General features: G+C 42.7%; 1 protein-coding gene across 1 annotated transcript; it reads right to left on the reverse strand.

Annotated features, from left to right (window-relative positions):
- Positions 1-26,755: 26,755 nt before the first annotated feature.
- DTWD2 (DTW domain containing 2) lies at positions 26,756-103,048 on the reverse strand. The gene is made up of 6 exons (XM_009904331.2): positions 102,863-103,048; positions 76,235-76,325; positions 73,176-73,270; positions 57,063-57,252; positions 31,027-31,155; positions 26,756-27,093 (listed from the first exon to the last, which is right to left on the reverse strand). The coding sequence occupies exons 1-6, from the start codon at positions 102,985-102,987 to the stop codon at positions 26,923-26,925; spliced, it is 801 nt and encodes a 266-aa protein (XP_009902633.1). The 5' UTR covers positions 102,988-103,048; the 3' UTR covers positions 26,756-26,922.
- Positions 103,049-144,179: the final 41,131 nt, after the last annotated feature.

Raw genomic sequence — 144,179 nt, forward strand, 5'->3', positions numbered from 1 at the left:
CCATGGCTGGGTGCTTTATTCAAAACTTCTGTTCATGGATGTAAAAGTCATAGAAGCAGAGCAGTACACATAATACCTTTATAAAGAAGACGCACTACTTCATTGCACCATGCCATATCACATTTATTCCAGCCAAGCAAGACAACTTATACATTGAAAAAAGCACACCCCAACAGAATTGCTTGCATAGTTGCAGTTTGCCCTTTCAGTCTCACAATCTCTCTGTATATTTTCCATTGTTTTTTCTTCTCCAAAGTATGGCATTGACTTATGCAGCACCCTGCATCAGTGTTTTTCTTCATGTAGAAGAGATTTGGAATCTCTGGCCTAGAAGCATAAAGATTATTAAAATATTAACATTCTCCCCTGAAATGCCTAATGATTCATGCAATGAGAAAAGATGGAGAAATCAGCATATTCGACAAATCAACATAATGATAATCAGAAAAGTGGGCTTAGGAGGCTCCTACTTTGTGACTCCTCTCTAATAGGATCTACAGGCCTAGTTTTCAAATAAGTCACTTTTTACCCTCTTCCCTGGAAATACATGAGTGGTTCTCCATGAATCTGCTAATAAAATTTCTCGCTTCCTTTTCAACCTATAATGCAGGACAGCAAATTCTGTCCTAGTAATAAAGAGCCTTGTTCAGCTGAGACGAGCACAGCCACTTGCACTACCACTATTGCATCCTCTGTGATTCTAATACTAAATATCAGCCATTCATTCCTGTCCAGTATTTCTTCCCCACTCTTCCTCCCTGAATTCATAGACTCCTTTCTCCCAGTCCTGATGCCTGTCTCTCAATAACCTCCTGACTCCCTTCTTCCATCTGAGCTCTTTCCACAGCCACTACTACCTCTGTTGCATGATCTAATAAAGACAATTTTTGCTTATCAGCAATTTCAAAGTAATTTTCTAAGATGGGCATTACACTCTTTTGCCTTCTGCTGTCACCTTCATAGGTTTGCCTACAAGCCACAGTCATTTGCAATGCACTTTGAAATTATTCATATTAAATGGACTGCAGAAATAATGCATTATTTATTTACAATCTGTATTAACGTTGAACCCAGATCTCACACATTTTGTAAGTTTGCAGGGTTGTGACAATTTTCTCATAAGCTCCAATTTTGTTGTTGTGTGCTTTTTCAAACAAAACAAACCCAAAAATAAACCAACTCTCCTCATATTATTTAGTCAGTCGTTGATCAAATCATAGAAATATAGGTCAAATTGAATTAAATCAATTACCCTTCTCTCTCTGCTTCTCCTCTTCGTTTCAGTCACATTTCACCACGACAAAACATGATTTGAAGGAAACAAGATTTCCCTTCTGCTTGGGAATAAAGGTCTTATGGAAACAATGCATTTTCCTTTCAGGACTGACTTTGCCTTCATTTCCTGTCACTCTTTATCTGCACATCACTACACCAATGATTCTAAGGCAAGGAATTAGATATCACTTGGCAACTGTAGGAAAACAACAGTCAAGAAAATGCATTTAGTTTATATGCATCTGTTAGGATGCAAACTTTTTTTCCTTCTTCCCACCAGCTGTATGAGGAATTTACAGCATCCTTTATGGCCAAACTTACCCCTATCTCCTCAGATGACAGAGAATTCTGTAACACTTGCTTTCTTTTAACACTCTTATAAAGTGCAAATTTTACACAGGAGGATGGTATTTTACTGTCATTTCCAGGAGCCTTCAATTAGCTTCCTTTCTCTCATCTACAATTTCCTGGTAGGCAGGAGTTATGCTTGGTCAACACTGCAAAAGAGATATCACCATTAGGGCTCTCAAATACACGAACGGCACTGTTCTCCTCAAGAAAGCAATACAAGGAATAAACATTAGCTTGAGCCCAAGGAAATGCTGTGTAAGACAGCTGCAGGGTTAAATATGTACACAGGTTATTTTTCTGCTTCATCATCCAGATCTGCAAGTAATACAGCTCTGAACTGATGTTGCGTCACCTTGAGGAATTCATAGCTATGCAACATCAGTCAGAGGCAGATCAAAGATCCACTGCTAGAGGCAATAATTTTTTGGTCTCAGCTTGCTGTGTTTCAGAAATGTGGTTTCTCTGCAACAGCCAGACCACTGAACTAGAAAATTCATCAAGCTGTTTCTTTCAATTAGTCATCACAACAAGTAGAATGACTCTTAGTGCTTCTCAGCATTCTGTACAGGTTAGCATCAGTTTCTAAAGATCATTTAGAAGTATCAAGGCTGCAGGGAGGATCAGGTAGGTCACTGTCATTAAATGCACTTTCATTGACTTTTGCCAAAGTGGAATTGCTGATTGTTCATTAATGTACTCACTACCTTTCCACACATTCAAGACCACTTCACTAGCAGACCTTGAAGCCTCTGTTCCCTTTGGTTTTGAACTTCTTGCTCAAATTAGGGTAAAAGAAAACACAGTTAGTATTCTTATTCCCAGCCTTTAGCAGGAACAAAATGTGTCCTTATTAGTTCTGATTGATATGTCGGGAGGACTTAGGAGTACATACATATATTGTTTCAAAAACAGGCCAGCTTTGGAACACAGACAAAATACATTACACATTAACCTGATTAAAAAGTCAAACTAGAAGCTCTGCATGAAAACTAATGCACAATACTGATACTCAAATGAAGGTGGATATTAATTGGGATAGCTTACTAGGATATAGAGCAGGGAAGTGAAAAATTCTCTCTGGGTTCTTCAACTTTTACAGGACAAAGAAGCATCAGTTATTTGCTGATAAACTGAAAGCACCAAGACTTTTAGGTGTTTAGACAATTTATGGGAAAGCCTCAGATTAAGCTACATTAGCATAAGTGACTAAAGGACAAATTTTGTGTCTCTTGAAGACTATCATAAATGCTAGCAAAGCGAAGGTAAAGTAATGGGGGGAAAATTAAGTGTATGCAAATATCCAAAGGGGAGAAACATCAAAGGAAAAATAATCATTTGCTGAAATGGGAAGCTTGCTGTGTTGAACAAAGAGATTAAATTAAAATGAGGACATTTAATATGGTTATTACCAAAAATAGGTTGCGCTAAAAATACACCAGGCTATGGGAAATAATCACAAACAGAAATGAAACTTAAAGAGTAAAAGAAGAAAAATCATTGGTTTTATAGACAATCATTCTGCAGCAGAAATTAGGTGGTACAGAAACTACCGAGCACCAGTCATCCTACAACATTTTTGTCACAATGGTTCTAACCAGTAGTACTACCAGTGTGTTCAGAAAGCACAAAGGTTTAAATGCTGCAGTAGTAACAACACTAACTGACCATTTTCTTAAGAGTTGGAATCTTCACAGGCCCTTGTAATAACTGACATGTTTTTTCACCTCATGTGTCCAAAACACTGGGAAGAGTAACTTGAAGCTACTTATGCAACCTTTTGGAGTAAAAGTTTCAGGCAGTTTTTCTCTCAATTTCAGCCTCCCCACCGAAGTGCTGAAGGAAGAGAGTGTCTCACAGCAACCACAACAGAATAGATTTCCTTGGTGATAACCCACCCTACCAGACAACACAAAACAGCTTTCCCTGTCCATTGAAACAGAACTGGGTTCCCAGGCGATGTTGCCCCCCTGCAGTGCTGTGGCAGCACGGACACCATACCAACAGAAACTCTCCAGGTTTTTAAATGATCCACAGCTATTCCCATTATTCACTTCACTGTTATTACGACAGTGTGACAAAGATTGCAGATTTTCAGATAGATTGGTGGAACGAAATGGCAGAAAGTCTGCAGCCTGGATATACACACAATTAAAATAACAGGCTACAGAGACAGATGCAGTCCCCTCTGACCTTAACCATGTTGATGTTTACATATGAACCTCCCTACTTGGTTGCAGATAAGGAATGACAGACAATGCAACAAATTAGTGAAGGTCAATAGAGCAGGAGGCAGCAGTTAGTCAATTAGAAAAGCAAACCGTCTGCGAAAGCACGGAGTCTCTGTGTTTTCTCAGTATAATCAACTGCCAGAGTCATAGAGTCAAATAAAATTGACTTGGTTTTCCTTTCTCTAATTGACTGATGCCTGAAATTGCATGAACTTAAGTGTGCTAGAATTTAAGTCTTAACATCATGTAGGAAAAGGCAGATATCTAATTAGTGTGTCTTCAGATCTAATGGCTGCTTCTGCAATGTGCATTTCCACTCAACCATGAGAAAACTTTTGCTTTGAAGGTGTTTACAAAGACCAGGGGGTAAAAAAAACCAAACATGTTTACAAGCTATGTGTGAACTCTACTGGGTACTAGTAAAGATGTTATAACAAAACAGTTCTTGTGTGAAGAACAAGAATTGAATTATAAACTAAACAACCAGAACAAAACAAACAAAACAACAAACAAACAAAAAAACCCACAAACTTTTTCCTTGTATGTGTTTTCTGGCAGACATTAGGAAAATCACAAAGTTGTATTTCTTGAAATAGCAAGGGTAATAATTTTCCTGATTCGTTCCCCGGAGTAAGTTATTAAGAATCAATCCTTACAGAATCGAGCCTTACAGAACTGTTTTCCCCTCTTGCCTCTGTGGGTCATCTACCTAACTATATGAGGTCTTCAAAAGTGCTACATACAACTTCGATGTTTTCAAGGGTTTTTTCCACACATTTCATATATAGTTTAATCTTAAAAAATGGCCTTCAGATTAAATGGCTCAAAGCTTGCTCCATACTGCTAGGTAGCCAAAACTGCTGCTGCTGCTTCATGTCTTCTCCTTTAGCCAAGATATTTGTGTGTGTACTTAACCTTAAACACCATTACTGATCTTCAACTGAAAAAAAGTTCGACACTGATTTCAAGTACTGTTTGACACTTGGATTTTCAAAGCAATCCAAGTACACTCAAAATTCATTGCAAGACTTGGTGCCTAAGAAAATCTCAACCCAAACCTGGAGATACCTGTGGTGGTTTTAGGCTATGCCAGTTTCTGGTTGTGTCTCTGAGTAAGAGAAGTAGTTGGACATAGAAGGCCCATTGGGTTACTTTTACTCAAGGCTCTATGACCCCCTTCCCTCCAAACTACACTCACAGAGGTTAAAAATTGCAAAGTAGTTTGAAACTCCAATGCCATATCATTTGCAGTATGAGAAGATGGGTATCATTTAAAAGACTTCTTTTTTTTTCTTTTTAAGAGAGTGAAAACTGAAACAAACTACACACATATGCTTTCTGTGTACAGTTCCCTATGCACTCACAACAATACCATGTAGTTTTTGCCTTGGACAAAGTAATGGCCTAGGATTAACACCATTAAGTTCTGCTTAAGAATATATTACAAAGTTCTTCCAATAGTGTATCATGAGGCACAGCACCTGGAAAGGAATTCTTCCAACACCACGATACAGTTTCTAGGCAAAGAAATTGAAAAACACATTCTCAAAAACTCAAAGCAAAACGATAGCCTTAATTTATGCACAGTTTGGTGACAAAGTATACGTATTCTGTCTCTAATCACAGGCTATTTTATGTATTTTACATATATTTACACATATAAATAAAATGTGCAATCTGGAAAATCAACTTCCTAATCCATTTGGTTTCCCATTGCTGTATTAGTACTTTCTATGCTTCGTTAAACCTCTAACCACAATTTTCAACTGTCCCTCTTTTTGGCTGGGAAATTTCCTAGTTATTTTCCGTCTCTCCCTGCTGCACAGTTACCAGTGCCTTACTAATATATTTTCCTTGAGCTGATATTGCTTTTCAACTGTGCCTATATTCCCCAGTGTCACACTGCTATTTCTGGACTAAACAATGCATTCCATCACCATCACACAAAAATCATCCCCTGCAAAGGAAATAAATTTATTTCCTATTTCTCATTTCTTTTACCAAGGGACTACTTAGTTGAAAAAGCAAAATTTGTTCTCCACATTCTTAAAACCAACACACTTGAAATGTATACAATGGAACTCAAGTTTTTTAAACAACTACAGAGCTCACATATGTTCCAAAGCAAGCATCCAGTGCTTCCAAAAAGTATTAAAACAATACTTCATGTTGCCACAGAGGGCTATCTAGATCTACAATAAAAGGCCAGAGAAAATTGAATCACTGATACAAGCCTGTTACATTCACTAACTGTCAAAAGCATTTTAGAGGCAGATAGCAAAAAGGGAAAATAAGTAGACTTATTTACCAATCTCCTATTGATCAGATTTAGTACATTGTACAGGCCCAATCTGTACCAAACAATTCCAGTGACAGGCTTTAGAAACTTTTAACAAACTTTAAGGCTTCTCTTGAACTAACTCTCATGTAGTTTAAGGGAGTTTGTAACAGGCACTGGTATGAAAATATTAGCACTGTCATGCATAGTCAGCTTTTACACAGAATCACAGAATGGGATGGGTTGGAAGGAACCTTCAGAGATCATCTAGTCCCATACCCCTGCTAATGTAGGTACACCTAGATCAGGGTGCACAGGAATGCGTCCAGGTGGGTTTTGAAAATCTTCAGAGAAAGAGATTCCACAAAGTCTCTGGGCAGCCTGAGTCCAGGACTCTGCCACCCTCAAAGTACAGAATTTTTCTCAGGTTCAAGTGAAACCTTTTGTGTTCTAGTTTGCAACCACTGGCCCTTCTCCTATCACTGGCCACCACTAAGAGCCCAGCCACATCTTCATGATCTCCACCCTTTAGATAGTTATATACATTCATAAAATCCTTTCTGTCTTCTCTTTTCTAGGCTCTAAAGCTGCAGGTCTCTCAGCCTCTCTCCATAAGCCCCTTAATCATCCTCATGGCCCTCCACTGGACTCTCTCCAGTAGTTTCCTGTCATTCCTGAACTGGGAAACACAGAACTGGACACAATATTCCAGGTGCAGTCTCATCAGGGCAGAGAAGACAGACTGAAGAACCTCTCTCAACCTGCTGGACACACGCTTCTTAGTGCATCCCAGACTATTGATGGCTTCTTGCCCACACATGCTCACGATGAACTTGTGGTCCACCGGGCTCCCATATTCCTCCTTGCAAAGCTGCTTCCTAACGTCTTTCCCTAACTCGTACTGATGCATAGGGTTATTCATCCCAGGTGCAGGACTCTACACTTGCCCTAGCTGAACTTCATGAGGTTCACCTCTGACAAATACAAATTTTAATTCTACTGAAAAATTGCTTATATGATTACATCGACAAGAACTGAGTAAATACCAGAAGCCTATGTACCTATTACCCACAGCCAGAAATTAAAACCAATTACTAGTATAGATTATTTTTAGCATGGTTAGCACTCAAAAGTATGAGACTCTCTTGGGATCTTTGAGAAATCAGAGCCCGAAGTTTCTTTTTAATGAAAGATGTACTAGTCAGAATGTTAACAAACAACAAGGAAAAATTCAGAAAGGTTAAAAAGGAAATCCAGGCTCATTCAATACTGAACATTAATTTTGTTTAAACTCCTCCCTAAGGAAGGAATAACTTTAGGTTTGTCATACTCTCACCACCTCTGATGTAGCAAAATTTTATGTCCAATAAAATTATGTTTGAGAGAATGTCTTTTAAGAGCTTTCTCATTTGGCCATTGCAGTCTTTGTCTCATTGTCCAAAAAGGCATGACAAAATAGAAGAGGAAAGTTAGAGGAAGAGGAAACACTCAACATCCATGCCTTGAGGCACCCAGGTCCTGTTACACGCATCAGCAGGATTAAGTATTTCCCACTGTAGTGGGCACACGGACTGACAGAATGGTACAGATTAGAAGGGACCCCTGGAGATCTTCTAGTCCAACACAGGTTCAACTAGGGCAGGCCCCACAGGAACACATCCAGATGGGTTTTGAAAGTCTCAGAGAAGGAGATTTTGTTGACCTCATAGCCTTACTGAGTTCCTCAAGGCACTGATAATGTGACTGAGTACTCCAAGCATGATGCTGGAAGCATCTGCTCTTTTCTGCTATGGAAAGGGCCAGAATTATGTTGCTGGTTCTGAGATTCAGCTTACCTTCTACAGCCTGTTCTATGGGTGTGCTGAAAGCAGGTTACCTCAGCTTCTTCACATGGCACAGGCAGAGTCTGAGGAGTTCTGCTCTCTTAACTAGGTGGGATTCTTTGTAGGGAATAGAATAGAATAGAATAGAATAGAATAGAATAGAATAGAATAGAATAGAATGAGTCATATCAGAATAACCTTATGGATTACATGTATTTCATCTCCAGGAGAAAGAAGAGTGGAAGCCCTCATTTTATGTAGTATGTCATTCAGAGGCTGATTCCACAAACTGACCTGCCTGAGGATCAAGTATTTACAATGGAGCTTTTCCTAAAGTCCATGGCCACCATTGGGAAAACACTTAGATGCCTTGGTCTTTTCAGACACTTCATATGGAGCTCACTGAATCCAGAGAGGCCACACCAGGAGGGCTTAGACTTTTACAAACCACACTGAGCAGACCCAAAAGCTACCTTTGAAAGACTTTCATAAATAGCTACATCTCTGTGGCTAAATTCACTGAGCAGAGGTGCATTGCCAGTACAGTAGATTCACACTACTTTAGAGTGCACAGCTGTGTCCACATGGAAAAGGAAAGGCTTGTTTCCACTGCTAGAGCTTCCTCACAAAGCCCAGGCCTGGTGTACACCAATCTACAGATGACTGAGGAACAGGGTTTAAATGAGAAGTCGAAAGACTGCCAAGGTGACCTAACAAACTCACCTACATACATCTCTCAAAAGGCAGTTAACAAGTCTTGAGCTGGCTCTTGTATTTTATAGTGTTGTAAGTGCTCTAAAGGAAGCTAAGCTCTGATAAAACATCAGTTAACAAAACCAAAGGCCAAAGAAGTCCCAAATGGAAAAAAAATTGAGATCTTAAAGAGTAAATTTATCATCTTATAGAAAGCAGATGCCATGACAGCACACAATTGTATGTTGTAGTTTTAGTTTAAGATACAGCCTTACAAGCCATAAAATGTGGTAATCTCATAAAGAGATATGAGGGCTTTGGAGCAAAGAAAATGGATCTTTGAAAGCAATGTTAATAGAAGAGGAAGCCAAATGAAAGAACAGATTTACATGCATTTAAACACCAGAGAATTGGAGCAGTAAATGTCAAATCTGCCCAGTCAAAGACTACACATACAAAAATAAGAAAAAGGATCTGATAATTTATTAACTGGGAAAACTGGTATTCATGGGTTTAAGTAGCTTGTCAGACAAAACCCTAAGACACTCAATTACAGCCTTTCAGAGAGATGGGCCAGTATATGCTTTAATTTGTGAAGAGGGCATGTGAAAAGAGACACCATGGAGTTTAGAATGTAATTCCTAGCATAAAGGAGATGATGAAAATCAAGGAAAAGACAAAAGAGGAATTTGAAAAGCTCAGGAAAACCAAGAAGAAGTCTTGAAGAGGTATCTGGAGTACCTCATGCCTTTGTAAATTGTAAAACATGTTTGCAGTTTGTGAGAATTACAATTTTGCTATGTATAAATTTTGGCTTGAGTGAGAGAAACCTCCAGCAAGACTAGAAACTTGATTTCTGTTTCAATGAGACAAGCCTCTACTAAGAGAAGAGGAAAAGTCACGTTTAGGAGAAGTTACATTTTTTTAATGCTGAAATTAGTTTGGGGGTTGGGTTTGGTTTTTTTTTTTTCCCCTTCTCTGAATATTTTTGAAGGGATAAGCTTAAAGACTAATACGACCTACACTGTGCTCTGCTGAGCTCTATTGTAGGTGACTGGATAGCTCACCAAGATGTTTAACATTGACTGCTCAGTGCTACAGGCTGGGGTCAGAGTGGCTGGAGAGCGGCCAGGCATAGAGGGACCTGGGGGTGCTGGTTGATGGTAGGCTGAACATGAGCCTGCAGTGTGCCCAGGCAGGCAGGAGGGCCAATGGCATCCTGGCCTGCATCAGGAACAGTGTGGCCAGCAGGAGCAGGGAGGTCATTCTGCCCCTGTACACTGCACTGGTTAGGCCGCACCTCGAGTACTGTGTCCAGTTCTGGGCCCTCCAGTTTAGGAAGGATGTTGACTTGCTGGAACAAGTCCAGAGAAGAGCAACAAAGTTGGTGAGGGGCTTGGAACACAAGCCCTATGAGGAGAAGCTGAGGGAGCTGGGGTTGCTTAGCCTGGAGAAGAGGAGACTCAGGGGTGACCTTATTACTCTCTACAACTACCTGAAGGGAGGTTGTAGACAGGCAGAGGTTGGTCTCTTCTCCCAGGCAACCAACACCAGAACAAGAGGACACAGTCTCAAGCTGTGCCAGGGGAGGTTTAGGCTGGAGGTTAGAAAGAAGTTCTACACAGAGAGAGTGATTGCCCATTGGAATGGGATGCTCGAGGAGGTGGTGGAGTCACCATCATTGGAGGTGTTTTGGAGGAGACTTGATAGGGTGCTTGGTTGCATGGTTTAGTTGATTAGGTGGTGTTGGATGATAGGTTGGACACGATGATCTTGAAGGCCTCTTCCAACCTGGTCTATTCTATTCTGTTCTGTTCTATTCTATTCTATTCTATTCTGTTCTGTTCTGTTCTGTTCTGTTCTTTTCTACTCTCCAGCTTGTCTGAAGGACTTACATGAGCAGTGACCACCTCTCACTCATCCAGAAATGCTATTAGTCTACATTACCTGAAATATGTTTTCTCATATCATTAAACAAAAATCATGCTCAACCACATACAATGAGAGACTCAAGAACTAAAATATATTAACATATTTTATTTTTGCCCAGATTTCCTAAGACTAAAATCTGACCTGTTTTCTAGAATTAATATTTCTTAAAGCTAATTTCCTAAAAAGAAATCAAAAGTGTTAGGGATCCTGAATTATTGACACACTACCTAAAACTGTCATTAAATTTGCAACAAAAAAACCCCTTACTATGGACTTCTGGAGGGCAGATTGCATCTTATTTAAGCAACTAACCTGAAGAGTACCTTGGGAAGCAGCCCGTAGGAACAAAGGGGTGCAGGACGGTTGGACCTACTTCAAACAGGAGCTCTTGAAGGCACAGGAACTGGGAGATGAGCCAACAGGGAAAGCGAATAGCCTGGATAGGCAAGCGGCTCTTGAAGGAATTAAGGGGAAAAAAGAGGATGTACTGCCTTTGGAAGGGGGGGGAGGCAACTCTTGGTATGTTTAAGGATGTTGTTAGGTCATGTAGGAGAAAAATTAGAGAAACAAAAGCCCAGTTAGAATTTAAACTGGCTCCTGTGAAAGACAACAAAAAGCATTTTTGTGAATATATTAATGCTAAAGAGAGAGGCAAGAAGAACCTCCACTCTTTATTGGACCTGGAGGGGAACACTGTAACCAAAGATGAGGACAAGGCTGAGGTACTAAATACCTTCTTTGCCTCAATTTTCAATAGTAAGGCAGGAGGACTTCAGGCTAACTGGCCTCCTGAACCAGAAGATGGGGTCAGGGAGGAGTATAGTTCCCCTGAAATCCATGAGGAAGCAGTAAGGGACCTGCTGAGCCACTTGGATATTCACAATTCCATAGAACCAGACGGGATCCATCCTAGGGAACAGAGAAAACTGGCAGATGAGCTGGCCAAGCCACTATCCATCATCTACCACCAGTCCTGGCTCACTGGAGAAGTCTGGAAACTGGCCAATATGATGCCCATCTACAAGAAGGGCCAGATGGATGAACCTGCAAACAACAGGTCTGTCAGCCTGATCTCAGTGCCAGGCAAGATAATGGAACAGATCATCTTGAGTGCAATCACACAGCACTTCACAGTATCACAGTATCACAGTATCACTAAGGTTTGAAGAGACCAACTTGATCTCTTTCTATGACCAGGTGACCCACCTGGTGGATGTGGGGAAGTCCCTCTAGACTTCAGCAAGGCCTTTGACACCATCCCCCACAGCAATCTCCTGGCCAAATTGTCAGCCCGTGGCTTGGACAGCAGCACTCTGCACTGGGTTAGGAGCTGGCTGGAGGGCCAGGCCCAGAGAGTGGTGGTGAATGCTGCCACATCCAGTTGGCAGCCAGTCACTAGTGATGTCCCCCAGTGCTGGGCCCATCCTGTTCAATATCTTTATTGATGATCTGGATGAGGGGATTGAGTCCACCATTAGTGAGTTTGAAGACAACACCAAGTTGGGGGCAGGTGTTGATCTGTTAGAGGGTAGGAGAGCTCTGCAGAGGGACCTTGACAGGCTGGACAGATGGGCAGCATGACGGCATTTAACAAATTCAAGCGCTGTGTTCTACACAGTGGCCACAACAACCCCATGCAGCACTATAGGCTTGGGTCAGAGTGGCTGGAGGGCAGCCAGAGACCTGGGGGTACTGATTGACATCTGGCTGAACATGAGTCAGCAGCGTGCCCAGGTGGCCAAGAAGGCCAATGGCATCCTGGCCTGTATCAGGGAACAGAGTGACCAGCAGGAGCAGGGAGGTCATTGTGCCCCTGTACTCTGCATTGGTTAAGCCACACCTTGAGTCCTGTGTCCAGTTCTGGGCCCCTCAGTTTAGGAAAGATGTTGAGTTGCTGGAATGTGTCCAGAGAAGGGCAACAAAGCTGTTGAGGGGTTTGGAGCACAAGCCCTATGAGGAGAGGCTGAGGGAGCTGGGGTTGCTTAGCCTGGAGAAGAGGAGACTCAGGAGCGACCTTATTGCTCTCTCCCCGAAAGGAGGTTGTAGCCAGGTGGGGGTTGGTCTCTTCTCCCAGGCAGCCGGTGTCAGAACAAGAGGACACAGTCTCAAGCTGCACCAGGGGAGGTTTAGGCTGGATGTTAGGAAGAAATTCTTCACAGAAAGAGTAATTGCCCATTGGAATGGGCTGCCCAGGGAGGTGGTGAAGTCACTGTCCCTGGAGGTGTTAAAAAACCGATTGGATATGGCACTTGGAGCCATGGTTTAGTTGTCAGGTGGTGTTAGGTATTAGGTAATAGGTTGGACTTGATGATCTCTGAGGTCTTTTCCAACCTAGCTGATTCTGTGTCTCTGAAATTTCTGTGGGATCACATCTACTGTCCTGAAATCATGCCACACTGCTCCCTGAAGCCTTAAGAATCGATGACCTATGTATCATAGTATCATACATACTGTGTTATTTTTATTAAAACAGACTTTGATTCAAGTAACACTGAATTATAAACATGTCATAACAATTCCATGTGTCAATGTGCACCAAGTGCCAATAAATGTAAAATCTCTGTCATTACAGAGCACCATTAAAATAGTTTTTGTCAAATTGAGCAGTCTTAATTAAGACCTATTATATCCTGGAAATCATGCTATAAAAGACAAGGAGAGCAAGAGCTCTACACAATGTTATCTTCTTAACAAAAGTAGCCAAGCAGAAATGAAAAATAGCAAGCTGTTAAGACTTGATGTAATGGGGAAATAGTGTTCTGATGTACTTCAACCAGTTACCTTAGACATGTGGCAGAATCATTGTCACAGAGTATCTCAACTAGGAATGAACCCCTAATGATCACTGAGCCCAGTTACCCTACCTGTGCCTGATCATGGCCACCATGAACAAGGACATTCCCCAACTCCTACACATAGGGACATCCCTAAGACCAGGACCCCAAAGGCCTTCCTCCTGTATGGCATTCTACTGTGACACTGCAGGGCCACAATAACTCCCATGTCACAATGTCACCATCCATTAACTCAGCATCATCACACATGGGCAGGATATAAAAGGGACATCTTCCCATACCCCACCACCTGCTGGCCAGGCTACACCACTGGGACAGAACTTGCTAGGGATCACTCCACAGCATCGGAGAGGATGTCTATGAAGGGCCAGTAGGATTAATTGAAGGGATGAAGAGGGAAAACTAGAGGCCATATGAGGCTGCTGGAGGTTATCTGCTGTAATTCCAACTCCTGGCAGGGCCACATACGAAGCTGCATCTGCTGGTTGAAAATACTGTTTCATCCTTCCTTTGGCAAATGAAGACATGCTCCCTGGGAAATGAGAAGTGGTGCCCACAGCTGCCAGTCCTTTTCAGATGGAAGCAGTGGCAAAGGCTGTCTTGGTGGCCTGTCAAAACCATGAAATGCATCCTTGGTGCTTGAAGGTAAAGATTCTTACTTCTAAAGCTGAACTGTCCAGGGGCTTTCTGCCAGTCTTGGAAGTCTTTGAGATGGATCTGGGTTGCATAGAGGAAAGGGTTGTGCAGTGGTGGAGTCCCTGATAGGTGTGACCACTCAGAGGCCCCAGTAGGCAGGTCTTGTTCACCTGCTCAGGGAGCAGCTTTTGGGGTCAGGAAGGAATTTTTTTCCTCTGGGCCAGATTGGCACTGGTCTGGGTGTTTTTCACCTTCTTCTGCAGCACTTAGCATGGTCCCTTGCTAGGGCTCCTTTAGGCCATTTTGGGTAAGTTCCTGCATGTGGCCTTTGCAGCACCAAGATGCCACTGGTGCCTTGGGTCTGCAGTCAGGAAGAATTTTATTTTTTAACCCAGGCTAGATTTGCACTGATCCCCAGGGTTGGATATTTTTTACCTTCCTCTGCAACACTGAGCAGAGCCCCTAGCCGGGGTTTCTCTGAGCCATTCAGGGCAAGTTCCTTCCTGATGCTCTTGTAGCACAAAGGCACTACTGGTGCCCTGAGTCTAGAGTCAGGAAGGAGATTCTCCCTGGGGAGACTGGCACTGGTTCCCCTGGGACTTTTTGCCTTGGCTGTACTGAGCAGAGCCTCTTGCCAGGGCTTCTCGGGGCCATTTTGGCTAAGTACTTGGCCACTGCTCTTGCAGCACAAAGATGTTCCAGGTGTCCTGGACCCCTCCGGAGCTGCTGCTTTTCAGCCATCAATAAAAGCACCATTTTGTCCTTGATGTTATTGTTGGTGTCATATGTGCAGGTCTTGGCCTGGAAACCTTGTCATGAAGCTGTGCTGTCAGCAATGGCATGTACACTGGGTTTATGTGGCATGTGTGGGGTGAAGGGAGGCACCTGCAGTGGGGGCTTCTGTGGGAAGAGGACAGAAACTATCCTCATATCTCATAACCGGCTCTAACAGAGCCAGTTCCAGATGCCTCCAAGACAAATTCACTGCTGGCCAAGGCTGAGTTCATTAGCCATGCCAGTAATGCCTCTGTGACAACATATTTATGAAGGAGTAAAAATTTCTGCAGTAGCTATCCAGGCACTGCATTGAGCTTTTGAATGCCATTGCACATTGGAATGTATATTCAGCTCTGGGATACTGAAACTAATTTTGTATGCAGCAGTGAAGTCCTTAAGCCATGATGATGGCAAGGCAGAAGGAAGTCTCCAGCTGTACCTTAGAGAAGCCTTCAATAGCCACAGTGGCTGCAGGACAAATTCTAGCCTTACCAAACAGCAATAATGAAACAGATTCATAGGGAGGGCACAACTGATCCATTAACTTCTCAAAAACACCTTTCAAGCATGAAGCACATTAGCAAGCATTTGGCATCACAATGAAGATGCAGAAATTAAGCAACCTTTTAAAACTCTTCCAAGATTCTCAGATAACAATCATTATACTCTGTATAACTCAAGCATCTACAGGCTGCACTCACAACGGGGGCATAATTGCACAACAAACATATTTGTTTAATAAATATGGAAATGAAAACCTAACAGTTGGTATTCACCATGCATTTCTTTTATGAGTTCTTTTTAGAAAGACAGTGGATTTCTAATAAAGCTTCCTTGTTTTCCCGCTTAGATTGTTTACACAAAGAAATTTAACTCTTCAGGAAGCAGAGCAACATAGAGTAGAGTACCTTCTTTTTCCCTATAGTTATTCCATACCCATTTGCAAAATTTTGTCACCAGGCTCTCTTTCAAAACCGTGTTCAACTTGCCTGAGAACTGGAGCCTGGTGCTACTTAGGCACCACTGACTATCCACTTGGTTCCATGTTGAAAAACAGCATTTGTGACAACTTCAAGTGCTGTTTGGGGTTCAACGCTACTGCACCTCTGGCTATCCTGCAGGACACAACTTATGAATACTTAAACATCAGCATTAAGATTATCATGCATTTTACATAGGGTGCTTTGGTTCCAATATGATTTCTTCACTGAGTCATTGGCCAGCAAGGCACTTCCTTCCATCTTACCTGAATTATTCACGAGGCATTTCCCTGTGGAAATCATCAACTTAACTGGAAGAATCACTCAAGAGAACACTCCTGTCGTATTTGATTTTTTCCCCTTTATTAAGTTCCAACGTTAATCAAAAGCACCGCATTTTTCCCCCAAAGAAAGAGTGTATGAAGCACTTATTCATAAACATCTTTTGCCTGCCACAGAATGGAAACAGCACATTGGCACAAAAGGTGGGAAATCTGTTGTGCGGAAGACACTGTTCATAAAACCTAATAGGTAGGTATTAATAACATGTTGACACACATAAAATTCAATATAAGTAACTACTTGTCAGACATCTACTTCTAGGAAACAAATTTTTTCTCAAAGTAAAGTAACTATGACTGTGACTTAAGATGAACTTACAAGGGTGATCAGATGTTACAGTATCACAGTATCACTAAGGTTGGAAGAGACCTCAAAGATCATCGAATCCAACCTGTCACCACACACCTCGTGACTAGACCATGGCACCAAGTGCCACATCCAATCCCCTCTTGAACACTTCCAGGGATGGTGACTCCACCACCACCCTGGGCAGCCCATTCCAATGATGAATGACTTGCTCGGTGAAGAACTTTCTCCTCACCTCGATCCTAAACTTCCCCTGGCACAGCTTGAGACTGTGTGCCCTTGTTCTGATGCTGGTTGCTTGGGAGAAGAGACCAACCCCTTCCTGGCTACAACCACCTTTCAGGTAGTTGTAGACAGCAATGAGGTCACCCCTGAGCCTCCTCTTCTCCAGGCTAAACAACCCCAGCTCCCTCAACCTCTCCACATAGGGCTTGTGCTCAAGGCCTCTCCCCAGCCTTGTTGCCCTTCTCTGGACACGTTCAAGTGTTTCAATGTCCTTCCTAAACTGAGGGGCTGAGAACTGGACACAGTACTCAAGGTGTGGCCTAACCAATGCAGAGTACAGGGGCACAATGACTTCCCTGCTCCTGCTGGCCACACTATTCCTAATACAGGCCAGGATGCCTTTGGCCTTCTTGGCCACCTGGGCACTATGCTGGCTCATGTTTAGGCGGGTGTCAATCATCACCCCCAGGTCCCTCTCTGTTTGGCAGCTCTCCAGCCACTCTGACCCCAGCCTGTAGCTCTGCATGGGGTTGCCATGGCCAAAGTGCAGCACCCGGCACTCGGACTTGTTAAATGCCATCCCATTGGACTCTGCCCATCTGTCCAGTCAGTGGAGGTCCCTCTCCAGAGCCCTCCTACCCTCTAACTGACCAATGTCTGCTCCCAAATTGCTGTTCAGTTGCCACTGAACAGACAGAATTCATGCTATTTTTTTGAGGAAGGTGATGTTTCATCACGAAAGCTGAAGACAAACACAAGGTGCAACTAGGTTTCCACCTTCCATAGCTGCTTCAGCAATTTTGGAGGCAGAACATATTCAGTACTTCACAGGCAAAAAATCCAATATTTTTATAACATTTGCAGCAAATTCAATCTGTATCACCAAAATGTAATCTAAATATTCACAAAGGCAAAGTTCTTACCTCTGCTAAGGGCACCATAGGATTATGGTTTAATGTTTCAACAGAATGTAATGATGAAGACTATGTTATTTCTCTGAAAGGTTAGAGTATTCACATTATAATGTTTTTTGATTTGAAAGTGCTAGGAAGTAAGAGCAAATATAGCTTATAGTGTCTAACCTCTCAGATTCTGTAACTCACACCTCTGTTCACATCCAATCCAATTCTTCAAACAATTTCTCCTGCTTTCATGAATTTCATAGCTACCTTAAACCAAACCAAAACAAACAACCCAGGAACAACCAAATTCTTGTCCCCAGACTTTGCTATCACTTTAAATTAGTTACCATTTTCTCATACACATACTGTGAAAACAACAGGAACTCTGATCACTTTCTGTCTGATGTAAATAATGCTGCCAGGTAAGTGAATCTTGTTTAACTACCCTTAACTTCTTCTTAATGTAAAAACTCGAAAGTCACCATATCCTAAAGAGACTGTATCTATCTACAGGTTCATTTTTATAGTGGCAATTTACAGTGTTACAGTAATTTTGAGATATAAAATAGTCATGCCCCTCTCCCCTGTCTTTGAAGTGATACATGCCTTTAAAGACAAAGAACAGAAGGGCTGTGATTTTCCTTGCATGTGGTGAAGGAGGCACAACATGCAAGGAAGTGAAGTTGACCGACTGGACAAATGGGCAGAGTCCAATGGGATGGCATTTAACAAGTCCAAGTGCCAGGGGCTGCACTTTGGCAACCCCATGCAGAGCTACAGGCTGAGGTCAGAGTGGCTGGAGAGCTGCCAAACAGGGAGGGACCTGGGGGTGCTGATTGACACCTGCCTAAACATGAGCCAGCAGTGTGCCCAGGTGGCCAAGAGGGCCAATGGCATCCTGGCCTGCATCAGAATAGTGTGGCCAGCAGGAGCAGGGAGGTCATTGTGCCCCTGTACTCTGCATTGGTTAGGCCACACCTTGAGTACTGTGTCCAGTTCTCGGCCCTTCAGTTTAAGGACATTGAAACACTTGAACGTGTCCAGAGAAGGGCAACAAGGCTGGGGAGAGGCCTTGAGCACAAGCCCTATGAGGAGAGGCTGAGGGAGCTGGGATTGTTTAGCCTGGAGAAGAGAAGGATCAGGGGTGACCTCATTGCCCTCTACAACTACCTGAAAGGTGGTTGTAGACAGGAAGGGGTTGGTCTCTTCTCCCAGGCAACCAGCACCAGAACAAGGGGACACAGTCTCAAGCTGTGCCAGGGGAGGTTTAGACTCGAAGTGAGGAGAAAGTTCTTCACTGAGCGAGTCATTCGTCATTGGAATGGGCTGCCCAGGGAGGTGGTGGAGTCACCGTCCCTGGAGGTGTTCAAGAGGGGATTGGACGTGGCACTTGGTGCCATGGTCTAGTCGTGAGGTCTACCGAGACAGGTTGGACTTGATGATCCTTGGGGTCTCTTCCAACCTCACTTATACTGTGCTACTGTAAGTAAGGACCTTCTTTTACCGGCCCCTTTCATATTTTATCCTTTATCATTGAACAAATATTGACTACTTCTTGTTCTGCGTTTTTCCCCCCCCGTGTTTCAGGTAAGCCCCCACCAAACAGTAAGTATAGCATAACCTGATGTTCACACTGTTCTTACAATGTTCTCTCTCCTCATATTGAAAGCTGTCACGAGTTTAGTTGAATCTGCAGCTGATATTCAATCCCATGCTGCTGTCATGTCAGCTTCAAAACTGAAGTGCTGGCTGGAGCAAAGTATTACAGGGCTTGAAGTTCCGATTGCAACATGCAAGATTTCCTGTTTTGGTTGCTGCTTTTGGGGTGTTTGCTCTCTTTCACTGGGATGGCAGCAGGACACAGAGGGATGTGGAAGTATTTTCCTGGTTTGTGATTTTAGTTTGCTGCTTGCTGCTGCTTGCTGCTGTGCTTTCTCTGCGAATAGGCTAAGGTAATTGTGCATTATATCATTAATATAAATCCTTATCTTAACTCTGTATTGCAACCTGGAGTGTGTGTGTTACTTTCCCTTACTTTTGTGTTGGAGGGGAAAGACTGTGATAAACTATCACAAAAGCAGGATCACAAATTGTAAGCATTCAATCTTTTCTTTGGACAATATCTGACTACAAATCCATTATTGATACAATCCAAAATGAAACAGAATAACCAGAAAGATTTCCCTTCTGCATAATTGTACTACCCTGAAATCAGATGATATTCCACAGATAGTGCCAGTGAAAAAGAAAATACAAATACCCTAAGGAAAGCTATGTAACTGAATTTGTCATCTAAACTTCGTGCTCTTCACAGTACCGATTATCTACATGGCATACACCAGCACATCTAGCACTGATTCGAGACAACTTATCTAAACCCTGCAAACACAAAATTTGACTTTGCATAAAATCAAAAATCATTAGGAGAACAACTTCAAGTACAAAAAACGTTACCCTAATTCCATCAATTAAGATACTAGAGTATCACCTTTTCCTCAGTGCCTTCTGCTAGTAATTACGTATAAGATTCAAAGTACTGTGAATGACTTCAGTTCTACAAATGCTGAATCACAACCAGTCTGTGACTCATTTCTGAACATGTGTATTTGAAAAGGTACAGAAAGGAAAAAAAAAAATTAGAATCATAGAATTGGTAGGGTTGGAAGGACCTCAAGGATCATCTAGTTCCACCATGGGCAGGGACACCTCACACTGGATCAGGTTGCTCAGACTCACATCCAGCCTGGCCTTAAAAACCTCCAGGGATGGGGCTTCTACCACCTCCCTGGGCAACCTGTTCCAGTGTCTCACCACCCTCATGGTGAAGAATTTCTTCCTAACATCCAAACTGAATCTACCCATTTCTATTTTTGCTCCATCCTGCCCAGGCCTATCATTACCTGACACCCTAGAAAGTCCCTCTCCAGCACTCTTGTAGGCCCCCTTAAGATACTGGAAGGCCACAATAAGGTTGCCTCAGAGCCTTCTCTTCTCCAGACTGAACTCTCTCAGTCTCCATAGGAGAGGTGCTCCAGCCACGAGGTCATCAGTGAACTTGCTGAGGGTGCACTCAATGCCATTCTCCATGTCACCAACAAAGATGTTAAACAAGACTTGCCCTAGTAATGATCCCTGAGGGACTCCACTTGTCACTGGCCTGCACTTGGACATGGACCCATTGACAGCCACTCTTTGAGTGTAGCCATCAAGCCAGTTCTTTATGTACTGAATGGTCCATCAGCCAAACCCATAATGCATCAGCTTGGAGACCAGGATGCGGTGCGGGACAGTGTTGAAGGCTTTGCTCAGGTCCAGGTAAATGATGTCGGTTGCTCAGCCTTCACCTATTGATGTTGTGACCTTGTCATAGAAGGCCACCAGGTTTTCCAGGAAAGAAAAGGCATTCAAATTTTACTATTACATTTATCTATACATCTGCTGCATAAATATGACCTTTTCAGCAACAAAAGGAAAAGAAGGAACTAGAACTAGACTTTAAATCTTTTTTATATACTCCTTGGTACATCTTTTTTATTGAAAGTAAATCCTAGTATTCAAGCCCCCATCCCCAATCTTACATATACTAGACATAGTACCTGTTTCAGTTCAGCTACAAAGCTAAAATATGTTACCTGTCCTAACAGACACTGTAGGCCACAGCATAGCATATGGCCTGTTACAGCTACTGAGGTTTTTAATTATTGCTTACATGGGCAGACAGAACAGTTCAAAGCTACTTCCAAATGAGCATCTGCTGCCTCTTACATCCACAAGACAAGAAGTGCAGTAGGCATAGTCTGATCAGATCAAGCAGTGTACATGCATCAGCTTAAACCATGACTGTCCTGCTATCATTGCTACCCTATAGGTATAGCAATTTTTCTGTTGCCTAGCAGTTAAAGTACCTCACAGGAAAAAAAAATAGCTAGTATACTTTAGGAAATATGAAGGGGCCCACAGAAAGATTTAATGACTCTTCTATCAGCAAAACAAAGCAGCTGCCTTCGGATACACTCTACAAACAAGTCAAACTGTTAGACAATCCTGGTATTAATTAAACACCAAGACCCAGTGATGCAGCAAGCTTCACAGCAGCCATACCCTAGCAACGGAAGCAACTTCCATCTCTTGTTCAACCTGTAAAACCACAGACCCTTCCCTTCTTTCTCCCCTTTTTATTTCTCTCTGTCATGTGTTCCCTACCACAAAAGCAGCAGCTTTCAGGACATGAAATACTGTGGATTTAAAGGGTTTGTGAAAAGACACAGGAACAAGCCTGATAAATATGGGTGTATGGAAGTCCCTAAAGTGAAGGTTTTGCAGCAGAGGGATAAAGAATGGATGGATAAGATCACAGCAAGTTTTTTCCTTGAGTGCATTATGTTGTGGAATGAAATACAGGATGTTCAGATCATTACTTCTACTAGGACACTGAGCTGGAGATGCAGTACTTGGGAGATGCTACAGTGTGGGAAAGTGTGCATGTTTATTCAGGTTGCAAACAGGAGTCAGATATTACTGTAGGAGAAGAGGGCTTTGAGACTGAAAAGCTTGAGAAATTGCCACAGCAGTTTAGCCTTCATGCATATTTGGATGTGTAACAAAGGAACCTTTTCCTTCAAATGACCTCAGAAAAGCTGTATCTCTTCATTACCTCACTGAATGATGTTTAAAAGCCACAAAAAAGGACTGGGCTTACCTTTTTGTGATACCAGCATATGCAAACAAATGCAGTTCTGTGAAGTGCAGTGGAACATGATCACAGTAAATTACATCTTTCATTGTTTCAAAGCAGAAACAAATATATAATTTATGTGCATTCATGTATGTAGGCATAGTAAATACAAACCTCAGGAGAAAAGCATGAACCACTATCCCTTTTTAGAAGTTCAGATTTTAATTAAATTTCAACACAAGCTGGAAATTTGTAGAAATTAATGCAGCATAAGCAATTTCTTATCTACTGCAACAGTTCAGAAGAAACCCTTTGGTCTTAAATTAATTTTTGCCCCTTTTGAAGTCGGTTGAAAAGTTTTAATTGCAAGAAAAACTAACAGAAGAGTAATTTATTGGTTGTATGGTAAAACTATCTTCCAGATGGAATTCCAGTGGGGTAATGAGGCAAAAAAAAAGTAAAGTCCCGAAGAAAGATAAAAATTTATGTTTGTCCTCAGTGTTTCTTCTCCTTACATTTGAAAGCTTTCTAAACAAAAGACATGGAGGGGCTGTGTTCTTATTTTGAAAGCTTTCCAGCTTTGTAATTTTTCTTAAACTTTGTCTTACAGACTATAAAAATATGGAGACTTAACATCCCCCTCTGTTGAACTTTTACATGTCTTCCTATGTTCAAAAGCCTGATGTGCCACCAGTTCACAGAAACATGATGTGGTGGCGCACTGAAGACAGATTTCTGTTTGGTAGCAATATCTGGAAGTACAAAGCGGACAAGGACAAAGGAGCAAACATTAGAAGCAAAGTTGTTCATTAATTTTTAACAAGTATCTTGTTAAACTGATGAGCTTCACTCATTAATGAAACAGACTGACCATTAAACTCATTCTAATGAAAGCGCTTGCGAGCAGCGTTACTTCATCACACACAACTTCTGTCAGAAGAGTCTGACTTCAAAGAATCCATTTCTTTGAGGTAATGGACTGAGGTAAATTATGAATCCAGAAGACCTAAACCCAAACTTTTTAAATTCTTACTTCTACATTGTGTAATTTTTTTAAGCTATGCAAGTTCCATAAAAAATAAGTTTAAAAGAAGTATTGTATTTTGTGCTTAATGGCCTCAAACAAATCTGAAACTGAACTTCATGTGACTGCTGTATTGCACCTAAATGATCACTGCATTATAGCTGAAATGAGAGACAGAGAAAACTCAAAAAATAAAATGCCCGGAGGCTTGCAAGGAATTGTCTTTCATTTCCTCAACAACTGCTGCACAGTGATTGATCTACTATTGTACAACACAGGAAATTAGCAATTAAAGGCTTCCATGCACCCAGCATTAGATCCTACAAATCCTGTTAACCACAGAAGTAAAGTTAGGAGAACTACAACAATCCACAAAACTAAAAAGTGCTTCTTGTAAGCTGTGTGGAATTCCTCCTTTGCTGAAAAGAATAAAAATTCTGCACAGATTGCATGCATGAGAGTATTTAATGGAGGATTGTAACCCAATTAAGAAAACTGTTTCTCTGATCCTGAAATTCTAAGGCATTTTGCAGATGTCTGTGAATCACAGGCTGTAATAAAAATTTCTTTCTGTTTCTCTCTTGAAAATAATCTTCAAAATGTAGGTTGAAAGATACACTACAGTTCTAGATGAATCTAAAATAAGCTAAACTGAATTAATATATGCAACATTACACGTGAATGTGATCCATATATGTAAGTTGGTGAGGGCTTTGGAACACAAGCCCTATGAGGAAAGACTGAGGGAGCTGGGGGTGCTTAGCCTGGAAAGGAGACTCAGGGGTGACCTTATTGCTCTCTACAATTACCTGAAGGGAGGTTGTAGACAGGCAGATGTTGGTCTCTTCTCCCAGGCAGCCAGTACCAGAACAAGAGGACACAGTCTCAGGCTGAGCCAGGGAAGGCTCAGGTTGGATGTGAGGAAGAAGTTCTATACAGAGAGAGTGATTGCCCATTGGCATGGGCTGCCTGGAGAGGAGGTGGAGTCGCCGTCATTGGTGGTTTTCAGGAGGAGACTTGATAGAGTGCTTGGTGCCATGGGTTAGTTGATTAGGTGGTGTTGGATTGGTTGATGGGTTGGGCACGATGATCTTGAAGGTCTCTTCCAACCCGGTCAGGTCTGGTCTGGTCTATTCTATTCTATTCCTATTCTAAATTTGGTCAGTGATAACCTGGAGCTGTTGCTTCCATAACAAAAATAAAAAGGCGGTAAATGCACAAAGAGTGCAAAATAGTGTTATACACGTGGTGTTTAACTATGATATATGCCCGAAGTAATTAAACACAGGTTATGATTTTGTAGAAAAATACTTCTGTATATGCTACCAAAAATATTTGCTGAAATTCATTTCCTTGATTGAATTGTGTATAAAAATCAATTTTATGCAAGTATGTCAGTATGTACTATAATAATTCTATGATGCTGTAATTGGCAATATTTATCAGTGCAGCTAAGGTCCTGAGGGGACTGGAGCAGCTCTTTGAGAAGGAAAGGCTGAGAGATCTGGGGCTGTTTACTCTAGAGAAGAGAATGCTGACAGGTGATCTTATCAATGTTCATCAATGCCTAAATAGCAGGTGGCATGGGGATGGGGCCAGGCTGTTTTCAGTGGTGCAAGGGGCAACAAGCATAAAGTGGAACACAAGAAGTTCTGACTAAACATAAAAAAAAACTTATATTATGTGAGGGTGGCAGAGAACTGGAACAGGCTGCCCAGAGAGATTTTTGGAGTTTCCTTCTCTGGAGACTTTCAAAACCCACAAGGGCAAGTTCCTGCGCAACCTGCTCCTGGTGACCCTGCTTTAGCAGGGAGGTTGGACTACATGATCTCCAGAGGTCCCTTCCAACCCCTAACATCTGTAATTCTACATGGCATTAACAGTAAAGCCCAACTGACACCCATGTTTTCTTAAGGACAGGGGAAACAGATTCCCAGCCAGCATGAGTCATGCCAACCTCAGAACTGAAGGCAGTGTCATGCACAAGGCTGTGCGTGGAGGACTGCAACTTCAGACTCCAAGCTGGCCTCGAGATTGCTGCTTTGTGCTCTGCTACAGGAATAAAAATGTCCTTTCCTTGTTCCAATATGAACAAAAGTGCACCCACCCTATCATTAATCATATGAGACTGCTTTACTTCAGATTTGTCAAAACTAATTCAGGTTTGCTGAATTTAGAGACAGATACAGGATTTATCTAGACTAGGAGAAGGAAAAAAGGTTACATAAACTTTGCTCACATAGCAGACAAATTAAATTGCTAATCCACGCCTAAACAAAAGGTCACTATTAGCTCAGGGTTAAGCAAAACTTCTTAGCTAATCTCTAACCTGGTTTTGACCTTCCTTGCTAATTGCAGAAATGCTTTCAGTTAATATATTGGCTAGCTGAGATTATACTCCCCACTTCCTCAATTTCTTGCCTTGCAGCTCATAAATTAAAGACAAAATACTTTTTCTATGACTAATTGGTACCCAGTTAGCTCCATGTTACTACCTAGAGTGGAACCAAGAGCAAAGATAAACATTAACCATTTTAACCTGTTTCATGAAAAAGACACTTAAGACCATGAAGTAAGGAACATCAAAAGCTTTATTTCAGTGTTTGTTTGTTTGGCTTTGTTGATTGGGGGGTTTTGTCTAGATCATAAAATATCATTTCATCAGGCTTGTAAAAATACCCAATTCTCCTGATTCTGGTCATTTCAGTTTAAAAAGAGGTACAGTTATATCACTGTCAGAGAAGAGTTAATCAGAGAACACATGTAAATCTAATGGATCTGCAATTGGGTTAGTAGGTTGTATGCAGACATAATCATTTGCCACTGCATCATGCTTCTTACAAAGCTGTTTACATTGAGCTTGTTTAATTCCTTTAACACCATAATCACTGTATGTCAAGGTATGGGTATGAAATGTCCACTTGTACAGAAGAGTAGTTTTTCCTCAAGTAGAAGTGAAGCACCTGAGTTATGTTTCCAAAAATAATTTCTCTGCATTCACTTTCCTTTGTTTTTTAAGATGCAAGTGTTAAGGCTCTGGTACAAACGTATGTGGATTTCATTTACAAATTAAGTCTGAGAGATAAAACTAAACCCAGCTGCCTTGTAAAATGGTTATAAACTTACAAAAATGAATTCCAGTCACGTAAGAAACAATCTCTATGTTAAAAAAAACCCAAACCTATACAAAAAGCATGCCTTATGTGCATTTCAACTAAGCCATACAAAGAATTACAGTTTGGAAACCTTCTGTAATTAGATAGAGAAGTTAAAATACTCAGCAGAAATTCAATATACATCTAAATAGCAAAGCCTTACTGTTCCATTACATTAAAATTTCTTGTCTCTTCATGCTGTTGTTTCTCCAAAGTAAATTTATCCAGTCATATTGAGCATCATACCTGTGACGCAAGAGATAATGTAACTCTAAATGACGCTCATTCTTCCTCTTCTTTTCAATAGGAAATGAGATCTTCTATCATCTGAACAAAGGCACCCGGCCAGCTACTATAATGAAAAAGCTTATCCATTACCATTTGTTGCATTGATAGATAAACTGCTGCCTATGAGGGGTCTAAAAGTTGTTTTATTGAAGTACAGTCAACCATTTGGCTCAAATCCAGATTTATATTCATTTGCTACCTGCAAATAAATCCCACTGTACCGTCAGTACAGTTTTCTTATATTTTAACATTATTCACCAAAAGCTCCATTCTTCGCAGTTTGCGCTTATTTTTTGGCATTGGCTTGTCATATAAGCCATTTTTGAGGAGATGCTCCTTGCTGTGATGGATCTGGGCACCATGCTGAAGCTGGAAAGAACATAAGGCTTGAAGTGGACGAAGTATAGTCTGCAGAAAGATGAAAGGGTTGCGAGGAGACAAAAAAACCAACCTTTTAGTAAGCTATTTTAAAGACATAAATTATTTGAGGTTTTGTGTTCAAGCACTACTTTTAAATGCTGATAAAATGTTATTTGGATTATAAATGCTGATAAAACATAACTTTTAGAGACACAGAGGGCACAGCTCAGTGAGAGAGGTACTAAAAAGAAGCCACAAAGCAGGCATACATTCAGCTGATGGCTGCTGTCCCTTAGTTCTTCCGTGGACCCACTCAATTCTGACTGCAGCCCTAGCTACATTACTTTAAGTTACTGCTTTAACTTGACCTTAGCAATGAACTGCAACCAATTACTGTGGCTCAGTCAATAAATTGTAATAAGTAACAATAACCAAGCTGTTTGTGCTTACACGAAACACCTTGAGGCAGGGTTTTAGAAAGGTACCCATGATCAGGGCAGCTGGCCTGCTGTCCGAGACTCTACTGTATCACTGCTTCTGTCCAGTGATATTATGTAGGGCTAATGAAGCCACATAAATCAAATTTATCTCAAGTGCCTGGCAATTGTAGTGTCTTCATTTTCTGGTTGCCTGACTCACTATCATGGGGCTTTGTGCAGATGTATAAAGCAATCACAAACATAACTACAGTCAGCAGGAGCTGAGTTTTCACAAAGTAAAAGGTGACTCTTTTCAGCTGGCAGGAAAATCAAGTGACCTGCACTGAGCATCAAACTAAGCACCCATTTTTAACTTCCATGGAACTTCCATCTTTGACCTGGGATAAACTTGAAGTCGAGAACTCTCAGGGCCCAAATTCCTTCCATGACACACAGGAGTTGTGAGCTGGCTGGCAGCAAGACATAACCCAGTGGGCTGCATTCCCTGGCTGCAGGAGCACAGGAGGTCAGTGGGACAGGCTTACTTTTATCTTCAAGGCTGCTGTTAGGAGGGTTTCAGATCACCTCCAACCTCTCGTTTCTGCAGTAAAAACAACCCTCTACTCCACATGCAGGAATACACTCAATTGTCTGTCTGAAACTGGGTCAGCTTCTGGGTTTTTCAGACTCAGAGCTCACCTTGCTGTGCTTTGACTTCAGAGGATCATTTAAAAATACTGATCTATTAAAAACTGTAATTGTTATTTCATGTCAGTAAATATTCCCAGGCCAATATATGTTAAAAAGGAAACTGAATCTACCTAACTAAATGAACTTCAAAATACTTCAGAGTCCTGCACCAGTTATTCTCAAAGACATCTGTCAGCCCAGTACTTTGCAATTTATATCTTAACTGTAAAAGTTAACCATATAATCAAAGGTAGTTAAATACTTTAATATCCTGTGTAAGAGAAAAGAGAAACTTTCCTAATACTAATCTTAACATTTTCTTAGGTTTCTTACACCTTGGAAATGCTTTTCCTTTTCAAAAAGTTGTATCCAAAGGTATTTCACAGATTCCCAAAGCTTCAGCTGATAGTACCTGAAGTAATAATATTCCCCACAACTGGAATATGAGTCATAGAATTGTTTTGGATGGAAAAGACTTCTAAGATTATCAAATCTAACTGTCAAACTAAGAACACCATGGCCATTAAACTATGTCCCAAAATGCCATGCCCACATGTTTCTTGAAGACTTCCACCAACTCCCTGGCAATCTATTCCAATGCCTGATCACTCTTTCAGTAAAGAAATTTTTTCTAGTATCCAGTCTAAACCTCACCTGGCACAATTTCAGACCTTTTCCTCTCGTCCTCTGACCCCATAATAGAGAGAAGAAACTGACCAACCCCCTCACTACGACCTCCTTTCCAGTACCTGTAGAGAGCAACAAGGTCTCCACTCAGCCTTCTTTTCCCCAAATCAGTTTCCTCAGATGCTCCTTGTAAGACCTTTTTTCTAGACCCTTTTCCAGCTTTCTTTCCCTTCTCTGGACCTTCTCCAACAACCAAATGTCCTTCTTGTAGTAAGGCGCCCAAAACTGAGCATAGTAATCAAGGTACAGACTCATCAGTGCTGAGAACAAGGGCACAACCACTTCCCTACTTCTGCTGGCCACACTACTCTTGATACAGGCCAGGATGCTGTTGGCCATCTTGGCCACCTGCACACATTGCTGGCTCATACTCAGCTGACTGTCAAGCAATACCCCCAGGTCTTTTTGTGTCCAGCAGCTTTCCCATCACTCTGTCCCAAACCTGTAGCATCGCATGGCATTGCTGTGCCCCAAGTGCAGAACCTGGCATTTAGCTTTGTTAAATCTTGTGACCTTGGCTCATCGGTCCAGCCTGTCCAGATCCCTTTGCTGTGCCTTCCTACTACCAGAAGAGACAGGTGAAAATATCTGAATGTTTCTATGGCAATTTGGTTATCAGAAAGGGTAAACAAACATTTTAAGGTGTGTATACATACACACTGCCTCCTAGTATCTATTATAGGATAATAAACTCTCCTGATTTTGTGGATTCAGATCTTACCTACAAGAAAAGTAGCAAAAAGGACAAGAAAATCAAAGGCCAAAGCCTTCCAGACCTAGCACAAAAATGTCAGTTCAGGTGCTGCTTGCCACCTTATTCAGCACCAACTGATCACTAATCAACTAAATAATCTCCAGGCTTTTCTGGTTTCATCCAAATTAGATGCCAGAGTGCTTATAGGCCATCATTTCTGTGAAGTTTGCTATACTGTTCCTTTGCTACAAAATACTGATCATACTTTGGAGAGAGTTCCACTCTGGTAACATAAGAAGGCAACAAGCATATTCCATGCCCTAGAGCAACTGAAGAGCTGTAAAGAGTTAACTATTAGTTGCAGTTATTTAACACAGTACATAAACCAAAGCAGTTTTCAGTGTACAGGCAACAGAGTAAGAAGAAATGCACAAAAGAACACTGTTTAAAATCAATCAATTCACCCTGTTACATTTGTACAACTGAATCTAGCACACAGGCCTGGTCTCTGTCTTGAAGTTTTGCCATAACAAAGGAAAACACATATAGAATTACAACAAGCAGTGTACAAGGCACTAGTACAGGATGGGAAAATGTGACAGAAAATAAGAATGAGGCAGAAGAAAAGAAAGAACTGGAAAACAGCAGGACTGCTGAGTTAAAAATGTTTAAGAGGTACAAGAGAGGAAAAGTGAACAGAAAACACAAATGAAAATAAAAGATGGAAGAAGAGAAGGAGACTGAGGAAAAAGTGCAGGAAAAAAAATCTCCTACTGTGAGACAAATCAATCTGAAGACTGCACAGTGGAAAACTTGTACAAGTGGAAGTGCCTGGGGAAAGCATTAGAGAAATAAATAAAAGGAAGAAAGAAAACTAAAATCAACAAACAAGGAAAAACAAGGGACTGAGTGGATGGGTTGGGAAAGTAGCACTTGCTTTCAGTAACCCAGCTGTTATTCCACACACAAATGGGCTACCATGGTAAACCTGGTCTGTAAAATAGGAGTCTACCAAACAATCTCTTACAGGACATGATCTGACCCTAACTGGAACTTGAAATACCATCAAAACAACATTGTTAACCCTAAATCCTGCCCAGGTTTCTCTTCACACAATGTTTTGTGACAAGACAGCCTATCCAGTTCCATTATGGGAGAGAGAACAAAAAAATACCCTACTAGAATTTAAAATACTGAAAAGAATAGCAAAACAATCATTCAAGACCCTTGTATGTAACAAGTTCCCTCAGCAATCTGACAGCAGTGTTGAATAAAGAATAGGAAAGCCACAAAGACCCTTGGAACACAAGAAAGAAAAAAATAACTGACAAAATGTGTCTCTTGGTATCTGGTTGTTTTAGTCTGCTATGCAACAAAACCATTACAACGTGGTTAAGATGTTGACTGCCAAATGTGACGTCAACAGCTAAGCAGCTTCACTACACACTTACTCTTCACAAATGAAAAACTCAAGTGTTTAGAATTACCTACCTCTTGTATACTCTTATTTTTCTCCATGATAGACAGAGCAGCAGCTGCACATTCAAGTGTAGACAGACAACTGTTTGTTGGCTGCGTACGAATTACATAGTGACTTGAATTGTTGGTTTTCAACTGCACCTGAAAAATAAAAAACTCTACTCAAATAAACAGGTCACTGTAGTAAACAAGGTACGTCTGCCCTACACTAGGCAAAACACAGCCCCTTCCCCTCCACTCCTTTTTGCCCTTCTGGCCTTCTGTTACAGTTTGAAGGGGGAGCTGACTGCAAAGACTGAAAATAAATTATCATTAGACACAAAAGGAAAATAATGATAAGGTCTATATAATTCATTGGATTGCTAATGGGATATAGAGCAGAGGCATAAACAGTTCTTGCTCTCTTTTCTTATTGCTTCTGCTTGCAGCTTTCCTCTCTCTCTCTTCTCGCAGCCTTGCCAGGGGTATCTCTGTTTTGACTACTGAGTGAGGTAACTGGGAGGAGGGAGGGAGTGGCAGAGGTGAACAGACCCACTTGACCCATCTATATGGGTTCTGAGAAGTTTCTGTATTGTTTATAATTGTGTGTATATATATAGTTCATATAGTGTATATTTTGTACATATTCATTGCATTTCATATTTCTAGATTGCAGTTTGCTTGTAAATATATCTTAATTTGCTTCCACCCCAAACTGAGCTAAGTCTGGCAGTTTTATTTTGGGGGTTAGTTTCTCCACATTACCTGGGGGGTCATTTCAACCCACCACACCCCTAGGAGCCAATCACCTTATGCTGCTCTCAGTGTAATACCATCCTACCTGTGAGCCACCAGCAGAGACAAGAACTGCAAACAGGTACAGCAAATACAACAGTTTGTGAGAGAAAGACTGAATTTCAGCAACCCATTGCAGTTGCCATAGAGATCCTATCACAAAAATAAAACTGTTCAACTATGCCTGTTTTCTTGCACACTCAAAACACACACACAACCCTGTACAACAGAGAAATTGCTCTATAGGCACTGACACTATGCACCTTGGTTAAATAGGATTTGTCAAGTTCTAAGTGAAAGACTTTTAGGATCTACATTTATTCAAACCCTGGGTTACCCACTACAACTATTTGCTCACATAAATCAGGTTTGAAAATGATTTCTTGGCTCTGCCTCAAGTGATGACCATCATACACTATCTCACCAGTTGAAGGGCTTTTTAAAAAGAAAAAGTAATTCAAGAAGTACATTAAGGTAGCTATAAAAGCTCAAGATACTCAAGTACAGGAAAAGAGAGAAATGTGCCTTGGTGAGAGATGGCCCCACCTTGTTTATCAAAGGAAACTTTTTATTTTTAATGTTAGGCTTGTTACTGGGTAGACTTGAAGGATGAAAACATGTACAATTCAGAATACTTCATAGGTTTCCAGCAAGGACTCTTTAGCTACTTTGCAGAGATTCCCTTTCAACAGCTGAAGAACACACACTTGGGTTGAGAAACTGAGAAGATGAATTCACATTCATTATGGAAAGAACACGGCAAACTAACAGCGTGATCTCTGCGTTGTAGAAAAAGCCATTTGCATTCTTTGCACAACGGTAACAGTGGAGCTGTCATTTTAATCAAATAATTTTGAAATCACATCTTCCAAAATTCATTTTGTCCTCTTGAGTGAAGATCACTGCTTTTGCTATTTTAAGGCTGCTTACCATAATAATTACCAGGAGTGCACTGGATTTTTAATCAAGTTATACAACTACCAACTGCTCATTAAACTGCAAATGCAGCGGTGGTCTCAAGGCAAATGTGAATGCATCTTTCCTGAACATAACTATGCTGAGGCATTTGAAATTAATGTTTGCAGTTGATGATCTAGAGAATTATTTCCTGCAAATACAATGGTCATCTCTACTCAAAACTAGCTTTCATTTCTGCAGCTATTCAGCTTACTTGTGCAAATGAATTGGTACAATCTATAGGAAACTACTCACTGAATGCCTATTACTTACTAGCAAGTCAAATCTGATAAGCCAGGACACTTGAAGGAGTTGATTATTCCATACCTGCAAACTCAGAGGTTTTAGTCTCTAACTCTACTCTGTCAAAAGAATTTATACCCAGCACTTCACTAGTAAATTATGCTGGTTATTGCACTCTGCTGGACACCTACCATACAGTCTTTAGTTTAGAGTCATAGCAGATGGAAGTTGTTAACAGTTACTTGGATATTCAACAGCAAACTCAGTCTATATGCTGGGGAATAGAGCCTGGGCAGATTTAATAATCACAAAATGACTAAGTTGGAAAAGACCTTCCAATGGCCCTACATGGGCAGTGACAAATGAAATAAGAGAGTGGATGCATGTCACCCTTTAAACTAGTCTACATCAACTACCTCCTTCTATTTCACATTGAAAAATAAATTACAAAAAAAGTAAAGTGGTTTAGAAGAGAAAATATAGAATTTGGACATCAGTCTGTGTGATGAAATGCAAAGGAAAATACAAATTAAACTAATATTGTCATAATTGTTTCTCCAGGTTTGGAGGTTTTTGTGTGCTTCCTTTACTAGGATCATGTGTGGATCTCCAACGTGACGGAGTGGGAAGGATAGTTATTTCAAGTATTCAGATATCTATGGAGGAGGGAACTCAGTGTCTACTTAAAGATAGGTATTCAAAACCAAGGTAAACTCAGCCCATTGTTTCTCCAGCACATATCTTGAGCAGCAGCGTAGAAACCTATCCATCCTTCTCAACAGCTGACAGCCCCAATCTTCATATACAGAGTCTCTCTACAGAAGCTGAAACCACCTCATGGACCACCTACAGACACACTGGCTTCTTCCTTCTCAGACACAGACAACACTGACTTAAAGCTGTTCTTTTGTGGGAGCAGGGAATAGTTCTGTCAGCTGCAATCTGTACTTCATTTCTTGGGTATCATGCTGAGAAATTTAAGATCAAAGCTGAACATGAGGACCATCATTCTGACAGCAACAGATGCCTGGAGTCTGAAGAAGGATTGCAAACCAGCAAGAGAGCACCTGAAATGCAGCAGGAAGGATTTCTAACTGGTCATTTTCAACAGGGGCACAACACAAATGTCTCTGTGCTAACACACACAGTGTGGGAAACAAACAAAGAGAGACAGAGACTTATGCAGGCCTGTCAGGCTATGAAGTTGTTGGCATCACTGATGTGTAGTGGGACAGTGCCTGTGACTGGAGTGCTGGGATGAAGGGTTACAACCTCTACAGGAAGGATAGGCAGGAGAGTCAAGAACAGCCTCTTCAGAGACCTGCTAGGGGGAGTACCATGGGATATAGTCCAAGGGGAGAGGGGCCCAAGAAAGCTGGTTTATATTTCAGGATTACCTCCTCTAACCCCAGGATGAAGGTGTCCCAACAAAGAAGACAGCAAAAACACGAGGTAGTCTGCATGGATGAAAAACACACTCTTCAACACAGGGTGGAAGCAAGAATGGGTATCCTGGGAGGACTACAAAGAAGTTGTCTCAGTACACAAAGACCAGGCCAGCAAAGCAAAAGCCCAAACAGAATTAAATCTGGCAAGGGACATCAATGGAAACAAGAAAGCTTCTATACGTCAATGATAAAAGACAGACTGGGGAAGAGCTGAAAAGAAACAAGGCACCTGGCCACCTGGGACAAGAAGGCTGAGGCACTCAATGACATTTTTGCCTCAGTCTTCACCAGCAAGGCCTCTGACCACACCACCCAAGTTACAGAAGGTAAGAGCAAGGTTCTTGAACCAAGAAAATGAAAAACTGTCCACTGTAAGTGAAGATCAGGTACAAGTCCACATGAAAAACCTGAAGGTGCACAAGTCCATGGGACCTGACAGGATCCATCTGCACGTTCTGAGGGAACTGGTGAATGAAGCTGCCAAGCTGCTTTCCATCACATCTGAAAGGTCATGGCAATCTTGTGAAGCTCCCTTTGACTGGAAAAGGGGAAACATAACCCTCATTTGAAAAAAAAGGAAGAAAGGAAGACCAAAGGAACTACAGGCCAGTCTCAAGACCATGGAACAGATGATTCTGGGAACTCTACTAAGGCACATAATAAAAAGGGAAGTGATTTGTGGCAGCCAACATGGCTCCACCAAGAGTGAAACATGTCTGACAAATCTGGTCACCTTCTATGATGGGGTAACAGTGTTGATGGACAAGGGAAGAGCAATGGACATCATCTACCTGGACTTGTGCAAAGCATTTGACATTGTTCTCCACAACATCCTGGTCTCTAAACTGGAAAGTCATGGATTTGATGGGTGGACCATTGCACTCAGAGTGATGGTCAGGGGCTCTAAGTGGGGACAAATGATGAGCACTGTTCTGCAGGAGTCAGTACTGGGACTGGTGCTGCTTAACATCTTGGTCAGAGACATGGAATGTGGGATAAAGTGCACCCACATCAAGTTTGTGGAAAACACCAAGCCGCATGATGTAGTCAACATGCCGGAGGGAAGGAATGCCATCCAGAGGGACCTTGAGAGCTGGGCCAATGCCAGTCTTACGAAGTTCCATACAGTCGAGTGCAAGGTCCTGCTCCTGAGTTGGGGCAATCCTAAGCACAAATACAGGCTGGGCAGAGAATGAATTGAGAATAGACCTGAGGAGAAGTACTTGAGAGTGCTGGTTGATGAGAAGCTCAACATGAGCCAGGAATGTGTGCTTGCAACCCAGAAAGAGAACAGAATCATGGGCTGCATTAAAGAAACATGGCCAGCAGATCAAGGGAGATGATTCTCCCCCTCTGCTCTTTTGAGACCCCACCTGGAACACAGTATCCAGCTCTGAAGCCCCCAACACAAGAATGACATGGAATTGTTAAGAGAGGGCCCAGAGGAGGGCCAACAAAGATAATCAGAGGGATGAAGCACCTCCCCTAAGAACACAGCCTGAGAGAGTTGGGTTTTTTTGGTCTGGAGAGGAGAAGGATTCAGGGAGACCTTATACTGAACTTCCAGTAGTGATAGGACAAGGGGTAACAGCTTCAAACTGAAAGAAGATACTCTGAGATTAGATGTTAGGGAGAAAGTATTCATCATGAGGGTGGTGACAGAGTGGAACAGGCTGCCCAAAGAAGCCATGGAGGCTCCAACCCTGGAAGTGAGTTGTTCAAAGCCAGGTTGGATGGGGCCTTGAGCAACTTGTTCTAGTAAGAGGTGTCCTTGCCCATGGTAGGGGGTTGGTACTAGACGACCTTCTAAGATCCCTTCCAACCCAAATGATTCCATGGTTCAGAGAAAAGAATATGATTGATAACTGCAGGACAACTTATACAAAAGAAAGCTGCCAGTACTTTCCCTTCCACTAGAGCTAAAGAGTCTGCAAGTCAGCTCTCAAACAGCTGACAACATGCAAACACTTTCTACACACACAACATACAAATACTTACTAACAGCAACAGCAACCAAATTTCCTCTTTCCTGGGAGGAGTGGGAGAGGATGGAAACAAGTGATCAGAAGAATACCTGACCAGGACACTGCCCTGCCACTGTCTGTCTCTTAGGCTTCTTTAAACATGCATTTTACTTACCTTTTACTCCAGTGTGGCACAGTAGCTAAGTAAATGATACTCGGACACCTGAAATACAGTCAGGGTAGCCACTGCCTATCACAAACTGGATAGACTCACCAAATGACTGCTAGTCTGTCAGAAACTAGATACACTCACTGAATTGATAAAACACACGATGAGGAGCTCTGCTAACTCACAGCATAAAATGAATGGTAAGGCAAAGCCAAAACAGCATACAAGCCAGAATAAATTAAGACAGTTCATATCCCAGACATGGGAAGAGTATCTTCTTGAAAAAACAAAACAAAACCAAGCCCCAAAAACCCCATTGCCTAGATCTGTTGAATATTTACTGTTCTGAAAAGGAGCTGGGTAGAAGAGTAACTTTGCTCATTTTCAGCCAACAGGTCTAAAGCTTTCCTTGCCTTTTATGGAGTTAATCATTTGCTGTAGGGTACTGCAGCTGTCTCACCAAAGCTTCTGCAGTACCTAGATCAATTGATTCTTTGTCTATCACCTGCCATATATCAAATCCAGCTGAAGAAGCTTAATTTAAAGCAACAGAAATGTTTCTTTCCAGTTTATGTAAAAAACCTGGATTGTCTATCCTTCACATTACCCTTCAAAAACTCATAGAGAGTACACATAAATACCCTATTTAAGCACATTTCAAAACATCAGGATATTTTATAGCTACTGCTCCATAAAATGATAAAGATACCACAATACAACTACTTGCCTTTTTTTTTTCACCTATCAGAGTAATTTGCAAATCATATGCACACTTTGGAATAATTTCAGTTGCTAGCAAAATACAGGAATGTCAAGTTGAAAAAGCAGCAGTCTATTTAACACCACTCACCAAAATAAACAATAGCATGAGACAGAAGATAGAAATTATCTCAACCAATTCAAACTACAGAGATAAAGTTAGATAAGCTGAATGCAATTACTCACTGGAATTTTGCCAAGACACTGAAATTAGTGTATCTGCTCTCCTTGTAAGAGCAAAGGAGTTTCAGGGCTTAGTTTCCATCCAACAGAAGCATGAGGCAACACATACGATCAACTTGCATTTTGATGTCTAACTCAAGACCCAGGACTTCCAAAAGCCTGAGTGCCAGCAATTCTAACAAACTGTTGGCTTCTCTGCCAACATACCACCCTCTTAGCAAATGCTACAGCCTTAGTGCATTTACAGAAGATTTGAACTACCATAAAAACAGTGGCCTCTCAGTATTTCTCAGAGACAAGTTGCCCCTCCAGGGCCCTCTCTGGAGATGTCCCAGGCAAGTAATGACACACTTGACCCAGTTCAGCTGTTCAGAGCAAATGGAAGCAAAAGCATTCCCCTGACTGGGGGAGGGTCAAAGATGTGCTGTTTGAAATTCTAAATTTTAATTTGGGAAGGACAGGCAACTGATTTCTGTTCTTCTTTTAAATACTAGGACTCAAGCTCTTGCAGAAAGCACTAAATGCTATCCTCAGTCCTCCTCTTATTGCCAATAGTCTTTCTTCTCCTTTGCCAATTTCTTCATCATCACTCTTATGAACTCTCCTCCCCAAATAGAATCCAGCATTGTGCAAAACTGTATTTGGAAGACAGTACATCCCCATGAACACAGAAAGGCTATAAAGTTAGGAAACCTGTTTCACAGGGCACACACAACAATTCTGGGTCTTGTCTGCCCTGTTTTCTGCTTTTAGACTTCACAGTATAACTAACTAACTAAGGTTGGAAGAGACCCTAAGGATCATCGAGTCCAGGCATCAAGACTTCAGGCATCTCAAAACAGGCAGTGGAACAACACATCATTCTGTGGCTTCTATGAAAAACCTAATACTTGTTATAAAACTCCTTCCTCTTTTTACTAAGGTTGATAGTGTCATTATAAAATCTGAGTATCTGTTTGGGAATTAATGTGCTCAACTCTCAGAGAATGGAGGTACTATCTATTATCCTCCTTAACACAGGCAGCAGTTACTGCTCATATACACTGTTACTTTAATAAATGTCTTCTAGAGAAAGTATCACAAGCCTTTTTAAGGAACTTGAAAGGCACCAAAAAAAAAAAACCCCAAAAGAGTACAACCACATCATGCCATTGTATCTATCATTCCTAGAAACTGAGAAAAAAATGCTTTCAAAGTGCTGAAAAGCATTCTCTGTGTGCTACTCCACTAATAACTTCAGGCACAAAAGGGTGTGGGTACAGGAAAGATCTCCCAGTCAGTATCTAGTTGGCACAAGCACCTTTTATCTGTAAGCCAAACTAAACTAATTTCTGTATCTTATAGAAAGCTCATGCAGTTAAACAAAATTATCTTTGTTACAGAGAAGGTAGGCTGAATAAATTTAGTCTCAGCATGCTACTGAAATATAAATCAAGAATATAAATAAGTTATTTTGTTCAAAATCTTGGCTTTAATTTAAAGTGACATCTTAAGAGCATTCTGTTTCAAAATAGTGGAGGGAATAACTGCCATGCAACTGTCACAAATGGATAGCCTGAAAAAGTACAGAGATGTCACAAAAACCTCTGCTCATTTCACATGTCTTTTGATCAAATATTTAGGCATAGCTGTGGCATTCCTGTGTATGTTTCCTGTAAATTGGTGAAACAAGTCCCAGATTATATTGTGATTTTCAGGCAAACTTGAAGAATTTTGTTCAGGTTCTACGAAATGACAAGATACTTTGCACACTGACTTCCACAATTTTCAATGAACCCTCTAACCTTTCTTTCTGGGTATTCTACAAACCCTTCCTCTCAGGCTACTCATGGCATCACTTTAGACGTATCACTATAACAAGCCCCAGGATCTCTCACTGCTGCTGGAATGAAATTGGAGAAGAGCTGTAATAGTCTGTCCTGACACGAGAAGCAGAGTTGCTTCTGCTGAACAGTAGGCTGAATTTATGTTCTACCTACGTACTTACGATCCTTTCAGACTGTGCAGAAGAACCTGATTCAGAGTTGAAATCCAGCCCAGCTCCTGTGTGTCAAAACCAGAAGCCTTTTTGCACCCCTACAAAAAACACCTCTGAAAGAGCACTGCCCAGAACCTCTGTCTTCCAATGTGTTAAGGTATGGAAATACATTAATATTCTATGCACTTCCAAGAATTTCCTTTCTTTGCTTCTAGATCCAAACCAATGTAAGAACCAGGTATTATTGACGTGGGGTTATTACATGTTAAAGATAAATGGTCCAGAAGAAATCAGCAGAGTTACTCGCTGCATGACTTAATGCTCAGCATCTGAACATAATCCTACATGATGTGACTATGTCAAATGGCACCTCTTTTAAAAACACCACCTCTGTATTTCATTAAGTCTCTTCCCAAACATCTTCTCATTTATATATAAAGAAATATTTAAGAATGCCATAAGTACATGCTGGGGGGGAAAAAAAATGCATTTGTTTTGCACTACTCTCACCTCTTTTAAAGAAATATCTTTTAAATGAGGGCAACTCCAACTGTAGAGCATATTTCTCTGCTGTGTTCTTCGCTTTCATTTTCAGACAGCTGACAGGAAGAGAAATTAAATTGCAAAAGGAATTAATCCTTTTCAGACAGAGATTCTTCCATCACATTGCTACAGAAAATTTGGGGAGGGAACTGGGGGAGGAAAGAGGACACTTTCTCCACTCCACCCCCGTTTGAAAAACTAAGGTTTTAGAGTGCTGCAAGGCAATAATGAACATGAAAATGAAATATTGCCTTTAAAAAAAAAAGTCACAATAAATGTATGCATTTTCCACATGTAAAAAATTGTGGTATGTGAAGCAGGGCAGAAAAAAACACTGTAAGTGGAAAACATGACCAGTGGCAGCATTTACCAGTGGAAGACAAATTTCTCACATAGCAAACTTCCCACTTCGTAATTTACCTTGTGTCTGCTGGGGAATTTGATACATAAATGTAACATTTTTTGTTTATTAATCAGCTGAAAGAACTACCAGACTACAAACTACAAACTACAGAATCACATCTAATGAAGTTTTAAAAAATAGCAACCAAAATACACAGCCTCACTTCTTTAAACACATCTGTAATCTAAACATTGATCATCTTAACACAGAATCCTGTATGAAGTTAAAGCAAAATTCAGGTTCCAAAGTACAATTTTTCTTGCAGAATATACAAATATACTTAGTATCATGTATGTAGACTGTATGAGAAAGTCCAGCAATTACCTGAGAATTCCTTAGGCTATGCACTTCTCTCTCTAATGCACTCTGAAATCAAAGATCTTCAGCAAAACATGGAATAGTTTGCAGTAGTTGCCTTAGCAACTTATCAAACTACTTAAAACAAATCCTTCTTCACCTATTAAATTACTTCTGAAATGTTTTAACCAAGAATCAGTTATTTTTCGTAAAAACTCAAATTCAGCATTCAAATTTCAGCATCTTCTCAAAGCCCTTGCTTCAGGGGAGGCGAGAGGAGGCGCCTAAGTAAGAAATGTTTTTGGAAGTTGTTTCAGACATTTATGCCCGTATGCATACTCTTCACCAACGTTACACAGAATATGCAAGTGGAAAACTAGAGAATCACAATGCTTCTGGCCACTTCCCATTATGTTTTTATTTCTTAAACCACATATGGAAAATGTATAGTATCAAATAAATGTCCACCCCAAAAGGACTTTGGAAAATAAACCAAACATTTATAAAATACCTAATAAGCTTTGGGTTAAAATAAACCAGAATTCTCATGCCAACCTGAGAACTTCTTTTTAAAAGAAGAACACAAGATATTCTGGCCTACAGTAAATAAAGATGTAAACAGTAAGTAAATGGTTTTAAAAGCAATCTCTTCAGTATTGCTGCTCTGTAGAAAGGGTCTAACTTACTAGATAAGCAACATGAACTTTGAAATTAATGAAAGTCTCCATCATCAGACATTATCTAAACCAGCATTTTCTAAGGTGTCAAGACAGGACTGCTGACAGTGACAGGTAAGTATCAGCCTCCAGTGCAGGAAAGAGATTGAAGAAAGTATGCATGTCTCCTGCTTCCTAAGAAGACACAACATTGGGCTTGATGTCAGGAAATAACCTGAACTCACTAAATCACAGTGTAACTTCAGGCAAGCTACCTTCTTTCTCTGCGCTCCACAGGTCTCTCTATCTGTAAGATACTTACTCAATGCTGTAAAGCACTTTGAAGGCTGAAGGAAGGAATGATGGAGAAGATGAAGACAAATTAGATAGTCCTGTTACTGGAGATAAGAAGAGTACCTTCCTTCTGATACTTTCATGCAATGTACTTCTAGAAAACCTACTAATATGGCAAGAAAAAAACTTGCATAAATATTTACAAGTACAAGAAGCACTATCAAAAATCCCAGAAGACCTTACTATCCTTGAAGAAACTAAATAGTCTAGTCTTCAGCTAAAATAGGTAAGTGAAATAAAGTCTGAGTGCAGGCAATCTGTAGTGCTAAAACCAATAGTTGAAGCTCCTGTAAAAGAAGGGAGGCTGAAGCTGGCCCAAATGGTTTAAATGAAATTAAGAGCTAACAGACAATGCAACTGTAAGGAAAGGGAAGTCCTCACAGCTAAGGTGTAAGTGAAGACAGGACTGACCTAGTAATGTTGGAACTGTATGTTTTACACAAGTAATTTAAATACCATCTACTACGATCTCAGGTTCTGACAGTGCAGGATTTTACCTGTAATTAATCAGTGAAGTAAGTTAATACTGCCATTATGTAAAATTATATGTAAAAACAATTACACACAACTGCAAGTCATCCAGGGCACACCTGGCACTTCATATAATGACTATGTATTTTTAGTTATTTTCCACACATTGAAGTAATTTGTATTTACAGAAAGAAAGATCCAGACATTATTTCTGGTAATACATTTCCTGCTCTTCTTACTTTTAAAAAATGCATGCAACAGATCAATATTTTATGCAGCACTATTCTTTCAATAATTAATACAACAGAAAAGTGCTGCAAGTCAATTCAGTCAGTGAGCAGAGTATGATCTAGAGAATAGGGTCATGAAATGAAGGCAGAAAATTTAATTACATGTATTGTCACAGGCATTTAACTGTAATTACCTGCAAATATCAGAAAATTAAAAAGGAAAATTAAATAGATCCGTGTCAAAAAGTAGCATCAACAAAATGACATTGTTCTTTGGAATCTGCTAACTACTTTTGCTCTCTGGTTCCTTTTTTCTTACTCTATGTGAACAGTGGCAGGGAAAAAGTAGTGGAAAAACTTTCTGTGAAAAACTTATACAAGGGCAGGAGAGAACATGTTAAGGAAGACTAAAGAAGGAAAAAGCCTTCAATTAATCTAGTCATTTGAAAGCAAGCTCAATCAAAATGAAATTTGCTTCTATTTTCCTTTTTAAAAGAGGCTCACATCCCATGGGGACCTGAAATTGCTCCTGAATTGTTCTAGCAGAGGATATTCAGATATTCAGCAAAGACTTTGCCAATAATTATGAAGAAATGGCAAGGAAATAAATAAAAAGCCAGAGTGAAAACGGGATATACTTCTGACATCTGGACCATTAGGTGAGAGCTTTGAGTAACAAAGAAAATGTCAGTTCATTGAGAGCTAGTAAATACATGCTTATGACCACATAAAAATGTCAAAGTGAGCCAATGTTATTAAAATTAACCTGAGTAATTCCCTGTTCTCTCACCATGATCTGAATCAGCAATCTTTGACAGTCCCAGCACAAAACACTTTGTTTGTTAGGGTCCAAAATACTTTTCTGAATGTTTCAGCTGTAGCAAGACAGCTGCTAAAATCTGCATGCATCAAATATTTCAGACTATGTAATACATTACAATTACTATCTTTCACATTACCATACAACAGAAGACAGGAGTCACTTCCTTCATGAAAACAAGTTTTCTTGCTGCATCAAAAATTTAAAACACCAACATAACTCACAAACAGAAGTCCACTACTAAAGCTCACAAAGACTTCTACAAGTCTACAGGGCTCTCCTGTGAGATTTTTAGTAAAAATCACACATACAGATAAAACCACTTAAAGAACCATTAACATGAGCATGTATGGTTAAATGCATACCACTTTCTGGGACCTACATTACTGCAGTTCTCCCCACTGCAACTGTTGTTGGCTGGCCTTTGCTGCCTTGGGTTCCAGTTTGCCTTCTTACCTTCATCCCTCAGTCATCACCAAACATCTTTCCTCTGCAGAATTCAACTGTGCATTGCCCATTCATTGTGACAAGTGAAAAGAGAGACAAGGAAACAGAAACAAAAAAGACAGAACAAAAATGAGGACTGCAATAAATGACTTTTATAACACTCCATTGGGAAGAGTAGCTGACACAGCAGAAGGCTGTGCTGCCACTCAGCAACACATGACAGCTGAGCAGAGGGGATCCTAATGAAGTTCCACAAGGGTAAGGTGCAGTTCTGCATCTAGGGACAAATAATCCCATGCATCATTACAGACTGGGGGGTTGACCTGCTGGAAGGCAGCTCTGTGGGGACAGACCTGGGTGTGCTGGTGGACAAGTCCACCATTAGCCAGCAGCATGCATTCATGGCCAAGATGGCAAATGGCATCCTGATGTCTGGCCAGCAGGTCAAGGTCCGATCTCCTCTCCCTCTCCTCTGGCCTAGTGAGCTACATCTGGAGTATTGTGTACAGTTCTGGGCTCCATGGTTCAAGAGATGCAAGGAATTACTGGAAAAAGTTCAGCAGAGGGCTACAAAGATGATGAGAGGACTGGAACATCTCTCTGACAAGGAAAGGCTTCGAAACTGGGAGCTGTTAGCCCAGAGAAGGCTATGGGGGGGATCTTATAAATCTTTCCAGAGATCTAAAGGGTGAGTGTCAAGAGGACGGGGCCTGTCTCTTTTCAGTAGTACCTAGTGACAGGATAAGCAGCAATGAGCATAAACTGTAATACAGGAAGTTCCATCTGAACATGAGGGAAAACCTCTTTATTTTGAGGGTGACTAGCACTGGAATGGGCTGCCCAGAGACAGCGTGGAGTATCTCTCTCTGGAGATATTCCATCTGGATGCACTGTTGTACAACCTCCTCTCAGTGGACTTGCTTCAGCAGGGGGTTTGGATCAGATGATCTCAAGAGGGACCTTCCAATTCCTGCTCTGTGATTCTCTAATTACTGCCTGGCACTAGCTATTATTCATCCCTTATACATGCACTTGCCTAAGTGCCACCACTGTGGAGGATGAAAAAGCATATCTTTCTCAGTGTCTCCTTGGCTCACTGAATAGGAGATTTTATTAAACTTATCTGAGAGAAAACATCAGAAAAGGAGTAAACAGATAAAGTCAGATGACAATAGTGATTCTTACCATTTAGCGTGTTTTCTATAGGCTTTTAAATTACTTTTACATTAAGTACAATATTCTGTCAGGGTCTTCTGACAGTTGCCTGTTGTAAACTGGTTTACACTCCTATCAATGAGCACTAATTCTACTAGAAAGAAATTTTTAAACTCCTCTATAAGGAATTTACCTAAAAAGCAGATTTTGTTTCAGAATAACTGCGTCACCCAGCAAAGAAATTCTTCTGATTTTTGGACTTCTTTTCAGTAACAGACTGCTCCTCCCTTTTTAACCCTCTAGGCTTGAAAACAGCAAATCCCTAAATAAAGTTTTAGATAGCAGACTACTGGATCACAAACACCACTTTCTGCCAAAAACCACATTAATGGGTCTGTTCAAACACCTTTAACAATTACAGTTTGTCTATCAACTCATTCATGAATGTACCCATCATTACTGGAAAAAGAATACAATTAATTTCAGCTTCTCTCAACTATGCATGCCACTGTGGCAGCTCTGGCTGGGTGCCTCCTGTTACTGCCACATAAGCTACACCTCCTGTGCAACCCAGAAAGTCCAACCCAGTAGGTGGACAGAGGAAGCTGTGTATATCATACCCATAATATCCTGCACCCTATAAATCTATCTGAAAAGTCTCTCTCTTCCTCTTCCTTCCCTCTCTGCTCTCGTGAGAGATGCTCCCTATCAGGTAACAGTGGGAGAATATCTTGAGGCCTCTTAGGCCTGGCTAGGTCTAATGTCAGGAGGAGAAGGGGGAGGGGCAGTCTCAGACCTGGCCAGCTGAGACTAGCCTGGTGGGGCAGGGGGGTGAAAAGAGCCCTGAGGGTTTTGGGTATACCATCAGGTAGGGAGATGGGAGTGTTGAGAGGCTTTTGAGTGTGCTGTAAGGGACTCTCTATGCTTTGGGATTCTTTCGTCACTATGTTTGTAGCTTCTGTAAAACACGTGCTGCTCTTCCATTTAAACTTTCCATCACTTTAGCAATCCACTTGTGTGTCATTCTTTTGCCCCTGGCCTCAAACCAGGACAGCCACCTATTTTGTACTGCTAATTCCAGCACTGCTGCAAGTTGACTACCAGCAGAAGACCCTACTGCCAATTACAATTCCACATCTTACACCTGTTGACACTTGTGCATTTTATCCTATCTGCCATACACTTGGCCTTAACCAGATCGTGTTTAGCAACTCCCATCTAGGCTTCCCCTGCCCAGTAACTCCAGTGGCATCACTGCCATTGAAAAGCAGGTTTTTTAACTTGGATTTTCTTTTCTTTCAAACAAGAAGAGTGGTGAGGGTGTTTTCAGCCAGCTTGTTTGAACAAAGATCCCTTGCTTTCTACACTCCAGGTGCAGTGTCTTCACTTGTTACTCCTGATACAGTGCTGTGAGGGATTGCCAATAGTCTGAGCATTCCTTCACTGACTCCTGCAGGAGAAGGATGGGAATGCTCTTCTGAGGACACCCTAGGATGACAGCACTGCAAGCAAGCTGCTTAGTAAGACTTACTCTCAGTCACCCCTAACCATCTGTGAACCCATGCAGAAGCAGCACAAAAACCATGAAGTCAATCCATTAAGTGGCAGCCACTTTGCACAGTAGGAAGTATTGATGTGACCTGGCAAAGAATTCCTAAAGCAGATGTTGATGTGACTGACTTTGGTGAAAGATCAAAACTCAGGAAACCCAGGCAGCAGTTTGTGTTGACAACTGCCCAGACCTAGCACAAGACGCTCAGTAAACAATGGGAAAGAAACAGACAGGCACAAGTGTTTCATAAATATTTCAGCACGCTGTCTTCCCAACTACAACACAGAGATTTAAGCCACACAGATTTTGAAGCTGAGAAGGAGGGAAAGTTCACCCTGCCCAATGCAATACAAAAATTATTTTTCCTTGACTGGAGGTCAAGATAGCCTAGAATCTTGACACTGCACATTTCTAGGGCCTTTTTAGAAGACAGCACAGCAACTATGAACTGGTAGTAACCCATCAAATTAACCAGTTTATGAGGTCAGAGACCATAGCTTCCTGTCAACACAAACATTTTTTGTGAACCTTTACTTTTAACTGAAGACAGTGAAGTGCATTTCAAGGTTGCATGACAAAGAACACTTAATTCAATTGGAAAAATGGGGGAAACTGAATTTAACAGAAAATTCATTTTGTTCAAATGAGTTGAAAATGCTTCATCAAAATGCATTTGTGGCAACAGGGGCTTCCCTAAGCTCACCATTCCTGGAACAGAAGTAAGAATATGTGGATGGAACTGAAAACCTGGCATCATTTGAGAGTAACCTGCTGACTGTTTTGTGCAGTCAGCATCAGCCATTTGGAACAGCCTGTCTCAAACAGAAAACTTTATGCCCCATAGCTTGCCACCCATTACATGAGTCTTCTCAGTCATTCCCTCCTGGTTGCCTGGAGCAGTCCAATGAAGTTGGGAAGGCACCTTCCCATGCCTCCCACAGGAAAGGGGCATACACTTGTGCTGCTCCCTGAGCCTTCCTGAGCTTGTGTGTGGGTCCTTACAAAGTGAGGTCCCTGCACAGACATTAAGACCTAGAATGTGAGCCTTGGGCATTCATTGCCAGGGTTTTGGTAGCAAAGGGCAGCAGGGCAGAGCTCAGTGGGAGGAGGTGTCCTGTGCCAGACACAGCCATTTGCCAACAGCTCCACAGCTTCAAGACTATGCCCTGGTGGTGGCCTGGAGCCTAGACCATCACTGTGGGAAGTTCAGGACCACTTAGCAGAGCTGGGGAGTCCAACCAACAGTCTCTGCTTGAGTAGCAGGACACTATTGAGTGCTCAGTTTGGAAGGGACCCAGCCAGCAGTGCTGAGGTGTGAGAAGCGCTGCCCAGGCTGTGGAGGGAGGGTGCTGCCAGAGAAGGAAGTGACTCCTATATAGACACCCCAACATCAGGGACAAGAAAAGAGGGGATCCTGATGGTCAGTTGCTAGCACAGACTGATATGACTATTCCCCTGCCAAAGCAGCAATCATACAAGCAGAAGCTGAGTGGTGGGATGCTTAAGGGACTGCCATCTGTGGAGGAACCACCATGCACTGCCCCCAGCCTCCTGCACCATCACTCCCCTCACTGAAGATACCAAGCACAGAATGCAGCAAGAGGAGAATAAAATATTCATACAGAGCCTTCTTTGCTGTGACTATTAGAAGTTATTCTTCTCCAAGGTTTACTGCAAATAGATGGGTCTCAAGACTGAACAAAAACTCTGGACACCAAAATCTACAAATATTCACTACAATTAGTCAATAACAGAGTCTGTGCATGTACTTTCTTGTAATTTCAAGGCGCTTCTGCCATATATTCTCAAGTTGGTGCCAAGTACTCAATTCTCCTGCATGAAAGAAAATACACAAATAATTTTTTACTGTTAAAACACTAGCTACAATCAGTCAAATTTGCCAATGATTCCCTGACCTCAAAGCTGCTCCTCATATTTCAAAAATTCAAACAAGACTGCATACAGATCTTTTAAATGTCACATTCTGGAAATCTAGGAAGCTGGTAAGGAAAATAAATCCCATCTCAGGGATGGAAGGGTGAGGAGGGAAAGACAGGACCAGTAAGTCAGATCAAAAGCAGTCAGGCATCAAAGTATCAATTTACAGGAGGACTGGTACTTGCACCAGTATAAGCATATGCTCACACCATTATTCAAGCAGATTTAAGCAAACAGTGCAAGCTGAACCGAATGGTAAACCTCAAGGGTTAAATATTTGCTGTGAGAGACCAGATTTTACCTGAGGATACCAGTTTTCACAGAACAAAGGAAGTATAAGGAAAACAAAACAGTAGGGTCAAGAAATTGTGATGGCATGAGGGGAAGAGAAAATGAAGTGTTGAATATTTGAATAACAGTAATGCTGTGAGGAATGTATGAATAGACAGGATGATTTGTTGCCATTACGCTGCTGACATTATTAAGTAGCAGAGATCATCAACAAAGAATGACAGAGTCAAAGTGAACACGAAGCTACTCCAGCCTCCAACTGTGCTCACTCATGCACAAGCAGGTATACCAGTCAGATTTCCACAGGATTCAGCTAGAAGCACGAAGTTACACAACCCATGCAAACAGTAGCATCACAACTGAAATACTCTGACCTCCTGAAAACATACTGTGCTTTCCTGACTGAGATGGTTAGAAAGTATTTTGTGACTACAAAATGTCAAGGAATTACAGTGTATTACATACAAATGTTAAGCATAACAATGCAGGAAGAAAAAGCACCTTAATTAAAAGTGAACAACACTTTATGCCACTTTCCTGGTTGTCTGCAATCATATTTCTCTTGCCTTTTGTCTAGACCAATGTCAGCTTAAAATTACAGGGAAACATTCACACTTTTCACACATAATTCAGTTTAATTTATATTTTTTTTAAAATACTTAACAGCAGTGTATTAATTCCTCCTCCACCCTCCACCCCCATCCCCAAAATCAAGTGTGTAGCATTCTTCAGCATTTTTAAGGGACGGATAATTCTTTTCTTTCTACAACTATACAGGACAAGCATAATGACCCCAAGGAGATTTTCACTGTCTGTTTCAAAAAGGAAAACAAGATTTCAAGTGTTAGAAATCCATCCAGGTAGAAATAATCCATCCAGGTTTTGCATAGCAGATGCTTGGATTTACAACAGTGGCCCCGAATCACTCATAAATAAATAAAACTGACTCACATATTACCTCCTTCTGAGAAGACAGTAAGTATTCAGGATAGCCTGCCTACATTTTTATGTGTGCTCATCACTAGGTTAACTTTTTTCAACCTTCTTTTGGTGCTGGAGGAGTAGCAGGTCAAATGTTGTTTTGGTGTTTTTTTTCTAACCATCTGTTCCCACTATGCTACCTTTATTTCCTCCTGAACAGAAGCAGTTTCACCCACTGTGCTCTGGGATTGCTTTATACAATGTATCACCAGGCCAACTGCGCCAAGCCTGCCTGCTATGTACGCCAGCTCATTTTACCCTCAGAACTAATTGCATCCACTGCTCCAAGTTAAGGGAATGCTCCTTCTGTATCACCTTTGCAAACCAAACAGCTGCTGCAAGAAAGCCTACAGTGCATACTCTCATAATTGTGGCCTCTTCCTTAGTTGTGGCCATGCAGAACACCCTGGGATATAACATGCTTCTCTGGAGGGTGCCAGCTTATGGAATCCGAGACCTCATCAGTGTAATCATATCAAAAACTATACAAGTCACCTTAAGACACACATCTCAAGTTCCTGCCATAAAGCTTATCCCAGCTCCTACCTTGTTATTTGTCAAAATTCCAGACAATAAAACTGATTCTGGATCAAGACATGAATTTAAACCATTCTAACAAATATGTTAGACTTACAAATATATTTCTTCTGTGACTCTCTGGAAGAGTTCAACTAAAATGTCTTCAAATATTCTTTTCAAAGAAAAATGTTTTGGTGACTGAGCTGTGATTAAGGAATTTATTTAGATTTTTATAGTGATTTAAACCAATAATGAAGTTTATTTAAATATCCAGCAGTATCTTTAAAATCATTCAATATAGAAATTTGTGTTACCCAAAAAAAACCAAGGAAGCTGTGAAGAAATACAATTGAATGTGATCTTCTAATGTCTCCAATGGATTGTCTTTGTAGCATATCTTGCCATTCTGAATTGCTAATCTGGTCATTACTAAAATAGTCCTTTTCCACCTAGAAAACATTGATTAAAAGCTAAAACCACCATTTTTTGAAGAATTTTAGTTGCAACAGTTTCTTTTTTATTTAAAGATACTGTCTGAAGGAATAGGGTCCTCTTTTCCCTTTAAGTTCCCCTTTCTTTAAATATAGTTAATTGTTTTGTCCTCTTTGGAGGACAAAAAAACCCTGCCTTCTTCAATTTGAAACATAACATTAAACTCATCTTGATCTTCCAGAACTGCATTATCAAGCCAGAGTTTCAAAACATGAAACAAAACCTCCTTCTTCAGAAAGAGAACAATGTACAAAGCATTTAATATGATGTATACAGTATATAAATATGGTGCAGGACACAAGAAAAAAAATGTAGAAATTGGAAAACGCCAGAAAACCCCCACTAGACACCATGCTGCCTGTGTCAGCAGGAAAGATTTAATAGAACACAGCCACAGGGTGAACAAAACTTAATCCCTAAGAGTGCTGGTGTTTGTTTACAGAGAGTTTTATTATAATCCTCTACCACTTGACTGCTAATTTTAACTATGTACAAGTTACAGTGCATTGCACAAGTACCTCTAGTTCATTTCAGTACAGAAATAGCAAACTCAGCTTAATTCCCACCTGTGTAAACAGCACTTCAATATAGACTTTGCATAGCTTCATGCTCAGCTGATGTCTTCATTAAGCCTAACCTGTCTCACAGACACTGCTTGCAGTTATACCACAAGTTGTAACACCATTGTGCTACAAGGATGGCACAAGGAAAGCTGAAATAACACTTGAACTACTGAATACAGCCTTAAACTTTATCTAAGTGACTAAGCCACTTAGGTCACACTTCAACATGGTAAAACACCTTTTTTTTTTTTCCCCTGCAGAAAGCTATTTCTGCACCTGAGCACTCCAACACTATCACTGCAACAGCTCCATCTGATTTGAATAAAACCAAGTACTAACATACAAACTAACCATTAGATCAAATAGTGATTTTAGCTCTGGTATACTTAGTAACAAACAAACTATCCATCAGAGTTAAAAAAAATTTTATACACTTACTAACTTAATACTTCAAGAGTCACTGTGGTTTTAATTTTCACTAAGAGTTCAAAACCATTTAAACAATGGTTGCACCACAATTGTAAGAAAAGAAGAGCAGGGAGAGCAGAATGTTGGTTTTTTTCCTTTAAAAAAAAGATCAGATAAAAAGTACAGAGTGTTAATTCTGACAGGCTGCAACTGCAATTGTTAAAGGCTACGATCTGTGCAATCCAGATTCAAGTACACACAAAGAAGCAAGACTGTAGGAAGGGTTTTGATATTCCTGCTGCCTGTTCATATTTTTCCGCAAAAGCTTAGAGTACGATCATTTGCATCACTGCTTCACAACTCATTGCCTTGGAACTGTTTCAGGAAGAAAGTCTGTGACTCACCCCAGTGATAAACCATATCCCATAGTTCACTTCAGCAAAGGCTTAAACCCTCTCTAGAGGTGCACACTGCAAGAGAGTGCAGGCAAACAGCACCCTGCTGACAGGTAGCATCTGGAAGACCAATCCTTGACTTTTTTAACGTTGTCAAGTAGTTCCATGGTTTTATTCATGTTCATGCTTGAGGCACTCCAGATTAGCATCATCACAGCTACCTCTGTACCTATATCTACAAAATTTAGTACAAAAGGAACTGCTTTAAAATGGAGGAAATTGTGATAGGCAAATAAGATTTTACAAAATCACATGTAGACATGACTTGTATCTACTCCTTCTCATGTAATAATCTCCCACCACAAGAGCAGATTTGCTTGCAAATAGCAAATGTTTTTTCATCGCCTACTGTACAAAATACATTTTAACATCTTAGTGAAATCTACAGTAAGAGTAAAGTAAATCTAAGGTAAAGTAATAAACTGTCTTTAAATGGATTTTAAAAATGCTGATGAAATACCAGTAGTTCCTACAAAATGGTACATATTTTGGAAAAAAACACATCCCACTCACAGAATCAAAGAAGAAAGATTAAAAACATTAATTCTAACTGGACTTTTTCAGAATACCAAGTCTAAGCATGTAAAATATTAACAGCCTCCCTCTGCCTGTCATTTTAGTATCATTAATATCATTCCACCCTTAAAAAGCAGTTCATAGCCTTTAACAAAGAAAATATCCTGTGTTCTATCATCATTTTAGAAAAAGTATGTATCCAGGCAGGTGTGTTGGGACAAGTACAGGCATCAACCACAGAGGGAATAATGAGAATATTCAGCAAATGTTTCATGGTTCAGCTTTTCATACTGGTGTGTCTCTATCATTATTTACTGTTACTATCTAAATAGCATAAAATGTTTTGTGCAGCTCAGCCAATACTACTTGCCAATACTCAGCCAATACTTGCCCACTTTTCCAAGTTTCTTGGCACAGCATCTTACTTTACTTTCATTTTATTATTGTTACTTGTCCTACCACTTCCACGTCTTTTCCAATTCCATTTTGTATTAAGCAGGATTTCAGAGTTTTAAAAGAATCATTCTGTGTTAAATGGTCCATAATGTTTCTGTTTTAACAGCTTCAAGGACACTAATTACATTTTACACTCCACTACAAGGCCAAATAGAATTCAGGCAAGTAAAATGCCAAAACACAGGTGTATTTAGTCCACATCCCTTTGGGTTTCAGTAAGTGCTCAGACCCTAGTAGCTTTTAATGAGCTGGGTTCCACTCAGTGATTATGAGCACTGGATTCAGACACTGTTTACCAGCACTGTAATCACACTCACAGAGCACATGCTGTGTCACCACACACTGCTGTGGTAAAATTGCTACTAAGATTTGTGTCAGACATGCTAGTTTAAACCAGTTGCTTCAAAACTATTTCAAGGACAATCAGAAAAACAACCCTCTCAGGGGTAATGCAGATATACTTTTAAGACTCCAAGTGTCAACACTTGAAAGTGGAATTAAACACTGGAGTCTCTTCAGACTTGAAGGGTGCATCATCTTCAGTGTTTGACAATTATCTCATCTAGCAGTGCAATACTTCTCTTTTCTCCCTGAAAAAGAAAAGCTCCAGGAGGGACCTCATCACAGCATTCCAGTACTTAAGAGGCAGGTACAAAGAGGACAGAGACTCTCGCTTCACAAGGAGCCACATGAGAGAACAAGGGGAAACAGGTACAACCTGCACTGAAAGGGGTTTCATCTCAAGATAAGCTTTTTTTTTATTTACAGTGAGAACAATCAATCACTGGAACAACCTCCTGAAGCACATGGTGGAGTCCCCATTACTGGAGGTCTTCAAGATGCCACAGGACAAGGTCCGAGATAACCTCACCAAGGCTTCCTTTCCCACAGAAGTGTGGGCCAGATGATCTTTCAAGGTCCCTTCCAACCTAGGCCATTCTATGATTCTGGTCCATCAGACTTCTGCTGGGAGTACCACATGGAAGAAAAAAACTGTACCATGAGTTTAAGTGGACAATTGAAACTAGTTGATTATAAAACAAATATGCCTGAAAGTAACACAATAAATTCTCAAGTATAAGCCAAAGCCTCAGTATTAGAGATCTGGTAGTTTTCAGACTCTCTGTTGATCTCTGCTCTGAGCCCTAAAATTTCCCCTATGGATTCTATCATTCTTGCCATATGACCAAATCACCCAAAAGACCTAAAACAACATTATGTGCTTGTGACAAACAGCAAAAAGTTGCAACTATTTGGAATTTGAAAATAAAATAATTTTAAGGAATTGATGTTTAACATTGAATTCTTCCATACTGATACTGTACAGGCAGAGCAGTAGCTTCTCTTCTGTTCTCTCGGACACTTACTGAAATCAGAAATAGCTGAGGCAGAATTTGGATGACTAGTAGTCAGCAGGTTGTGTTTTTTCATAGCTACATCAGACTTAACAAAATGGATTGTCTACACAGTCCTCTATTGTAAGGCTTCTTGATCTGACCTGCCAAAAACTCTTAACTACAGTCAGGCAGAGATAGTAGATAAGTGCTATACAGCAGTAATCACCTGGAATATACTGCAATAACCAAAATTCCACTGCTGAAGATATGTTGTCAGCAGAAAAAAAGCTAAATCAATGATCAGGTTTCAGCCTTACAGAGGAAGTGGGGCATGAACTTGAAACGAAGTTGAATTACACACAACACAAGTAAATAATTTGCCAGTTCCAAAATGACTGAGGAAAAAAAGCCTTTAGAAAAATGTGCAACATCCTCCTCTCTGTTCCTGGTTTTGCAGAGATTACTTGTCTTACATGTTCCAACTGAGAGGGTGCTCTGTCACCAAGTATTGAAAAAAAAAAAGGGGAAGCAAAATGGAAGGCCAGCTAGAACACCTAAGCTACTCACCAAGTTAATTTTCAAGAAAGAGAAACTAATCACAGTACATATTAATAGAAAAGGGATCTTGTAAAGAACTGATGTGGAATTTAGCTATGACCTTTGGATCTTATCTTTGAAGATGAAAGACAGACAGAAAGACAGACAGACAAGGGGAAAAAATAACTGCAAAAGAACAGGAATATTTAACTAACTGGTGGCTTTGGCTAATAAAGGTAAAACTTATTTCACAAGTTTTAAAAGTAACAGACAGGAATGATGATCTATTGTTTTCCATTTGAGTGAACAGGTGATTAGGTAAGCATTTTCTTCTGCTTTTTCTAACTCAGGAATACTATCTTCCCCAGAGAAGAGCCAGTTTAAAAGTAACTGTGATGTTTTACTTTTTCTAGAAAATATGGTAGGGCCCAGATCAAGAGATCATGGATGGAAACAGCTTATCACTTAAAAGCAAGTCAAGTTCCTAGACATAAGTGTCATCTTCATCATCATCTTCCTCTGAGGGACCAAGCTAGAATCTACTCTTACATTTCACTACAACGTACTTCCAGTAACATCCCTGAAAGACAACGGCAGCTCTGTCAACAGATTGCATCTGGACAAATACTCCTAGACTTATGGAATTACTTTATAAATAGGAACAGAACTCTTGTTTCTACTACCCAGTGGGCAGGATTTTTGATACACATTGAGAAAGTTTTCTCTAAGACATATTATTAAAACAACATATGGGTAGAAGTATCTGACAAGACATCAAGCCATCTACAAGAACCAATGTAATCAGGAGAAAATTCTGCCCCCTTCTAATCCGTAGCAAAACTACTCCTATATGTGATTTTGGACACTCAAATCAAAACAGCTGATGGAAGCAAGTATTTCAGAATACTCATTTGGGAATTCACCTCAAAAGCCTGCAGTCCCAAACCACGAGATAAATGAGGCGCTACAAAGTAGTTATAATTTATAACAAAGACTGGAGTTAAGACAGCTACTTACATAAGAGCTGTGTTCATTGCATGTGAAAGCTCAAGGATGAACACACTTCTTTTAAAAGGGCCAGGGGCCTTTCACCTTTCCTGGAGCTGCGTGCTCTGTTACACCCCAGCTCCCTATCAGTATGACTGCAGGGGAGCTAGTCAGGTGCAGAATGAAGAATCTAGTTGTGAGGGCCAGTACAAAATGAAACCTAAAGCAATGGCAGCACTAAATTGCAGGAGCAATTTGACTTCCAAACAAATTCAACCTTAGGGTATTACAGATAATTCCAGACACAGACAAAAGATCAGTGGTGGGCCAGTTTTTCCATGCTCCATTGACAAGCACGTAACAAAAATACAAACCCACAAAGTTTCCTTTCAAAGACTTACAAAAAAATCCAACCAGTAACATTTTCCAGCTTCTGGATTTATAAATTGGTTACAAATGATGCCCAATGCAGGTACAAAACTGCAGTGTGCAAAATCAGAGCCTTGTCTAGAAAATCTGTTGAGTGCAGCATTCAACTCAGATGCACCATTGTAGTACATAAAGAAATGACTCCTGTTGTGTTTATGTGACAAAACAAAACCCCCAAGGAGACAAACAAAAAAAGCTAACAAAACCTTAAAAATGCACTTGGCCAGTATTTGCTCTAAAATTCTAAGGAATATTTGTCAAAAGGAAAGAGTGTAATGCATTTGTTAAGAGGTTAAAAAATTCTACTTTCAGCTTTCCAATTACTGCAATGGAAAACACTTATGCAAGGAGAAAAATGCTTACTTTTTATTGCATATGTTCTACATATGTCAGGCAACAAGCAGAAGTTTTCTACACAGATCACTTCTACATTTTGCAAAACAATCATTCACTGTGAAGTTAGGTGCATTAACTCAAAACAAGCAAAATAAAACATTCCAGGTGACAAAGTGAAAATCCCCAATAATTACGTTGCTCTTTCTCACAGTCCTTGAGGGTGTCTTATATAATTGTTCAGTTGTTCAAGCTTTCAGTAACTTGGCAGCTGGTTACAGCTGAGAAAGGAAAAATTGTATCAATGATTTTCACCCTCGAAAAGCCACTGCCTTTTGGATAGCCAGAAAGCCAGCAACTGTTAGATCCACTTAACACTTATATTTTACCTTTTATAACTCACCTGCTTGGGAAGCCGGAAGAGAGCATTTTTGTAAAATATATCTTTAGCCTGACTCCATGTTCCATCGATGATGATGATAAAAGATGGACTACAAGACATCACAGCAACTTCTTCCAAGTTAATTGCTTCAGCTCCGGGATACAAAATGAGTGTACTGGGATTTCTGCACACAGTTGCTAATTCAGGATACCTTCAAAGAAGAGATACACAAAATGACAATAGTTATTAACAGTTTTCATGACATATGCATTCTTCCAGATGTTCCAAGTTACTAACTCCCAACTCAACTCCAAATTTTACTTAAATTTCCATGAAAGTCCATCACTCAGCTACCAACATCTTAAAAATCCTTGCTTAACCCTCAGCTTCTAAAAGGTGGAGGAAAAAACTCACCCACAAGAGTAGGTAATGAAAGCTTGGTACCAGGAGTATTTTCTAATGCTTTAATCATTAAGTCTGTAATGTCTGTCTGAAGCAAAGATGTTCTGAATTGTTCACCAAAATTTAACATACTTAAACAGCAAAATTTGTTGCAGCACCTGGTACAAAAATACTGTGATTGTACCATTCTGAACATTGTATATGTGGAGCACAATACATAGTCCACATCTATAGGGCATTTCTGAAAATACTACCATTTCAGTTTATCTTTTTTGTAAGTTACCACTACTACAGTTACAGTCCCCAAACTTGTACATTCTCTTCTTCCTTCCTCTTGTCTTCCACATGTGCAGTGGTACCAGAGGAATAAAAGGACAAATGACTAGTAAGTATTCATATATACAGAAATTCCTGACGTTTTTGCAGTCACTGCCTGAAAGTTATTTTACAAAGCTTAATGAAATGCATTAAGCAGTACTGGAAGCCTCAAAAAACTAATCACTAGTTAATTAGGCTACTAAGGGAGAATATGATCAAAAGCTAGCCCTGTTACAAAGCCTGCATTACTTGTCCTGAAGCAATTTCAGCAGTATCATCATGTAAGTCTTAAGAACTGCTTCAACCAGGAAGCAGGAACAAATACCAAGCAGGGCCTGACTGTATGGAGCATGTCAAAAAGAATAAGCAGTTATTTCTGTATAGTACCTCATAAGTTATACAGAGTAACTGGTATGAGAAGAAGAGCAAAATGTAGCTGAAATAGCACAGAATTATTTGTGCTCTGAAGTGGAAAGGGAAGCCAGTACAGCCTATTAGAGAAAATAATGTGTATCAGAACGAGGTTAACAATAGCTAGCACACAAAGTGGGCTTTCCATGCTACCTATCAAGAACAACTCAGTGGAAAAGCACTGACGCAGCCACACTCAGCACATAGATATGTAAGATCACATGGAGAAATGCCTAATGCCACTGCAGCCTCACAGCTTTTAAGCCCCCAGAGCTGGGCACCTTCACCACTCCTCCAAAACTTATGCAAGAATCTCCTTCCTTAAGACAAGGAAAAAAAATAAATTAGGGAAGAAAGAAATGGTTAATAGTGGGCTTTGAGCTGACATATACCACCTTGACTTGAAATCCGTGGACTCCATTATACCTTTCTGAGATTATATGTGAAAACACAATTTTATCAGCATTAGATTCAGGCAGCATTGCACTGCCTGAAATATTAAGATCCTGAGCTTAAGACTCATAAAGGACCATATGGGAAATGTCTGAAATGAAAGAGGAACTGAATTCAGTGTATCAACAGGCCCAGAACTAGTATTCCAGGACCTGAACACCCCTGCCCCCAAAAGAATAGAATAGAATAGAATAGAATAGAATAGACCAGACCAGACCAGACCAGGTTGGAAGAGACCTTCGAGATCATCATGTCCAACCTATCATCCAACACCACCCAATCAACAAAAGCAAACAATGCAGACCGATTCAACACTATGTGGTTCATTACAGTCAACATTATTTACTAAAATAGAGTCACGATTTTCCCATCTAAAATCAACAGGAAAAAAAGTGTAAATATAGACAGGAAATCCGTAAGATAAGGCTGTGGTGAACAGACGTAGATGGAAGTTGCTCTGTCCCCTATTTTTGTAAACCTGACTTATGTTACAGTATAGTGGTACCACTGCAGTTTAATCAAGAATCATGCTACACAGGCTCAAAAGTAAGGGGATTTCTATCTACTGGCCACCTAGCACTCAAGGTTTAAACTTAGAAATCAGTCATTGTTTTCAGATGTTTGACTTGAGAACCCATCTACGTGAAGAGCAACCTGGGATAGCAGAGTTTTCAAACTGTTAAAGTCTCTTAGATGATTAAAAAAATATAAAGCAATGAATTCTTAAAACTAATCTTAAAACCATAATGATTTTGAAGCAGCACTAGTTCATGCAATAAACTACAACTGAAGTCTTAGTTTTCAAAACATGATTCAGTTGAAAACCATGGCTTTCAACATACAATCATCCAAGAATTACAGATTACAACAGTTTATATGCAGAAGCTAAGGCAAGGGGGTAATTCAAACAGCTTTTACAAAGTTGTGCCACAAATTTGACTTAGGATTTGAGGGCTGGTTATGCATGCACTGTCACAAGAACTCAGAACACTTTAGAAACTAGCAGGAATTGCTGCTAGTTTCAAAGAGTTTGCCAGCCACAGACTTTAGAGTGACACTGAGTACATGGAGCTCTTAGGTACTCATCCTTTTCATAAAAACAGGTTCTCAGAAGTACACACTGCACAGCCATTCTAGGTTATGGTTCACACTGACAGTCACAGTCCACATTAGGAGCTTTATTAAAATGTCTTGCAGTCATAAAATGCAGTTGTTCTTCCTTCCTTAGAACAGAACAGTAGGAATGAGATAAATGTAAACAGCTATTGATTTGCTTGGAGAGGGACATAGTCTGTAACAAACAAGTGCAAAACAATTTTGGATTGCATTTCTAGACAGGTACATCCTGTCAATGTCACTGCAGGTTTCCTATTTCCCACAGTATAAGGCTTTGTTTCTTATTAGTTTATTGTTGACACATCATGCAATAGGACTTTTTCCACTCACATAATACCACCACTAAGAATTTGTCCCCCCAAACCATTTTCATGTGTATCCTTCAACTGCACTTAATCAGATCTGTGAAAGAAATGAAAAATCTCAGCAAAACCTGGATTTGTACCTGGTAAGTAAAAATGAATCTGTTAAGTGAACAGATATTGATATGGCATTCAAAAGTCAAGGTTGTATCAGTAGTATGATTTTTGACAGTCATTTAGCAAGAATATGCTTCTGATGTGCTTGCTTTGGGTAAAGGGTATAACACACTGCATTTAATCACACACTGCTTCTGAAACACTGCAACAAGGTAGGGTTTTCTCCATGAGAGCCAAATGTTTTTAAAAGAAACTTACAGGAAACAATTGTGGAAAAGTATCCACTTCACTGTAATGCTGAAAAAGAGCTGTTGTCTGATGAGCTCTTTAGAAAACCTGACCCACACTCGATGGTACAACTGTTTTTTCCATATAAGCTTTCATTCTTATGTTGAAGCTTACTAAAGCACGTAAGTGAAAGGACTGAGATTTCATCTTCACAGAGCTTTACTTCTAAAAACAAATACCTATAATCCTACTATAAAAACACATTCAAATAATGTTAATATTGATTTTGTTAACACCAGTAATTTATTTCATTGTTTAAGTACAACAGGGATTTGAGACAAATAGTATGGCTTATTAAAAATACAGGAGACAATGTCATTAAGGCTGATGTTTGTCTTAAGGACAACTCATGAAATACTGAAGGCTATAAGCCAGTCTTGAAACTCTCCTCAGAGCCAAAGCAGAAGCTCCATGTTCAGACCTGTGCTACCCAGGAAAATCTATTTTTGCTTTTGATCCCTGCCTAAATTTCCTCTGCAGAAACAAGGTTAGAGTCAAAATCTCATAGTATCCGTCAGGTTGGAAGAGACCACAAGGATCATCTAGTTCCAATTCCCCTGCCATGGGCAGGGACACCCCACACTAGAGCAGGCTGGCCAGAGCCTCATCCAGCCTGCGCTTGAACACCTCCAGGGACAGCATCCCAACCACCTCGCTGGACAACCCATTCCAGGGCTTCATCACTCTCGTGGTGAAGAACTTCCTCCTCACATCCAGCCACAATCTCCCCACCTAAAGCTTCATTCCATTCCCCCTAGTCCTATCACTACCTGAGATCCTGAGAAGTCCCTCCCCAGCCTTCTTGTAGGCCCCCTTCAGATACTGGAAGGCCACAATGAGGTCACCTCAGAGCCTTCTCTTCTCCAGACTGAACAGCCCCAACTCCTTCAGTCTGTCCTCATAGGAGAGGTGCTCCAGCCCTCTGCTCATCCTCCTGGCCCTTCTCTGGACACGTTCCAGCATGTCCATATCCCTCTTGTAACAGGGGCTCCAGAACTGGATGCAGTACTCCAGGTGGGGTCTCAGCAGAGCTGAGTAGAGGGGGAGAATCACCTCCCTTGACCTGCTGGCCATACTTCTCTTGATGCAGCCCAGGATCTGATTGGCTTTCTGGGCTGCAAGTGCACACTGAGAGCTCATGTTGAGCTTCTCATCCACCAGCATCCCCAAGTCTCTCTCCTCAGGGCTGCTTTCCAGCCAGTCACTGCCCAGCCTGGATTTGTGCCTGGAATTGCCTTGACCCAGATTCAGGACCCTGCACTTGGTCTTGTTGAACCTCATGAGGTTGGCTTGTGCCCATCTCTCCAGCCTGTCAAGGTCCCTCTGGATGGTCTCTTCCCTCCAGCGTGTCTGCTGCACCACACAGTTTGGTGTCATCAGCAAACTTGCTGAGGGTGCACTCAATGCCACTGTCCATGACACCAACAAAGATGTTGAACAAGATTGGTCCCAGTATGAGTACTGATCTCAGTATGAGGTCAACTGCCAGTCTAACTGCCCCATTTAGAACGACTAGACAAAACTTTCAGGCTAGATGACTGCACTGGAAGACAAGCAAGCAACACCTCAGCAAGACATATCTCTGGTCCCAAGTCCTTCAAATTGCTAAAAGCTGAGAGAGGAATTTGGTAAGTCTTACCAGGCTTGCAGCCACTCTTCTGCTAGCTCTTTGTGCCTTGGGGTGCTTTTGGATTGCTTTTTAAATTCAGACTGCTTATACTTAAATTTAGGAACACAATTCTGTAGTCCATCTAGACTTGTCTATGTGGAAAAATGAGACACAACAGAAACAGAGATGTAAACTAGCAGCAGAAGGCTGAGCAAGTGTAAGAATATAGGCAAGCTAGAAACACAAGCACCAGTAGTCACACCAGAACAAACCAGTCCAAGCTACTGAAGGGACAGTTGATTACGACTACAGAAGAATTTCATGCAGCAGCTGCCCACCATCAGAAGCATGGTCGTCTTGCTTTCCTTGCCATCTTGTGACACAGTAGTGCACAGTTTCACAGAATTTTTGACTTTGAACACGGCAAAATACCACACCTGTCACCAGGACACATCCTGTGTCAGCGGTGATGCAGAATGAGGGGGCCTGCTTGTGCTGAGGGCAGCAGTTGCAGTAGACAAGATAGCTGAACCGCATGCCACACAACAAAGCTTTGCTGATGACATGTCTCCACAAATGAGTTTGCCCACTAATTCAAGAACAATTCCAAGAAATAAGTTCCTCCTTTAATCACGTCTTTTCTCACAAGTGTTCAAAACATTGACATTTCCTGCCATCTTTGAAATCTCAGCCTAACCTGCAAATATTATTGTAGCCCAATAGTAGCAGATACATCAAAGAATACAAGGCATGGTAAAGGGAAACAGCAGTAAGCCCAAGAGGCTAAACTGGGAGGTGAAGAAGAGGGTGGAGCAGTGTAGTTGCTAGTCAGTATTGGAACCTACTTAAAGTACCACATCATAGTCCTGGATCTTTACATAGCACTTGTACAGAAACCTTTCTTAGTATGAGGCATGACTAACTGCACAGAATTATCATGTACCTTAATTTTATCTTTCACTTCAGTTATAAAAGACATACTGGTGGCAGATTTGAAGCCACTACACTTCAAGAGGAGGCAGAGCAGAGGCTGACTTTTAAAGTAAGCACAACTCTCTGTCAGTCAGCTGAAAAAGAAAAGAAACATTGCTACAGCTAGAAAAAAAAATAAATTTCTTCTAGTCTGTTCCTCTATAGACTTTCTCAAAGACACTGCAAAAGAAAGGTGTAATCCCCAGGTGACGAGACTCTTCTTCTGAATCTAAGTACGGTACACTGCAGTGCATTATCCGATTTGGCAGGCTTTAGAATTACTTTGTTTTGCATGGTACTTCACAAACAACTTCTCCCATTCATAAAGTGAACTAGTTAAAGAATTTCCAATACAAAATTATTTTGTTAATTTAATGCCCATGAAGACAATCAAGTATGCAAATCCTTCATCTATTTCACATCACATGAATTCATGCAATGTTGACAGTAGTGACCCAAATTTTCCTGTAGATTTGTTGTGATATGTTATGTACGTTAGGACAGCCAAGCCATGAATCTCCATCCTTAAGTAAAAACCTCAAAAGAATGTTTTAGTCTCTAATGAAGTTATAAATACACACAATTCATTCATACATACCTAAGAAGGACAAAATCTGGGTAGGTTTTAACTTTCCATCCTAGCCAAAGCAATCATTTCACTGAATTCTTAATTGGTATTGATGGGATGGGGAGGCTTAATTCTTCCTTTCGGAAATATTATAATGAACATGGATTGGGTGCCTGTAATGCCCACTTAAGGTTTGTGAATTACTATAAAATGAATATTAAGCAATATAAAGATGGGGTTTAAGTGATAGAAGTGATACTTGGTGGGAAATAAAAGAGCTTAAATTTATATGTGTTGGATGTTACCAGAAAAAGAAGGTGCATGAAAAATACACTCAGGTAAAAACAAGTGTTACTTTCTTTTAAACCTGCAAGGCAGAGAAAGTTCTTTACTTTACTCTGTGGCTCTCCAAGGAAAAAATACAGAGGAAAAGAATAAAGTGGAGGCACACAAAGAGTCAGATGGCTTGGAGTTGTCTTTTCTATCCATCTCTATGTCGCTAAAAACTCAGAGATGCTTTAACAAGCTTTCCAAAGACCACAGAATTTGAAAACCAAAATCTGTTCACAGAAAGTGAACACTTTGCTGATGTCATAAACAGCATGAAAGATAAGAAGCATAAGCAAACATGAATATGATACAACAGAGACTCACTAAGGATGATTAAGCAAAGTACTCACCTAAGTGAGTACTTTGAGAACTAGGTAAAAAATAGGCAGAACAATTAAAACCAGAGGCAAAAAAACCCCAACAACCATGAGTGACCATGCTGGTCTGCAATCCAAAGGAAAAATTGGGAATAAATAAAATTAGGAATGAGCAAAACCTCAAAAATTGAATTTCACAGCTGACCTTTTAAATGGAATAATGTGAGCGACACAACCAGCACCAACAAAAAAGTCAGTGCTTAGACTATAGGCTACCTCAGAAAGTTCTCTGCTGCAGTTAAAGCAGTGCCCCTTCCAAGAATAGAATAAATGTAATAGAATAAACCAGGTTGGAAGAGACCTTCAAGATCATCGCAGAGTAGATCCTATATGTTTAGAATTAACCAGGTTGGAAAAGACCTCAGAGAGCATCAAGTCCAACCTAACACCATCTAATCAACTAAACCATGGCACCAAGCATCCCAACCAATCTCTTCTTAAACACCTCCAGTGATTGTGACTCCACCACATCCACAGGCAGTGTATTCCAATGGCAAATCACTCTTTCTGTGAAGAGCTTCTTCCTAACATTCAGCCTAAATCTCCCCTGGTACAGCTTGAGACTCTGTCCTCTTGTTCTGTCACAGGCTGCCTGGGAGAAGAGACCAAACCCCACCTGTCTACAACCTCCCTTCAAGTAGTTGTAGATGGCAATATGGTCTCCTCTAAGCCTCCTCTTCTCCAGGCTAAGCAACCCCAGTTCCCTCAGCCTCTCCTCATAGGGCTTGTGCTCCAAACCCCTCATTAGCTTTGTTGCCCTTCTCTGGACACATTCCAGCAACTCAACATCTTTCCTAAACTGAGGGGCCCAGAACTGGACACAGTATACATATATATATACACATGAAATTCATTTTATATATATATATGAATATGAAATACCAGCACTGGTCTTTAGTTGACCTTAAACATAATGATTTCAAGCAACATAACTATGCTTACAGAATGTCCTCTATACGAACACGTTAAAGGACACAATTTTCCTATGAGTATTCATTCCTGGTGCTGTATCTACTGTACTTCTACACATTACTAGTTTTTAGTCCTCATTCGCAGCTTGTGGACTTCAGCAAATGTAGGAATTTTCTAGAAAAAAGTAGATCTCTATCATTTACAGCAGCAGTGTTCCACTTCAGTCTAGAAATCATTTAACTGCAACAATTAAAAATAAGATTAATATAAAGAAAATCCCTTCCTAGGAATATCTCAACATAAATCATCTTCTCTGCTAACCATCTTTCTATGACAGACAGCTAGTATAAAGCTCAAAAAGATGATGGGATTTAAAAGATCTATTTCAAGTTGCAGTGATGGTCTTGACCTCTGAAAGAGAAATACTTGCACTACTTGCTCCTCCTATAAACCACTGTTCAGCCTTAACTTCGGTATGCAGCAGGCACTGCTGGCCTGTATAATCCAGTTAGTCTGACAATAAACTCTGCTAAGCAGAACTGTCTGGACCTTTCATATGTGTCTGAATTGTATCCAACCATCTTGCCATAGCAGATTTATACCTTCTCACTATGGTACTAAGAACAAGTAGCATTCTGTCATTTCTGGGATGTGTGCTCTTGAACTGTTCCAGTTTTTGTATCATAAACATTTTTATTATACATCTATATTCACTTCCTCTCAAACTCTCTAAGCAGCTTTAAGTCAATAGGGATCTATTAAACTTTGTCAGTGCAAAAGACAAGTGTTCAAATTTTAAAAATTCAACACTGTCATCTGGTAGCAAACAGTGTAAGTATTGTAGAACAGATGCTAACTCATTATCTGTCAAAAGCTGTCAGGTTAATTGGGGCTTCTGAGCTCTTCTCAGCCTTTTTACTATCTCACCTTGGTCATAAGCATGGGGCTGTACCTATCTCAGTACTTGCACACTTGTAAGATTGTAGGAATACTGATCCACATAATTCCTCTAAGGTAATATAATTAATAAAGGAAAAAACCCTTCTATGCTGTCCACAATCAGAAATAGTCCTTTAGGCTAAGCAATGAATGATAAGAGATACCCAGCAAGCAAAAAAACCCACCAATGTTTTTGTATTACATGTATTACATTGCATTGCAATGTATTGCATTACTTACAACTTGTTTGCTATCATTTAGGGTATTAACCACATTCTTTCTAAAAGCCAGTACCTATTCAAAGCGTTTGTTTAGGAGAGAAGGGGGACAACATTCAAATAGAAGAAAGGAAACTGATGAATTCTTGAAGTTATCACCAGCAGAGGCAAAATTTATCTAGCATTCCCTCTAGCAGAGAAGAAATTCTCCAACCACAACCTGTGCCCAGCCAGGAGGAGAGGAGAGAAAGGAATTTCAAAAGCTACAGCCCCAGAACACTAGGACAAAGTTACACCATACCTTAATTCTAGCTCAAGTTTTAACAAGAAGACAAAGCAGAGAATTCTACAGAGAAAAGACTTCAGAAGAAAACTTCTAAATAGCAAAATATCCAAACAAATTAGAAACAGAAGACCAGGAAATTAAGAACATATTAGAAATAGCAGCAGCAATTAGTCTATCTAGAAATGCCACATCCCTTTAAAGAACATCCAATACCATTTCTCTACAAAAGCAAATCCAGACAATGGCATTATTCTGACACAGCTGCTGAACTGCGGTCACTTGTCACTGCATTCACTTGCACAGTTCTTTCTCTTCATTAAGCAAAAGTACTCATTGAAAACAAAAAGCCCCTAATACAAAAATCTTTCTCTTTTGCTACTGTGAAGCATAACTTTTAAGAACAGAAACATTAGCAGACGGATCACATGCTGTGTTGGGTTCAGTGGCAAGGTTTCAGAAGAGAGGGAGCTGCAGGTAACACTCCCTGCAGATACACTCTGAAAGGAACAGCAGCCAGTGGAAATGACTCCTGCTGAAGCAGGGCAGAAGAGCAAGAAGGACTGGCAGAGAGCAACTGCTGTAGACTGACTGCAGAGCTGAAGGCTGCAGTATTTGGGAAAAAAAAAAAGAATAAAGATAAAAAAGAATAAAGATAAAAGGTTATCCAAATTATAGTATGAAATCTGAAATTTAATGCAGTTTCAGGCGTAAATAAGCACATGTCCCCTGAGTTAACATTAATTATTTTCATACACAGAACCAATGAAAATTGTGACCAGGCTATCTCTGGATGCTGCACTGGTTAGGCTGCACCTCGAGTCCCGTGTCCAGTTCTGGGCCCCTCAGTTTAGGAAGGATGTTGACTTGATGGAACGAGTCCAGAGAAGGGCAACAAAGTTGGTGAGGGGTTTGGAACACAAGCCCTATGAGGAGAGGCTGTGGGAGCTGGGGTTGATTAGCCTGGAGAGGAGGAGACTCAGGGGGTGACCTTATTGCTCTCTACAACTACCTGAAGGGATGTTGTAGACAGGCGGATGTTGGTCTCTTCTCCCAGGCAGCCAGTACCAGAACAAGAGGACACAGTCTCAGGCTGCACCAGGGGAGGTTTAGGTTGGATGTTAGGAAGAAGTTCTATACAGAGACAGTGATTGGCCATTGGAATGGGCTGCCTGGGGAGGTGGTCGAGTCATCATCATTGGAGGTGTTCAGGAGAAGACTTGATGGGGTGCTTGGTGCCATGGTTTAGTTGTTTAGGTGGGTTAGATTGGTTGATGGGTTGGATGCAATGATCTTGAAGGTCTCTTCCAACCTGGTTTTTTATTATTATTATTGTTACTCCTTGCTGGTTGTGACAAGGAGTAGAAAGGCACAAATTCAGACTAATAAACATTGAAGAACATGGCAAAAGCTTCCAAGGAACTTAACTCAATAAAGAATTGTATCTTAGAAATAGTTTTCAATTATTTGGTAAATGGTAAAACTCAATTAGTTGATATTTCAAACACTAAGAGTATTTTTATTTGTGAACAAGCACTAGAAAACTGCCACAGAAGCTGTATGTAACCACCACAAACAGCTTTATAAAATTAACAGAAATAAGTTGCTTTTTATTACTTCATAATTGGTTGAAGTTAAAAATTTCCCCATGTGCCCCAATTAATTTCTGATCTAGACTACTGAACTGAAGCAGATGTGGCAATTATACTGCACACAATGTACTGGAGATCTGCGTGGCTTGATTTCAGAGAGCAATGCAAATAAACATGAAATTGCTGTCCTAAGTGTCAGGGTGCTGGATGCAGAGATATTTGCATTATGGTCATGCTAGTAATCATTCACTGGAGTATACAGTTTTACCATAGTGCACAAAATCAGCAAACTACCAGAGTGTGAGTATTTGCAAAGGGGGAAGGCTTGACAATAAGATCACCTTTTCAGAAAAGAAATAAAAGCAAAAACACCCCTCACAGACTGTCACAAACTATAAAATGAAACTTAACAATGGTCATGACATGGCTGTTTACAGAATATGAAATAAAATACTCTGAATTTTTGGCATGTTAGACTAGATACAGTTGCTATCTCTGCTCAATCTTGCCATCATTGGAGGTGTTTAGGAGGAGACTTGATAGGGTGCTTGGTTGCATGGTTTAGTTGATTAGGTGGTGCTGGATGATGGGTTGGATGCAATGATCTTGAAGGACTCTTCCAACCTGGTTTATTCTATTCTATATATGTAGAAATTCAAAACCAATTGCCTGCAAAAAGTTTATTAGTAGCCTAAAAGAATATGAATCCCCTAAGCTATATGTTTTTTATGAATATGACAATACAACTGTTTTATCCCTAGTATTTCCAGTGAAGAGCAAGCCTACTGCTCAAAGAGTGTACTACAATTGTTAGATATGGTCCTCTGAAGTTGCTAGGAGAAGACATTAGCTCACTCCCCTACTCTTCCCCTTTTACAGACCATCCTTCAAATGTAAATGCTTCTGTGTCCACTACATGACGTGCGGTCACTTCACAATGTCAGAAATGAAAACTCCAGCTATCAGGGAATCAGTTTGATCTCATGCAAGGAAGGAAGCTTGCTTTGCAGAAAATGTTTGAAAAGCCCTCTGCACACTTTTGCTGCCCTGCTAAGTGGAGGTCTAAAAGGTGCCTGTATTTAACAAGCTCAGCTTCTACACTAAGGTATGTCAGACATACAGAGCCGTATTTTACACTTTTACATAAAATTCAATATCCAGTATGGCAGTGATGTTAACCCCACACTCCCACAGCCCTGCCTGCTATTCTACTATGACACCAGGTTCATTGTAAATCTATGAAAAGTATTGAACAGGAAATATTAACAACTCAGAACAGTCTTCATTGTACAATACCACCATTCTTAAGCCAAACTGTTCACTTCTAGCTTATCTTTTGGGCACATTAAAGGTTAACCCTAATGCCTGGCAATATGTTATCTATACAAAAATGTCAGAAGTCTTTGAGTACTTGGGGAAAAAAAAGCAAACAAGAAGAACCACAGACAACCAACAGAGCTGGTCTTTTAGTTCAGGAATGTCATCAGATGGATAAAGTCACCATACAAACATGACTTACTTTCAGTAGAATCAGATGCCAGTTTACAGTGAGAATCATAGAATCTACAAAGTTGGAAAAGACCTCAGAGATCATCAAGTACAACCTGTCACCCAGCACCACCTGACTAACTAAACCATAGCTCCAAGTGCCACATCCAAGCGCCACATCCAAGCCCTTCCCGAACACCTCCAGTGACGGTGACTCCACTATCTCCCTGGGCAGCACATCCCAATGGAGAAGACTGGGAAAAATCACAAATTAGCACTTAAAAGGCACTGGATTAAACATGTCTCATCTTTAACACTACTCAGTCAATTATATGTTGAAGATACCAACTTCATAAAGTCAGGTTAACTGTTTACTTCTGGAAAGACTATTCAGCTTTTTTTGTTTGTTTGCAATGCAGATCTATCGAGAAGAAGGTAAATGAAGTCTACGTAGCTTGTGCATCAGTTTTCACTACAAGAAACAGTGACCCAGGAAAGTGGAACTGGGTAGAAGAAATAGCAACAAAACCACAATTTGCTTTGTGTTTCCTCCTTCACCCAAATGGAAGTTAAAAATTAATCAATACAAGTTCTGATTTTCAGTCGTACTGTGATGACCATCAGAGGCCAGAATGTTAGGCTTTCAAATCCGCCCAGTTATTCTGCAGCACACAATTCTATGTGGAGTTCCTTAAGAAATCCTTCTGTGCTCCTCCTTAGTTTTGGATGCCAATGATGAAGCACTGGAAAAGGGTAATTCTGTAGCATGGTATGAAGGAAAAAAAACCTACATACACTTGGGTATTCACTTGCCTTCCCCTTCCAGAGAGCAGCACTGGAGACTGAAAGAGGCTACCCATCTCAGATGGTGTGTTCACTCTCACCTCAAAGCAGGCCTCTTCTGACAGCCATAGATTAACAATAGTCAGTTTGCTAGTGGGTATACCACTGCAGGAGCTGCTGTGATGGAGACTTAAAACAAAAAAACAAAAAGGGTAAGCTGCGATGGGTGGCTGAATTTTCACTCAAATCCATAAGGATAATTATTTGCTCTACCTGGAAGTGGTTTAACTTTTCCAAAGTATTTCTGAGAGCTGTTGGATCCTGTGATAATAGAAATATGCCAAATCCTCTTTTATTATGATAATGTACAAATGTATGTGCAACCATGAAAGACATCATTTTCCCAGGTCTGTCACATGGCAGGGTTCCAGCTTTATGCAGCGAAAGACTGCATGCACTGCGTCACCCCTGCAGGCACTGTTCACAAGCAACATCAGCACAAGAATTGATTTACACTGTTTCTATTCCTTTTCCACCCATGCACTTCTGGTGGAAGACTCAAAGGGTGTAAATAATGTCATACAACTTAAAAAAAAAAAGAAAAAAAAAGAAAAAAGACAAAGACATGGCCTTAATGTGCTTCAAAACAGCAATACTTCTAAAATGCATCAACAAGCCCCCTTCTGTAATTTATTTCTTCAAAGTAACAGAGACAGAAGTCATCCCCCAACATAGGCTAAGTTACTTGTAGAGCAGCTACCAAATTGTTTACAGATACTGTGTCATTTAAGAAAATCAAGGGGGAAAAAAAAACACCAAAAAACAACAAAGAAAGCACTTTCAAAATATGTCATAAAACATAAGATTAACCACTGTAATTTACAAGGTTTTAGAAGTTCTATTAATAGAAATTTTCACTTTAAGAGGAGGGCAGGCACCAGTACAGCACTCTCCACTCACAATGAACTGGGACGTTTCTATCCCTGTCTCCAGATGCTGTTCCCAGAATATTCCACAACAGAGAAGAAACTTAAGTCATTGCAGGTGATTAATGTGAGCTCTCTGAATGCATCTGTACATGTCTGAAAGCATTCTGGAAGTCCAGAATAACAGTGATATGGCCCTCTAACCAGCTATTCAATTAGCAAGTGCTGTGACAAATAAGAAATAGGGATTATAACATTGGGAGAATGTATATATATTAAAGTAACCCACCTCCCTTAATTTAAAAAGAAAAGAAAAAAAAACAGAACAATCCCAACATAAAAATATCACATTGCACAGCTGGAAGCTACGTTTTATCTCCTCCTCATCATCCCTCCTCATAAGAAAGTGAGAATGATTGAGCACTCCCCATTTTTGCAGTCTGCTGCAGATACTTTGCGTGGAGACACAACTTAAGTACTTTTTGCCCTGTATCCACAGAATTCATATTAACCTAAGAAAAACTTCCATTTCTTTCACCACTTCCAGTATGTTTAATGGAAACAAAACAGAACAAAAAAACACCTCAGGAACTAGGTGATGAAGAATCTATCTAAACTATCTTGAGGCTGACATGTTCCAAAACTGATTTTTACCTAAAGGGGATCCTTTAGGGTACAGAAATGTATCTGGATTCAAACTTGAAATAAGCTTTTATACTATAGTAATCACTTCTAAAAATATTCTAAGGACATTTATACTAGAAGCAGACTGTACTGAGAGTGTTCTACCCTGTGCACATCAGTATGAGAAGTAGTATCAGTGTCAGGTTTAATGGGAAGACAGTGCAATTATTTCCCTGTAGATTGGTACTTCTTAGATAATAATTATAGTTATTATCATAGAAGACTAATAGCAAAGCAATGTATTTCTAACATGCTCTAGTTACCCTACTGGCAGAATAAAGGTGTGGGAGTACCATTCTGAATCACCTTCTGACATTTTTCCTCACTGAACTCCACAAAAAGTTTTCTCCAAAGATTAAACTCAGTTTAAGAATTTATTTCCCTCATCAGCATTCATTATTTTTATTTGGTTTTATTGAAAATGTATGTAATAAAATTTCATTGGCATTATCACCATGAATTGGTCTCTAAGACAGCTTCATCTAATGAAAATTAAAGACCTTATGTGGGAGAGTGAAAATAAAAAAGGGGAAAAAATTACAAAAAAAAATAAAAATTGAAAGCTATGCATTCCCAGAATTAACATTAAGAGAAAGGGGAAAGGACTTCAATAAACACATTCTCTATGATTTTGTTACCAGTGGACTTCCTTCTCAAGTACAATGTCCCCACTCAAGTTAAAACTAATTACATTTCAGTAACACCAAATCATTTATTAGATAAATACAAAAAGAATCCTAGAGAGCAACAAATCAAAGCTAGTACCAGACAAGAACAGAATTGCAAAAGGCTAAAAGTTGCAGAGTAACCACCTGAACTTTCCAAGCATACAAAATTGAGGCATTAAAAGCTACAACCTAGAGGAAGACATAGTAAGGTTTTCTGACTACTATATATAATTGATCTTTGCTAGAAATCAGAAGCTTATATTAGAAGTGAAAGTGTGCACTTTTAATAAAAATTAAGAACACAATTAAGCTATTAAGAAGGACACTGGAAAGAAAGATCTCCAACACTTACAGAAGACAATAGGCAATTCTGCTCACCTGTCTTCACTAAAACGTCGACCAACCAGAATTTTGCACTTGTCTGGAGGGAGACAAGCTGCCAGCAAAGGCACCGTCCTCAGCACTCGGCTTTCCTGCCAAAAACAAAAGTTACTTTAGAATACAACAGAGGTGGGCTTCTATGAATTGTTAATGCGTCCACTTGCTTTCAAGTTCTTTTGACTACAGACTCAAAAAGGTAATTAAAAAACCCTATAAATCTTATCAGACAATACAAAACCAGAACTAAAAGAAAAATAGCCAGGTTCAGTGAATTCAGGTTGTACTGCTTGGGTTTGCAATACTGAACTAGCCTTTACTAATTTACAACCATCAACCTAGATCTGAACTAGGCTATCAGTATAAAAACAACAACAAAGCTTCACAAAATAATCAACAACAAGGGGAAAAATACAAAACAGCATGAGCATGAATGTCATCGGCTGGGGGGCTAATGTCTCTAGATCAGAAAATGAAGGGAGGGCTTGACTTCCACAACAAAGTGCTACAAAAAGAAGCACTGGGTGTGTATTAGAACAGACAGTGCAAAATACAAACACCTTCACTCTGCTGTCACTTCACCATAACCAGGACAATGGAACTACTACTACCACAAGAACTCCCTCTTGTGCCATCCTGGCCCTGTTGACCAGGCACTGGCTTACAGCTCTGTGCTACAGGTGAAGAAGATGATCTCAGTGGAGAGCAAGGGCTCTTCAGATCTCAAAAGAGCATTAGAGAAAGCTGTTTTGAAGCAGAACTTCAGAAAGTGGAGGAAGGGGGGAAATACTGCCAGCTGAAACAAACCACCTACTCAAACACAGAAACGTGTTTCTGTCCTCTATTTAACACAGCTGGGAGCACTATTTTTTGTCTAAAGAAGTACAGCAAATTGAGATTACATGTTCAGGATGGCAATTTCTGTTTTCCCATCAAGGTAAAGAGAGTATATATTTATCTTGTATTTAATGAGGACAGCAAGCCAACACTGAAATCTGAAGGAAAGTTTCAGTTTATTCATTTATCACAAGAGGAACAAAGGAAGGTTATTAGCTGAATCTGGCAGGAGGCAAGACACCAGAGGTCAGGTGAGGATTACAAAAGCCGTAAGCCTAGTACAAAAGGAGTTATTACAGTACTCTTCACCTGCATGTTTCATGATTCAGACAACAAAGAGCCAAAGATCAATCTCCAAAACAACAGGATTAATTAATGAAAACCCAGAAGAGGTTTGTTCTATCTCTTGATTTATAGCAACAATTCAGTATTTGTGAACACACAAGGCTTTCATTAGGTTGCAGCTCTCTCTGAATGGCTGTTACCTTACACAAGGATCAATGTGTAGCTGCCTGCAGTTTTCACATTGTCTTGCTACCAAACCACTGTGAAATTAGTTCTGTGAAGATTTTTATTGCTGCCACCTAAAACATTTATTATTTTTGCTTTTTCTGATCCATATTTACTGACCCTACATAAATAAAACATCATGGAACTGAACAAATAGTTTGTCCTGCTACATCCACCACCACTTTGCATGGCAGCGGCAGCAGCATGTCTCTTAAGAACAGATAAATCTCTGCTATGCTTTCAGGGTTCTGTCCTGAGTTACACCTACAGCTCAGGTTTTGAAAAGTGTATAATGGCCTCCAGTCTGCTGGAGATCCAGGATGATAAAAAGCAAAGGTAAACCAAACTTGTATGTGAGTTTGCACACCCAGATCTGGCATAAGGTTCCTAACAGTATGACTATGAAGAGAAAAATAACAAAATTTTATTTACTTTTAGATATAGCTAATATGCAAAGAAGAATTTAGACTAGGAAAGTAATGCCTTCACCTTTGCACTAGTCCTGATGCTGAGTTTGGGATGCTGGAGTTCTATACTCCATTATTAAATCCCTCTCCTTATGCACAATGGTGTACTAACAGCATTCAGAAAACCAGTATTTACACAGAATGCTGAATTCTCTTTGTGTTCTTTCACAAAATAAAATCTAATTAATTCACGGACCTATTATGCAAAATGGAAGTGGGATGGTGGGATTCCTCACCTGGCATCCATTGCTGGCATTAAATGATTCCTCTCCTTTTCAAAGTACCTGATATCTGCACAGGTCTATCTGGCAGCATGGCCTCTGGATAGTAAGAATGTGGAGACATTGTCACATTAAACAGAGCGCAGAAAATGTTGCTCCTGACTTCCTGCACTGCTATCTTGTGTGAATACAAGTCTCAACAGTATCATTTGACCATAGGTGGTGGGTTACTTCACTGCACTGTGGACTTCCAAAGACAACAAATAATGAAGCGCATGGAGGATGACAGCTGTCAATGATGTGCAGCAGTGGAAGACACTCACTATCTGTTTAGCTTAATGAGATACTTCTGAAACAGACTCTAAGACTGTATCTGGAATGCAGTGGCAGACTGAAGGATCAGATACAGTCCAGAAGGCTTATCTGCCTTTGAGATGGACTGTATTTTGAGTATGAGCAGTTACAGCAACGGAACTTATCTTTGTGTTTCAAGTATGCCTCTGTTGTTCTGGAGTCAAAAGCATCCCCCAGAATAACTAACACAAACATTTTCAAAGATGGGGAACCTGGTCTAGTTGAGAATGTCCCAGCTGACTGTGGGGAGGTTGGACTAGATGACCTTTGGAGGTCCCCTCCAACCCAGACTATTCTGTGATTCCATGATTCTTAGCTTCCCACCGTTTGTTTGGATTTATCTCTGGTAAGTCAAGTGCCCTTTATACAGACAGTTACATTCTTCCTGCCAGACGCACTGTTTTCAAGTAGAGTTCAGATCTTAGCAGGACTATTCAGATAAGAAGTCTTGTATGCATGGAAGCTGCAGAAATAAGGTGCGATTTCAGAAGACAGTAATTCAGATTAACTGAATGAAAGATACAGTAACTGAGGTGAAATGGAATTTCAATTATCAAGTTGAAAAGGAAACATCATTACCTGATGTTAACAGCACAGCTGTTTCCTCTTGCCTACACTTACTGCATTAAGATTCTAGCTGAACTCTAACAGTAACCACAGCCTTACTCACCTCCGCTGGATGCTGAATTATATACAAGCAGGTGGAGACCTTGAGTGGATGTATTGGCAGGAATGGACATAAACACACCTTCTGAGGACGGCTACATGACAGAAGGGAGTGAGAGAACAACAAAAGTAATTAGTCATTTATTAAAGATGGCATAAACAACTTGCACAAATACATACCACAACCCAAGAGACACACTACAAACCCCTTATGTCCCTTTATGACCTGGTGTTTTAAACCTTACGAAACTCTCCTTGAAATTCCTTCTGTTGCTAAAAATAAAGCAGCAAGTCTTTCATTGAAATACAGTTTTGAGAGCAGTGGTCAGACCCCTCTTGCGAGTTGGTAAGGATTAAAGCACTCTCAAGATCCTCTCACCAGCTGCAAGAGGAGCAATGTATTAGTATCCATAAATCAACCAAGTCTTCTATCACTTTTCATGAGAAGTTAGTGTTTCAACAGGTTGATAAAATATTCTAATAGATTTTGTACTACATAATAAAAGAACTATATAATTATATAATAATAGATTAGATACAATAGACAGCTTTAGAAAGACATGTACTCAAAAGCCCAGATATGCTGCATTTGTGATTGGGTTCGTATTTTATGCTATCATCTACACTGAACTAAGTAGCAGATGTAGTATGAAAAGAAAAAACAAAGTCCTTATCAGGAACTTCTATTTTAAGTCTGAAAAAAAATTAATATATATTTAAATGTTTTGGTGTACAGCACTGTGGTGGTGAGAGAAAGTTCAGTTCTCCCCACACACACAAAGAAACCATGGCTAACTCAGTTGGCCGTATTTACAAGCAGGATGAAATGCAGATGACTGTATACTCAATATACAGTATTTACAATACACACAGAAATACACAGCAAAGACTGTAACACAGCAAATCTTTCCCTCCTCCAGCCAGGAGGGTCCCCCCAACTGTACCCCCTTCTGCCCCTACTTCCCTTTTTTCCCAAAAAGGGGTTAGAGAGAGAAAAAGTAATTATTAAGGAGGAAATTTTGTTAGCTCAAAGCGTATGCAAGAATTAGTCTCTTATCTGGTCAGTTGAAAGGTCAGCACCTGCCAGCACAGACAGAAGACAGCTGTTGCTCAGAGAGACTGAAACAGACAGACTGAACTGACTGAGATTCAAACTGAACTAAAGCTAAAATTTAAAGTTGCCTTCTACCAATCTACCAATGAAAATCGTTTAGACTTATCTTTGTTTTCATTATTACACCAAAACATTCAGCCAGAGTGTTCCAGTAACTGTCCCTTTCTTAAAGGCACAGCCTAAAATGGTCACATGCATAGAGCTCTTAAAATTACTAGCAGAAGACCTGTACCTATAGGAAGGAACCTAAACATTGTTTGGCATTAAACTAATATACTGAATGATCAAGAAGAAACAGGAGCTAAGACCTGAGCTCAATGTGATACATACAATGATTGAAGTTGTCACAAAAACACAGACATCCATGGCCACTCACAGAAGTCACTAGTTGCATACTTTATTCAATAACTCACAAAAATGAAGGATTTCCCAAACAGTGAAGTTATTACCAGTATTCAACACTAAAAATCATACTGTCCCTTCAAAAAAAGCTCTGTGAGATTAACAAACACAAAGCTAGGGTTTTCAGCTGAATGATAGTTACTAGGAGTTTAAGTTCACCTGCATCCTCCTTGCGATCTTTATTGCTAACTGTATGTAGGTCACATGTGACAGTGAGCAAGCAGTCTCTGCAGTATACACAATTTAGAGAAAAACATTCTGAAGACAGGTCCAGACAACATTCTTGGCAGGCCCAAGCCACACTGCACTTGCTTGCACACAAGGCCATGCACCCAGCCAAGTGTACTAACCAATATTACAGTAATTCAAACCACTGTAACTGTCTCCTAGTCAAATATTAGCACCCACCAATAAATAGTGGCATTATAAAAAGTCAGTAACAGACAAGCATCTCTTTAACAGCTGTGATAGGTGCATTAACTTAAACCCCACCTCCTGAAAGACAGTATACCATTCTTCATAGGGTATGCAGGTGAAGGCTATCCCCATAACATTCTAAATCCAAATCAGTAAGAGGAGTGTTGACTCAAGTGAAGAAACAGGTACTAATCAAAATAAGAATTGGGAAAAGTGACTCAAAATATTTACTCTGGTACACAGTTTCTGCTGACTTTCCTTTGCACTGCTAGATATGGCATTTTTCTCTTGCTAATCCTGCAGAAGTTTGGCATGTTCTGTTGCATAAATGATCAGGCTTTGAGCCTACAATTATGTAAGTACTCAGTAATTTCACTATTTGGTAGGTTAGTCCAGTGACCTTCACTGTGAATGAACTGAAACCAACCTCACTTCCAGGTCTGGTGGGTCCTGTTTCAGCAGTTCTCCAGCACCATACCACTGCCTTTTTTCAAAACCTTTCTCACATGTAACTAATTTAAGCAGAGATTTCTGAAAACAGTTTTGTTAACAACCTAGAAACAGCAAATACCCTCGAAGGCTATTTGCTGCCTTTGTCCTGATTGTTAAGTAGAATCTAGCTCTCTTTTTAATCATCAGATTTAGTGGAAACTCAATTTTGTACTAAGAGAAATCCTCAGTTTCTCCCCAGTATTAAATGGCTAGTTTCACTAACAAAAGAAGTTGTTAAAGTTTTCCCCATTAGGGCATTTTCTTCTGAGAAGAGATTAAGGCATGAAAATCTACTACATAAAGCTGCTCCAAAATAGTTAGCTGCTGATTTCAATCCAAAGAACGGCATTGTTCACCAGCTTTCATGAGCAGCTGGAAACAGTTCTTGGTGATTTCTGACTTTAGGATGTTTGACTACAACAAATTTGCCTAGATAGAATTAACTTATTTTTGAGGCTCTGTTTTCCACGCTGGCTTGGATTTTGCATGGGCAGTTTTTTAAGCTTTGTTAACCTCAAAAAAAAATTTAAATAAAATTACCCAGCAAGCAGGCATTGTAAACTAGCCACAGAATAAGCTCAACCTATAATTTGATTTGTAGAGAGCAGAGCACAAACCATGACAAACAAAATACTTTCCAATATAAGAACTTAACATAAGTATGTACATCACTTAACTTCAGCACCTCATCAGGTACCTAATTATGGTGAATGCACACTTTTACAACTCCATCCCGAGGGCCCAAGACTTTTCTCTGTAGTTTCACTTTGGTACAAAACGGTTATTGTTCTGAGGAAAAAAAGAAGTATTCCTATGTGAAACTGCCATGACCAGCCACCACATCAGTTGCACAGAAAGCACTGCAGAACAAGAGAAGCTCTGTTCAGCCAATACAAAAGCCACCTTTGCTCAGAGAAAGGCCACCTAGGCAGAAAAGGCTTTTTGTCCTTTCCTTTTGTTCAGAGATTCTGCTGCAGTCTTGCCCTACATAGGCAGCTGATGTTAGAGAAGAGTAGGGACAATACCAGGGAACAAACTGAATGATTAACATCAATTTTCTCCCATTTCTGGAAATGAAGTAGCAATCTGCTCCAGAAGCACTAGTATTCAGAATACTAAGGAAAAGGTTTGTGGGTAGGAATTAAGATTTGAAGGATCATTTTTACAGTATTATTCACCTGTATGCAATTTCACAACAGCTCAGAGCTACCCAGTGGGTTCTTGCCTGTTTGTCAATCTAGCACTGCTAGCTTAACAACTTACAAAATAGTAACCAAAGTAATCTGTCACATTGGTGGGACTGGAGAAAAAAAAAAAGAAAAAAAAATAATCATTCTGTATCTTGCAAAAGTGCTCCATATGCGAAGGACAGCCATGCACATGCAGAGGTAGCTTTCTTTCTGTTATTCACATCTAAACTACAGATGGTCAGATTCAGAGTAACACCAGAACTGGTGCTCCCAGCAGAACTGAATCTGAATTCTGGCCTAAGCTGCGTGTACTGTGGGACAAGGTTTATTGTAATTATTACTTTCTGGGCAGAGATATTCTAAAAGTGAATAGGCATCAGCCTGGAAAACAGTGATCTAATTATGAAAATCTTTCCAAGTATCTGGACAATTTTCCTACAAATACAAATGCCCTCACTTGCTCCTGGGGTTCTTACAACATGTGCCAAGGGCCTCTGAGAATAGGCACTATTCCAGAATGAGAAGGAGTGTACTCTTACATCCATATTCAGAAAACTAAAAGATAGGTAATTCCAGGATTTAAACCCAGAGTTAACAAAAATCAGCGGTGTCACAATTTTATGCTCAGCATTTGCAGGTGCTTCTATTAAAAAAAAAAAACAAACAACAACAACCAAAACCAACAACACACCAAAACCAGACATATAAAGAGGTTAAGTGTTCCAAACACATGTTTTGGAAATAATGTTTGTAATAATCTAATAAAGACGAAGGTGAGGTTTTTAAACTGCTCTCACTTGTGGAAAGATTTTAAAAGTAACATTCCTGCCCAAACAGAAATGGCTGCTTCAAGTAAATTGGATTTCTCCACAATTTAGGTTCAAACACCAAAGGTTTAAAAGTCAAAACCCAGCTGAGAAGTCTGGAGGTAAGCCAGGAAGTTACCATATGTAACTTTGATACTAATGTTTCAGTACACATTTTATACTAACATAAATTTAGAATAGAATAGACCAGGTTGGAAGAGACCTTCAAGATCATCACATCCAGCCTATCATCCAACACCACCTAATCAACTAAACCATGCAATCAAGCACCCTATCAAGTCTCCTCCTGAACACCTCCAGTGATGGCGACTCCACCACCTCCTCGGGCAGCCCATTCCAATGGGCAATTACTCTTTCTGTGAAGAACTTCCTCCTAACTTCCAGCCTAAACCTCCCCTGGCCCAGCTGGAGACTATGTCCTCTTGTTCTGTCACAGGTTGCCTGGGAGAAGAGACCAACATATGCCTGTCTACAACCTCCTTCAGGTAGTTGTAGAGAGCAATAAGGTCACCCCTGAGTCTCCGCTTCTCCAGGCTAAGCAACCCCAGCTCCCTCAGCCTCTCCTCATAGGGCTTGTGTTCCAAGCCCCTCACCAACTTTGTTGCCCTTCTCTGGACATGCTCCAGCAACTCAACATCTTTCCTAAACTGAGGGGCCCAGAACTGGACACAGGACTCGAGGTGCGGCCTAACCAGTGCAGTGTACAGGGGCAGAATGACCTCCCTGCTCCTGCTGGCCACACTGTTCCTGATGGCCAGGAAGCCATTGGCCCTCTTGGCTGCCTGGGCACATTGCAAGCTCATGCTCAGCCTACCATCAAACAGCACCCCCAGGTCCTTCTCTGCCTGGCTGCTCTCCAGCCACTCTGACCCCAGCCTGTAGCACTGCATGGGGTTGTTGTGGCCAATGTGCAGAACCTGGCACTTGGATGTGTTAAATCTCATGCTGTTGGACTCTGCCCATCTGTCCAGCCTGTCGAGGTCCCTCTGCAGAGCCTCTCTACCCTCCAGCAGATCAACTCCTGCCCCCAGCTTGGTGTCATCTGCAAATTTACTGATGATGGACTCAATCCCCTCATCCAGATCATCAATAAAGATGTTAAAGAGCACAGGGCCATGCATTAAAACACACATGCATTAAAACAACTATTCAGGAGTTTTACAAAACCGTGTTGGAAGTTTAAAGGCGCAAGCTCAGACACAGTACAAAATTTGAGGGGAAGAAAATGTTACTTTTGTTAGATTTATGTTGTAGGACAAATTGAAAATTATTTTAAAATAACATTTGTATCTTCCAATTTAACCACTACAGCTATAAAATGATCTTAAAAGTAACGAGTGGATTAAATAAAACACAGCTTAAAATATGCACTTAGGAAGAAACAATCCTAATTTAACATACAGAACACCCCCCCAGTCCAAGGTTAACATGGCCAACCATTCAAAACAAAGACCTTAAGAGGAATAGTTCTGTGAAAATGGCAGTTTAACACCTGGAACTTCTGAAAAATGCTGATCATCAAGATGCTAAGTGGTACCAGACAAGGGTGAAAGAATTACACAGGGAACATTATTACGCCACTACATAAAACTCTCACTTGCACTCCGTAAAAAATGACTGGAGATGCCAGGTCAAACACAAACATGAAGAGGAATTTCTCATGACAAGAGTCACAGATCTCCTTGCTGACCAGTGCAACAGATACAAGAACTTTACAGGGGTTCAAGCAAAACTGCAATAATTTGTGAAATCAAAATCCATCAGACATGGAAGCACTGCCACTGAAGATAACAGTCAGCTCAGGAAGTCCCCTGACCTGAAGACAGATGAATAAAGAAGCATCAGCATAGGCTTACTCTTTCTTCTTTAGATTTATCTATACACTCATTACTACATCCATTCACAGCTGGTGACAGCATGCTGTGCAAATGGACACTTGATATGCTGTAGTATGGCCATTCTTCTAAGTTATTCTGCACAATTTAAAATGAATGTACAGAATCTCAATTGCAGAGGCTTGAGATTACCTAGCTGCAATTTTCCACTTTTTGGCTCTCAGCTCTAGAAGGTTTCTGTATGTACTTCTGTGATTCTGCAAAACCTTGCAGCTCCTTTGGGTAGCCTTCTGTAACTGACGGGACTTAGCAACATCATAAAAAGAAATTGCTGAGTGTCTTTTTGCTTTCCCTTGCCCTGTGGCTACACAGTATGTGACCTGACACAATTGCCACAACTTTCACAGAAGATAAGAAGCCATCCTTATTAAATGAAGAGCTTTCTGTCTTGTACTGAACAGAAATACAATCATGGATTACCTCATCCTCTACAAGGCCAAGGCCCATCTAGCAAACCCAGGATCGGGGCAGCCAGGAGGAACACGGCATTTTCTGTATCTATGCTGATAATAAGCATAGACCCTACAGGAAGAACCAAACTGATGTGGTCATCAGATGAACCACACATTAAAGACATGCCTAATGTTCACTCTAGCTAAGTCTACAGAGGAAACTTGGGAGATTTCTGCCCATCCTCTTATCCCAACAAATAGGGGTCATATTTAAAGTAGAACTCCACAACTGATATTCCAAATATACTAGCTCTGCTGATCTGCTTTATTAACTGAATATCACATATGCTTTTAAACTAATGAGTGAAACTATGAATTCTTATTTTGTTTTAAAATTGAACAGGATAAGCCAATTCAATCATTACCTTCAATTATTTATGAGCTGCCCTCATTTTTTCAGTAGCAGGTAGTTTGTAGGTAGTGTGACTCAAAATATCATCTCTGCTGTACTTCAGATTTAATTATAAAAGCCATGGTCATCACATTTTGTGGGTTCAGATTTCCTGTTTGCCTTGCTCCACTTTTAAGAAGTCTACTATTATCCTCATAACGATTCAAATCAACTAGCCTACAAAAGACTGACTCCCACAGACAAGATCAAGAAATGAAAATGTATCATAAAGAAAAGGTGATAGAAGCTCATGCTGCTCCAGCCTCAGCTTTCTAATTATGTGCATACCAGCTCTTCAGGTTCTCATTAAAGTAAGCTTTGGAAAGTTATGTTTCTGAGAAGTGCTACAACTCTCATGAAGCACAGAGAAAACTCAGGGTGCCATCAACACTACTTTGATTTCTTCTAGGCTTATTCTGAACATTCTTTACTCATGCAAGTTCAGTGGTATGGAAGGATAGGATAGGATAGGACAGGATAGGATAGGATAGGACAGGATAGGATAGGATAGGACAGGATAGGACAGGACAGGATAGGATAGGACAGGATAGACCAGGTTGGAAGAGACCTTCAAGATCATCACATCCAACCCATCAACCAATCCAACCCATCTAAACAACTAACCCATGGCACCAAGCACCCCATCAAGTCTCCTCCTGAACATCTCCAATGATGATGACTTGACCACCTTCCCAGGCAGCCCATTCCAATGGCCAATCACTCTCTCTGTATAGAACTTCTTCCTAACATTCAGCCTAAACCTCCCCTGGGAGAAGAGACCAACATATGCCTGTCTACAACTTCCCTTCAGGTAGTTGTAGAGAGCAATAAGGTCACCCCTAAGTCTCCTCTTCTCCAGGCTAATGAACCCCAGCTCCCACAGCCTCTCCTCACAGGGCTTGTGCTCCAAACCCCTCAACAGCTTTGTTGCCCTTCTCTGGACATGTTCCAACAAATCAACATCTTTCCTAAACTGAGGGGCCCAGAACTGGACACAGGACTCAGGGGGTGGCCTGACCAGTGCTGAGTAGAGGGTCACAATGACATCCCTGCTCCTGCTGGCCACACTGTTCCTGATACAGGCCAGGATGCAATTGGCCTTCTTGGTTGCCTGGGCACACTGCTGGCTCATGTTTAGCCTACTATCAACCAGTACCCCCCGGTCCCTTTCTGCCTGGCTGCTCTCCAGCCACTCTGACCCCAGCCTGTAGCACTGCATGGGGTTGTTGTGGCCAGTGTGCAGAACCCAGCACTTAGATGTGTTAAATCTCATGCCATTGAACTCTGCCCATCTGTCCAACCTGTCAAGGTACCTCTGCACAGTTCTCCTACCCTCTAACAGGTCAACACCTGCCCCCAGCTCAGTGTCATCTGCAAATTTACCGACGATGGACTCAATCCCCTCATCCAGATCATCAATAAAGTTATTGAACAGGATGGGGCCCAGCACTGATCCCTGGGGACACCACTAGTGACTGGCTGCCAGCTGGATGTGGCAGCATTCACCACCACTCTCTGGGCCCGGCGCTCCAGCCAGTTCCTAACCCAGCACAGAGTGCTGCTGTCCAAGCCACAGGCTGACAGCTTGGCCAGGAGTTTGCTGTGGGAGATGGTATCAAAGGCCTTGCTGACGTCCAGGTAGACCCTGATCTAGAAGGATCATAGGTACAGGCACAGATGAATATTCTGACTTCATCATGTTCCAGCTTCCATCCCTTCCTCCAGTATCTTTCAAAAGACTTTTGAACTCGTTGGTCACAAAAATTTAGTTTTCATTTTTTACAAATTTCATTAAAGGTCAATAGCCACACAAATTAAAAACACAGTATCAGAAACACAGATAGAGTCTTGAGAACAATCAGCACTTAGAAACCTGCAGCACCAGCTTCCTGTCAAGAAAAAGGGAAAACAGAAAAGGAGGTTTTGCTTCCCACAAGAAGTGGGAATAAAGTAAATCTATAGTTTGGGGATTTATTTTGTTTTTCTGGGGTTTTTTTGAGTGTGGGGTGAAGTTTTGGGGGGGTTTGTTTCTTTCTCTTTTTTTGTGGTTTGTTTGGGGTTTTTTTGATTGGTTGGTTGGGGTGGTGGGTTTTTTTGTTGTTGTTGTTGGTTGGTTGGTTGGGTTTTGGCTTTTCTGGGTTTTTTGAGGTGGTTTTTTTTTTGGGGGGTGGGGGCTGGTGCAGCCAGTCAATATAATGGAGCATATCTCAGTTTCCTGACTAAAATAGCAAATTTAAACAGAGAAGCATCTCGTACAATTCATAGTGAACATTAATTGTGCCTTTTGGACACAGAAAAGATATTTTGTTCAAAGAAAAGATAACACACAACAGGAAAAAACAAAACAAACAAAAACCAAAACCACAACCAAACCAAACAAAGAAAACCCAAAACCTAATGCTTACACTACCTGCCAATATGCATCAACTGCTTTGCAAAAATTGCCTTTAGGTGTCAACAGGTAACTATTTTAAGAAATCTTAAGTTATCCTGCATGAATATTTTTATACCCCTTTCAACACATTTGAGGACAGTAACCTCAAGCAAGGTGACACAAGAATAAATTAACTGCAATACTTGTTCTAATCCATACAAAATCTCTACCACTACACCATGAGTGAGCTATGAAGTCACTTGGTGTCTATATCCTGTGGAAGATCATTTCCCAGCCCACAGGGAATGTGAACTGTGCCAATGAGCTAGTGTGATGGGTTGAAATTTCCCCCTCCAACATTAACTTTGCCAGACCAGCTCAGTTGGAAGCAAATGAAAGCTGTTATTTACAAGCAAAACTATAATCTACAGTGGAATGCAATGAATATGTACAAAATATACAGTATTTACAATATTTTACAGATATCTACAATTAACAATGAACTTAAAAACTCCTGGTCAGAGAAGACCAGGGAAGCTGTCCCTCTGCCCCACTACTCCCTGTCCAAAAGGGAGAAAGGAGCAGAGAAAAAGTAGCAGTTAGACTTAATCAAAACAATGCAGCAAAGCTCAAGCAAAGGCAGATTAATCTCCCTTCAGAGCACAAAGCGAGCAGAGATCAGAAGGGAAAAGATCCTTTTGGTACAGTCAACCTTATAGCAGATATTTCTCCAATGAAATTGTTTAGAATTATCTTTGGTTTTCCTTTTCACACCCAATAGTGATTTATTTACATTTGTCTACTTTTCTGCTTGAAATCTGTAACAAAATTTTAAAGGCATAGCCTAAGACTACCACAGCTAGAGGCACTAAGCTTCCTCCTTACATTGCCCCACAGTGCAAGGCAGAACCAGAGAAATAGCCTCCCAGAGACATGCATTGAAGGTATTACCAGGTTGGATCTATCCAAACCTGCAATATACTGTTATAAGTTTCCCAATGTTCCCATCTAGTTCCAGGAAAAATACATTGCAGCACTACATTTTAAATTCACTAAAATATACCAAACTAAGTGTAGCATTTTGTACCAGAAGAGATTCAAGGCAGTATCACAAATTACTAAACCAACATCACCATAAAAGTGACCTGTTCTAGAGAGGTTACCATTGTATTTGACAAGTTAGTTTCCAGAGGACTTTTCTGATAGTTGTACAGCTGAAACTACATAGCATCTGTTTCTCTTGCCATAGCTGGAACTATCCAGGGCAGGGGATGCAGCAACGGGATAGCATCTGATATACATCACAGAAGAGGTACAGAAAGAAGTTCTGATAGGTGACAGAGCCATCTCCCTGACTCACAACAAGGCATGCACTATCAGTGAGCACCTAAGAGATCACAGCACTCTTTCTCAGCATTCAGATTCTGATGGCACCAGCTCCCAGCTGTTCTCCTGCTCCCACATGCTATGATGAGAAGACACATCTTTTACTTTTCCACTATCAGTAATGAGGGCTACAACCCTCCTGGCCAAAATCTTGATTGTATTTTCCATCATAATCAATCCAGGTTTCTCCATCAATTGGAAAACTACTGCTGTCTTGCAAATCTGAAACAATCCTGGACCTTTTCCCAGAGCAATAGACTTAAGAAAACCCAAATAATCAGGCAGTCAACTGACAAAAGCATCAAGCAACACCTACAGAGAGAAATACAAAAGGAACACCTATTTGTATCTGTTTCTGGAATAGCTACATTGTACATTTTACCCCATGATCATGTCCATCATCAAGAGCTATTAAAGCATGAAGATACCCTTTTGGGGTCAGAAAATCCCAGAACCATTGTTCCTATTAGCCACAAAACATTATTTCACATTTGTCCTGTATTTATGCTAATTCCCAGGCACCTGCTGCTCACCACTGCTGAACTCTCCACTACATAAACCTCAGACCTGATCCCTCTGTTCTGAGTATGATGTACTGGCATAAAGCACTTTTTAAAATAATACAACTGTACAGCTGCAAGCAGCTCTCAGGTGTTTCAGTCTTCATCAGCACACTAAGCACCATAGAATACATAGAATACATAGAATAAACCAGGTTGGAAGAGACCTTCAAGATCATCGCGTCCAACCCATCAACCAATCCAACACCGCCCAAGCAACTAACCCACGGCACCAAGCACCCCGTCAAGTCTCCTCCTAAAAACCTCCAGTGATGGCGACTCCACCACCTCCCCAGGCAGCCCATTCCAATGGGCAATCACTCTTTCCATATAGAACTTTTTTCTAACATCCAGCCTGAACCTCCCCTGGCGCAGCCTGAGACTGTGTCCTCTTGTTCTGGTACTGCTTGCCTGGGAGAAGAGACCAACATCCGTCTGTCTACAACCTCCCTTCAGGTAGTTGTAGAGAGTAATAAGGTCACCCCTGAGTCTCCTCTTCTCCAGGCTAAGCAACCCCAGCTCCCTCAGCCTCTCCTCGTAGGGCTTATGTTCCAAACCCCTCACCAACTTTGTTGCTCTTCTCTGGACTCGTTCCAGCAAGTCAACATCCTTCCTAAACTGAGGGGCCCAGAACTGGACACAGGACTCAAGGTGTGGCCTAACCAGTGCAGTGTACAGGGGCAGAATGACCTCCCTGCTCCTGCTGGCCACACTATTCCTGATGCAGGCCAGAATGCCATTGGCCCTCTTAGTTGCCTGGGCACACTGCAGGCTCATGTTCAGTCTACCGTCGACCAGCACCCCCAGGTCCCTCTCAGCCTGACTGCTCTCCAGCCACTCTGACCCCAGCCTGTAGCTCTGCATGGGCACCTGTGGCACTGTTACTGACCTGTATGAACAAGTTGTTGAGCCACAGAGCTCAAGCAAAGTGGAGCAATAAACCATATCCAGCTCCTACACTCAATGGAAGAAAACAAAAATAAGTGTTCAGAACAAGAGCACACAGCACACATGGTGCTATGTTAATATTTGCTTTCAGAGTAAACCAATACATTTCAGGAATTACGTCCTGAGCTCTTACTGAAAAGAAGTCACAAAATATATCTCCAAAAGCAAGATCATCAAAACTAACCTCAATGCAACCCTTAAAGAAGCTGTTGTGTTAGTGCTGATTGTCAACTTTGAATTTCCTGGTGTTGACACCTAGCCACATCACCAGCTCCTTTTTGAGCACCAAACAGGTATGACTTTGTAATGATTTTCAGTCAAAGCTCAACTGGTCTGGATGTAAACAAAACACCTCAGAAGCCTTGCTTAACAAAGATTACAAGATGACATTCTTTATAGATGTAAAACTAAAATTGGACACAAAAGAAGGCAACTTTCTGGAAGTCGGAGATGGAAGCAGTCATTTATTTCATTTCAATACTGGAGTTCTCCCATAAGGACAGCATTCTTGTCTTCTGTAAAATTAAATCAGCTAATGTGTTCTTGAAATACTGAGTAAATAAACAAACATACATATATCTTTCCCTCCAGAAAAACGTGCATTTGTAAAAACATCTACAATATTTCCCTTTAATTTATATGGTAGTTTATGTATCATTCCAAACTTTCTTTCTATTTTGCATTATCAAATGTTTCACACTGGTTTGGACCCAGGGTGAGTAAACAGCACAACAGAGTTTTTCATTATTACTATTACTACTATTAATTGAAGAGACACTTGCATTTAGAGAATTACCACCTAAGGGTGAAGTAGCTTTTACAAAGAGGTTTGTAACACTACAGTGACATGCAACTACATTAGAAGTATTTTAAATTAACTTGGAAATATCCTTTAGACTTTGACATTAGAATAGACAGTAACAGGATACCCAACAAAGTTAGCTGCTTCATTATCACAGCATCTGTATGAATGCCACATGTTAAGTGCAAGCTGTCCTCGAGGAGTGTTCTTTTACATATTTCTATGCCAGAAGTATACAGACAAAAAAAAAAACAATAAATCAACATATATCCAAAATGCAGGCAAAGTCCATGCTGCCTTTATTAAAGACCCCAAGTTGTGCAGTCTTCTCATGCAACCATTTCCCAAGACAAGCAACCTTCTGTGTGACCAATTAAATCATAAATAATGAAATAACAAGTCTGGGGATGTTTTAATCTGGAATGTTCATGGCAGTTTTACAGGGATAATCTGAACATATTAAAAACAACAAATATCTTCCAATGCTATAGAAGAGAAAAGATACTAAGACAAAAAGAACAAAGTATCTACCCTGTATAATTTCTAAGTTGTTACATGGAAGCAGACCTTGGCAGGCAGCTTTTCTTGCCAATAATTGGCATTAACAAATCAATAGAGAAGACTCTTTCAGCTATTTCAAATGTTTACATTAAAGCTCTCTGTAGTCTCCACTGTAACTAACAGGAGTAAATAAAACCCCACCAACATTCAGCTTATGCAGCACTGCAGTCATTACAGAAAGGCCAGGAAAGCCAAAAGCTAATGAGCCTGAGATTGTTGACATTTTCATGCATCTTGGCTCTACAGTCTGGCAAAACAGCTGGCAGTCTGACAAGCTTGATGCCAGACAGTCAGCGGGGGTTTAAATTTGTTGAACAAGGTGAAATGGTAATATCATTTAAAGCAAGCCACTGAGACACTGAGACCAAGAAGTTAAACTGTAATTTTACATTGCCAGCTTTGTAATTCCAAATATCCCTCAGAACTTTAGAGGCTGTCACACAAAACCACAAACAAACAAAAAAAATTCTGTGACCAAAAATGTCGTCTGGAACAGCTCACTATTTCCTGGGGAACAGAGGAATCCACCAATCCAAGAAAGAAAAAAATTCCAACAGTATAGAAGCAGCACCTTGATTCCTTCATCCTTTTGTATATATTCCAAGAGCACTCCAGTTAACAGCATTAACAAGCATAAGATTTTAACAGCATGTAAAGTTTCTAAATTAATGCTTAAGTTAAATGAGGTCTATGGCTATTGCTGGCTGAAGAAAAATTTCATTAACAACACTACCTTTGTTTGAATATTTGCCTCAAATTGAAGAGTTGTGTTTCCCCAAATGTTTGCTACAATGTTAGCCTTTGAAAAAAGTAATTGGAAAACTGTGCCTTTGGCTTTACATGTTAAAGTCAAGTCCAGCTATGGTTTATTGAAGTTGACAAGCAGCTTGTTGGTTAAGAAGTGCCTGCATCTGATAATGCTGCATCAAACCATTTCAAACACAACACCACAAAACATTTACAAACTATCAAAGAGACTCTCTTGATGTTTTAATTTCTAACCTTTCCTTAATTTGTCTCTCCACTGATTTTCAGTGAAGAGACACAAAATCTGAACTTTGTGTAGGGAAGATTTTACAAACTCCAGTTACATAATGTGGCCTATTCTGCTTCCTAAAAGCTTTTATGTGACAAAGGAGAAAAGGTGTGAGTAACTACTTGACTAGAATTAATTGTTCCCGGCTTTCCTGCAACAAAATCATGCATATCAGAAAGTCTGTCCTAATCTGGTCTAAAATACTTCAATTATCTTATTTTCTTCACTAGAAATTAAAACAAAAAGCTAAAAGTTATCTTAAAGGCCTTGACTGGAACAGGGCAGAGACCACTAAGCTGTGAAACCGTCCAGAGAAATACAAACACAAAGTAACTGCTGCAACTCTTGAGCGCCACAAAGCTGAAACCCGACTAGGGCTGCTGCTGCCAAGTGGTGGAAGCCCTCACCAGGCAGCACCCAGCCATCCACCACCACTGACAGGCTCTCACTGCTGCAACAGCTCTTCAGCTACTCCCATTTTGGCATGCTTCCAAATAAAACAAAAATATTTAATGCTATGGAATGGCATTTTGGCAAGAATTAATACATCAGTATTAGCACTAATAGTAGTATTTTTAGCTTCAGTTTAGCTTAGTGACAAATAATTATATCAACCTTATTTATTACAAATTTTAATAATGTCTTGACCCATATTGCAACACAAATCAGTCCAGTGTAGTTCAAATATCTGTATTTCCACACACAGGAACATACATTACTGATAAATTAGAGAAGGATTACTCCAAGGGAAGTTTGCTTCTGCCTCCTAACTCAGCCTGTTTTCAGCAGAATGGCAGGGTTCTTCCAAAGCAAAAAGGTCTGATTCTCTTTTAGCACTGAGCTTTCATTCTGCTACAGAAAAGGACCAAAAGTATACTACTACACATGGAACTTGGACTTCTGTACAGCAGGCGACCTTTTCCAACCTGTCAGGACTAGTGAGCAGTGTCCTCTCTTCAGCCTCAGGTATGGTAGACTTGCAAGCCCCCTGCCTGCCTGCCCAAAGGGCTTTCCAGAGGACTCTCAGAAATTGCCTCTCTCACACAGGCTCTTTTGCACCCCATGTGGAATAAAGAGTGAACACTGCAGACAGACAGAGGAAAGGCAGCTTGTGAAGCTGAGGGATTAAGACATTGGTAGCTGGTGCCAGTGACAGTGTCTTTCAGCTGCACTCAGTGGTTTAAACAGAAATTGAAGCTCCATAACTGTGGTCTACAAATCTGAAGTTAAACTGCATAGAAGTTTCACGCATTGCTGTTTTGTTATTGTTGGGTTTTTTAATGTAAAAAAGGGGTAATTACGCCTTCTCATTAAGCATAACCTTGCAAGAATATAAACTTCTAACATTAACTTTTCTGTCACATCTTATGAAGTTTCTCAGTTTTGATTTGACCCTAGTTTAATTTATACCCGCAGCATTCTCTTCTTCCAAAAGTATCAACAGACCAAGTATCAACAAACCAGACTTCTATATCTGCACAATCTATAGGTCTTTTGATACTTGAAATTTAGATCTGTGTGTGCAGCTTTGCCTTAATACAGCATTTAAAATACAGAGGCCATTTACATGTATACTTTACTTGCTAATAGCAAAACAAGTACGAATTCCAGTTTGCAATAAGAAGATGAGAAAGGGGAGTTAAATTACAAGCTCAGATCTCCTCCAAATGAATTCAGACATGAATTCTGCCATTGAGTGTCAATGAAAGCAGGTTCAGTACCCACACATCTTTTGGAAGTTAAAAGAATTAAGTTTTTGTACCTATCACTGCAGGCAACAATGCCACCTCCTGTCACTCAGAACTAAACCTCTCTTCCTTTCATAAATACAAAAAAACCCTAAACCCAAACAACAACAAAAAAACCCCAAACCAAAACACAAACAAAAAACCCCAAACCAAAAAAATCACAAACCCACCAAAAAACTAGGAATGCAGAATGAAACAAAGGTATTGTTGTACTTTATTTAGTTAATGGATAAAATTACAACATAAGGAGCACTCTAGTCTCTGTTTAGCATTAACATAAAAGTGGGTCTCTTCTATCAGACAAGACTTCTTATAGGATACATACTTTTACTAAAGGAAAATCCACCAGTTTGCCTTCAAATGAGTGCCAGCAAAAAAATACAGTTAACAAAGCTTCATATGATGAACAACCAGCATTAGGAAAATGGTTAAATATTAAAAAGAATCTTCAGTTAAAGTATTCTAGTGTATCATTCACTCCTGCTATAGATGGTGGAAGAATGGAGTTACGTTTTTACAGAGAACTTCAGTTTAACTCAGCATTATACCACTATATGAAAAGAGCAATGTGTAAAGAATGCCTTGTTCAGAAGACTTCCTGTTGTGTCTTAGCTGTAAGAGCACTACAAATGCTACACTACACTCTAGTGTCCTTTCTCTGAATAGCAGACGTTGCTGTCAGACCTCAACTTTGGGTTGGATCTGTCATCCAAGCAGCTAACTGGTCTCCTCGTATAATGCTGAAATAATGTACGTTTTTAGAAGTATAGCTGTTATTATGCTTCACTGAAATATGTCAACTTCTACTCAACACAGAGTATTTTATTTATTTAACCAGACACCAACTTCACTAAGTTATTCTAAAGCTCTGAGGATACTGTAAGACATTGCTTTTAACATATACAACAATGAAGCAAAAGGCCTTTTAAGTACCGAATGTAGCAGTCACCGTATCAAAGCCCAGAACCATACTGACTTGTATCTGATGATGACTCAAGGTGCTTTGCAGGAAGGATTTCTTAGGAAAAATACCTTACAATAATAATTGCTTTTGAATAAGATAGAAGTCAGTTGCATAGATAAGCCTTGAGAACAACAGTTTTATAACTAATTTGGCAAGCACTCTGGTAACAGTTAACAAAAACAAGGTCAGAATGCACCTGAGGGCCTCATTAAGAGAGTAAGACGAACCACAACAGCAAGATTTTGCACTGAGAAAATTAGCATTGCCTGGTCTGAGGCTTCTGGTGCTAACCCAGAGCACAATAGTACAAAGCTATAAACTGACTCATAATGTAATTCAGATTGGAAGGGACCTCCAGAAGCCATCTAGCCCAGCCTCCTACTCAAAGCAGGAACAACTTCAAAGGCTTTGAGCAATCTGATCTTACCACCTCAAAGGACAGAGATTCCACAGTCTCACTAGGCAACCAGCTCCACCATTTAATCACTCCTTCAGAGTCTCAATGCTCTCGTTGAAACAGCCACGATACACTGGACATCTTCTGCCACCACAGCATGCTGGCAGCCCCTGCTCAGCCTGCTGCCTAACTTAGTGTCCTTGTTCTTTGCTGTATACGTTCCGTTGCAGGCCGGTACACAGGCTTGCAATGCTGCCAGAGCTCAGTGAGCCCTGGGCACAGGGCTTTGAATTTTCTGAGTTTTGACAAAATCACAAAATCAAGCAGGTTGGAGGAGACCTCCAAGATCATCAAGTCCACCTGACCACACAATCCTTAGTAATCAACCAGACCATGAAATTAAGTGTGTCATCCAGGAACCTCATTTTACAAGGTTCCTAATGACAAGACAGTTTGTCAAATACCTCTGAATGGCAGCTCTGTCCTCTTGCATTAAAGCAGCTGCTCTTTCCACACTGGTGCCACCTGCTTCTTGTGCATGCCTTCCACTCCAGCAATATAATCACTAGCAACATGTTCACCAGCTTTGCACACAGATATCTGAAGAAGCATCTGAGTACTTCTAGGTCATTAACAGCTCTGGGATACCAGACCTGGCTTTCCTCACAAGGATAAGCTGTTCTGTTTCACAGCACTACACTCCAGGTGAAATATATCTGTGCCAATCTCTGATGCAAACCTTAGAAATGTTAAAAAACATGCAGATTGCCGGTGTTAAACCAACTCTTATTTGGGTTTATGGGTAACAGACTTCAGCTCTCACCTGCTTCTGTAATAACCACAGCACAAGAATAAATAGGCTTCTGCTTTATGTTATGCTTATAAAACTGAGCAAAAATTCTTGTAAAGCAATTTTAAGTACTGTTTGCATTCTTTGTAATTAAGCTAGAAGGGCCTGATCAATGTTGAAACATCTCTGGCTTCTCTTACAATACTCTACACTCCCCAAGGCCAAGTTGCATTTGGTGTAATTACAGAAAAGCAGCAGATCAAAGGTACTAGATTTGCTTCAATTAGCAAGATTATTCTGTGGTGTACTTCTCATCTCTGGTTATGCTCCTACTAGTCTATAGCTGTCCATAGCCAAAAGGATGTGGCCAGCCTGACATACTGTTGTTTGGGGTTTCGTTTTTTTGGTAATTGTAACGCCAGTAGATCAAAATTAATGAGAACCAAGTCATCCAAGCACAAATTAAGTGGCCTAAAGAGGTCACAATGTAATAGGAAGCTAATAAATTCCTTTGAAATTTAGCCCAGTGGAAAGAATATTCAAGTCACTACGACTTTTAATTCATTCACAGTTCTGGCACCACTCATTACTGCTAATACAGGTCAAAGAAACAACAACAGGAGAAACTGCTCTGGATACAGTAACTGCTACATGCAGTTACATAACTGAAAACTACAAACCAATATTTAGCTTCATATTTATAATTCTAACCAATAGAAGACACAGAAATTAAGTGTATAAACTACAGTTGTTTAAAGCAACATTAATAAAGGTGTGCTAAGATTACAAGAGGCGCTTGGTAATTTTTCCACTTACCTTCAGTTTTGCTTCCTAAAATGCAATACAGATTGCACGTGTCATATTACATGCTCATCAAATTCAAACAAGTTACAGCTTCTTCTGTAGCTGGTGAGTTCTTCATCTATTTAAGTACAGTTTCAAGAGTTCCTCCTAACATTGTTTAAAACTCCCTGAAAACCTTCTGCTGAAAATAAATTAAAAACTCAAAAGTCATATGTATCTCTGAAGGAAAAAGGTAATTCTTAAATGTCAGACTTGCAGATTCTTGCTTACCACACCTGCAGCCCTACTAAAACTTCCTAGCATCCTCAGAAGAGCTGACATCTTACTGCATAAATATCACTGCTGGTATGACAGGAAAATCCACATAATTGCTTAATACTGAAACAAATTTTCACAGTTTCTAAAGTAATTTCTTGCAGTTGCAAAAATAGCCTTTTACTGATAAATACCTCTGCATTAGGCTGCAAACCTTTAAAGAATGTTTTCCCCCCTGATGCACCTGTGTTTAAATGTAAAATTCACAACAGTCATTTGTTCTGGGGTCTTCCCTCCCAACCTCACCCATACTTTCATTCCATGATGTAAGCAACAGTGACACCAGCCATAGCTGACAACCCTAACCTGGCCAGACTGCGAGAGTGGTCATGGACAATTCTGTCCAGACAGGAAGCAGGTATTTCTGTTGACACAGCAATAGACAAAATACCTAAAGTGGAAAAAAAAAAATACCCCAAAGTATGAGATGGTAATGGTGCTCCTCTTCACCACAACCTGGAGAAGGAGGCATATTACTAGTGTCTTCTTGTAATTGCAGCACCAACCACAGACCCCCACGGACAACATGATACATACACTCCTGCACAGCAGTGCCCTACATACACAAGCTGATCCCTAATTGTGAGACACAGCTACTCCTGCCCATAATCCTGCAAGAGTTCTTCCAGTCACACAGTGAAACCACCTCTCCTGCTGAAGGAAAATCATTACTGGCACAACCTGGCTTTTTGTTACTGCCAAATTTAACATGTGGATGAATGAATCTCAGTTTGTTTTATGTGCTAACCTTTTCCTTTCTGACTCCTGGTGATAGACAGATGTAGTTCCTTCTATACAGAATAACCTTAGTTATCCATGTAAATTTGACATGTAGGTTCTTGGATTCAGAGAACAGCTTGGGCTGGAAGGGACCTCAAAGATCATCCAGTTCAAGCCTCCCTGCCATGAGCAGGAACACCATTCAATGAACCAGACTGCCCAAGGCCTCATGCAACCTGGCTTTGAACTTCTCCCAGGAAGCACTGGCAGCCCACCCCCAAGTATTTTCTCAGTCTCTAGAGACACTCGGAACCCTTAGAGTTGAAGACCAGGAAGAAGACCTTTTCTGCTCAAGCTATAAGGAAGAAATGTGGAAGGACACACTGTGTGATGTCAAAGTGAAAGTTCTCTTTGTCAGGATTTACCTTCCACAGCTGAAAAGGCAAATATCTAAAGCTTTTATGGTTTCGATCAGGGTGTTTTGAGACACTTCTATTTGCAGTTCTCTGTTCATTGCTTGTGAAAAAAATCTCAGAATCACAGAATATTTGGCCTTAGAAGGGACCTCAAAAGATCATCTAGTGCAACCCCATGCCCTAAACAGGATCACCTAGAGTAGGTCACACAGGAACATGTCCAGGCGGGTTTTGACTGTCTCCAGAGAAGACTCCACAACCTCCCTGAGTGGCTTATTACAGTGTTGTCACCCTCACAGTTAACAAGTCCTGTGCTCCATTTTGCACCCATTGCCCCTTCTCCTGTCACTGGACATCACTGAGAAGACCCTGACTCCATCCTCCTGAAACTTTCCCTTTGCATATTTATAAATATTAATGAAGTCACCCCTCAGTCTCCTCTTCTCCAAGCTAAAGAGCCCCAGCTCCCTCAGCCTTTCCTCATAAGGAAGATGTTCTACACCCTTTATCATCTTTGTGGCTCTGCACTGGACTCTTTCAAGCAGTTCCCAGTCCTCCTTGAACTCCTTGAACTGAGGGGCCCAGAACTGGACACAATATTCCAGATGCGGCCTCACCAGGTGTGGCAGTGCACTCAAAACCCTTCCTTCCCCCTCACCCTTGCAGTCAGCATGGGGAAAAGAGAAAAGTGTGGGAAAGGAGCAGGAGAAGGCACCTTTCCTGACTAGGGAGAGGGTCAGTGCACATGGACACTTCCCCACTCCACAAGTCAGAACTCCCCACATTTAGGCAAGCCCGGGGTGCTATAGGCTGAGTTTCCCACTTCTATTGGTGATGTTATGACAATTAGTCTTGGAGATATTACAAAAGAGTGAGCTAAAAAGCATGTGCTCTTCCCCAGATGCAAAGCTCCCTAGCTGTAAAGCTTCTCCCTCACTGCAAAGCACACTTGCTCACTCTGTGTGGCTTTTGCCTCGCACGCCTGGGTTACATTGTCAGTTCTGGAAGGCCTTTCCAAAACGGAGACCATAAGAGGAATTCTCACAGCTAACAATGTCACCTTGTGAGTAAAAAAACTGAATATTTCCTGGAGTCTCCAGGGAAAGCCTGCCTCTTATTACTGGGGATATTCACTGTTCTGTCCATTTTATCTTTTCCAAATATTGTTCCTCAACTATTGTAACCATTCCCATATTCTGGAGATGTTCTCAACCAAGCATAAGAGCCTGTATAATTTTCATAACTTTGAACATATTCCTTGGGGGTGGGGTGGGTTTGAATTAATAATTAATTTAATTTACTCTCTGCCTCACTCCCTCTTTATTTCATAACACCAGGGCAGAGTAGAGAGGGAGAAGAACCTCTCTCCACCTACCAGCCACACCCCTTCTAATACAACCCAGGATGCCATTAGCCTTCTTGGCCACAAGGGTACAATGCTGGCTCCTGGTTATCCTTCTGTCCACCAGGACTCCCAGGTCCTTTTCCCCAGAGCTGCCCTCCAACAGATCAGTCCCCAACCTACACTGGTACATGGGATTGTTCTTTCCCGGATGCAAGACTCTGCACTTGTCCTTGTTGTGCATCATTCTCCCCATCCAAGTCTCCAGCCTGTCCAGGTCTTGCTGAATGGCAGCTCAGCCTTCTGGTGCGTTAGCTGCTCCTCCTAGTTTTTTGTCATCAGCAGACTTCGTGACGGTGCTCTCTGTTCCCTCATCCAGGTCACCAATGAATATATTGAATAGTACTGGTCCCAGAGGGACTGCACTAGATACAGACCTCCAACTAGACTCTGTCACACTGACCACAACTCTCAGGCTTTTTTCCTTCACCCATTTCACAATCCACCTTACTACCTCATCATCCAGAGTACAGTTCTTGAGTGTGCAAACACCTGCAAATAAACCAACCCAATTCCTGAAGTTGTGCCCCGTAAGCAATTCCTATCTGTTTTGTGAAATAATGAAGCTTTTTTTTTTCCTGCTGTAAAAACTGGGACTGTCTAAAGCTTATTTTTTTCATGGTATTTCACAAACAGACAAGTTTAATAACCAAGTATCAGTAAGTCACAAAGTTTTTTTACCATTAAAGGCAGGACCTAAGCTTTTCATCATTAAAGTTTCTGGGGTTTTGATAACACATTTCTTGTGTGATACACTTGTAAATCAACTCTATGCAATTAACTTCATGAAAATGAATGAAGTCAGCAAAAATATGACTCTGGTTTAGGAGTCTAATACCATTTCTGAAAAAAAAAAAAAAACAAAAAACCTTTGAGACACCACTTATGAACCTGGAATAATAACATTCCCTCAAGTGATGCCTGTCACCTAGCCATGTGATTTTATTTTTTCTTTCCTCAATGCAAATGTAATAGAAAAGTTTGACAGTTTTGTGGGTTTTTAAAATATTCCAGAGAACATTTTCTCAGCTTTTTCAAGACTTGAGCCACAGGGCAATACAGTTACAAAAGTTTATTTATGCAGTGATAAGGAATCAATACTGCCAGGGAAAGTATTGAGAAACTTCAAAAAACTTAGAGCAGTGAAAACAAAAGGCTAGAGTTCATCTTTAAGTACATCAAAGAAATCAAAGGCTATGAGGCTATCACCTTTCAGCAGGCACTGCTGACAGAATTAATTCATGCTTGTATCACACTCTTTGATAGTTAAGCTTTAAAATTCACATTCACACTTAAGTATTATGTCAATGTGGTTATGAAGCAAGTGCAAATATTTATTGTCTTGAAAAAATGACCACAACGTGTCTTCAGACTCAGCCTTTATAACATATTTTTCCTCAAAAAAAGAAGCAGTAGAATGCCATCATGTGCCATCATCAACCTCTTAACTCAATCATGAGCACTCACACAGTACCCAGATTAAGGATCTAATATTTCAGATATAGGCAAAGGCAGCATTGGTATTCAAGAATTAAAGCTACTCCTTCCCTAGTTTTTCCACTCTTCACATAAAAATACCCTAACAGTAGGCATCATTGCAGAACCTGAAAGAACACCAGAGGCTCCTACCCTAACTGTACTATACAAATTAGTCTTGCCAATGTAGAGGACTGTTTCCAGCGGGGATTTGTGACGGCACACAAGAGACTGAGCAATGCCCATAGACCAGAACTGACATTCACAGTTAAAAACCTTAGCTTTTCCTGAAAACATTCCTCAGCAGTTCTCCTACTACAGAGACATTACAGACATGCAGTCAACAGCTCTGGTCATTGTGCACTAACCGCTTTGGTAATGCCAAAAAGGCGTTTTCAACTCTCACCCACACAAGGACACAAACTCAAAATGTTATACGGCTCCAAGAGCATCACACCACAGAATTAAATTGCTGTCCCATAAGGCTGCAGCTGGGGGGGCTTATTCTCAGATTTAAATGTTTAGGTGTGGGGCATTAACTTCTCAAATTTCAGCATTTAAGCCAGCTGAGAAAGCCTTAAGACCTGCTCAAACCACCAACAGTGATTCAGTTTATCACCACTAACCTTTTGTCTTTGGCAGATAAACACAATGCACATTAAACTGCAACCTCAAGAATAAAACAGCACCAAGTCAACTCTATATAATTCAGTTGCATCAGCCATTTGCCAACTCAAACACCAACTGCAAGAAGGATCATTTTCCACCTTCTTGTTTGTTTCTTTGTTCAAGCTAGTACTTACACAGGCTAACCTGCAAAATGTAAAATTTCTTTATGTTACTTCCTCCAAATTTTCCACCACAAGCTATTCCACATGCTGGCATTTTCTCCACAACCACCATAGGCACTATTATATCTCAAACACATTACATTCTGTTTTCTCAGGACACTCAAGCCATCCACATCATCCAAAGTTAAAACTTATTCCCCTTACTCCTACATTTCTGCTTCACATCTTGATTTAGTGAGCACTTGTTAGAAAGCTGTCAAATCAGGTAGCTTACTGTTGTAAAAAAACAAAAGACGCCAAACCCTTGTCAGTCCCCATAAGGAATCACCAGATGATGCTAAGGAGAATTCATTCTTCTGTGCTTTTTTTACTGAATTCAAAACATCACCACTATAAGCACAGATGCCAAATACTTTACAACCACATTCAGTAGGGTGCTTTGCAGTGAGAAAAACCAACCCTGTAGTTTAGAAAAATCAAGGAATTCAGGTAAAGATACCTGCCACCAGCAAACACCATGAGATAATGTCCAGGGTAATGAGCAAGCTTCATCATATTACTTCACACGATGTACCCTAAGTCACTAAATTACTTTCACTGCAAGTCACAACACAGAATGCTGTGCTCAGTGGCAAGCATAACTCAGCTACATTCCTGAGAAGGAGGAAGAGGATACACTGCAAAACCAGACTGAGTGCACAATTCACTCTTAAATCACAATCTCACATCACAACTTTCATTTCAAAAAAGCTGCCGCTTTCCTTCTTTCTTAAAAAGCAAGCAGCTCTGTGATCCGTTTATGTTCCTTGGTTTCTCTCCCCCTAAATATCTTCCAGTGTCCGCTCTTGCTGTACCCATGCCCTTCACGGCAAGTGCAAGTCACAGAGCTCTTGAGGAAGCTCGTGGTGTAATACTACATGATGATGAGGAGCTGAGGAAATACTTTCAGGTTTCACTATGAAAGAAATCAGGGAGATGACTATTCTGCAAACCACTTTTGTAAGGGACTCCACTTTTTGGCAGTTCTGTAAACTTTTCAGTTCAGGAACAACTGACTTCATGTCAACTCACTCCACTGACAGGACAGATAGTTCTACAAAAGCAGGTTCCAAGACATTTCTCTTTGATGAAAAGTTCCTGCCTGCTTTAAAAAGATACCCGACTTCACATCCAATATATGATCAACCTCTCCATTCCCCAGGGCTTGAATGGATTCCAAAATTCTCTGGACAGCTGTTGGATAAAGTTCGTTTCTTCTTGTCTTCTGACAAAGAATCAAACCCATACTGAGGTCGCAGGTTCCCCCACTGCACGGCACTTAGGGGACACTGCACCCTCCTCTTCTCACAGCTTCCAGGGAACATTTCAGACCTTTTCCAGGTGCCACAGAGGCGGGCTGGCCTTGCAAAGAGAGGCTACATTCACACGCCTGCTGACATCCAGACACTTAGCAAAAACCCCAAGCCCCACAACTTTACGCCACCTCATTGCTGTCTCCGCAAGCTACCCCCAAGCACTCCCCACCTGCCCGCTGCCAACCATCATCCCCGCCAAGCGCTGCCGAAACGCTTGCACCGCCCCGCCGAACGCACAGGGGGTCGCTTCGGGACAACTGCCAACGAGTGCCCGGAACTCTCGTCTGCCGCCAGCTCCGCTGCCGAGGGACGGACACGCGTCTCGCCGAAGCCCGCATTTCCTCTGCCACAGACGCGCCAGAGTTCAGCCAAACGCCAGGCTTTCCCCTCTGTCCGAGGCTCACTTCTTCCCTCCTTCCTGACTGTGCCCTTCCCGTTGCTACCCAACCAGACCCAGCTCAGACCCAGCTCCGCACCGCCCCCCGCCCCACCATCACGCCGCCGCGCCGCCTCGGGGCCTGAGCGCAGCCTCCAGCAGCCCGGGGCGGGGCGAAGGACGGCGGACTCCAGGGCCTGGCGGCTTTGGCCGCCAGATTGCGCGCGTCACCTGCAGCGCCCGCACTCCGGTCGCCTCTCGCTGCACTCCACGGGTAGATCCCACAGGCCCACGCAACTCTCGTCCTCAGAGGCCGAGGCGGCCCCGCTGCCGGCCGCTGCACAGCTCCGCTCCATGCCAGCGCGACAGGAGGTAGCGAGAGGTATCAGCAACCCCCAGGGGGCGCCGACAGGCCGTAGAGTCTGTCGTCCTCGCTCACGAGCCCACTGCCCCCCGCCCCTTTGCGGGAGTTCGTCCAATCGGGGCGCGGAGAACACTGGAGGAGGTTTGTCCAATCACGGTGCGAAGAGTCGTGGAGGTGGTTTATCCAATGAGGACGGGGACAGGCTACTCCCTACCGCGGTGGAAGTGGTAGGGCCGATAGGGGGTGCTGCTGCCGCGTGTGGGTGCTGGGTCCTGGCTCTATCTTACCCGGTGTGCCCTGCCACCTGCTCGGCGGGAGTCGCGCTGGGTGGCCGGGGCCTGAGGCCCTGGGAAAGTGAGCCATACCTGCCCTTACGCGGCTGTGCCTGCAGGCAGCGAGAACAGTGCTAAGGCTCTCTTGTCGCAGTGACAGGCCGCGGACTTATCCGGCGTGGCGCCCGAGGCCGGCCCCAGGCTCTCGGCGCGCATTGCAGTGCAGCCTGGGCTCCGGCGGTCAGGCTGCGGGACGGTGAGCCAGGCTCGGGGCCCACGTGGATATCGTCTGCCCCCAAGTGCATGAAAACACAGCCAAGGGCTTGGGGCAGCGGCCTCTTGCTCAGTATGCGTGTGCGAGCAGGAAACGGGGTCCTGGTGACAGTAATGCTGGAGCTTGATGTCGGTAGTGTTTTATGAAGAAAAATTAACTGCTGGTCATTACATACGTATCTGTCCATTTACATTGATGTTTTACTTGATGTGCTTCAGAGATGTTTGGGTCTTCCTGTGTTTCTAGGGGACTTTCACACTCTTCACTCAATTCTAGGAGGAAGAGAGGTAATAGTGTACTTCATGACAAACTCGCTTCTCTAGAATTTGCACGGTTTGAAACAATAGATACTGTTCTAAGATCTGCCATTCAGGTGGAATTGATAAGCAATCGGTTTACAAGTTTGTGTGATTGCCTACGAGGAGATGAAGTACCTTTTAATTAGGCACAACTATAATTAAAAGTCACTATTCCAGGAACGGTATCAATAAGGCAGATTTAAGAGATAGGTCCAGAATCTGCTACTCCTTGCATTGGTAACAGCTGAAAATTCAAGAAATAATTTTGAAATAAACCATTTTTCTTTATCATGTGAAATGCTCTTATTTGCAGTGTTCTTTTTTCCAGGAAGACAAAAGGGATGAATGAAATGTAATACAGAACCAGCCCAAATACTGCAGATAACATAGCCTGATGTAACAAGATTTCATACTGCACAAAGATAGGACAGTTTTAACTATCTTGCCTTGCTAACATTCTGGAGTTTTGCATAAAATCACAATTTGCTTATGAATGTTTGGAGTTGCTTTGTTTGCAGGTTGCTTAGAGGAAACAAGTGATGCCAGGTCACCTGGCTGTTGACAATGGCAGTGTACATCTGAAAAAGGAAAGGAGAAGAGGTTAAGGCATGGATGGAATTGGAGGTCTCCTCTATCAGAGTACATGGAAAAATGCATGCCTCTGGACTTACTAGCTAAGAGAAATGTATCACAACTTGTGTGTTTACACTGACACGTTGAAAGTAACTCCTTGGGAAAAGAGCATGTCATAAGTGTCAGCATTGGAAGTAGGTATAACCCATGCAGGGATATCTTCACCTAGCAGATGAGTTAGACACCTACTACACTACCGCCAGGACTAAGAGTTAACACAGCAGCAGTCCTAAAACAGTCAGTGAAGTGCACACACATGGAGCCCCTACCCACCCACCTTCATGTATCTAACTCCCTGGAAATCATTAGGCAAACCAGTAACTAATTAACACACTTTGAAAGACCGTTTTGGTAGACAAGAGGGAATTAATTCAGGGAAAGCCTCACACTGCACACCCAGCCCTCTCACACTGGCCCAGGCTACGGTGTCAGGGCAGACGGGTCTTACCCAAGCCCCTAAGTGAAAAGGTAGTGACCAGTGGAGCCTCCCATGCTACAGGTGTGTTAGAAGCAAACAGGGCCAATTCAGAGACACCTTCAACTAATAACCAAGGAGATGTTACAAAATGAAGTGTTCACAGAAAGGTCTCAGTCTGCATTTCATGCCAAGATGGCACAAAATAGATCTTGAGAACTCCAATGGGGCAGAGAACACACAGAAATGTGTATGGCAGTATATCCAAAGCCCCTCCCCCTGACCTGGATGTTTTCTGTGATTAACTCAGAATCACTAACAGTTGAGTCAGGGGAAAGGAAAGTTTGGCTCTGGGTAGGAGTCAGGCTGCCATGAATAGGAACTTGCAAACTGGCTGATGCTCTCAGAAAATGCAAGTTGCCACGTCTCACAGACTCATTTCACAACAAAACGTGCAAATTGGAATGCTCACGCTGGATATTTGCAAAAGGGAGTGAATCAAATCAGGTTTTCAGTCCTTGGAAAGCAGCTGTTCACGAGATCCTGAGAGCAGAGGAAACCCTGCCCTAACTGAGAACTGTGCCCCTGTTGAGGGTAGTGCTCCTGCACACTCCCACACCACTGCGCCTTGGAGAGAGATGCAGCCTGCAAACATCACAAATACGAGTGTGGAACAGGAGTTCAGGGGCAGAAGTCCCATGTCCCTGTGTCTGTCCAGCCTGGTTTCTCTGTATCCCAGGCTGCAGGCAAGAGCTGCTCTTCCTCCTCTGGGCAGAAACAACTGTTTAGCTGTATATAAAAAGTAAGATCAGCTTGTTACTCAAAAGTAACTGAACACAGCAAATACAATCAAAACTGTTCTTGAAGTATTGATTTCAAACAGACTTTGGAAATGTAACAGGTCCATGAGAAAGGATTTGCTAATGTGCAAAGCATGGATGGTTTCTGTTTTCTCAGGCCTGTAGATATCACCAGTTCCTGAGCACTGCTATGAACTTCCCTGCAACCACACAGTTGCCCAATTAGAGCAAGGAGTTTGCCTTTCTGTTTTCCTCACTGGAAGGGGTCATTCACTGGAATCACATGGATGAGCTGCACAAGCCCATTCAGGGCAATTCGTGTCCAAGGTAATACTTTAAGAGCACTTTTCGCACTAGTAACTGATAGTTAATGGATCTTTATAAAAACCCTTACACCCTATATGGGCTACCTAACCTCTACCACCTCATGGCACTTGGGAAGGCCACAAGAAGGCAACATCTCTCAAGCTCACCCACTGGACATGTCATCTTAGATCTAGGTAATCACAGTTTAATGACTGCATCGTGGGGGGTGGGGGGGTGGGTGCCATTTTTTAAAGCCCTTAAAGCAGTCTGTTATGGTTTGAGCTGAAAACACCTCTAGACTGAGGACAGAAGGAATTTACCCCAAAGGAGTAAATAACCACACTCACACAGAACTGAAGGTGAAACAGAAGTACTATTTACTAAAGTAAACCAAATAAAAAAGGTACAAAGGCAAAAGGATATATATACATACACACTCCAAATCAGCTCAGGCCTAGCTCTCCATCTGGGCTCAAGACCAGGCCAAAAACATTCAGCTTCAGTAGGTCCCAAGTAGGCCAAACTGTGCCACTCCCCACCCCCAAGTCAGGCCAAAACAGGCCTCCATGCTCCCCTGAGCCTCACTATCCCCCAACACGAGCCGAGCACAGCAGGTCCTAGCTACGTAACAAGACAAAATAACTTGCTATCAAGGCCACATAAAGCCACACTCCCCCACATACCAGGGAGACAGCAGCCACACACAGCAGGGGCAGAGAGGAGGAAGAAAGAGAATAACTGGCAGTGAACTCCCTTATATAGGGAGATGCAGGACCATGGGATGCAACAACACAATTACAATTACCTGTGTTCACCCCTGGGGGACTATACAGCCCTTTGATACTCGCTGGTACTCTGGAGCAATTTTATCTCTATGATAGGACACTTAGTCCTCAACCTGTAACAGTCACTCAGAGTTGCTAAGCATTTCCTTAGTGTATATAGAAGGGTGTATCAAGTTTGTTTACATTTCCTGAATCTGCCCCTGGATTTGCAAAACATAACTCCAGATCACGATGCAGGATTTTATTCTCTACTGCTCCAACAAGAAGCACTACAGTAGTATGCTTCCTTCCAGTTTTCCTATCCAATTACTTGCATAGAATGTTAGGTTAGAATCATCTAGTTCTGTTGCCTTTTGTTTCTGCTTGCTCTAGAGTTGTTAGCCAAACTTTGTAGCAAAAGATCAACTTTCTTATAAGATGTGTGAACACCTAATAGCAACTAACAGTTAACAGGAACTGTGGAAACAACTTATTGACAGCAATGACTGAGAGAACAAAGAATGGCCGTAACAAGGATAACAGCACACATCAAGACACCTAACAGTGAATAAACTAACATTCTAAGCTGCCTTCCATCGACCACCTCAGCATCTGGGTGCTGCGTGGTGCGACGAGTGGTGAGGGCTCTCCCCGAGAAAGGAAGAAATAACAGAAAAGGGAACAGCCTTGATTTCTTTTGAATCAACCATGTAGGGTGAGAGAAACTTCAGGGCCCTAACAGAACTAACCGCTCCAGTTGCTCGGAGGGCGAACAAGTGCTCGTCTAGGCCTCTCCTCTCTGGTGGGTGACAGTGGCCTAATAGCCTAATGGTGAGAAAACATTGCAGTGTTATATCCAAGTCAGGAAATTCTTCCTGGTGTTTCGCTATGGCACTGTAGAGAAACATTGCCATTGGTGGACTGGGCTGCTATCTCAGGAAGCTCTGGAAATGGCTCTGGGATGGTCTCATCCTCTCTGCCAGCGGCCATCTCTTGTGGCTCGAGTGGTAACATCTCGTGGTTCAGGTGTGAGATTGTGCTACTCCAACCTTGCCCATGCGCTATAGTTCCTTCCAAAAGCCCTTCAAGTAGTTCCTTATAATTGTATTAAAAATTGTTCCTTATAAGAGCATTAAGTTTCATTTAAATCTAACAGTTCCCTATAGTTACTTATAGAAATTCTAAGAATAATTCCTTATAAAATCACTTAAAGTCGTTGCTTACAAGTCTACTAAACATTGTTCCCTATAAACATACTGAAAATAATTCCTTACTAAAACACTAAAAATGGTTTGCTTCTAAAACTACTAAAAACAGCTCCTTATAAAAGCAAGTCCAGTGCCTCCCTAGGTCTGGCTTTGGAGGATGTTTCTTCCATCACACAGGCCATAGTTTTGAGCTCCAGTCAGGGTGTATTAGTCTCCCGTCTCAGCCACCGTAAAGCCTGTCTAGTGTAGCGGACCAGCTCCCTCATGCTGCTGTTCAGAGCCAGACTGCCTGCCGCTGCGCTGAGTTCAGCAAAAAGCTCTGCAAAAGGGGCAGGCAGAGAGAAAACAGTTGGTGGGTTTCACACAACAGGCACATCTGAGAGACAAGGGGAGGACAAGGAAGGACAACAGCAGCATGCTGTACTTGGCCAGCAAGGACCCCAGTTCAAGTGCTGCTCAGCTGCTCCATTAAAGAGAGAAGCCAGCTTCACTCTTTGCAAGACAAAAGCACCTGGATGTCTGACAAACAAACTAAACCACAGGGTGCAGTGCACAAGGCTGATCTTCCAAGAAGGGGCACCAGCTCCAAAGAGGGAAGTGCCCCAAAGGGAAAAACAAGCACCAACCCCCCTCAGGCTTCTTCTTATGTTACCATGAAGCCAGGTGACTTGTTTCCTGCATTTGATACCCTCATCTCTTAGCTCGCAGACATGAGGATGCCAGGACAGCCTTTCAATTGAGATGCACACAGCATGCAGGAGAGAAAGGCTGGAGGACCAAGGCTTACCCTTGTTCTTCCTGGCCAGGGCTTCAGCCTCTTCCCAGATATCACAGGCAGAGAAGATACTGGAAGTGATCTCAAGGTAGGAAGAGGTGATGAGGGGTACACGAGTGGGAACTGTGACTGATGATTCATGTCTGGTGGCACTGGAGCTGACAAAAGAAAAGGTGAGACCGGGGATCAGAATGGGCCACCCATCCACCACACCACTGCAGGCAGCCTCATTTTAGTCACTGGCAAGAGAGGCCTTCTACCAAGGCTCCTGGGAGACTATGAAATAGACTACACTGTGCAAGGGGACAGAGGCCTGGGAGATGGGGATGGTACCCCAGGAAGCATCAAGGGATCTTAAACAGAATACAGATGACAACAACAGAGGCCCTGACACAGCACAGGCACAGTGTCATCTTCGCTCTGCTCCACCTGTGTTTGTTTGTGCTGGAGAACTGCTCTGCTTGATAGACACATCCTGGACCTAGTGACAAAAAATGCCCAACAATCTTTTCCAACAAGGAAATACAGGAAAGAGAGAGCAGAAGCATCCTCATGTCCCATAACACTGTGATGTCGGTGGCAAGAAAAGAGCGAGTGGGGAAGCACTCCCGGACGCGGCCTGCAACTCCCACAGCTCCTCTTTTCACTCACACCCACACGGGCACTTTACAAGGTCTGTAGTTTGAAACCTTACCTTGCAGCACTGGGAGAAGGTGCTCGTGTTGCTCTGGAAGAACTCTGCAGCAAGGAACAGAACTCTTGTTAGCTCTGGGCTGTTCTGCCACCATCAGTTCCTCCTGCAGCCATCCAGCTGGCAGCTCAGGAACACAGGCCTGCCCTACCTCGAAATGGTGACTCAGGATCCTGCAATACTTCATTGCTGTGTTTCTTTTGTGCTGCAGCACGGCCATGTGCAGGAGAGACTGACAACGCATGCTGTGGACAGAAACACAGCCAAGCCTCAGCGTTCAGGCTCAGCACTGCTCAGCCTCGTGGCACAGAGGCAGGCACACATCAGCTGTGCTGCACAGCCAAGAAAGCTCAGGTTTCCCCTCCTGCTCCTCCTCATCGCAGAAAAAGGCTCTGGGAAATCAGTCCCAAGGGAGGAAAACGCAGAACCGAAACCAAAGGAGGAAGGGCCATGCCTGCTCTTTCACATAAAGAGGTGCCCAGCCTCCTAGAGGTGCCCACGGCTGAGTGAGCCCCCAGGTACGCACCACAACAGCAGAAGGATTTCTTCATGTGGAGATGATGAGGAGTCCACAAAGGATTTCATCGTTGTGATTAATCTAAGGAAAGAAAACAAACAGAATCCTGTCAGCCACCAGTGCTCTCAAGTCTCACTGTCTATGAGATCTCCTTATCCCACAAGTCAGGAGACCTGCCCTGAGTCCTGGCACCAAGTGCTCTCTGTGATCTTGAGCAGAGGACTGTGTCTCTCAATGCCATCTTTTCCATGCAGTGGGGGACAGATGGGGCCCCTGTGTGACTCACTCTCCTCAGGCCCAGTCAGCATGGGTTTATGACAGGCAGGTCCTGCTTGACTAACCTGGTCTCCTTCCATCACAAGGTGACCTTCTTAATGGAAGAGGGGAAAGCCATGCATGTGTCTGCCTGCACTTCAGTAAAGCTTTTGACACAGTCCCAAAGCATTCTGCTACACAAACTGGCTGCTCATGGCCTGGACGGGCATGCACTCTGCTGGATGCAACACTGGCTGGATGGCTGGGCCCAGAGAGTGGTGGCAATGGAATTCAATGCCAGGTGGCCAGGCACACGTGCTGTGCCCCAGGGCTCAGCACTGGGTCCAGCTCTCTTTAATATCTCTATCAAGGATCTGGATGAGGAGATTGAGTGCACCCTCAAGAAGTTTGCAGATGACACTGCCACGTGTCATCTGGGCATGAGTGTTGTTCTGCTTGAGGGGAGGAAGCTCTGCAGAGGGACCTGGACAGCATGAATCAATGCACTGAGGACAGCTGTATGAGACTGAACAAGGCCAAGTGCCAGGTCCTGCACTAGGCTCACAATAACCCCAGACCAGACTCTTTTCAGTGGTGCCCAGTGACAGGACAAGAAGCAAGGGGAACTAGAACACAGGAAGTTCCACCTAAACACAAGGAAAATCTTCTTTGCTGTGAGGGTGCCAGAGCCCTGGAGCAGGCTGGCCAGAGAGGCTGGGGAGTCTCCTTCTCTGCAGAGACTCCAAAGCCTTCCTGGACGTGGTGATGCCACACAACCAGTTCTGAGTGATCCTGCTTTGGTGATCTCCAGAGGTCCCTTCTGAGCCCCACCATACCAGGATTCTCTCACTGCCTCTGGTACCTCTTGAGAGTCTGTCTGTCTTATGCTTGTACAGCAACCTGACCTCTACTCCATGGTGGGAATCTGGAGCCACCCACTTGCAAAACAAGCAATGTGACTGACCCTTCCCCTCTCAGCATGCTGCCTAACCACCAGGCTTTGAAAACCACTTACCTGATGAGCTCTATGGTTTCTCTGAAGATGTGGGAAGCTGATCTGGATGCTGGTGCATCCCATTCCAAGCCCATCCCGTATTCAGTGAAGCAAAGGGCAGCATCCAGATACTGAATGCCCTTGCCAATGAAGCTGGGCTGTTGGGAAGAAAATGAGCATTTTTCAACTCCCATAAAAACTGCTTCTCTCATTTGTGCTTGAAGATCTTTTGCCTCCCTTGTTAGGCAGGAGTTGAAGAAAGTTGAGGAAAGTCAGGCCCAGAACTCCAACCATTATCTAACTCTGGCAAGCCAAGTGCCCAACCAAGTCCCAAATCTCTGTGTCTTTTAAACAGCTCTGGTAATGGGAATTCCACCAACTTCTGCCACTGCTGGAGAACCCTTTCAATGGAGAAGTTTCTTCTAATATCCAGCCTAAACTTCTCCTGGAGCAACCAGAGGAGGTAGGCCATTTCCTCTCCTCCTAGCAGCTGGTGCAAAGGAGGAGAATATCTCTTCCTCTTGCTCAGTCTTTTCCTTCAGGATGTTTCTGTCTGGTCCTGGAAGCCTGCCTTGTGAATGGCAGATGGAACTTTCCCACTGCAGTATTCCCTCACTTCACAGATAAGTGGCAAGCAGCAAATGTCCGTTATCTGACTTGGCAAAAAATAAATATGTTCATTCATACATGCTGTTAGCTGCATGGGGTGGACAAAGTCACGTCCATCTGCAAGGGCCACTTCCAAGTCTTGGTCACCAGGAACACAATTCGCCTCAGGGCCCTGACATTTCAGAGGGAACTGTCTTAAAACTGACTGCCTGTCTCTCTGACAAGGACTTTGAGGCAGCTCTGCAAAGACAACAGGCCTGCTACCCTCAGACAGCATCCATTCTGAATGCCCTTGCCTTGCCATGTTCTCTAGATGTGTTTGTCAAAAAGGGAAATGTCTGAACAGCTGGCAAATGAAGACAGGCTCCTGACGCGGGAGCTGACCGTCCTCCAAGTATGGCAGTGACCTCACCCAGACGCTCTTCTTCACATGCACACACGCAGCGGGTCCGAATGCAAGAGCTGGTTAACATTTCCAGCACAGGGCCAAGACTTACCATGGCATCAGCTGCGCCCTTCAGCCTCTTGACCTCTCCTTGGTAGTATTTTACCTGCTGGTTCCTGAATTGGGAGACACAGAGAAGAAAAATAGAAGAGGGATAAAGAGGATGCAACAATGATCAGAAAAACTCCATCCTCAGGTCTCCTGTAGTCGCCCCCTTCAGATCCTGGAAGGCTGCATGCAAGGTCTCTCCAGAGCCTTCTCCTCCAGGCTTAACAAGACCAACACTCTCTCAGCCTGACTTCTCTGGAGAGGTGCTTCAGCTCTCACATCATCTTTGTGGTCCACCTCTGCCAATGCCCAGAGAGTACACAGCACCTCTCAGACAGCTCTCTTTCCTCCCTAGAAGGTACTCCTTAAGAAGCAGAAGCCAGGGTGGCTTCTGCAGGGCCAGCCTTGCCTGGCATGTTCAGAAAGTGCAGATAAGGAGTGGGAAACAAAAACTTACTTTACAGCCTTGAGGTGAGGACTTGACAGCCTGGAGCTACATTCTGGCACTGGGAAAGGCTTTGTGACATACTCTGTGGAACCCTGAAAAAATCACAGAGCAGAGATAAAGCTGCTTAGAGGGATCAGCCCTGAAATCATTTCAAATCCTGGCTTTCCAAAATATCCAAAATTTCAAGACAAGATATTTAATTGGGCCCACAAGGATGATTAGAGGGCTGAAGAACTTGCCCTGTGAGGACAGACTGATGGAGTTGGAACAGAAAGCCTCACAATCATTTGCTACAAGCCAAGACACTGGAAAGGAAACTGTAAAAGACACTGCAAGAAACAGCACTTCTCAGTCAGTGCTACTGACACCACACCTGCTGGTGGACAACACATTCCAGGACCTCCTGTTCTGTGGAAAACCATGGTTTCAAGATAAGACAGCAGAAAATGCTTAAAAACAGCAAATCATTTCTTAGACAGCTGACAGGGCTTTCCATCTGCTCCAGAGGTGCCCCATTGACAACACTGTGGATACTTTGGACACATATTCCCATTCGATGTTTGATGACGCCTTTAAAGGAGGAGCATCCTGAGTCCACTCCAAACTGGGAAGCAGAAATCAGCTCTCCCAAGGGGCATTTGAAACAACACCTTGGTCCTCCTACAAACCCAGCTCCACCTCTCACCTTCCTCTTTTCAAGAGGCTTGCCAGAAGGGTTTTTTGGTGTCACCTTCAAGGGCTGCCTCTGTGCACTGGGGTGCTGCTTGGACTCTCCCATCTCCTTCTGATTGCTTTTTCCAGGGAGCTGAGGGCCACTAGAGAGTGAGAGGAGAAAAGAAAGGAAGTGTTGGAGAAGTACACCTCTGATTCACAGGCAAAATCCAGCATCCCAGCCTCATTCTTTTGTAACTGGATCCTCAGGGTCCCTTCTAACCCAAACCACTCTCTTCCTTCTTCGAGGAAATGCTAAATGCTCCATCAGCTGAGGGAGCAGACAGCATCAGCATGAACTCCTGACCTTTCCCTTTCATTAGGCCCTGCTCAATGAAGACAACACCAGTAATCACAAGATGAAGACTGATGGAAATCCAGTTACTCAGTTCAATACCCTTTCTGCCAGCCCACTGCTCTGTACTCACTTCCGTTCACTGGAGATGTCAGTAGCTGCACCCACCACCGATATGGCTTCTTTTCCGGACCTGAGTTTCTTCCTAGCAGCCTCCTCCTCCTTTTCCCTCTAGCATGAAGAATAAAAAGGAAAAAGAAAAAACTGCTCAGGTTTTGAAAGCTCACATGAAGTGCTGATCTGCACAGCTGTATTTCATGGCTTCTGGTTAAAGACAAGAGAGTGGAACCAACAAAGTGGAAACTTGGGGCACAGTGGGTTCAGGTGTCTGGGTCACTGACCAGCATCACACCGTGACATTTTATCTCCTTTTGCTTGGAGAGAGTAATTCTTTTGTACTGGTGGGGATGGAACTGCTAAACCTCTTGTTGCTAAAACCACCTGAAGTCAGGGGATGGAAAAAATTGCACTCGCAGCAGAGTTAGATCACCCAGGTTCCCCAGAGGAGCAGGGGTTTGGGTTTTCTCAACCACAATTTGATACAGGTGACATTAACACAGTCACCTCAAATCACAGCCCTTGTCTGCCAGAGGAACAGGCACCAGGAACGCAGAGTGGTAGTAAATGACAACTTGAATTGCACTCCATAGATCTCGCAGCACAAAGTGTGCAAATCCCCAGCTCACCTGAACAGAAAGCCTCACAATCGTTTCCTACAAGCCAAGACACTAGAAAGGAAACTGTAAAAGAAACTCTGCAAGAAACAGCACTTCTCAGTCAGTGCTACTGACACCACACCTGCTGGTGGCCAAAACTTTCCAGGACCTCCTGTTCTGTGGAAAACCATGGTTTCAAGACAAGATAGAGAAAAGGCTTAAAAACACCAATCATTTCTTAGACAGCTGACAGGGCTTTCCATCGGCTCAGCAGGTGCCCTGTGACCAACATTAAGCATCTGTGGACACTTTGGACATGTATTCCCTTTCAATGTTTGATGAGGCCTTTGAAGGAGAAGCATCCTGTGTCCACTCCAACCTGGGAAGCAGAAATCAGCTCTCCCAAGGGGCATTTCAAGCAACACCTTGGTCCTGCTACAAACCCAGCTCCACCTCTCACCTTCCTCTTTTCAAGAGGCTTGACAGAAGGGTTTTTTGATGTCACATTCAAGGGCTGCATGTGTGCACTGGCGCATTGCTTGGCTTCTCGTATCTTCTGATGATTGCTTTTCCCAGGGAGCTGAGGGCCACTAGAGAGGGAGAGGAGAAAAGAAGGCAAGAGTTGGAAAAGTGCACCTCTGATTCACAGGCAAAATCCAGCATCCCAGCCTCATTCTTTTGTAACTGGATCCTCAGGGTCCCTTCTAACCCAAACCACTCTCTCTTCCTTCGAGGAAATGCTAAATGCTCCATCAGCTGAGGGAGCAGACAGCATCAGCATGAACTCCTGACCTTTCCCTTTCATTAGGCCCTGCTCAATTAAGAAAACACCAGTGATCACAAGGTGAAGACTGATGGAAATCCAGTTACTCAGTTCAATACCCTTTCTGCCAGCCCACTGCTCTGTACTCACTTCCGTTCACTGGGGATGTTGGTAGCTGCACCCACCACCGATATGGCTTCTTTTCCTGACCTGAGTTTCTTCCTAGCAGCCTCCTCCTCCTTTTCCCTCTAGCATGAAGAATAAAAAGGAAAAGGAAAAAACTGCTCAGGTTTTGAAAGCTCACATGAAGTGCTGATCTGCACAGCTGTATTTCATGGCTTCTGGTTAAAGACAAGAGAGTGGAACCAACAAAGTGGAAACTTGGGGCACAGTGGGTTCAGGTGTCTGGGTCACTGACCAGCATCACACCGTGACATTTTATCTCCTTTTGCTTGGAGAGATGAATTCGTTTGTACTGGTGGGGATGGAACTGCTAAACCTCTTGTTGCTAAAACCACCTGAAGTCAGGGGATGGAAAAAATTGCACTCGCAGCAGAGTTAGATCACCCAGGTTCCCCAGAGGAGCAGGGGTTTGGGTTTTCTCAACCACAATTTGATACAGGTGACATTTACACAGTCACCTCAAATCACAGCCCTTGTCTGCCAGAGGAACAGGCACCAGGAACGCAGAGTGGTAATAAATGACAACTTGAATTGCACTCCATAGATCTCGCAGCACAAAGTGTGCAAATCCCCAGCTCACCTGAACAGAAAGCCTCACAATCGTTTCCTACAAGCCAAGACACTGGAAAGGAAACTGTAAAAGAAACTCTGCAAGAAACAGCACTTCTCAGTCAGTGCTACTGACACCACACCTGCTGGTGGCCAAAACTTTCCAGGACCTCCTGTTCTGTGGAAAACCATGGTTTCAAGACAAGATAGAGAAAAGGCTTAAAAACACCAATCATTTCTTAGACAGCTGACAGGGCTTTCCATCTGCTCAGCAGGAGCCCTGTGACCAACATTAAGCATCTGTGGACACTGTGGACATGTATTCCCTTTCAATGTTTGATGAGGTCTTTGAAGGAGGAGCATCCTGAGTCCACTCCAACCTGGGAAGCAGAAATCAGCTCTCCCAAGGGGCATTTCAAGCAACACCTTTGTCCTGCTACAAACCCAGCTCCACCTCTCACCTTCCTCTTTTCAAGAGGCTTGACAGAAGGGTTTTTTGATGTCACATTCAAGGGCTGCATGTGTGCACTGGCGCATTGCTTGGCTTCTCGTATCTTCTGCTGATTGCTTTTCCCAGGGAGCTGAGGGCCACTAGAGAGTGAGAGGAGAAAAGAAGGCAAGAGTTGGAAAAGTGCACCTCTGATTCACAGGCAAAATCCAGCATCCCAGCCTCATTCTTTTGTAACTGGATCCTCAGGGTCCCTTCTAACCCAAACCACTCTCTCTTCCTTCTTCGAGGAAATGCTAAATGCTCCATCAGCTGAGGGAGCAGACAGCATCAGCATGAACTCCTGACCTTTCCCTTTCATTAGGCCCTGCTCAATGAAGACAACACCAGTAATCACAAGATGAAGACTGATGGAAATCCAGTTACTCAGTTCAATACCCTTTCTGCCAGCCCACTGCTCTGTACTCACTTCCGTTCACTGGAGATGTCAGTAGCTGCACCCACCACCGATATGGCTTCTTTTCTGGACCTGAGTTTCTTCCTAGCAGCCTCCTCCTCCTTTTCCCTCTAGCATGAAGAATAAAAAGGAAAAAGAAAAAACTGCTCAGGTTTTGAAAGCTCACATGAAGTGCTGATCTGCACAGCTGTATTTCATGGCTTCTGGTTAAAGACAAGAGAGTGGAACCAACAAAGTGGAAACTTGGGGCACAGTGGGTTCAGGTGTCTGGGTCACTGACCAGCATCACACCGTGACATTTTATCTCCTTTTGCTTGGAGAGAGTAATTCTTTTGTACTGGTGGGGATGGAACTGCTAAACCTCTTGTTGCTAAAACCACCTGAAGTCAGGGGATGGAAAAAATTGCACTCGCAGCAGAGTTAGATCACCCAGGTTCCCCAGAGGAGCAGGGGTTTGGGTTTTCTCAACCACAATTTGATACAGGTGACATTAACACAGTCACCTCAAATCACAGCCCTTGTCTGCCAGAGGAACAGGCACCAGGAACGCAGAGTGGTAGTAAATGACAACTTGAATTGCACTCCATAGATCTCGCAGCACAAAGTGTGCAAATCCCCAGCTCACCTGAACAGAAAGCCTCACAATCGTTTCCTACAAGCCAAGACACTGGAAAGGAAACTGTAAAAGAAACTCTGCAAGAAACAGCACTTCTCAGTCAGTGCTACTGACACCACACCTGCTGGTGGCCAAAACTTTCCAGGACCTCCTGTTCTGTGGAAAACCATGGTTTCAAGACAAGATAGAGAAAAGGCTTAAAAACACCAATCATTTCTTAGACAGCTGACAGGGCTTTCCATCGGCTCAGCCGGTGCCCTGTGACCAACATTAAGCATCTGTGGACACTTTGGACATGTATTCCCTTTCAATGTTTGATGAGGCCTTTGAAGGAGAAGCATCCTGAGTCCACTCCAACCTGGGAAGCAGAAATCAGCTCTCCCAAGGGGCATTTCAAGCAACACCTTGGTCCTGCTACAAACCCAGCTCCACCTCTCACCTTCCTCTTTTCAAGAGGCTTGACAGAAGGGTTTTTTGATGTCACATTCAAGGGCTGCATGTGTGCACTGGCGCATTGCTTGGCTTCTCGTATCTTCTGATGATTGCTTTTCCCAGGGAGCTGAGGGCCACTAGAGAGGGAGAGGAGAAAAGAAGGCAAGAGTTGGAAAAGTGCACTTCTGATTCAAAGGCAAAATCCAGCATCCCAGCCTCATTCTCTTCTAACTGAAAATTTCCATGTAAGCCCAGAAAACTAAAAGAGTATAAAGCAACTTGAGTTAAACAGGCAACCCTTACTCACCCGCCCCACCTACAGAAAATACTTTGATCCTCCTCCTGATTTGGTCTAGCCAGAAGTTTGGGTACAAACCTGTGGCTTGGAGCAGCAAGTGAAGGTAGTGGCTTTTCAACAACCTGCTTTGGTCACAGAAACAAAGAGGAGAGAGGAAGGAAAGGTTAGCTGAAGGACCTCAGCACAACAGAAGAAGGTGTTTAAAGGCAGGTCTGTGCGCCTAGCATACAAAATAGCTCCAACTGACTTGGTCATCACCGCTGTCTTCACTGTCTCTGAGATGCAGGTCCTCCTCCAGCATTCTGAAAGACACCCAGAAGACAAGGATCAGCCAAGGCAGGCACAGTTTCAGGCAGCAGACCTTCACAATGAATTGGTCCATGCGGTCCAAGATAAAACAAACCTCCCACATCCTTTTTGACCATTCTCCACACTCTGACCCCTCTCATTACCTGACTGAACCACAACATGCCAAAAACAACTTTGAAAACAGCTCCTGCTTAAAGAACAAAATTCTGCTTGAACTTTGGTCCAACACTGTAGAACATAGAGGGCCCCAGGAGGCCTGGTGAATACGCAAACATCACAGACCCTGACCTGATTCAGAGCAAAGGAATCCCCCCTAATGCATCCTGATCCTTCCCACTCCCAAAGCCACAACAGGGCTAAAAGGGGAGCTCAGCTTCCGTGAGAAAGAGGGAGGAAACAACTCCACAATTCAAGCTCTTCCATTATTACCACACCTGAAATACCCCTTCACACAGCTACATCTCAGTCCTTGCCTCTCAGCTGTGAGTAGCCAAGAGCACAGCCAAAGATCTCTGCACAGAACCACTTTGCTCATATTGTCTGCTCAAGGAACCTCAATGCTCCACACCAGTCCAAACCAATAACTGTTCCCAAGCCCCAAGCAGGAACTGAATGCAGTAGCCCAGGACTGACACACGAGCCTGCTCTCTCGGAGCACTGCCCACTGGACGACACATGAAGATGTGCTCTTGGAAGCACTGGCTCCAGCAAAGGCCTAGCCAAAATGCTGGCAATGCACTGGTGTGAGCTTATGGGATCATAAGTTTCAGCAGATCTGCCAGAAACACTTTTGCCAATCCTGGAAGTGTTGGAAGACAGCTTGGATGAGGCCTTGAGAACGCCGGCCTAGCAGGAGGGGTCCCCCTGCCTATGGCAGCATCTTTACAACTAGATGATCTTCAGGGTCCCTTCCAACCCAAACCATTCGCTCATCCTTTCTTCTAGCAAATGCTAAATGCTGAAGCAGCTGAGGGAGCAGACAGCATTAGCATTAACTCCTGACCTTTCCCTTTCATCAGGCCCTCCTCAGTTAAGAAAACACCAATGATCCCCAGGTAAACATTGATGGACATCCAGTTACTCAGTTCTATACCCTTTCTGCCCTCCCACTGCTCTGTACTCACTTCCGTTTACTGGAGAGGCTGGTAGCTGCACACACCACTGATATCTCTTCTTTTTCCGCCCACTTCTGGTTTTGGGAGGTGCTGGGAGCTGCTTCCTCCAATGATACTTTTTTGGAATTCTGTTCCTTCCTTTCAGCCTCCATTATCCTCTAGCATGAAGAATAAAAAGGAAAAAACTGCTCAGGTTTGGAAGCTCACATGAAGTGCTGATCTGCACAGCTGTATTTCATGGCTTCTGGTTAAAGACAAGAGAGTGGAACCAACAAAGTGGAAACTTGGGGCACTGTGGGTTCAGGTGTCTGGGTCACTGACCAGCATCACACCGTGACATTTTATCTCCATTTGCTTGGAGAGATGAATTCTTTTGTACTGGTGAGGATGGAACTGCTAAACCTCTTGTTGCTAAAACCACCTGAAGTCAGGGGATGGAAAAAATTGCACTCACAGCAGAGTTAGATCACCCAGGTTCCCCAGAGGAGCAGGGGTTTGGGTTTTCTCAACCACAATTTGATACAGGTGACATTTACACAGTCACCTCAAATCACAGCCCTTGTCTGCCAGAGGAACAGGCACCAGGAACGCAGAGTGGTAATAAATGACAACTTGAATTGCACTCCATAGATCTCGCAGCACAAAGTGTGCAAATCCCCAGCTCACCTGAACAGAAAGCCTCACAATCGTTTCCTACAAGTCAAGACACTTGAAAGGAAACTGTAAAAGAAACTCTGCAAGAAACAGCACTTCTCAGTCAGTGCTACTGACACCACACCTGCTGGTGGCCAAAACTTTCCAGGACCTCCTGTTCTGTGGAAAACCATGGTTTCAAGACAAGATAGAGAAAAGGCTTAAAAACACCAATCATTTCTTAGACAGCTGACAGGGCTTTCCATCGGCTCAGCAGGTGCCCTGTAACCAACATTAGGCATCTGTGGACACTTTGGACATGTATTCCCTTTCAATGTTTGATGAGGCCTTTGAAGGAGGATCATCCTGAGTCCACTCCAACCTGGAAGCAGAAATGAGCTCTCCAAAGGGGTATTTGAAACAACACCTTGGTCCTGTTACAAACTCAGCTCCACCTCTCACCTTCAGCAATTGAAAAGGCTTTCCAGAAATGTTTCTTGGAGTCACTTTCCAGGGCTGATTCTGGGCACTTGGGTGTTGCTTTTCCTCTCCTATTTCCTGCGGAATGCGTTCCCCGGGGAGCTGAAGTCCACTAGACAGTGGAGAGAAGAAGGGAAAATTTGGAGGTGTACACCTCTGATTCACAAACAAAATTCACCATCTCAGCCTCATTCTTTTGCAACTGGAGCTTTCCATGCCACCCCAGAAAACTAAAAGAAAATAAAGCAACTCAGGAGACGCTAGGAGGCCTTATCCAGCCCACATACAGAAAATAATCTGATCTTCATGATTTGGTCTAGCCAGAAGTTTGGGTACAAACCTGTGGCTTGGAGCAGCAAGTGAAGGTGGTGGCTTTTCAACAACCTGCTTTGGTCACAGAAACAAAGAGGAGAGAGGAAGGAAAGGTTAGCTGAAGGACCTCAGCACAACAGAAGAAGGTGTTTAAAGGCAGGTCTGTGCGCCTAGCATACAAAATAGCTCCAACTGACTTGGTCATCACCGCTGTCTTCACTGTCTCTGAGATGCAGGTCCTCCTCCAGCATTCTGAAAGACACCCAGAAGACAAGGATCAGCCAAGGCAGGCACAGTTTCAGGCAGCAGACCTTCACAATGAATTGGTCCATGCGGTCCAAGATAAAACAAACCTCCCACATCCTTTTTGACCATTCTCCACACTCTGACCCCTCTCATTACCTGACTGAACCACAACATGCCAAAAACAACTGTGGTCATTTGAGGCTGTGCCTTTAAGAACAAACACTGCTGGAACACAACGGCTAATGTTTTCAGTACTAGAACCAAAACATTCTGATATTCTAAACGAATTTCATTCATTGATAAACAAAAATTCAGCTTTAGATTGTGAAGCAGTTGGAAAATTTTTTTTTCCCTCAGTTCAGTTCGGTTTGGGAGTTGGGGGAGTTGGAGGTTTCAGCCTGTTCTCCCTGCCTGCTTCTTCTGCGAACTGCTGGAGTTGGCCTTCAGATAAGCAAACACTAATCCTGCATGGGCTTTTGAAGCTTGCTAACAACTCTTTTCCTTAGTAACTTGCCTTTCTCTCTCTCTAACCCCTTTTTGGGGAAAAAGGGAGGTAGCGGGGGAGAGAGGGGGTTCCAAGGAGGGCATCCCTCCTTCAGGGAGGGATTTTTGTTGTGTTATTTCTCTTTGCTGTGTATTTCTGTGTATATATTGTAAATACCTGTATATATTGTGTTATATATAACCTGCTTTCCATATATGCTTGTAAATATATAGCTTTTGCTCTTCGACTGAGTTAGCTGTGGTTTTCTTACTCTGTGGAGGAGGGAGAGCTAAGCCCTCTCTCAACCTACCACATTATTGGCTGCCCAACTCGGGGCTTGGTGACAAATTAGTTTGATTTATTGCTTGCTTGAGTCGAACGAGCAAACATGAAGGTGTTTTGGCTTTTAGAGCATCTGTTCTTCTCGGTCTTTGGTGTATTGATCTACAAGTATTGCCTGGGTATGATTATCGATCAGATAGGTAAATATATAATGCAAAAATTATATTTGTGGTTGAAGTACAAGATGCGACTCCTGTATGATCGGTGCCTGAAATTCTTTTGGGTGAAAAGATACAGAAATGTTACATCGAGCACACTCCCTATTGAGATAAAGGAGTTTAAGATTCCGGTCGGTGAAAGGGTAATTTTGAGTGATGGCTGGGATCCAAAGCTGATTTTCTTGATGTGTGTAGTCCTGCTGCTGGTGATAAGTAATGTGTATTTGCTAGTGACACTGTACCAGGAGAGAAAAGTTTATAAGGCATGTTTTGTTATTAGACGGAGGACAAAGAAATGAAAACACCACCCTGGCTCTGTTTCAGAAACATCCAGTGAGGATGATCATGGAGAATCTGTGTCAATTAAAGATAAAGCTAAAAAGTCAATCGGCAAGGCAGCTCTGAATAGCAATGGTGATGATTCTGGCAAGCAGCCAGGGGCTGTAGTAGCCCCAAACATGGCGGCTCCCGTGTCCCAGGCAGCCACCATTAATGAGGCAAAGTCATTTCCTCCTTCTTCCATGGCAGGAGCGGAAGCGTCCTCCAAAGCAGCTAATCTGTCTCAAAGCTTATCAGCTTCTGATAATAAGGCAGCTGGAAACCCAAACACAGCTCCAGTAAAGCAAGTAGCAGTTTTAACAACAAGGAGGGGTAAGACTAAAGCTGATTCAGGAGCTGACGGGGATGCACAGCAAGGTTCTTCTGCTGAGGAGGAAGAGAAAGTTTGTCTTAAAAATATAGCTGAGTTATTGAGATCATCAGAGGATCGAGATGCAGCTCTTGGTAGGACAGCAGCTAGTGGTGGTGCTTCTCAGCTTAAAGGGATCCTTGAGAGGTTGTTGGGACCACAAGTTGAGGAAGAGGAGGCAAAGGAAGAGCAAGAACAAGATGATATAAGAGACTGCTCTTCATCGCGTGAGGAGCTTAGAAATGTGAGAAAAGACTATCTCAGAGCAGATAAGGAGCCAGTTCTCGCTTGGCTTGGTAGATGCTATGATACAGGTGCTCCAGCTCTAATGGTTGGAGACAAGTCAGCAGCTCAGCTAGGAACTCTCTCAAAGGATAATGGAATAGATAGACATCTAGGCAAGGCTCTCGGTAAGGTTAATCTGTGGATACGCCTTTTAATGGCGGTTCTCCTGAGATACCCTTCCCGAGATGATCTTCCATGGAATCCTAGGCCCTGGACTACCATAGATGAGGGAATTAAGCGTCTGAGAGAATTTGCTGTTAGAGAGATACTCTATGGTGAACATGAATCTCTGAATCCTGATGATGTTCCTGTAGGAAATGGTCTTGCTAAAAAGCTCATCAAGCTTGCTCCTTCCAATTATGCAAACATTCTGGCAAGCAGAATTGTAGCAAGAAATTATGGTGGAGCTCCTCCTACGGTTGGCCAATTCACTGATCAACTAAGACAACTGGATGATAGCATGACACGTGTTTCTTTGGTTTCAGCCATTGAAACTCTGTCTGGAAAACTGGAGAATTGCATGAAAGAGATGAAGGATGAATTTAAAAATACCATATCCCAATTGGCACAAAGAGATAATTCCAATTCTTCCTCCAGGTGGGTGCAGGTTTCATCTGTGAGGAACAGACATCCTCCAAGGAGGTCATTCCAAAACAGATCAAACCAAAACAGACCACCAAGGCAGTCACGTAGGACTATTTGGATTACCCTGCGTGATCAGTTTGGTGAGAACATGAACAGATGGGATGGTCAACCAACTTCTAATCTTTTCAGGAGACTGAGGGAACTGCAAAGTGGCAGAACCCGAGGTAGCAATACCAGAAGGGTAGCTGTTACTTCTACAGTTCCCCCCGACAACTCTAATAGCTCCAACAGTGGCTCCAGTTCTAACACTGCACAGTGTGCTAGTTGCACCTGTGGACATGTTCTCCATAACTAGGGGTGCCCTGCCTCCCACCAGGGGGAGGAGAGGGGTAATAGAGATAACAGAATCTATTGGGATGTGTACATCCAGTGGCCTGGCACTTCACACTTTCAGAAGTACAGGGCCTTGGTTGACACAGGAGCTCAGTGCACCATATTGCCATCAAATTATCAGGAATCAGAGTCTATAACTATTCTGGGAGTCACTGGTGGATCTCAAGAGTTAAGTAAGGTGGAGGTTAATATAAGCTTAACTGGTAAACAGTGGAAGAAGCATACAGTTGTGACCGGACCTGATGCACCTTGTATTTTGGGAATTGATTTTCTGAGAGAAGGGCGTTTCAAGGACCCTAAGGGTTACAAATGGGCTTTTGGAGTAGCTTCTGTAGAAATTGATGGACAAAAGCTGAAGCTGTCTGCTAGACCTGAACTTTCTGATGAATCTGCAGTTGTGGGACAACACAAGATTCAGGACATTAAATTGCCGGTTGCTTCTCGGACTGTGCATCACAGACAATACAGAACCAACCGTGACTCTTTGTTGCCCATTCAGAATCTGATTCGTCAGTTGGAGAGTCAGAAAGTCATCAGCAAAACTCATTCACCTTTCAACAGTCCAGTGTGGCCTGTGCGAAAGCCGAATGGAGACTGGCGTCTGACAGTGGACTACCGAGCCCTGAATGAAGTAACACCGCCTATGAGTGCAGCAGTACCAGACATGATGGAACTCCAGTATGAGCTGGAATCCAAAGAGGCCAAATGGTATGCTACCATAGACATTGCTAATGCATTCTTCTCTATTCCCATAGCAGAGGAATGCAGGCCTCAGTTTGCTTTCACCTGGAGAGGAATCCAGTACACTTTCAACAGACTGCCGATGGGCTGGATCCACAGCTCCAGCATCTGTCATGCAGTAATCCATGATGCTCTGGAGGAAGGTGGTGCTCCAGAACACATCCAGTTCATCAATGATATCATCGTCTGGGGTAAAACTGCTGAGGAAGTCTTCGAGAAAGGTAACAAAGTCATTGACATTCTTCTGAATGCAGGTTTTGCCATCAAGAGAGACAAGGTGAAAGGTCCTACCACAGAGATCCAGTTTCTGGGAGTGCAGTGGCAGGATGGACGCCGACACATTCCAGTGGATGTGGTAAATAGAGTCTCCACCATGGCAAATCCCACGAACAAGCAAGAAACTCTACATTTCTTGGGGATAGTGGGATTCTGGAGACTGCACATTCCTGGATACAGTCAGATTGTGAAACCTCTGTATGATGTGACTCGAAAGAGGAACAGTTTCCACTGGGGACCTGAACAACAAGCAGCCTTTGACCAGATAAAGCAAGAAGTAGCTCAAGCAGTGGGTCTGGGACCTGTGCGAGATGGTCCAGACATTAAGAACATTTTGTACACGGCTGCAGGTGACAATGGTCCAACCTGGTGCTTGTGGCAAAAAGCTCCAGGTGAGACACATGGACGACCTCTTGGTTTCTGGAGTTGAGGTTACAGAGGTTCAGAGGCAAATTACACTCCAACAGAGAAAGAGATTCTAGCTGCCTATGAAGGAGTAAAAGCAGCTTCTGAAGTAATTGGAACTGAATCACAACTTCTCTTAGCTCCCAGATTGCCAGTTTTGAATTGGATGTTCAAAGGCAAGGGTTCCACACCACATCATGCCACAGATTCCACCTGGTCCAAGTGGATGGCTCTGATAACACAGAGAGCTCGAATGGGAAATCTTGAAAGACCTGGTCTGGTGGAGGTGATCTCAAGTTGGCCTGAAGATACCAACTGTGCTAAACCTCCAGAGGAGAGAGTAACTCGTGCTGAGGAAGCTCCTCCTTACAATGACCTTTCAGATGATGAGAAGAAATATGCTTTGTTCACAGATGGTTCCTGTCGTCTCGTTGGGAACAAGCGAAGGTGGAAGTCTGCAGTGTGGAGTCCAACACGTCGAGTTGCAGAGGCGAAGGATGGAGAAGGAGAATCCAGTCAGTTTGCAGAGGTAAAAGCTGTCCAGCTAGCTCTCAACGTAGCTGAACGGGAGAGATGGCCAAAGCTTTATCTCTACACTGACTCATGGATGGTAGCCAATGCTCCATGGGGTTGGCTAAAGAACTGGAAAAAGAATGGCTGGCAGAGGAAAGGAAAACCCATCTGGGCAGCTGACCTCTGGCAAGACATTGCCGATCAAGTCGAGAGAATTCCAGTGAAGGTGAGACACATTGATCCTCACATTCCTAAGAGCAAAGCTACTGAGGAACAGCAGCACAACCATCAGGCAGATTTAGCTGCAAGAGTTTCTCAAGTAGACAAGAACTCTGAACTTGATCTCGACTGGAAACACCGAGGTGAGATATTCTTAGCTCGGTGGGCTCACAATTCATCAGGACATCAAGGCCGAGATGCAACATACCAATGGGCTCGTGACAGATCCATAGACATTTCCATGGATGCCATCACCCAAGTCATCCATGACTGTGACATTTGTGCTGCTATTAAGCAGGCAAAGAGAATTAAGCCATTGTGGTATGGTGACAGATGGTCCAAGTACAGATATGGTGAAGCTTGGCATCACTCTACCACGTTCTCGTTCTGGTAAGCAGTACGTGCTTACTATGGTAGAGGCGAACACTGGATGGCTGGAAACTTACGCAGTCCCACATGCAACTGCACGCAACACCATTCTCGGTCTGGAGAGACAGATCCTGTGGAGACACGGAACTCCAGAGAGGATTGAGTCAGACAACGGAACTCACTTCAAGAACAACCTTGTAAGGAGCTGGGCAAAAGAGCACGGTATTGAGTGGATTTTCCATATTCCTTACTATGCACCAGCTGCAGGGAAGATTGAACGCTACAACGGTTTGTTGAAGACCACTCTCAAAGCCATGGGAGGTGGATCTTTGAAAAACTGGGAGAAACATTTAGCACAAGCAACCTGGCTGATGAATAGTAGAGGTTCAGTGAACCGAGCTGGACCGGCACATTCAGATCTGCTACAGAAAGTAGAAGGTGATAGAGTTCCCGTTATTAGAGAAAAGAATCTGTTAGGTAAAACTGTTTGGGTATTTTCGCCCTCCGGAGAGGCTAAACCTGTCCGAGGGGTGGTTTCAGCAGAAGGTCCGGGTCACACTTATTGGGTAATGCAAGAGAATGGTGAAATTCAGTGTATTCCACAAAGAGATTTAACTTTAGCTGAGAGAGTTTAATTTCAGACTGTTGTACAGCTACATTGCATCCAAAGGAAGAATCCCTGAGGAACCTACGGTGCACGAACCCTGAGAGCCCTGAGTCAACTGAGAGTCCCTGAGTCCCTGTTTACCTTTTCTTCGCTTCGTCGGCAGAGAGACAAACTGTTTTCCATTTTCTTGATTTTTGATTATCTTGGACTTCTGAATCATCTACATCTGAGTATAGCCGGAATGGACTATGAACTTTACTTACAAACTGTAAATATTGTTCTGGATTGGATGGACAGTGTGAACAGCCAATGAAATTGTTTAGAAAGGGGTGGACTGTGGTCGTTTGAGGCTGTGCCTTTAAGAACAAACACTGCTGGAACACAATGGCTAATGTTTTCAGTACTAGAACCAAAACATTCTGATATTCTCAACTAATTTCATTCGTTGATAAACAAAAATTCAGCTTTAGATTGTGAAGCAGTTGGAAAATTTTTTTTTCCCTCAGTTCAGTTCAGTTTGGGAGTTGGGGGAGTTGGAGGTTTCAGCCTGTTCTCCCTGCCTGCTTCTTCTGCGAACTGCTGGAGTTGGCCTTCAGATAAGCAAACACTAATCCTGCATGGCCTTTTGAAGCTTGCTAACAACTCTTTTCCTTAGTAACTTGCCTTTCTCTCTCTCCAACCCCTTTTTGGGGAAAAAGGGAGGTAGCGGGGGAGAGAGGGGGTTCCAAGGAGGGGATCCCTCCTTCGGGGAGGGATTTTTGTTGTGTTATTTCTCTTTGCTGTGTATTTCTGTGTATATATTGTGAATACCTGTATATATTGTGTTATATATAACCTGCTTTCCATATATGCTTGTAAATATATAGCTTTTGCTCTTCGACTGAGTTAGCTGTGGTTTTCTTACTCTGTGGAGGAGGGAGAGCTAAGCCCTCTCTCAACCTACCACAACAACAACTTTGAAAAAAGCTCCTGCTTAAAGAACAAAATTCTGCTTGAACTTTGGTCCAACACTGTAGAAGGTAGAGGGCCCAGGAGGCCTGGTGAATACGCAAACATCACAGACCCTGACCTGATTCAGAGCAAAGGAATCCCCCCTAATGCATCCTGATCCTTCCCACTCCCAAAGCCACAACAGGGCTAAAAGGGGAGCTCAGCTTCAGTGAGAAAGAGGGAGGAAACAACTCCACAATTCAAGCTCTTCCATTATTACCACACCTGAAATACCCCTTCACACAGCTACATCTCAGTCCTTGCCTCTCAGCTGTGAGTAGCCAAGAGCACAGCCAAAGATCTCTCCACAGAACCACTTTGCTCATATTGTCTGCTCAAGGAACCTCAATGCTCCACACCAGTCCAAGCCAATAACTGCTCCCAAGCCCCAAGCAGGAACTGAATGCAGTAGCCCAGGACTGACACACGAGCCTGCTCTCTCGGAGCACTGCCCACTGGACGACACATGAAGATGTGCTCTTGGAAGCACTGGCTCCAGCAAAGGCCTAGCCAAAATGCTGGCAATGCACTGGTGTGAGCTTATGGCATCATAAGTTTCAGCAGATCTGCCAGAAACATTTTTGCCAATCCTGGAAGTGTTGGAAGACAGCTTGGATGAGGCCTTGAGAACGCCAGCCTAGCAGGAGGGGTCCCCCTGCCTATGGCAGCATCTTTACAACTAGATGATCTTCAGGGTCCCTTCCAACCCAAACCATTCGCTCATCCTTTCTTCTAGCAAATGCTAAATGCTGAAGCAGCTGAGGGAGCAGACAGCATTAGCATTAACTCCTGACCTTTCCCTTTCATCAGGCCCTCCTCAGTTAAGAAAACACCAATGATCCCCAGGTAAACATTGATGGACATCCAGTTACTCAGTTCTATACCCTTTCTGCCCTCCCACTGCTCTGTACTCACTTCCGTTTACTGGAGAGGCTGGTAGCTGCACACACCACTGATATCTCTTCTTTTTCCGCCCACTTCTGGTTTTGGGAGGTGCTGGGAGCTGCTTCCTCCAATGATACTTTTTTGGAATTCTGTTCCTTCCTTTCAGCCTCCATTATCCTCTAGCATGAAGAATAAAAAGGAAAAAACTGCTCAGGTTTTGAAAGCTCACATGAAGTGCTGATCTGCACAGCTGTATTTCATGGCTTCTGGTTAAAGACAAGAGAGTGGAACCAACAAAGTGGAAACTTGGGGCACAGTGGGTTCAGGTGTCTGGGTCACTGACCAGCATCACACCGTGACATTTTATCTCCTTTAGCTTGGAGAGATGAATTCTTTTGTACTGGTGGGGATGGAACTGCTAAACCTCTTGTTGCTAAAACCACCTGAAGTCAGGGGATGGAAAAAATTGCACTCACAGCAGAGTTAGATCACCCAGGTTCCCCAGAGGAGCAGGGGTTTGGGTTTTCTCAACCACAATTTGATACAGGTGACATTAACACAGTCACCTCAAATCACAGCCCTTGTCTGCCAGAGGAACAGGCACCAGGAACGCAGAGTGGTAGTAAATGACAACTTGAATTGCACTCCATAGATCTCGCAGCACAAAGTGTGCAAATCCCCAGCTCACCTGAACAGAAAGCCTCACAATCGTTTCCTACAAGCCAAGACACTGGAAAGGAAACTGTAAAAGAAACTCTGCAAGAAACAGCACTTCTCAGTCAGTGCTACTGACACCACACCTGCTGGTGGCCAAAACTTTCCAGGACCTCCTGTTCTGTGGAAAACCATGGTTTCAAGACAAGATAGAGAAAAGGCTTAAAAACACCAATCATTTCTTAGACAGCTGACAGGGCTTTCCATCTGCTCAGCAGGTGCCCTGTGACCAACATTAAGCATCTGTGGACACTTTGGACATGTATTCCCTTTCAATGTTTGATGAGGCCTTTGAAGGAGAAGCATCCTGTGTCCACTCCTACCTGGGAAGCAGAAATCAGCTCTCCCAAGGGGCATTTCAAGCAACAACTTTGTACTGCTACAATTGCAGCTCCAACTCTCACCTTCAGCAATTCAAGAGGTTTTCCAGGAGTGGATTTTGATGTCATTTTCCAAGGCTGATGCTGTGCACTGTGGTTTCCCTTGACCTCTCCTATCTCTTGCTGACTGCCTTCTGCAGGAAGCTGAGAGCTACTGGAGAGTAAGAGGAGAAAAGAAGGGAAGACTTGTTGAAGTACACCTCAGATTCACAGGCAAAATCCATCATCCCAGCCTCATTCTTTTCTAACTGGAACTTACCAGGCCAACCCAGACAAGTGAGAGGCACAAAAGGAAGTCAGGAGACACTAGCAGCCCTTACTCACCCACCCCACATACAGAAAATAGTTTGGGTTTCCTCCTGTTTTGCTCGAAACAGAAGTTTGGGAACAAACCTGGGGCTTGGAGCAGCAAGCAATGCTGGTGGCTTTTCAGCAACCTGCTTTGCCTACAAAAACAAAGAGGAGAAAGGGAGGAAATGGTTAGCTGGAGGATCCCGGCACAACAGAACAAGGTGTTTCAAGGCAGATCTTTGGGAGCACTGTGCAAACTATCTACAACTCACTTGGGCTTCGCTGCTCTCTTCGCTGTCACTTAGGTGCACCTCCTTCACAAGCATACTGAAAGACAACCAGAAGACAGGGATCAGCCAACGCAGGCACAATTTCAGGCAGCAGCAATTCTTGACACAGAATTGGTGTATGCTGTCCACAACAAACCAGCCTCCCACATCCTTCCTGACCATTCCTCACGCTCTGGGCTGCTAACCCCTCTCATTACCTGCTTGAACCAGAAAATGACAAAGACAACCCAGGGCTGCCTGGCTGCTTCCCAGTTGGTCTCAACACACTTTCCAATGAGCTCAGTACCACAACCTATAACCACCCAAGACCGCAAGAGCAGTGCTCCTCTGCCAGGGCTACCTAGGACACCAAGGTACCCAACCAGGGTTACCTGGAAACAAACACAGCCAATCAACTGTAGGCTCCCCAAGGGAGACAATCACCAAGACAGCCAATCAAGTTTAAGCTAGCATACCAACCTCGCCCATCAACGGTTAACCTTGAACCCCAACGCATCCAATCACTGTTAACCTAGCACACCAACACAGCCAATCAAGGTAAACCAAGCACACCAACACAGCCAATCAAGGTAAACCTAGCACACCAACACAGCCAATGAAGGTTACACACAGGTTAGGGAAGTATGGTGGGGTGGGAGCTCTAAGAAGTGTGGACTGGAGATGTATTTCCCTTACAAGTAAGAGAACAGCTGATCAAATCATCTCCCAGATCTTCTTTTCAATCTGACTTCACTCTGGGTAATTCAAAAATGGCCTCTTTCACCTCAGCTGCTGCCCAATGCATAAAAGAATATTACAACTCCTGAGCTTCACTTGAGGAGCAAAGAACACCACCAACCCTTTCAAAAAATCGTACTTCTGCAAGGCCAGACAAAGACAGATTCCCCCAAACCAGTTTTCAACTAATTGGGAAGGAGCTCCTCTTTAAGGGAAAACAATCAGCTTGAATCGTGGGCCAAGACTCTAGAAGGTAGAGGGCCCCAAGAGGCCTGCTTAATATACAAACATCACAGACCCTGACCTGATTCAGAGCAAAGGAATCCCCCTAATACATCCTGATCCTTCCCACTCCCAAAGCCACAACAGGGCTAAAAGGGGGGCTCAGCTTCAGTGAGAAAGAGGGAGGAAACAACTCCACAATTCAAGCTCTTCCATTATTACCACACCTGAAATACCCCTTCACACAGCTACATCTCAGTCCTTGCCTCGCAGCTGTGAGTAGCCAAGAGCACAGCAAAGCTCCCTCCACAGAACCACTTTGCTCATATTGTCTGCTCAATGAACCTCAGTGCTCCACACCAGTCCAAGCCAGTAACTGCTCCCAAGCCCCAAGCAGGAACTGAATGCAGTAGCCCAGGACTGACACACGAGCCTGCTCTCTCGGAGCACTGCCCACTGGACGACACATGAAGATGTGCTCTTGGAAGCACTGGCTCCAGCAAAGGCCTAGCCAAAATGCTGGCAATGCACTGGTGTGAGCTTATGGGATCATAAGTTTCAGCAGATCTGCCAGAAACACTTTTGCCAATCCTGGAAGTGTTGGAAGACAGCTTGGATGAGGCCTTGAGAACGCCGGCCTAGCAGGAGGGGTCCCCCTGCCTATGGCAGCATCTTTACAACTAGATGATCTTCAGGGTCCCTTCCAACCCAAACCATTCGCTCATCCTATCTTCTAGCAAATGCTAAATGCTGAGGCAGCTTGGGGTGCAGACAGCATCAGCATGAACTCCTGACCTTTCCCTTTCATCAGAGCCTGCTCAATTAAGAAAACACCAAGGATCCCCAGGTGAAAATTGATGGATATCCAGTTACACAGTTCTATACCCTTTGTGCCATCCCACTGCTCAGTACTCACTTCTGGTTTTGGGAGTTGCTGGGAGCTGCTCCCACCAATGGTTTTTTCACTGTTTTTGACTTGCGTTTCTTCCTTTCAGCCTCCATTATCCTCTAGCATGAAGAATAAAAAGGAAAAGGAAAAAACTGCTCATGTTTTGAAACTCACATGAAGTGCTGATGTGCACAGCTGTATTTGATAGCTTCTGGTTAAAGACAAGAGAGTGGAACCAACAAAGTGGAAACTTGGGGCACTGTGGGTTCAGGTGTCTGGGTCACTGACCAGCATCACACCGTGACATTTTATCTCCATTTGCTTGGAGAGATGAATTCTTTTGTACTGGTGGGGATGGAACTGCTAAACCTCTTGTTGCTAAAACCACCTGAAGTCAGGGGATGGAAAAAATTGCACTCACAGCAGAGTTAGATCACCCAGGTTCCCCAGAGGAGCAGGGGTTTGGGTTTTCTCAACCACAATTTGATACAGGTGACATTTACACAGTCACCTCAAATCACAGCCCTTGTCTGCCAGAGGAACAGGCACCAGGAACGCAGAGTGGTAGTAAATGACAACTTGAATTGCACTCCATAGATCTCGCAGCACAAAGTGTGCAAATCCCCAGCTCACCTGAACAGAAAGCCTCACAATCATTTCCTACAAGCCAAGACACTGGAAAGGAAACTGTAAAAGAAACTCTGCAAGAAACAGCACTTCTCAGTCAGTGCTACTGACACCACACCTGCTGGTGGCCAAAACTTTCCAGGACCTCCTGTTCTGTGGAAAACCATGGTTTCAAGACAAGATAGAGAAAAGGCTTAAAAACACCAATCATTTCTTAGACAGCTGACAGGGCTTTCCATCTGCGCAGCAGGTGCCCTGTGACCAACATTAAGCATCTGTGGACACTTTGGACATGTATTCCCTTTCAATGTTTGATGAGGCCTTTGAAGGAGAAGCATCCTGTGTCCACTCCTACCAGGGAAGCAGAAATCAGCTCTCCCAAGGGGCATTTCAAGCAACAACTTTGTACTGCTACAATTGCAGCTCCAACACTCACCTTCAGCAATTCAAGAGGTTTTGCAGGAGTGGTTTTTGATGTCATTTTCAAGGGCTGATGCTGTGCACTGTGGTTTCCCTTGACCTCTCCTATCTCTTGCTGACTGCCTTCTGCAGGAAGCCGAGAGCTACTGGAGAGTAAGAGGAGAAAAGAAGGGAAGACTTGTTGAAGTACACCTCAGATTCACAGGCAAAATCCATCATCCCAGCCTCATTCTTTTCTAACTGGAACTTACCAGGCCAACCCAGACAAGTGAGAGGCATAAAAGGAAGTCAGGAGACACTAGCAGCCCTTACTCACCCACCCCACATACAGAAAATAGTTTGGGTTTCCTCCTGTTTTGCTCGAAACAGAAGTTTGGGAACAAACCTGGGGCTTGGAGCAGCAAGCAATGCTGGTGGCTTTTCAGCAACCTGCTTTGCCTACAAAAACAAAGAGGAGAAAGGGAGGAAATGGTTAGCTGGAGGATCCCAGCACAACAGAACAAGGTGTTTCAAGGCAGATCTGTGGGAGCAGTGTACAAACTGTCAACAGCTCACTTGGGCTTCGCTGCTCTCTTCGCTGTCACTTAGGTGCACCTCCTTCACAAGCATACTGAAAGACAACCAGAAGACAGGGATCAGCCAACGCAGGCACAATTTCAGGCAGCAGCAATTCTTGACACAGAATTGGTGTATGCTGTCCACAACAAACCAGCCTCCCACATCCTTCCTGACCATTCCTCACGCTCTGGGCTGCTAACCCCTCTCATTACCTGCTTGAACCAGAAAATGACAAAGACAACCCAGGGCTGCCTGGCTGCTTCCCAGTTGGTCTCAACACACTTTCCAATGAGCTCAGTACCACAACCTATAACCACCCAAGACCGCAAGAGCAGTGCTCCTCTGCCAGGGCTACCTAGGGCACCAAGGTACCCAACCAGGGTTACCTGGAAACAAACACAGCCAATCAACTTTACGCTCACCAACACAGCCAATCAAGTTTAGGCACACCAAGGGAGACAATGACCAAGACAGCCAATCAAGTTTAAGCTAGCATACCAACCTCGCCCATCAACGGTTAACCTTGAACCCCAACGCATCCAATCACTGTTAACCTAGCACACCAACACAGCCAATCAAGGTAGACCTAGCACACCAACACAGCCAATCAAGGTAGACCTAGCACACCAACACAGCCAATCAAGGTAAACCTAGCACACCAACACAGCCAATCAAGGTTACACACAGGTTAGGGAAGTATGGTGGGGTGGGAGCTCTAAGAAGCGTGGACTGGAGATGTATTTCCCTTACAAGTAAGAGAACAGCTGATCAAATCATCTCCCAGATCTTCTTTTCAATCTGACTTCACTCTGGGTAATTCAAAAATGGCCTCTTTCACCTCAGCTGCTGCCCAATGCATAAAAGAATATTACAACTCCTGAGCTTCACTTGAGGAGCAAAGAACACCACCAACCCTTTCAAAAAATCATACTTCTGCAAGGCCAGACAAAGACAGATTCCCCCAAACCAGTTTTCAACTAATTGGGAAGGAGCTCCTCTTTAAGGGAAAACAATCAGCTTGAATCGTGGGCCAAGACTCAGAAGGTAGAGGGCCCCAAGAGGCCTGCTTAATATACAAACATCACAGACCCTGACCTGATTCAGAGCAAAGGAATCCCCCTAATACATCCTGATCCTTCCCACTCCCAAAGCCACAACAGGGCTAAAAGGGGGGCTCAGCTTCAGTGAGAAAGAGGGAGGAAACAACTCCACAATTCAAGCTCTTCCATTATTACCACACCTGAAATACCCCTTCACACAGCTACATCTCAGTCCTTGCCTCGCAGCTGTGAGTAGCCAAGAGCACAGCAAAGCTCCCTCCACAGAACCACTTTGCTCATATTGTCTGCTCAATGAACCTCAGTGCTCCACACCAGTCCAAGCCAGTAACTGCTCCCAAGCCCCAAGCAGGAACTGAATGCAGTAGCCCAGGACTGACACACGAGCCTGCTCTCTCGGAGCACTGCCCACTGGACGACACATGAAGATGTGCTCTTGGAAGCACTGGCTCCAGCAAAGGCCTAGCCAAAATGCTGGCAATGCACTGGTGTGAGCTTATGGGATCATAAGTTTCAGCAGATCTGCCAGAAACACTTTTGCCAATCCTGGAAGTGTTGGAAGACAGCTTGGATGAGGCCTTGAGAACGCCGGCCTAGCAGGAGGGGTCCCCCTGCCTATGGCAGCATCTTTACAACTAGATGATCTTCAGGGTCCCTTCCAACCCAAACCATTCGCTCATCCTATCTTCTAGCAAATGCTAAATGCTGAGGCAGCTTGGGGTGCAGACAGCATCAGCATGAACTCCTGACCTTTCCCTTTCATCAGAGCCTGCTCAATTAAGAAAACACCAAGGATCCCCAGGTGAAAATTGATGGATATCCAGTTACACAGTTCTATACCCTTTGTGCCATCCCACTGCTCAGTACTCACTTCTGGTTTTGGGAGTTGCTGGGAGCTGCTCCCACCAATGGTTTTTTCACTGTTTTTGACTTGCGTTTCTTCCTTTCAGCCTCCATTATCCTCTAGCATGAAGAATAAAAAGGAAAAGGAAAAAACTGCTCATGTTTTGAAACTCACATGAAGTGCTGATGTGCACAGCTGTATTTGATAGCTTCTGGTTAAAGACAAGAGAGTGGAACCAACAAAGTGGAAACTTGGGGCACAGTGGGTTCAGGTGTCTGGGTCACTGACCAGCATCACACCGTGACATTTTATCTCCTTTTGCTTGGAGAGATGAATTCTTTTGTACTGGTGGGGATGGAACTGCTAAACCTCTTGTTGCTAAAACCACCTGAAGTCAGGGGATGGAAAAAATTGCACTCACAGCAGAGTTAGATCACCCAGGTTCCCCAGAGGAGCAGGGGTTTGGGTTTTCTCAACCACAATTTGATACAGGTGACATTTACACAGTCACCTCAAATCACAGCCCTTGTCTGCCAGAGGAACAGGCACCAGGAACGCAGAGTGGTAGTAAATGACAACTTGAATTGCACTCCATAGATCTCGCAGCACAAAGTGTGCAAATCCCCAGCTCACCTGAACAGAAAGCCTCACAATCGATTCCTACAAGCCAAGACACTGGAAAGGAAACTGTAAAAGAAACTCTGCAAGAAACAGCACTTCTCAGTCAGTGCTACTGACACCACACCTGCTGGTGGCCAAAACTTTCCAGGACCTCCTGTTCTGTGGAAAACCATGGTTTCAAGACAAGATAGAGAAAAGGCTTAAAAACACCAATCATTTCTTAGACAGCTGACAGGGCTTTCCATCTGCTCAGCAGGTGCCCTGTGACCAACATTAAGCATCTGTGGACACTTTGGACATGTATTCCCTTTCAATGTTTGATGAGGCCTTTGAAGGAGAAGCATCCTGTGTCCACTCCTACCTGGGAAGCAGAAATCAGCTCTCCCAAGGGGCATTTCAAGCAACAACTTTGTACTGCTACAATTGCAGCTCCAACACTCACCTTCAGCAATTCAAGAGGTTTTGCAGGAGTGGTTTTTGATGTCATTTTCAAGGGCTGATGCTGTGCACTGTGGTTTCCCTTGACCTCTCCTATCTCTTGCTGACTGCCTTCTGCAGGAAGCTGAGAGCTACTGGAGAGTAAGAGAAGAAAAGAAGGGAAGACTTGTTGAAGTACACCTCAGATTCACAGGCAAAATCCATCATCCCAGCCTCATTCTTTTCTAACTGGAACTTACCAGGCCAACCCAGACAAGTGAGAGGCATAAAAGGAAGTCAGGAGACACTAGCAGCCCTTACTCACCCACCCCACATACAGAAAATAGTTTGGGTTTCCTCCTGTTTTGCTCGAAACAGAAGTTTGGGAACAAACCTGGGGCTTGGAGCAGCAAGCAATGCTGGTGGCTTTTCAGCAACCTGCTTTGCCTACAAAAACAAAGAGGAGAAAGGGAGGAAATGGTTAGCTGGAGGATCCCAGCACAACAGAACAAGGTGTTTCAAGGCAGATCTTTGGGAGCACTGTGCAAACTATCTACAACTCACTTGGGCTTCGCTGCTCTCTTCGCTGTCACTTAGGTGCACCTCCTTCACAAGCATACTGAAAGACAACCAGAAGACAGGGATCAGCCAACGCAGGCACAATTTCAGGCAGCAGCAATTCTTGACACAGAATTGGTGTATGCTGTCCACAACAAACCAGCCTCCCACATCCTTCCTGACCATTCCTCACGCTCTGGGCTGCTAACCCCTCTCATTACCTGCTTGAACCAGAAAATGACAAAGACAACCGAGGGCTGCCTGGCTGCTTCCCAGTTGGTCTCAACACACTTTCCAATGAGCTCAGTACCACAACCTATAACCACCCAAGACTGCAAGAGCAGTGCTCCTCTGCCAGGGCTACCTAGGGCACCAAGGTACCCAACCAGGGTTACCTGGAAACAAACACAGCCAATCAACTGTAGGCTCCCCAAGGGAGACAATCACCAAGACAGCCAATCCAGTTTAAGCTAGCATACCAACCTCGCCCATCAACGGTTAACCTAGCACACCAACACAGCCAATCAAGGTAAACCTAGCACACCAACACAGCCAATCAAGGTAAACCTAGCACACCAACACAGCCAATGAAGGTTACACACAGGTTAGGGAAGTATGGTGGGGTGGGAGCTCTAAGAAGCGTGGACTGGAGATGTATTTCCCTTACAAGTAAGAGAACAGCTGATCAAATCATCTCCCAGATCTTCTTTTCAATCTGACTTCACTCTGGGTAATTCAAAAATGGCCTCTTTCACCTCAGCTGCTGCCCAATGCATAAAAGAATATTACAACTCCTGAGCTTCACTTGAGGAGCAAAGAACACCACCAACCCTTTCAAAAAATCATACTTCTGCAAGGCCAGACAAAGACAGATTCCCCAAAACCAGTTTTCAACTAATTGGGAAGGAGCTCCTCTTTAAGGGAAAACAATCAGCTTGAATCGTGGGCCAAGACTCAGAAGGTAGAGGGCCCCAAGAGGCCTGCTTAATATACAAACATCACAGACCCTGACCTGATTCAGAGCAAAGGAATCCCCCTAATACATCCTGATCCTTCCCACTCCCAAAGCCACAACAGGGCTAAAAGGGGGGCTCAGCTTCAGTGAGAAAGAGGGAGGAAACAACTCCACAATTCAAGCTCTTCCATTATTACCACACCTGAAATACCCCTTCACACAGCTACATCTCAGTCCTTGCCTCGCAGCTGTGAGTAGCCAAGAGCACAGCAAAGCTCCCTCCACAGAACCACTTTGCTCATATTGTCTGCTCAATGAACCTCAGTGCTCCACACCAGTCCAAGCCAGTAACTGCTCCCAAGCCCCAAGCAGGAACTGAATGCAGTAGCCCAGGACTGACACACGAGCCTGCTCTCTCGGAGCACTGCCCACTGGACGACACATGAAGATGTGCTCTTGGAAGCACTGGCTCCAGCAAAGGCCTAGCCAAAATGCTGGCAATGCACTGGTGTGAGCTTATGGGATCATAAGTTTCAGCAGATCTGCCAGAAACACTTTTGCCAATCCTGGAAGTGTTGGAAGACAGCTTGGATGAGGCCTTGAGAACGCCGGCCTAGCAGGAGGGGTCCCCCTGCCTATGGCAGCATCTTTACAACTAGATGATCTTCAGGGTCCCTTCCAACCCAAACCATTCGCTCATCCTATCTTCTAGCAAATGCTAAATGCTGAGGCAGCTTGGGGTGCAGACAGCATCAGCATGAACTCCTGACCTTTCCCTTTCATCAGAGCCTGCTCAATTAAGAAAACACCAAGGATCCCCAGGTGAAAATTGATGGATATCCAGTTACACAGTTCTATACCCTTTGTGCCATCCCACTGCTCAGTACTCACTTCTGGTTTTGGGAGTTGCTGGGAGCTGCTCCCACCAATGGTTTTTTCACTGTTTTTGACTTGCGTTTCTTCCTTTCAGCCTCCATTATCCTCTAGCATGAAGAATAAAAAGGAAAAGGAAAAAACTGCTCATGTTTTGAAACTCACATGAAGTGCTGATGTGCACAGCTGTATTTGATAGCTTCTGGTTAAAGACAAGAGAGTGGAACCAACAAAGTGGAAACTTGGGGCACTGTGGGTTCAGGTGTCTGGGTCACTGACCAGCATCACACCGTGACATTTTATCTCCATTTGCTTGGAGAGATGAATTCTTTTGTACTGGTGGGGATGGAACTGCTAAACCTCTTGTTGCTAAAACCACCTGAAGTCAGGGGATGGAAAAAATTGCACTCACAGCAGAGTTAGATCACCCAGGTTCCCCAGAGGAGCAGGGGTTTGGGTTTTCTCAACCACAATTTGATACAGGTGACATTTACACAGTCACCTCAAATCACAGCCCTTGTCTGCCAGAGGAACAGGCACCAGGAACGCAGAGTGGTAGTAAATGACAACTTGAATTGCACTCCATAGATCTCGCAGCACAAAGTGTGCAAATCCCCAGCTCACCTGAACAGAAAGCCTCACAATCATTTCCTACAAGCCAAGACACTGGAAAGGAAACTGTAAAAGAAACTCTGCAAGAAACAGCACTTCTCAGTCAGTGCTACTGACACCACACCTGCTGGTGGCCAAAACTTTCCAGGACCTCCTGTTCTGTGGAAAACCATGGTTTCAAGACAAGATAGAGAAAAGGCTTAAAAACACCAATCATTTCTTAGACAGCTGACAGGGCTTTCCATCTGCTCAGCAGGTGCCCTGTGACCAACATTAAGCATCTGTGGACACTTTGGACATGTATTCCCTTTCAATGTTTGATGAGGCCTTTGAAGGAGAAGCATCCTGTGTCCACTCCTACCTGGGAAGCAGAAATCAGCTCTCCCAAGGGGCATATCAAGCAACAACTTTGTACTGCTACAATTGCAGCTCCAACTCTCACCTTCAGCAATTCAAGAGGTTTTCCAGGAGTGGATTTTGATGTCATTTTCAAGGGCTGATGCTGTGCACTGTGGTTTCCCTTGACCTCTCCTATCTCTTGCTGACTGCCTTCTGCAGGAAGCCGAGAGCTACTGGAGAGTAAGAGGAGAAAAGAAGGGAAGACTTGTTGAAGTACACCTCAGATTCACAGGCAAAATCCATCATCCCAGCCTCATTCTTTTCTAACTGGAACTTACCAGGCCAACCCAGACAAGTGAGAGGCACAAAAGGAAGTCAGGAGACACTAGCAGCCCTTACTCACCCACCCCACATACAGAAAATAGTTTGGGTTTCCTCCTGTTTTGCTCGAAACAGAAGTTTGGGAACAAACCTGGGGCTTGGAGCAGCAAGCAATGCTGGTGGCTTTTCAGCAACCTGCTTTGCCTACAAAAACAAAGAGGAGAAAGGGAGGAAATGGTTAGCTGGAGGATCCCAGCACAACAGAACAAGGTGTTTCAAGGCAGATCTTTGGGAGCACTGTACAAACTATCTACAACTCACTTGGGCTTCGCTGCTCTCTTCGCTGTCACTTAGGTGCACCTCCTTCACAAGCATACTGAAAGACAACCAGAAGACAGGGATCAGCCAACGCAGGCACAATTTCAGGCAGCAGCAATTCTTGACACAGAATTGGTGTATGCTGTCCACAACAAACCAGCCTCCCACATCCTTCCTGACCATTCCTCACGCTCTGGGCTGCTAACCCCTCTCATTACCTGCTTGAACCAGAAAATGACAAAGACAACCCAGGGCTGCCTGGCTGCTTCCCAGTTGGTCTCAACACACTTTCCAATGAGCTCAGTACCACAACCTATAACCACCCAAGACCGCAAGAGCAGTGCTCCTCTGCCAGGGCTACCTAGGGCACCAAGGTACCCAACCAGGGTTACCTGGAAACAAACACAGCCAATCAACTGTAGGCTCCCCAAGGGAGACAATCACCAAGACAGCCAATCAAGTTTAAGCTAGCATACCAACCTCGCCCATCAACGGTTAACCTTGAACCCCAACGCATCCAATCACTGTTAACCTAGCACACCAACACAGCCAATCAAGGTAAACCTAGCACACCAACACAGCCAATCAAGATTACACACAGGTTAGGGAAGTATGGTGGGGTGGGAGCTCTAAGAAGTGTGGACTGGAGATGTATTTCCCTTACAAGTAAGAGAACAGCTGATCAAATCATCTCCCAGATCTTCTTTTCAATCTGACTTCACTCTGGGTAATTCAAAAATGGCCTCTTTCACCTCAGCTGCTGCCCAATGCATAAAAGAATATTACAACTCCTGAGCTTCACTTGAGGAGCAAAGAACACCACCAACCCTTTCAAAAAATCGTACTTCTGCAAGGCCAGACAAAGACAGATTCCCCCAAACCAGTTTTCAACTAATTGGGAAGGAGCTCCTCTTTAAGGGAAAACAATCAGCTTGAATCGTGGGCCAAGACTCTAGAAGGTAGAGGGCCCCAAGAGGCCTGCTTAATATACAAACATCACAGACCCTGACCTGATTCAGAGCAAAGGAATCCCCCTAATACATCCTGATCCTTCCCACTCCCAAAGCCACAACAGGGCTAAAAGGGGGGCTCAGCTTCAGTGAGAAAGAGGGAGGAAACAACTCCACAATTCAAGCTCTTCCATTATTACCACACCTGAAATACCCCTTCACACAGCTACATCTCAGTCCTTGCCTCGCAGCTGTGAGTAGCCAAGAGCACAGCAAAGCTCCCTCCACAGAACCACTTTGCTCATATTGTCTGCTCAATGAACCTCAGTGCTCCACACCAGTCCAAGCCAGTAACTGCTCCCAAGCCCCAAGCAGGAACTGAATGCAGTAGCCCAGGACTGACACACGAGCCTGCTCTCTCGGAGCACTGCCCACTGGACGACACATGAAGATGTGCTCTTGGAAGCACTGGCTCCAGCAAAGGCCTAGCCAAAATGCTGGCAATGCACTGGTGTGAGCTTATGGGATCATAAGTTTCAGCAGATCTGCCAGAAACACTTTTGCCAATCCTGGAAGTGTTGGAAGACAGCTTGGATGAGGCCTTGAGAACGCCGGCCTAGCAGGAGGGGTCCCCCTGCCTATGGCAGCATCTTTACAACTAGATGATCTTCAGGGTCCCTTCCAACCCAAACCATTCGCTCATCCTATCTTCTAGCAAATGCTAAATGCTGAGGCAGCTCGGGGTGCAGACAGCATCAGCATGACCTCCTGACCTTCCCTGACCATCAGGTCTTGATCAATTAAGAAAACACCAATGATCACCAAGTTAAAATTCATGGACATCCAGTTACTTGGTTCAATACCCACTGCAGTGAGCTAAAGGCAATTTTCCACAACAGCTGCCGGCAGGTAGAAAGCAAAGGCTGCTGCTGAAAGAGAGACTAGCAGCCCTTACTCACCCAACCCACATACAGAAAATAGTTTGGGTTTCCTCCTGTTTTACTCGAAACAGAAGTTTGGGAAACAAACCTGGGGCTTGGAGCAGCAAGCAATGCTGGTGGCTTTTCAGCAACCTGCTTTGCCTACAAAAACAAAGAGGAGAAAGGGAGGAAATGGTTAGCTGGAGGATCCCAGCACAACAGAACAAGGTGTTTCAAGGCAGATCTGTGGGAGCACTGTACAAACTATCTACAACTCACTTGGGCTTCGCTGCTCTCTTCGCTGTCACTTAGGTGCACCTCCTTCACAAGCATACTGAAAGACAACCAGAAGACAGGGATCAGCCAACGCAGGCACAATTTCAGGCAGCAGCAATTCTTGACACAGAATTGGTGTATGCTGTCCACAACAAACCAGCCTCCCACATCCTTCCTGACCATTCCTCACGCTCTGGGCTGCTAACCCCTCTCATTACCTGCTTGAACCAGAAAATGACAAAGACAACCCAGGGCTGCCTGGCTGCTTCCCAGTTGGTCTCAACACACTTTCCAATGAGCTCAGTACCACAACCTATAACCACCCAAGACCGCAAGAGCAGTGCTCCTCTGCCAGGGCTACCTAGGACACCAAGGTACCCAACCAGGGTTACCTGGAAACAAACACAGCCAATCAACTGTAGGCTCCCCAAGGGAGACAATCACCAAGACAGCCAATCAAGTTTAAGCTAGCATACCAACCTCGCCCATCAACGGTTAACCTTGAACCCCAACGCATCCAATCACTGTTAACCTAGCACACCAACACAGCCAATCAAGGTAAACCTAGCACACCAACACAGCCAATCAAGGTAAACCTAGCACACCAACACAGCCAATGAAGGTTACACACAGGTTAGGGAAGTATGGTGGGGTGGGAGCTCTAAGAAGTGTGGACTGGAGATGTATTTCCCTTACAAGTAAGAGAACAGCTGATCAAATCATCTCCCAGATCTTCTTTTCAATCTGACTTCACTCTG

This window comes from Dryobates pubescens, chromosome Z (assembly GCF_014839835.1).
Source record: "Dryobates pubescens isolate bDryPub1 chromosome Z, bDryPub1.pri, whole genome shotgun sequence".
In the NCBI taxonomy this organism is placed as follows: domain Eukaryota; kingdom Metazoa; phylum Chordata; class Aves; order Piciformes; family Picidae; genus Dryobates; species Dryobates pubescens.

What these genes read in the sequence shown, in the direction of transcription:
- DTWD2 (XM_009904331.2), bottom strand. Translation starts at nt 102,987, where the DNA reads ATGGAGCGGAGCTGTGCAGCGGCCGGCAGCGGGGCCGCCTCGGCCTCT. An exon ending in CCGGAGTGCGGGCGCTGCAG is followed by an intron (nt 76,326 to 102,862) that starts GTGACGCGCGCA and finishes TCTGTCATGTAG; the next exon opens with CCGTCCTCAGAAGGTGTGTT. An exon ending in TAATTCAGCATCCAGCGGAG is followed by an intron (nt 73,271 to 76,234) that starts GTGAGTAAGGCT and finishes TGTTTTTGGCAG; the next exon opens with GAAAGCCGAGTGCTGAGGAC.